The sequence below is a fragment of the Oryctolagus cuniculus genome, chromosome 7, assembly GCF_051225735.1.
Source record: "Oryctolagus cuniculus isolate XC-2025 breed Fujian yellow rabbit chromosome 7, ASM5122573v1, whole genome shotgun sequence".
NCBI lineage: Eukaryota > Metazoa > Chordata > Mammalia > Lagomorpha > Leporidae > Oryctolagus > Oryctolagus cuniculus.
This window is the reverse complement of record NC_142873.1, coordinates 39,844,528-39,967,920: the sequence shown is the minus strand read 5'-3', so window position 1 is coordinate 39,967,920 and position 123,393 is coordinate 39,844,528. Positions and strand designations below refer to the sequence as shown.

Genomic DNA, 123,393 nt, shown 5'->3' with positions numbered 1-123,393 from the left:
TCCACTCACAATATTTTGTCCACAGTTTCAGAGAGCTTGAAAACCTACTGAAACTTATCAAAGAACTCCTTAGGGATCTAAGCAAAATCAGCTTCAGAGTATTCCTAAAGGTTCATTAGGTGCTGATCAACACCAAGAAAATGAAATCACCTGTTAATGTACCTGGTCTTCCAAATGAAAGGAAAAGAAGAATTTAGGAGAAAGCACTGATTATGCCTAGGACCCTAGATTTCAATGGTCTGTTGGGAGGAGAAAAAAAATCAGAGATGACCAAAAATGTGCCTTAGGCATGCTTCTGTGATTAAAAAAAAATGACAAAAGTATAAGAAAGAAAATGAGAAGAATTGGAACTGAAGTAACTATGAGTAACTTATTCGCAAAATACAGGAAGGTGTGAAAACAGATGCCACTATGCCTGGGCTTTTGCAATACATCTTCTAGTTCTGTCACACAATGCAGATACATAGAAAAATACTTTTTTATTTATCTTATTTATTGATTTATTTAAAGGAACAGGTTTCATGTATTTCATACATGTAGTTTTAAGAACATAATGATGGGCCGGCGCCACGGCTCAATAGACTAATCCTCCGCCTTGCAGCGCCGGCACACCGGGTTCTTGTCCTGATCGGGGCGCCGGATTCATTCCCAGTTGCCCCTCTTCCAGGCCAGCTCTCTGCTGTGGCCCAGGAAGGCAGTGGAGGATGGCCCAAGTGCTTGGGCCCTGCACCCCATGGGAGACCAGGAGAAACACCTGGCTCCTGCCTTCGGATCAGCACGGTCCGCCGGCCACAGCGCGCCAGCCGTGGCGGCCATTGGAGGGTGAACCAACGGCAAAAGGAAGACCTTTTTCTCTGTCTCTCTCTCTCACTATCCACTCTGCCTGTCAAAAAAAAAAAAAAAAAAAAGAGAGAGAGAGAGAGAGAACATAATGATGCTTCCCACCCTCCATCCTTCACTCACACCTACCCCTACCCTCCCTTCTCTTTCCTTTCTTTCCTTTTAATTTTTGCAATGACGTACTTTCAGTTTACTTTATAATCACAAGCTTAATTATCCACTAAAAATATCAATACGAAGTTCTTTCTTAGCCATGGCATTGTTTGTTTACACAAATGCTGTTGACTTTTGTGTATTGATTTTATATCTCACAACTTCACCAAACTCTCTTCTGAGTTCCAGTATGAATAGGATCATATCATGCAAACGGGGATAATTTGACTTCCTCCTTTTCAATTTGTATGCCTTTCATTTCTTTTTCTTGCCTAATGGCCCTGGCTAAAACATCCAGGATTATATTGAATAGTAATGGTGACAGCGGGCATTCTTGTGTGATTTTGGATCTTAATGGAAATGCTTCCAGCTTTTCCCCATTCAGCATGATATTGACTATGGTTTGTCATATGTTGCTTTGATTATGTTGATGTGTGTTCTTTTTATATCCAAAAGTTTGAAGTTTTTATCATGAAAAGATGTTGTATTTTATCAAATGCTTTCTCTGCATCTATGAAGATATTGATTTTTTATTCTTTAACTTGTTGATGTGATGTATCTCATTTATTGATTTCCATGTATTGAATCATCCTTGCATCCCTGGAGTAAATCCCACTTTGTCCAGGTGGATGATCTTTTTGATATGTTTCTGGATTCAATTAGCTAGTATTTTTGAGGATTTTTACATCTATGTTTATCACGGATACTGATCTATAGTTGTCTTTCTTTGCTGCATCTTTTTCTGGTTTTGGAATTAAGGTGATGAGGGTCTCATAGAAGGAGTTTGTAAGGGTTCCCACCCTTTCAATTATTTTGAATAGTTTAAGAAGAATTGGGATTAATACTTCTTTAAAAATTTGGTAGAATTCAGCAGTGAATCCATTCAGTCCTAGGCTTTTCTTTCTTGGGAGGTTTTTTATTACTGATTCAATCTCAGTCTTGGTTATTGTTTTTTTTTTTTTTTTTTTTTGACAGGCAGAGTGGACAGTGAGAAAGAGAGACAGAGAGAAAGGTCTTCCTTTGCCATTGGTTCACCCCGCAGTGGCCACTCCGGCCGGCGCATCATGCTGATCAGAAGACAGGAGCCGGGTGTTTCCTCCTGGTCTCCCATGCAGGTACAGGACCCAAGAACTTGGGCCATCCTCCACTGCACTCCCAGGCCACAGCAGAGAGCTGGACTGGAAGAGGAGCAACCAGGACAGAATCTGGCACCCCAGCCAGGAATAGAACCCTGTGTGCTGGCGCCACAGGCGGAGGATTAGCCTATTGAGCCATGGTGCCGGCCTTGGTTATTGTTCTGGTTAGGATTTCTGTCCTCAAGTGTCATTTTTGATAAATTGTATATGTCCAGAAATCTATCCATTTCTTGTATATTTTCCAATTTGCTGGCATATAGCTGTTTATAGTAATTCCTAATGATTCTTTTAATTTATTTTGTGGCATACAGTGTAACATCTCCTTTCTCATCTCTGAATTTATTCATTTGGGTCTTCTGGTTTTGGTTAGTTGGGTCAATGTTTTATCAATTTTGGTTTTTTTTGTTTGTTTCAAAAAGATAGATCTACATTTAACTGATCTTTTGTATTTTTATTTCAATTTTGTTTACTTTCTCCAATTTTTATTATTTCTTTCCTCCTACTAATTTTGAATGTGGTTTCCTCTTGATTTCCTACATCCTTGATATGCATTTTTAGATCACTTATTTGGTGCTTTTCAAATTTCTTTATGCAGACAATAACAGCTTTAACTTTCCTCTTAATACTACTTTGGCTGTATCTTATAACTTTTGATATGTTGGGTTGTCATCTACTAGGAAGTTTTCTTGATTTTTCTTTTGTTTTCTTCTTTGACCACTGTTCATTCAGGAGTATGTTGTTCAGTCTCCATATGTCCATATATTTTCTAGAGTTTCTTATGTTACTAATATCTAGTTTCATTCCATTTTGTTCAAAAAAGATATGTGATACGATTTCACTTTTTTGAATTTGTTGAGAATTGTTTTATGGCCTAGCATATGGTCTATCCTAGAGAATGTTCCATGCACTCATGAAAAGAAAGTGCATCTACAGCTGTGGGATTAATTGTTCTGTAAATACCAATTAGGTTCATTTGGTCAAATATATAGGTTAACTTTGTTGTTTCATTTTTGTAAGATTCATTTATTTACTTGAAAGGCAGTATCACAGAGAAAGAGAGAGAGGAAAAAAGAGAGAGAGAGAGAGAGAGAGACCTTCTATCCACTGGTTCTCTTCCCAAATTACCACAATGGTCAGAACTGAGTCCATCCAAAGCCAGGAGCCAGGAGTTTCTTCCAGGTCTCCAACATGGGTGCAGGGGTCCAAGTACTTGGGCCATCCTCCACGGCTGTCCCAGCCAAGCTGAATAGGAAGTGGAACAGCCAAGATTCAAACGGGCCCTAGTATGGGATGTCCACATTGCTGGCCAAGGCTTTAGCCACTACACCACAACACTGGCCCAAATATTGTGGATTCTTTGTTGATGTTTCATCTAGTTGATCTTTCCATTGGTGAAAGTGGGGTATACCCCACTATTATTGTATTGGAGTATATGTCTTCCTTCAGATCCACTAACATTTGTTTTAAATAGCTAAATGCCCTAGTATTGGGTGCGTACACATTTTCAGTAATCACATCTTCCTGTTGAATTAATCCCTTAATCATTACAAATGATCTTCTTTGTTTCTTTTAACATTTTTTGTCTTAAAGCTTTTTTGTCTGATATTAGGGTGCCCACTTCTGCCCTTCTTTTATTTCAGTTCGCAAGGAATATCTTTTTCCATCCTTTCATTTTCAGTCTGTGTGTATTTTTGTTAGTGTGATGGGTTTCTTGTAGACAGCATATAGCTTTTTAATCCATTCAGATATTCTGTATCTTTTAATTGAAGAATTTAGGCCTTTTACATACAAGGTTACTACTGATACCTAATGATTTGGCTCTGCCATTTTTCTGTAGATATTCCTATGGTTTGCTTTGATCTCCTTTGTACTTTTAGTGGGAGGTTTTCTGTCTTTACATTCTTTCATGATGCTAATTATCTTTCTCTGCTTCTGGGTGTAGCACATCCTTAAAGTATCATTTGTAATACTGGCTTGCCTGGTGGTGTTGAATTTTTCAATTTTTATTTGCTTTGTAAAGTCTTTATTTGACCTTCATTGATAAATGAGAGCATTGCTGTGTATAGTATTATAGGTAGACAGTTTTTTCTCTTTTAGGACTTGGACTACACCTCTCCATTTTCTTGCATGCTGTACAGTTTCTGATGAGAAATCTACTGTCAACCTAATTAAAGCTTCTTTAAAGCTAATCTGATATTTCTTTCTTGCATATTTTAGGATCTTTTATTCATGTTGTCTTTTTAAAAGTTTGACTATAAATGTGTTGTGGTGAAGATATTTTCTGATCATGTCTATTGGGAGTTCTATGCACTTCATGTAATTGGATGTCCATATCTTTCTCCAAATTAGGGAAATTTTCTGCTATTATTTCACTGAACAAGTGTTCTAAGTAATTCTGCCTTCCCATATTTTCAGGAACTCCTAAGACATGTATATTTGTATATTTGCTGGTATCCCATAGATCTCAAATACTTTTCAGTTTTTCTAATTTTCTCTCTCTCCCTCTCTCTCTCTCTCTGGTCTGACTGAGACATTTCCAAAGATTTGTCTTCTAGCTTGGTTATTCTGTTTTTATGGCTCTATACCATATTTGTATTTAATATTTTGAATATTTGAATTCTTCAGTTTGAATTCTCTTTATTATCTCTACTCTTGGCAGAATTTCTTATCAATGTCATGTATAGATTTTTTTAACTCATGAGTTTTCTTCTCTGTGGTTTTTAGTAACCTTATGAACATTATTTTCTAATCCCTTTTCAGACATTTTGTCAGTATCCTTGTCGTCACAATCTAATACCTAAGTATTATACTCCTTTTGGAGCATAATATTGTCTTCCTTGTTCATGCTTCTTATATTTCTGTTTTTATTTTTTGCATCTGGGTAAACACTGGTTGATATCTCCACTGATAGCTCTGTTCTTTGATACATTGCTCTATGGCTTAGTGGACTGCCTGCTCCTTCAGGGGTGTGTGCTGGGTGGGGCCAGGAAGCTCCACACAGAGCTCAAGGGTGAGACAAGGGTCCAGAGTGACACCCAAGTTGAGTGTGGTTGATCTACTCTATAATCAGCAGAGGGAAGAGTGTGATCACACACTGGATGACATGCTCACAACCCCAGCCCCTCTCTTCCAAAGTGAGCAAACTACCAGGAGTGACCCCCCACCCACTCATGTGCAGGAACCACTTAAAGGATCTATGCACATAATAGTATGAGCATGGAGCCCTCCACAAAGACCCTCCCCAGCACTCATTTAGCTCCAAGATTCTGGCATTGGACCCAGTGATTGCCCAAAGATCCACCCACCCCTCACACCCTTCTCAGTTTCCTGGCTTATTGCACAGTCACAGGATTCCCACAGTTAGAAGGTGTAGAGAATACACTCCCTGCCCTACAAGCCTCTCTGTCAATGGAAAGTATTGCCCAGTTTCTGGAAGGCAACAACCTGCCCTACAGAGGTTGGTTGGGTGACGAGAGGGGAGCAACATGCCTTTCCTTCACGGAACTAAGTGGGTGCTGTACTCCCTCCCCTGACAATTCTCTAGGGCAGACCACAAGTCTGCGGAGATCACAGATTTCTCTCAGAAAATCCACTAGTAGTGCACAGGCCACAGCAGCTTTCACTGCCTTATGGAAGGAGGGCAGTTCCTCCATGCTAGTCACTGGGCACCTGGGTTTGGGGGAAAGGAGGCAATCGATGTGAATTCCATTTACAGGATTAGGTGGGCACCCTGCCCCAAACAGCTCTTCAGGTTAGACTCAAAGTCAGTGGGGTTCACATGGTTCTCCCTCAGACAAGATCACTAGTGGCACATAGGCTGCCTCAGATTCCTCTCACCTATGTCTGAGAAGATGGCACACCCACCAACAGCAGGAGTTGCTGGTGGCATCCTGCTAGCTGCTGTGTGATTGTACAGTCTTCTCTGCACCCCGGAGTATCTCTTCTTTCTATACACTTTCCACTGAAAATTTCGCTCCAACTATCTCCAGGGAACACAACTCCTCCTCTATTCTTCTGATATCTCTTCCTGTGGTCAAAATCAACTTGTCTTTTGCCTAATCAGCTGTCTTGGATCTCCCATAGAAAAATTCTTAAGTATACACATAACTATCTATCTAAAAAGTGTAAGATATGGGCAAAGATAAAATATGAGATCTCTTCAGAATAAAAATTCTAGGCAAAAATGATACATAACAATAAGCTATCATCTCCCTGCTCCACACAACTTACCACTCTAAAGAAGTCAAAAAGGACATTTGGGGATTTGATTAACCGAAAATTGTTGTTCACAATTAAAGAAGGGCAATAAGACTCACTTTACAAGAATTAGCCACAGCTACCCCTAAAATGTACCATGTAGCCACTAAAAATTCTCAAAAGAAGACAAATGTTTAAGAGAAGGACATCTAGATGAAGCCACCATTTTTTAGAGAAATCAGCCATCTGTTCTTTCTCTGCTCATTCTCTGGGCTTGCAACAAGAATGTGGTTTAAAAAGATATTTGTTTTCAGGCCGGTGCCGTGGCTCACTTGGCTAATCCTCCACCCGCGGTGCCGGCACCCTGAGTCCTAGTCCCGGTTGGGGTGCCGGGTACTATTCCCAGTTGCTCCTCTTCCAGTCCAGCTCTCTGATGTGGCCCAAGAGGGCAGTGGAGGATGGCCCAAGTGCTTGGGTCCCTGCACCCGCATGGGATACCGGGAGGAAGTACCCGGCTCCTGGCTTCGGATCAGTGCAGTGCCAGCCGTAGCAGCCATCAGGGGAGTGAACCTAAGGAAGGAAGACCTTTCTCTCTGTCTCTCTCTCACTGCCTATTATCTCTCTCTCTCTCTCTCTCTCTCTCTCTCTCTCACTGTCTAACTCTGCCTGGCAAAAAAAAAAAGATGTTTGTTTTCCCCTATGTAAGCAAAGAGTGCTCCACCTAAATGCACATCATTTCAGTGGCCTGAGAGGATAAATTCATGAAAAGAAGGGCCCTTCTTGCCCAAAACTATTTATTTTGCAATCAGAAAATAGTGATGAAGGGGAAAAAAAGCTATTTAAAATGTCTAGTAAGGTCAAATCACTGAAATCATGGAACTGGGGAGTCTCAGGTGGTCACTGGGTTTCTTCTTGCTGCCATCATCATCCATAGATTTACTCTACTCAAAGGCAAAAGTCAACCTCCAAATGGCCAGCACTGTTTTTAATTCTCAGGTGTAAGAATTAATCATTAAAGTGCTCCTGGAGTGCTGGCCTCCTCTACTGTAATGTATACTCTTGACAGAAATCCCAGCTTCTGCCTTCATTCTACAGCTTAAGTAGAAGAGTGGTCTAAGTGCTGAATCAATTTACAGCATAGCTTTCTTGTTCAGCCCACTTGTGAGATGTAAAATGTTTGTGAGCAAGAGAAACATTGCCCTGGACTGAAAGTCTCATGATGAAATGAGTCAATCTGTTAAGAAATTCGTCTGTACACAGTATCCTTGGCACCTGTGTACCTAAGACTGTAAACAATAGGGCCCAGCAGCAGAGTCATGATGGTGTAGATCTCTGGCACAAGGCTCATTTTCTATTAAATTCAATGTCTTGAATGTGATGTAAGCAGTAGAGGTACAGCCATACCAGGCAATGACCATGGTGAGGCGGGAAGCACAAGTGGGTAAAGTTCCCAGATGAGGCCACCCTAAGTATGGTGGAGGTGATAAGGATATTGATGTAGAAATATAAACCAAGCCCATGACAAAATGTGCTTCAAAAATTCATTTAAATGGAATTTTAAAATAAGTTTATTTTGGTGAGAAAAAATTGTGAAATACTGAAAGAAAAGTTTTGGTTTAGCACATCCCGTATCAGAGTGCATAGGTTTAAGACCCACCTCTGTTCCTGACTGCAGCTTCCTGATAAAGTGGATACTGGGTAGTAGTGATGGCATAAATAGTTGGGTCCTTGTCATCCATATGGAAGATCTGGATTAAGTTCCAGGTTTCCAACCAGGAGCTGTTATGAAGAGTGAATAAGCAGAGAGGTCTCTCTCTCTCTCTCTATCTCTATCTCTATCTCTCTTTCTCTCCCCTTAAATAAAAATTTCTAAAAATTCCATTAATACCTGTGAAATCACGGATATTTTACATGATATACGTCTTTCATAAACTTTTAAAAGTACCTGCATACATAGTATGATTTCATGGATAGTATTGTCAATGTAGAAGAGTTTTGTGGTAGGAAGGACATCACCGAAGTGGGTCACAGTGTCACAGAAGTGCCAATAAAATGCAAGTATCATCTGAACTATTACTGTAGTCAAGTCAATGTAAAAGGCACCATATGCCGACTGGGCCGGTTCCCTCCTATTCACAAAGACTGTGCCTTAGGAATCTCCAGACAACCAGATAGTAGTTTATGTAGCCAAAGTGACAAAGACAAAAAAGACTGAGGGTTTCTTAGCTATGTAATTAGTGGACACTATAAAATAATGACTAGTAATGCAGTCTCTGAACTAGCCCGCATGCTCAGGAAAGAAAACACATAGCCAGTGTGGGTGAGAGCTTCGATGATGGCATTCCTGGCTGATATTTAGATGACAACACTCACAGAAGCAGGAAACACCCAGCAAGGTGAATTATAACAATTTCTTTACTTTCTGTTTGTGTATTCTGAAATTTTTAAAATCTCAATTAGATGGGTCAGTATAGGATAATCCCTGTTTTGGCATGAACTTTAGGTCATGGGCAGAAATATGGCATTGGAAAAAAATGATGAGGAGTGTGAAGCAAGCCAGCTCTAACCTATCCTCTTCTAGCCACACACGTGATAAACCTGACCTCTTCTTCAGAACATGCATCCCATCAGTGTAGGCTGAGAAATATGCCCCTAAACGTAGGGAATGGAACTTTTCAATTATACTAAGGTACATTGTGTCTCTGTTAATTATTCTGAATTACACTGAGTCCCTGCCATTATATTTTTTTTCCATGATCATTTTCTCCATAGATGCAGTGTCATGAGGGAATTGGAGACACCATGGAGATGGCTGTGGCCAATTCATTTACCAATGAATGGTAAATTTTATTAATATTTATATTCAAAAAGTTGTATATAAATCCATCTCTGCAGCAAAAACTAAATTTTATAAAAACTATGACAATTTCTCAAATGATATGTGATAATGTATATATATAGCAAATAATAAAGGCTGAGAAATAAATACTGTAACATTCTAGAGCAGTTTAAGTTAAATTCAGAGTTTAAAAGTAACATTTTCAGTGAGGTGACATGGTCTAATTCAGCTCACTGAACTCAAAAGTAGAAGTAAACAAACTAAGCAAGAACTTTCTTTTACAAACAAATCCTGATATTAGTAGCAGAGAATTGACCTCTTAAGTGTCAACGAGACCTGGAAAGTAACAGGCCAAATCGCAAAGATGTCAGAAATGGAAAGGAGTCTGCCAGCAGCCTGGAGCCCAGTACTGAGAGTCTGAAAGGGCCGCTTAAAAAAAAGGTCAGTCACAGTGCCAGTTGTTGTCTTGGCCGTTCTGTGCCTCTGTACCAGGACAAAACAGACTGCATTACTTATAAAAGGCTCACCGTTCTGGAGGTTGGGAAGTCCAAGTTCAAGGGACCACATGTGGTTAGGGCCTTTTTGCTGTGTAATAACATTACACGGTGAAAAAGCACGTAAGACAGAACCAGAGGGTTCCATTTGCTTTCATAGCAAACCCCCTCTCATAGCAATGCCTTGAAAGCACTCATGACAGCAGAGTCCCTTTGAGCCAATACACTTAAAAGTCCCACCTCTCAATACTCTGGCACTGGGACATGTCCAAACCATAGCATCCCATCCCTGGCCCTCAGAATTTGTGTCCTCCTCATGTGCAAAATAAAAATCCATCGAGCTAGTCCCCCAAATCCTAACTCATCCCAGTATTTAGTCAAAAGTCCAGATTCTCATCTAAATGAGACATGAAAACTCAAGCACAACTCAAACTCCCCTCCATCTGTGAGCCTGTGAAACCAAAACAAGTTACACACTTCCTCTCTAATCATAAAATCTACCTTTGACTTATCTCATTTGTCTCTTCTCTCACCTTACTGTACATGGTCAGAAGTGCCTGTGCAATATCTCGAATGCTCTGTTGCTTAGGTATTTCTTCTGTCAGATATCCTAGTTCATTGCTCGTAAGCTCTCCCTTCTACAGTTCTCTAGGAGATGGGCATTATTTCACCAAGTTCTTTGCAACTCCATCACAAGGATGACATTTACGCTAGGTTCCAATACCCTGTTCCATAGTTGCATCTGAGACCTCACCCAGAATGGCCCGTACTGTCCATATTTCTAACAGTATCATAAACACAACCACTTAAGTAATCTCTAAGAAGTTTCAAACTTTCTCTACAGTTCTTTTCTTCCAAATCCTCATCAGACTTGCCCTTACTCCTCCATTCATAGAAATCTAGGCTTTTTCTACACTGCTTTTCCAAGTTGTTCCAACTCCTACCCATTATTATCCAGTTCCAGGGCTGCCTCTACATTTTCAGATTGCTGTAGCAACAGTCCCACTTCGCAGTACCAATTTTCTTAGTCCATTTGGTGCTACTATAAGAGCATACCGGAGATTTGGTAATTTACAAACAAGCAAGGTTTGTTTGATTGATTGTTCTGAAAGCTGGAAAGTTCCAGACTGAGTGGCCCCATCTGGTGAAGGCCTTCTTATTGTGTCATAAGTTGGTAGAAGGCACCACATGGCAAGAGGGCATGAGAGAGTGGGGGAGAGTGGGAACTTGCTTTTATAGCAAACCCGCTCTCATAATAATAATCTTAATTCGTTCGAGAGGGCAGAGTCCTCATGACCTAGTCACTCTCAAAGGTGTATCAATGGGACCTGGAAAGCTGTAGGGTAATTTGTGAAAATGCCAGAACTAAGAAGGGGAGATAGGGACTTCCAGCTACATGGAGCTTGGCATTTAGAACTTGAGTTACTTTGGTAGAAAGATCAGTCATTATCTCAGGTGGACACTGATTTCTCCCTATTGTTGGGTGGAGTGTTGTGAGGTGGGAAACAGAGGCACAATAGTCACTCTACGGGCTGGCACCGTGGCTCACTAGGCTAATTCTCTGCCTGTGCCACCAGTACACCGGATTCTAGTCCCAGTTGGGGCACCGGTTCTGTCCCGGTTGCTCCTCTTCCAGTCCAGCCCTCTGCTGTGACCCGGGAGTGCAGTGGAGGATGGCCCAAGTCCTTGGGCCCTGCACCCACATGGGAGCCCAGGAGGAAGCACCTGGCTACTGGCTTCGGATAGGCACAGTGCGCAGGCCGCAGCATGCCGGCAGGAGAGGCCACTGTGGGGGGTGAACCAACAGAAAAAGGAAGACCTTTCTCTCTGTCTCTCTCTCTCTCACTGTCCACTCTGCCTGTCAAAAAAAATAGTCACTCTACAGAGAAGAGATTTTTTATAATCTATGTGGGACATATACAATGGACACTGAATCTCCTAGGAGAATCCTCGTTCTTTCCTTTGTTCTTTGTCAGAGTTACTGAAATTAGGAAACAGACTTCCTCCTCTTTCTCCCTCCCATCATCCCCTGAAACTTGAATTCTGCCATGCTCACTTTACAAAAATTGCTCTTTCAAAGGTCACCAATGAAATTTTTTATTGCTAAATCCAGCATCCTTTCTTCTTAAATCTATCTGATGCACTTGATACCACTGGACACTGCTTCTTGGAAACATAAACTAACTTGGTTTCCATGACACCACACGCACTATCCTCCTATCTGCCAAACACGATTTTCTGTCTCCCCATCACCCTCCCAGTTCTTCTCTTGCCTCCAGTCTCATGAATGCAAATGTTCCCTTAAGTCCGTGCTTGGCTCCTGAGATTTTCTCTCTCTTCTCTTTTGTTCATATGTGATAATCCATTTGTGTTTCATCATCACTCATATGTTTATTTCTTTGAAGCCTAAATTTCAAATCCCAAGTGTCAGTCACATATTTCAAATTCTCCACTGGCCTTTTCTATGTGTAGGTCATCTCATCACTTCAAATTTAGCATTTTGGAAACCAAACTTCCACCTACCCTCTACCTCCTCCAAATTGACTTCCTTTCAGTTGTCCCATCTGCATTAGAAGCATCTTATTTTTCCAAATTCTAGGTGTTATGTTTTGAATGTGTCACTTGAATTTCATGTTTGGAAAATTAAACTTCCAAAGTCACATGTCAATGATGTTTAAGAAGTGGGATACTGGATAGTGACTGAATCACAAGGGCTCTGTTCATACGAATGGATTAACCCATTCACGGATTAATGTATTAATGATTTATTGAGAGAATGGCTATATTATAAAAGTGAGTTCTGGGAATAGGCATTTGGAGAGTTGGAATGTTAGTTGGATGCTCCTGACCCATATAAAAGTGTCTGGATTCAATTCCTTACTCCAGCTTCCCACCGGGAAGCAGTGGTGATGACTCAAGTAATTGGGTTCCTTCCTGGATTGAGTTTCTGATGCCTAGGTTCAGTCCTAGCCCTGGAAACTCCATTGCAAGCCTTGGGGGAATGAACAGGCAAATGGGAGTTTTGTCTATCTTTCTGTCCATCTCTATCTATCTATCATCTATCTATCTATCTATCTATCTATCTATCATCTATGCATCTATTGATGTATATCTATGGATATATCTATATATCTATTCCTACCTCCATCTGTCTCTCTTCCATTCAAACAAAAAATAGTGCACATCATGCTTTCTAAGAAAATAAATAAATAAAGCAAACTCTGTATGACTCTCTGGCTCTGTCTCACCACGTGATATCCCCTACCACGTTATGATGCAGCAAGAAGGTCCTCACCAGATATTGGAGCCAAACTCTTGGACTTCCCAACCTCCACAATTACGAGTTAAATGAAACTCTATTTTCCATAAACTACCTAGTTGGTTTTATTCAGTTATAGCAACAGAAATGGACTGAAATCAAGACTTTGGAGTGAAATCTGTGAAGAAGTGTTTGGGGGACAGTGTTTGGTCTAGCAGTTAAGCTGCCAGTTGGGACACCTGCATCTCACATTTGAGTGCCTGGGCTGGACACGTAGCTCCAGATATTGATTCTTGCTTTCAGCTAGTGCAGATACAGGCAGGCAACAGTGATGGTTCAAGTGATTGGGTTTCTTCCACCCACATAGGAAACCTGGCTTTGTCTCAGCCAAGCTCCAGTTGTGGCGAGCATTTGGGAAATGAATTGAAGCTGACTTGCATATGTTCATTGTCTCCTCTCTCTCCATCACTCGTGTCCCTCAAAAAATAAATAAATAAATAATTTTGAAAAAAATTGGTTTTATATTATTTTTTATTTTTAAAATTTCCATGTTTTCCCTTTTTTCCTTTACTATAAGATCTTCCCATCAGTATAAGATTTTGTAGATTTGATTTGACACAACTATGCCTCAGAGTAATTAATTATTCTTGATGTCTCCATTGCCTGTTTCCATCTAGATGATTTTAAATTTCCATACAGTTAATGGAACACAAAGCAAATAATTCTTTATTAACACAAAAATCAAGTGTAAACTCATATTCTACTTGATTTCTTTCTGTTTTTTAACCTTTCCTAATGGTTATTATGACTTCAGTTTTCCATAAACATACAAGGCTTAAGAAGGTATCTTTAAGATACTGTTTAATCCTTCAGGTAACATTTAGTTATAGCTCACATCCCTGCCTTTGTGCAACTAAGTCAAACCATGTTTCTAGCACTTCCTATGCCTTTGTCCCCTTCCTTTCCAAGGGGAAGCTTTACCGCACGCCAACTCATGTAACCAGGACAATGCTCCTTGAGGAACACGGGTGTCTGGTTTTTTGTAACATATTGTCATTTTTACTCAATAACCTCAGCCCTTCCAGAGTCACCCAGACAAGAACCACTACCTCTAACTTGAAACTCACTGGCAAGAAGGCACCCAGGACCCTCCGGCAGCAGCAGCAGCAGCAGCAGCAGGGATTGGTTTGCCTTGAAAGCTCCTCCCAGTTCTGAAGACTCAGCATTCATATTTCTACATCTGACCTCAAAATCATCCTTTCTTCAAGACAAATAATCTTCAATTTCTACTTTGATGAATACTGAAGCTGAAAATGTCCTCTTCTAAGGCCCAAGAAACATATTTCAGAGAAGGAAATTTTAAAGAATATGATCCTACATCTCCTCTCTTCTTCCCATTCCACTATGAATCCTACTTTCCAACCAAGTTTTATTTTTTACTTGTCGTAGCATAATAGTTTCATGCCTAATGTAATTTCTGGCCCTTTACTCACCCCTTTGCAGTATAAACCCCCTTACTTCCAATCTCTCCAGGCTCACTCATCCCTCAGACTAGCCCCATATACTCATCTCCCATTAATTAAAGCTCTTTTCTTTCTTTTATTTATTTTTTTATTTTTTTAATTTGACAGGCAGAGTTAGACAGTGAGAGAGACAGAGAGAAAGGTCTTCCTTCCGTTGGTTCACCCCCAAATGGCCGCTGCGGCCGGTGCTGCACTGATCCGAAGCCAGGAGCCAGGTGCTTCCTCCTTCTCTCCATGCAGGTGCAGGGCCCAAGCAGTTGGGTCATCCTCCACTACACTCCAGGGCCACAGCAGAGAGCTGGACTGGAAGAGAGGCAACAGGGACTGGAACCCAGCACCCATATGGGATGCTGGCACCACAGGCGGAGGATTAACCAAGTGAGCCACGGTGTCAGCCCCTGAAAGCTCTTTTAGACACTGATCATCAAATCATTTTGTTAACAGAATAATAATTTATTAATTTATGATGAAAACTAAGAGCAGCTGGTGAACTCTGTGTTCTCTGAATTTTATGCCACTCAGTAATTAGCATCCTGGGGATGAATTGCATATTCCCTAGGTTTTCAATCAAGGATATTCTTCCTAGGTCCTACTTACAGAACAACCTGCTTATATCACTCAATTTTACTTTATGTGCATTGCTACTAAAAGTTTTCATGTGAACAGTTCTCACCCTGTTTGGATCCTTTGATTCCACAAATATATATCAGATTCTTTTCATGTACAAGAAAAGTTAATAAACAAAATGGATGACGTAAATATGAGTAAGATCTAATACCCAGATTCAATCTAGAGGGGAAAGAGTTACACATTAAATTATGTTTAGTCTGAGAAAGCTCATAAAAACAGTAATAAAGGCCTTAAAATGCATAAAGTGCATAGAACATATACTTTCTCATTTTTTCCTCAAAAAAATCACTATTGGATGGATAGTTCTCTCTGTTTCACAGAAAAGTAAACTAATTTTCAGAGAACTTACTGATTTTCACAATAGTCAACCACTAGTAAATAACAGAAATGAAATTCTACTCCAAATTCTTTTTTTAAAACTTTTATTTAATAAATATAAATTTTGAAAGTACAACTTTTGGATTATAGCAGCTTTTTCCCTTATAACCTTCCTCGCACCTGCAACCATTGCATCTCCCACTCCCTCTCCCATCTTATTCTTCATCAAGATTCATTTTCAATTGCCTTTATATACAGAAGATCATTTTAGTATATACTAAGTAAAGATTTCAACAGTTTGCACCCACACAGAAACACAAAATGTAAAGTTCTGTTTGAGTACTAGTTATACCATTAATTCACATAGTAGAATACATTAAGGTCAGAGCTCCTACACGGGGAGTAAATGCACAGTGACTCCTATTGTTGATTTAACAAGTGACACTCTTGTTTATGGCATCAGTAATTACCCGAGGCTCTTGTCATGAGTTGCCAAGGCTATGGAATCCTTTTGAGTTTGCCAACTATGATCTTATTTAGACAAGGTCATAGTCAAAGTGGAAGTTCTCTCCTCCCTTCGGAGAAAGGTACCTCCTTCTTTGATGGCCCATTCTTTCTGCTGGGATCTCATTCACAGAGATCTTTCATTTAGGTTTTTTTTTTTTTTTTCCCACAGTGTCTTGGCTTTCCATGCCTGAAATACTTTCATGGGCTTTTTAGCCTTAAGGTCTTTTTAGCTTTAAGGACTGATTCTGAGGCCAGAGTGCTGTTTAGGACATCTGCCATTCTATTAGTCTGCTGTGTATCCCGCTTCCCATGTTGGATAGTTCTCTCCTTTTTAATTCTATCAGTTAGTATTAGCAGACACTAGTCTTGTTTGTGTGATCCCTTTGACTCTTAGACCTATCAGTATGATCAATTGTGAACTCAAACTGACCACTTGGACTAGTGAGATGGCATTGGTACATGCCATTTTGATGAGATTGAATTGGAAACCCCTGGCACGTTTCTAACTCTACCATTTGGGGCAAGTCCAATTGAGCATGTGCCAAACTGTAATCTCCTCCCTCTCTTATTCCCACTCTTGTATTTAATGGGGGTCACTTTTCAGTTAAATTTAAACACCTAAGAATAATTGTGTGTTAATTAAAGAGTTTAGCCAATAATATTAAGTAGAGCAAAAAAAATACTACAAGAGATAAAGTATTAAGTTGTTCCTCAACAGTCAGGAAAAAGGCTGATCAAGTCATTGCTTCTCATAATGTCCATTTCATTTCAACAGGTTTCCTTTTTTGTGCTCGGTTGGTTGTCACTGATCAGGGAGAATACACGATATTTGTTCCTTTGGGACTGGCTTATTTCACTCAGCATAATGTTTTCCAGATTCCTCCATTTTGTTGCAAATGGCCGGATTTCATTGTTTTTGACTGCTGTATAGTATTCTATAGAGTACATATCCCATAATTTCTTTATCCAGTCTACTGTTGATGGGCATTTGGGTTGGTTCCAGGTCTTGGCTATTGTGAATTGAGCTGCAAAAAAATTAAGGTGTAGACAGCTCTTTTATTTTCTAATTTAATTTCCTTTGGGTAAATTCCAAGGAGTGGGATGGCTAGGTTGTATGGTAATGTTATATTCAGGTTTCTGAGGCATCTTCAGACTGACTTCCATAGTGGCTTAACCAGTTTGCATTCCCACCAACAGTGGGTTAGTGTCCCTTTTTGCTCACATCCTCTCCAGCATCTGTTGTTGGTAGATTTCTGTGTATGAACCATTCTAACCAGGGTGAGGTGAAACCTCATTGTGGTTTTGATTTGCATTTCCCAGATTGCTAGTGATCCTGAACATTTTTTCATGTGTCTGTTGGCCATTTGGATTTCTTCTTGTGAAAAAGATCTATTGAGGTCCTTGGTCAACTCTTAAGTGGGTTGTATGTTTTGTTGTTGTGGAGTTTCTTAATCTCTTTGTAGATTCTGGTTATTAATCCTTTATCGGTTGCATAGTTTGCAAATATTTTTCCCATTCTGTTGGTTGACTCTTCACTTTCCTGATTTTTTCTTTTGCAATACAGAAATTTCTCAATTTGATGTAATTCCAATTAAACAAGTCACTTTATACTAATAACCAAAGAAATGTTTACCTACATGGAGAGTAAGTGCACAGTGACTCCCATTGTTGATTTAACAATTGACACTCTTATTTATGATGTAAGTAATCACCGGAGGCTCTTGTCATGACCTTCCAAGGCTGCGGAAGCTGCTTGAGTTCACAAACTCTGATCTTATTTAGACAAGGCCATAATCAAAGTGGAAGTTCTCTCCTCCCTTCAGAGAAAGATACCTCCTTCTTTGATGTCCTGTTCCTATATGAACCTCAAAACAGCTGAAAAATAATCTCTAGTTGAGATCTCAGGAGTGTTCATGAGACAGATTGCTTTCTGGATTAATTATGAAAAATGGGATTTTAAGAAACACAATGATAAGATATATTTAAGACAATAAATAGAAGTAACAAGAGAAGAAAGCCAGGAATGTATTAAGAACAACAATTTGCTATGTTTGACCGGATAACAGTATTTGGGTAAAAGTTCGTAACCACATTGGAGCAAAATTGAAAATACTATCATCTTCCAGGCTGGGGTATAATTAAGTCAGGTGTCAATAGGTTATAACTCAAACTCCAATGCTAACTCTTCCTGTGCAACAAGCCAAATAAAGTTTCACAACCTGGGACCCAGCTTAGAAAAACAAAAAAAGAACAGAGCATGGAAACTGCCCAGAGGTGAAGATTAGAAGCATAATTTGAACAATGGTAGGGAAAGTGAATTCTTGGTGGCAGTTATTATGAAATTGAAAAAACTCATCAGAAAGTCTAAGGTGAGCTGAAAGAAGAGAGAACAACAAAAGACTAGACAATTTGTTGAGAATGAAGATTTCATAGAATTTAAGGATCAGACAGCAGCAAAGTAATGTGGCCTGAAAGAGAATTTTCAATTTGATTTCTTAAAGACAGAGCAGGTTAGTGTGGCAGCTAATTAAATGTGAAAATTTAAGTAGTAGCAGAAAAAAAGGAGATGAAGTTTCTTGGAGTAACATGAGAGGCAGAACCACTGCATCCTCAGAATCTAACATAGAGCTAGGATTTAGTGAGAAAATGTGAGTGTAATATATGAGGTCATCACTAAAGATGGATTAGATATACCTTCAATAGCCAGGACTCAAAGAAAAGTAGAGCAAAACTGGGAAAGATGGGGGTATCTCTGCACATAGTTGGTAGGTCTCCAGAAAAACAAGTTATAATAAGAAATGGGGAAATCTAGGATAAGGAAGTACCATGACATAAAAAAGAAGAAAGAGGGGTAATTAGTAGTAGCAGAAAAATAGTAAGTTTGCAGGAGATAGTCTATACTCCAATTGCCTGATTCCCCATAACAATGCCATTACATACTACTCATTATTGAGTTCATCAAAGATGAGGGAATGTTTCAGGGTCTTCAGCAGAAAGCAGAAACCCAGACTGTCCTACAAACAGAAGACTACTTCACAGAACTATAAAAAGAAGAAAAGACCTTATTTCCACTACTGACATGGCTCGGGAACTCCTGGTAGAGCATACGGTCCTCAGACACAGAAGCCCCTGCGCAACAGAGGGAAACTCTCGTGTGGGACCAGCCCTTCAGCACCCCACAACCCTGCAACTCCACAACCACTCCCTTCTCAGCAATGAAATCTTGGTCATGGGTTGGAGCTCTGGCAGCCATTTGTGTCTAATAAATAACTCTGATTGATTTCCTAGCCTAGGGCTTCACCATTCTTTTCCCATGTGCCCCTCTGATTGCTGGCACCAGGAGAAAGTTCTGGAAAATCACTCACACGTCATTGGTGCTCTCCATACCCCATCATCATGGAATGTGTAAATAAACCCTGAACAGCCTGAGTTCTAAGACAGTGAAACTCTACATAACTAGAGAAGCTGGGTGGACATAGCTCCGTGCTGTCAGCTACCCTCATCCTGATCATCACTGCTGCTGCAACAGCCCAGGACAAGAACATGGACAAGCTGTTGCTTTGGGTGTTTCTCCTCACCAGCCTCACTGAAACCTTGGCTCAGACAGGTAGGGAGGTCAGGGGATGGTCAAGAAACATGAAATGAGAAAACAGGTTGACTCTGGGCTATTTTTCTGTGTTTATGGTGAAAGTCATTTTTCTTTCTTGATTCCACAGACCTCAGGGGGAAAGTCTTTGTGTTCCCTAGAGAATCTTCGACTAATCATGTGAATATCATCAAAGAGCTGGATAATCCCCTGCAGAGCTTCACCTTGTGTCTTCGAGCCTATAGTGACATTACCTGTGGCTACAGCCTCTTCTCCTGTAATGCTAAAAACAGGGAAAATGAGCTGCTCCTTTATAAAGGAAAACCTGGAGAGTACAGTCTGTATATTGGAAATAGCAAAGCTACATTCAAGGTTAATGAAGAGTTTCCAGCCCCAGTGCACATCTGTACCAGCTGGGAGTCTTCTTCAGGCATTGCTGAACTTTGGGTCAATGGGAAACCTTTGGTGAAAAAGGGTCTGAGGCAAGGTTACTCTGTTGATGCTCACCCCAAGATTGTCCTAGGGTAGGAGCAGGATTCCTATGGGGGTGGGTTTGATAAGAGCCAGTCCTTTGTGGGAGAGATTGGGGATGTGTACATGTGGGACTCTGTGCTATCTCCAGAAGACATCTTGTTAACATATCAGGGTTCTGCCTTCAATCCTAATGTCCTAGACTGGCAGGCCCTGAACTATGAAATGAAAGGATACGTCATTATCAAACCCCTGGTGTGGCTTTAAGTTCTTGAATTAACAAGAGCACTTGAAAATGACATGATTGACAGATTTGCTTAGAGCAACTGGATACCTGTACCACTCTCTTTGAATTTTTATCTACATGTCTGTCTAATAAAAACTATTATATTATGCCATCCACATTTGTTTAAAGTGTGTCATAGTTCCAAACATTTCTTTCTTATATCTAATATTTCATTATCCAGAGAAACCAGATTAAAAAGTATAGGGAGGGAAAGTTTAAGTAACTAGAACACTATCACAAAACCAAAGCACTCAATGAGGAGGGTGGCAGAAAAATCTCATCAGCTACTAAAAATCATTTTATTAACAACTCAAAATATGTGTCAAATTTCAATAGAAATCCTTCTATTTGTTTTTCCAGCTACAAATCAATCAAAAGGAAGTATGAGGTTGCTCCAGGGAGACAACCATAATGAGATAAGTAAGCAATAGTTAAAAACCTGACAGTGAGTAATCAGACAAGGGGGAAAATCCTACAAGAAGTCGTAATGAAAACTAAAAATGTGTAAGACTGGGATAATTTTGTGTGAAGACAAACATGCCTTTATATCTTCAAAATCCCAATTGTATTGTACAATATTTGGTTTTCATAATGCTGCCCTGATGTCATCAAGAAAATATACTCTGAATGTTACTCCCATGAATCCTCTTTCTAAAATCATTCCACAGAGAGTGACTCTCCCCTCCATACCTGGTCTGCTTACCTCTCTGTGTGCATTCCAGGTTCAACTCCAAGTGCAGCAAGTGACATCCTAATCATAATCCTTCAAAGTAACTGTCAGATGTTATTAGCAGTTATTTTCATGATTATGATAAGCACAGTGCCTGGCACATTTTCAATAGATATAAGCTGCCTTCCCAGAGAAGTAAGGATCCCAGACAGGGATTGGGCTAAGGGGGAAATCAAGGCATCTTTTTCCCAGAGATAACAGAACATGAAGCCAAGAGAAAACAGAAAGCAAACATCCATGAAAGCTTCAAGATGATAACCTAAGTGTTTACTTCAAACTCATGATGCCATTCACTCTGAATAGACACACAGTCACATAGGCATTCTCTCTGGAAGAAATTGTGGCAGTGTAGTGAGATCAGGACACAGAGGAAGAGATAGAACCTGGGGATATTTGCAGAGGTACTTAAGTGAACTACAGGGCTTTTATAAGAATATTTTCAATCTTATCTCTGGTAAGTTAGAAGCCATTGAGAACATTAAGTTGCTTAGACATTGATTTTAGCAAGGTAGAAAATTTTTTTTCAATTGCCATTCATGAATTAAACTTGCTTTATGCTTTATGCTTTCTTAAAATTAACCACCTTTCCATAAACTTGTACTCTGAAGACCTTCCTATTTTTTTAAAAGATTTATTTATTTGAAAGGCAGAGTTACAGAGAGGTAGAGGCAAAGGAAGAGAAAGAAAAGAGGTCTTCCATCTTCTGGTTCACTCCCCAGATGACCACAATAGCCGCAGCTGGGCCAATCTGAAGACAGGAGCCAGAAGCTTCTTCTGGGTCTTCCACACAGGTGCAGGGCCCCAAGCACTTCAGCCATCTTCTGCTGCTTTCCCAGGTCATAGCAGACAGCTGGATCGAAAGTAGAGCAGCCAAGATTCTAACTAGCACCCATATGGGATGCCAGCACTGCAGGCAGTGACTACCCGCTATGCCACAGCGCCAGCCCCTCCTGTTTTTTTCTAACAGGTGTTTTTACCAAGATCATGTGAACACATGGCAATAACATTGTATAAACATTCAATGGTAGACTGTTATAGTTTCACATTCTCCTCTGCCCAGGAATCTAAAACATTTTTCAAAAACTAAGCCAGTATAGTCTCTAGTAGTGTCATCCATTTGTTCAATTACTTATTGAACAACTATTCTGTGCCAGATTTTGAAAATATAACATGGAATGAACAATCATGCTAATAAGCCTTGTCATCTAAACATGGATTCCTCTTAATAATCAGTCTATGTTGTAATCCATTTCTCACATCTTTAAGCTTTCTTCTAAGTCCTCCATCCAACTTCATCTGCTTTAGATGTATCATTTGCTCTTTGTGATCATTCGCAACTTCTCTGTCTCCTAGGATTTGACATGTTCGTATCTAATTTCTTGTTCTTGGGAACATTCTGCCGCCTTGATATGCATGTTTCGGACAGAATTCAAAATAACTACACCTCAGTTCTTTCTTCTATGTGGTGCACACTTCATCCAAAAGAAATACTCATGCATCCTTTGATCCGTCACCCTTAGAGTCTAAGATGATCTTTATGCAGATAACATTGTATTGCTTCTACAGTACTGTAGTTTTCTCAGATCCTCTGAGTCTCCCATAAGGAGCATATTTCGAGTCTCCAATTGCTTCCAGCGAAGCCCTCTCACTAGAATTGAGATAAAGGAAGCAAGAAGACTTATAACCACGTTCTTAAGGTTCCAGAAACATGACCCGCTACTCTCTCCAAGCACCAACAGAAAAGAAACAGCTCTCTCAAAATTCTTTGGAGAAGTTTTTATTTTTTACCCTATCCTCACGTTCTTTCTACTCAGTACATCTTGTGCTGGTCAAAGGATAAAAGATTCACAGATCTGGTTCTTAATCATTTCCTTTCTAAATTTTTCATGCAAGTGGTTTTATGTATACCATTTCTATCTACTACAGATCCTATCAAGGGTTCATTCAAAACTGAAGAAAGAACATTTTCATTTTAACATCATTTAAAATAGAGATGAGATTTCTTACAACTTGCTTTGGGCATTTTTCTCAGGTACAGTGGTTGTCACAACAAAGAAAGCAGCAAAAGTCACAGAGGAAACTACTTGAGTGACTCAGAATCCTTATGAAAAATGGAATGAGTTGGAAGTCATGATAACCCAAGAAAATGATTAAGTAGTGATTCAATAATTGCCTTGATAATTGTCACCCTCCACAGACTCATCACTAAGGCTGGTAGAACAAGAAACACACAAAATATGCAATGCATATCACATGAAACATCTCCAATAAGAAAAGTAGTTTTCTAGTCTCTCTCGTACAAATAAGAATTCGATTCATATTGTTTAGTTACAGAAAAACAAGTGAGAGCTCTTAACCACATGGTTTCAGGACTGGTGTTACCAGAGAGATTCATAAAGGATTTTCCTGGATAAGAGGTCTTACAATTAATTCTCTGTGTGTTTTGTATGGGAAATTCTGTGGGGAGGTCTCAGGTGAAAGTAATGGTCTTTTTTAATTTGAGTTATGCCTTAGCTTAGGCTTAAGTTGGAGAGGGAATGAAAAAGATGTTTTGTCTTATCAGCATTCAAGAGAATCAATGTGTGGTTGCATTTAGAGAGCAAGATGGAAGCTTTTTAGACATTCATGGGAATAAGACCATTCAAAAAACAGAAGGAAAAGTGAAACAGGACTTAAGTCACCTTTAATCCTTACCTTGATGGTAATAAATAGCTGATTAACTTATAAAATGAACTCCATAATATTCCAAGATTTTCCTTTTCTTTTTTTTTTTTTTTTGTGATGACCATTCTTCATAAGATGAGTACAGGCACCACCACACAGTTTGAACACTTGTAGAGGCATATGCATCACATTACAGACAACCACAAGATGAAAAACAAAGCTAACCTAATGTTATTGGTATACTGCACCAAGGCCCACAGTCATACAGCTCTGTCTAGAGTGAGACCAAAGGCACAAAGGTACAAAGCACTGTACCCAGAGCCCTAGTGGCTGTAGCAGCCTCTTCATATATCCTCATGGGGTTCTTGTGAGGATTAGAAATGACCATATATTCAGCACATGTTGTGATACAGTATAAGTGCTCAGTAACTGTTAGCTCTGACAATAATGAGAATGAACATGAGAATAATTCTCTAAAACTGTAAAATCATCTACCTTAACTTCCTGATAGATTTCTATAAACAAAAAGAAATATTTATGCTCCAGTTTTAGTCCCACGCCCTCAAACCTAATTCTTAACTGGCCAAACCTATGCAAGTCCTCTGCTAATAGAAGAAATGAGACAAGTTCTTTCCAAATTGACAGAGGGGTACATCTGACTTACACTGGTGCATTTTTACTGATAAGAACTAACTAAAGACAAAATACTAACAGGGATTCTAGTGAACACACAAGGGTGCCATATCACATTCAAAATGGCTTCAACTACGTTGAGATATTTTTCCTTAGAAGAAAAGTAAGTACCAGGTCATGTGAGACAAAAGCTTGCCTATTATTCCTTACATGACCCATTTGTAATGAGAATCCTCGGCTCACTGCTGAATTTTGACTCTGTGCACAGGATACATAGTCTTTTGGCAAATCAGCCCAAGAGACAGGAGCTAGATAATAGTGTCTCTCTCACAGTTCCTTTCTAGATGGTGGTTCCTCCAAAGACAAAACCAATAGGGCCAGAGGGCTCAATGTGAATATGACCTTGTGCTGTACCCAGACTCTAGTGAATATAGTGACCTACTAATCCAATAAGACTGACCTAGAACGTAACACAAGAGCTTTGCAGGATACAATGATTCTATTATTTCTTGTAATAACAAATGGCAATCATTTCCCGGCATTGCCATGATCTTTTATAAATAAGTCACAATTTCCTGGTATATTCCAAAATCAGAAAAGATGGCAGTTTCATAAACTCAAGAAGGAAGGTGGATGCTGTTTGGATCCAAGAAGGCTTCTATCCTAAAGAAAAGTCATTATTCTCTTGTTTGTTTAAATCATTCATGTAATCATCAGTTTCTTTAAAAGTCAACTCCTCCATTCCTAGATCCTTACACCTGTTTTGTTTAAAGGGAGCAGATAGGGGAGTAGCAGGGAGGAGAAGGAAGGAGAGGGGAAGATGGGAGAAGAAGGGAGGGAAGGGAAGGGGAGGGAGGGAGGTCTGGTAAAAGGGGTTACTATTTTTTTTAACTGCACAATTCCTTTACACAGAATGTAACTATGGAATCTTAATTTTACTTCACATATTTTAAGTTCTTTAATTTGCAATAGCATAGATGGAACTGGAGTTCATTACGTTAAGTGAAATAAACCAAGCATACAAAGATAAGTATCACATGATCTCATTCATACGTGGAATCTAAAAAACAAGGTGATCTCTTAAAAGAAAAATACAATGGTAGGGGCCAGCACTGTGGTGTAGCCAGTAAAGCCGCCCCCTGCAAGTGCTGGCATCTCATATGGGCACCAGTTCGGGACCCGGCTGCTCCACTTCTGATCCAGCTCTCTGCTATGGCCCGGGAAAGCAGTAGAAAACGGCTCAAGTCCTTGGGCCCCTGCACCTACGTGGGAAGACCTGGAGGAAGCTCCTGGCTCCTGGCTTTGGATCGATGCAGCTCCAGACATTATGGCCAATTGGGGAATGAACCAGCAGATGGAAGACCTCTCTCTCTCTCTCTCTCCCTCTACCTCTCCTTCTCTCTGTGTGTAACTCTGACTTTCAAATAAATAATTAAGTCTTTTAAAAAAATACAATGGTGGTCGCTAGAGGCTGTGGAGGAAAAATGGGAGGGAGAGATGGAGAAAGTTTGATTGACAGCGAGGAGGTTATAGCTGGATTGGAGTAAGAAGTCCTAGGGTTCCATTGCACAGTAGGGTTACAATAGATAATGTAATCCATATTTCTCTATTTAAAAACTAGAATATAGGATTTGGGTGTTTTCTGTAAAATAAATGTTAAGCATTGAATAGATATATGCATTTACCCTAACAGGACATTACATGATGTATACATTTACTAAAGCATCAGACAGTACCCTATGAACATGTACAATTTTTATATGTCAGTTGTTTTTCCTAGAAGAAAAGTACAGATTCTATTTCTAGGTGCAAATGTTGCTCATAAAGATTGAAATATTTAGGGGTATCCATGGTTCCCGTAAATGGCATTTCCTCTTCACTCTCTAGTTGTCTTTCTCCCTCCACTTTTCTTTTTCCTCTGGTATGATTCTTAGCTTCAAGACTACAGGTTTGATGCATGAGCACATTTCTGTGTTCTTACTCTCCCATAGGTTTTATCCTTCTGGAATGTATAAATCATTTTTGAAAGCTCCTTTCTGCTCTATACTAAGCTTTCAAAATTATCCACCAGTGTGTTGCTTACACTGAAACACCTTAGGGTACAGCCACAGAGATGTCTGGTAGAAGGGCTGTTGCTACTGTGCTCAGCTGTACTCAGTTCTGGCTGGGCAGAGACTCAAAAAAGCAATGGGTAAGAAAGAAAGAGGTGACCATCTGGTGCTAAGCCAGTCCTTCAGTTTGTTAATAGATTCCTGGGGCCACTGTTGTAGAGCAGCAGGTTAAGCCACTGCTGCCACACTGATGACACTGGCATCTCTTATCAGAGTCCCAGCTGCTCACTTCTGCTCCAGCTCCCTGCTAAGGAACAAGGGAAAATAGTTGATGATGTGAGGCCTGCACTGTGGCACAGCAGGTTAGGCTGCCGCCTGCAGTACCGGCATCCCATATGGGTGCTGGTTCGAGTCCCGGCTGCTCCTCGTCCGATCCCTGTTATGGCCTGGGAATGCAGTGGAGGATGGCCCAAGTTCTAGGGCTCCTGCACCCACATGGGAGACCCAAAGGAGGCTCCTGGATCCTGGCTTTGAATCATTACAGCTCCTGCCATTGCGGTTAATTGAGGAGTGAACCAGCAGATGGAAGACCTCTCTCTCTCTCTCTCTCTCTCTCTCTCTGCCTCTCCTTCTTTCTGTGTGTAACTCTGACTTTCAAATAAATAAATATATCTTTAAAAGAAATAATTGATGATGGCCCAAGTGCTTAGGACCCTGCCACCCACATGGGAGACCCGTATGGAGTTCCTGGCTCCAGGCTTCAGCCTGGTCCAGCCCTGGCTGTTGTGGGAATTTAGGAAATAAACCAGAAGATGGAAGGTTGCTCACTTGCGGTCTCTCTCTCTCTCTTTCTCTCCCTCCCCACCCCTGTCATTCTGAGTTTCAAATAAATATCTTTTCTTTTTTTTTTTTTAATTTTTTGACAGGCAGAGTGGACAGTGAGAGAGAGAGACAGAGAGAAAGGTCTTCCTTTGCCGTTGGTTCACCCTCCAATGGCCGCCGCGGCCTGCGCGCTGCGGCCGGTGCACCGCGCTGATCTGACGGCAGGAGCCAGGTACTTATCCTGGTCTCCCATGGGGTGCAGGGCCCAAGCACTTGGGCCATCCTCCACTGCACTCCCTGGCCACAAAAGAGAGCTGGCCTGGAAGAGGGGCAACTGGGACAGAATCCGGCGCCCCGACCGGGACTAGAACCCAGTGTGCCGGCGCCGCAAGGCAGAGGATTAGCCTAGTGAGCTGCAGCGCCGGCCCTCAGATAAATATCTTTTCAAAAAATTTCTAAATGCTAACTGCTGAGAATTCACCCCATCCAGCCTCCACTGTTGGAACTGACCACTCATGCCACACACTTCTTTGGCACCAGGGTACCTTTTGTGGTATCTTTCCTACTGGTGTTCATTTCTACTCAACTCCCTCTGTGTTGGACCATAAGAAGAACAATGGGGACTAGCAACATGATTTACTCCTGTACCCCATACCTCCCCATCTCTTTCACTGGGACCTACCTCACTGCCAGGAAGTCACAGCCCTCATATTTGCCATCTAAGCCATAAATTTCTCCACAGTAACAATTTTAGTTAGTTTCTACACCTCAAAAGAGGCAGGTTTAAAAAGTAACCACAACCAAGTAACTGCCTTTAATCTACAAGGGAATCTAAAATATCTCCAGGTCTAACAAAACAGAGAAAAATGCTGGCCACAGGCTCTTTTGTTTATGTGTGTGTTTTGGCTAAAGAAGAGCGGTGGGTAGTAAAGTGCTAGTCCCCCTCCTGGTGGTACTTTATATTTCCTTCACACACTTCATAACCTTTCCTCTAAATAAATACTGAACAAATATTGATTTGAAGGGGGCTGTTCATATGTCTTGATTTAACTTTACTTCTTTCCTTCTTTGCATTTGTTTCCCAGGTTTTAAGAATATCTTGTCTTAAGATCCTTTCATCACCCATTCAATCAAAATCAAATATGTAGCATGGTCAATAAACTTACTTCTCCTTCTTTTTTTTTTCTTTATAAAACCTGGGCTATGCACCTGGCCCATCTCCATACTTTCTGTGCTGTCCATTATGATTGCTAGTACCTACATGTAGTTCTTTAGAGCATACGGTCTACTGGGTCACTAGCTCTCCTGTCTATACCTTTATAACTTGTTCAGAGAGAATAAATTCCCATGTATTTGAAACATGTTTACAACAAATCAGTGGCTGATTTGGAGTGAAAGCAGCACTTTTCAGTCACTAAGATAAAGATCCTAGGAATTGTTTCTTCATCTGCCTCAGTTCAGTTTTATATTTTCTTCCTCTTTGCTAATCCAACTATGTCTATGGTTTTCCTTGCCCCTTGACCATATTAGATCTCTCATCACCATGGGCTCATCATGAAGTGGAAATGTGCATTAGATCTGCTGATCTCCTCTGACATGTTCGAAAAATCTATCTCTATGTATTCCTTGTAAACAGGCTTTCCCAGCCACGCTCCTGAAACTGGCCAATGAGATAGCAGCATCCTCTTTCTTACTTGATCTAATACCTGTTCTCAGTTGTCATTCTCCTTGACTTCTCCAGTCTACTTATAAGCCATAATTTTATGCTCAAAATTAAAATGTTTTAGCATAAAAGCCGTAATCATCACTGTAAGCATGGCAGTGTAAAAGTCAGAGTTCCCTGTAATCTCACTCCCACCCCATTGTAACAGTGAATCCATCATAATTTCAGGTGCAAATTGTTTCAGACATTTTATCCCACATATAAAAACATCGATGAGTACACACACACACATAATATTAACCACATGGCAGAATATCATGGTATTGATGTTGTTATTTTTTCATGCAATCCACACATCTATAAGACAGTGTAATAGCACAGTCCAACAAAACTTTCACCCACCAAAAAAACTGTTTGCTGTCTCTGCTGTCAAGTATGCTTGCCACTTCTCACATGTAGCTTTTTAGCATATGCAATATGGCTAATGTGACTGGCACACTGAAATTGCTAATTTTTTTCAATTTGAGTTAAACATAGTTAAATTAGATAAAGTAGCCACAACTCTAGATCTAGCCATCCTTTCTGAAGAGCTGATCAGAGTTGCCCTGTCACTATCCTTAATCTTTGCCTGTCAGATTGTCATCAGGGATCTTTTCACGTAAATTACCCTTATTATAGATGAGATACTTATCTCTACTCAAAATGCTTGCTCTTTATTTTCCATGATGGTATATGTTCCAGAACACCCACAATGTTTCCTAAATTGTGTTTCCTCAATTCCTAGGAATCTAGTATGCTTTCCTAAATGTGCCAAAATCTTCAAACCTGCTGGTGTTATCTTGTTCAATAAGCAAAATGGTACAAATCACCATTTGATATATTGTGGCAGGCCTGATATTGTGGCGGAGAGGATACAGCTCCCACCTATGACGCCAGTATGGGTACTGGCCCAAGTCCTGGCTGCTCCACTTCCAATCCAGCTCCCTGCTAATGGTCTGGGAAAAACAGTAGAAGATGGCCCAAGTGCTTGGGCCTCTGCCACCCACATGGGAGACTCAGAAGAAGTTCCTGGTTCCTGGCTTTGGCCTAGCCCAGCCCCAGCTGTTGCAGCTATTTGGAAAGTAAACCAGCAAATGGAAGATCTCCTTGTCTCTCTGTAGCTCTGACTTTCAAATAAATAAACGGATCTTTAAAAAATAAATAAAATAAAATAAAAAGATACTCGGTGGCAATCTGAGTCTCTCCCCAAATTTTTAAGAAATGTTGTGTGTGTTTGCAAGGGAGCAGACAGGGCAGGAGAGGTCTATGCATTTCCTTTCCTGCTCACTTTGCATTTGACTCCATGCACATGGGGCTTTTCTTTGCACCTGGTCATTATCTACTTTCTTCTACTACCCAAATACCACTAACTCAAGAGTACCCATGTAGCAGCTTTAAATGAAAGTTTTAGGATCTTCAGGAAGGTTACATCATAAGCTGGTTTAGCAAACAGTTTTTCATCAAATACCATGCTTCTTTATTCATAAAAATACCCTCTGCCAAAAGAAATTGATTATTTATTTCACTTAAGGTCTAACCTTCCGTTGTGTTGCTGGTCCTCCTCTCAATTTGCCAATTCCCCCTTCTATCTGGAATTTATTTGCCCCTAAGCCCTCAAGTTCTAAAAAAATAAAAATAAAAAAAAAAAAACCCTGGCTGACACCATAGCTCATTTGGTTAATCCTCCGCCTGTGGCACCAGCATCCCATTTGGGCACAGGTTCTAGTCCTGGTTGCTCCTCTTCCACTCCAGCTCTCTGCTCTGGCCCAGGAGGGCAGTGAAGGATGGCCCAAGTACTTAGGCCCCTGCACCCTCGTGGGAGACCAGGAGGAAGCACCTGGCTCCTGGCTTCGGATCAGCACAGCACCGGCCGTAGCAGCCATTTGGGGAGTGAACCAATGAAAGGAAGGCCTTTCTCTCTGTCTCTCTCTCTCTTTCACTGTCTACAACTCTACTGTCAAATAAATTTTAAAAATATATAAATAAATTAAAAAATGTTTTAAAAAACTTTATAACAAAGCAATTTTACCATTAGTTTCTCCCCCAGACCATCCATTCTCAGCCCAGCACACGCCACCTCTACCCCTGTGGAAATGTTCCTGAAAGTCAAGTCTCACTAACATCAATGACATCAATTCTGCTCCTTCTGCACTGTGACCAGAGGTTTTTCTTCAGTAGAGCTATCCACCAATGATTCTCACTCAGAAAATCTAAGTTTCTCACCTTAGTAGCTTATTAACTGTCTCAGCATTCACACTTTCCCCAGAGGAAAAATGGGGCAAAGTTGGGATGTTGTGGGGCTGGGCTAGGCAAAAATTTTGTAGAACAAGACATCCTTCTCCCAGTCTCCTACACCATCATCACTCCTCTGCTAAACTCTGCTTCTTACAACCTAAGAAATAAGGAGGTCAGAGTTGCCCTACATGTAGCTGTGAGCAGAAACATTTCTTAATATATTGCTCCTTTATAAAAAGACATTTCTCCCTGAGCAATGTGTGTCCTTATTGCATTAAACAAACATACAACTGTGTCCTGTGCAATCTGTTCTGCAATGCGTTGTGCACATCGGATTTTAGCACCTTTATTGTAAAATTTTAGTTTTTGTTTACATATGCTGCATTCCAAAGTTTTGTGCTAGCATTTTCAAGTCGGTAGTGAGAACCTGGAGAGGATAGGCATGATTTTTTTAAAGATTTGCTTACTTATTTGAAAGGTAGAATTACAGAAGGGGAGAGACAGAGGCAGAGAGAGAGAAAGAGATCTATCTTCCATCCGCTGGTTCACTCCCCAAATGGCTGAAACGAAGCCAGGGGCCAGGAACTTCATCCTCATCTCCCACATGGGTTCAAAGGTCCAAGGACTTGGGCCATCTTCTGCTGCTTTACCAGGTGCATTAGCAGGGAGCTGGATCAGAAGTGAAGCAGCCAAGTCTCAAACCAGAGACCATATGGGATGCTGGAGCTAACGGCAGCAACTTAACCTGCTTTTGCCACAGTGCTGGCCCCAGTGGGCATGATTTTTAAGAAAGCATCTCCTAGTGTCTGGGATAGGGCAAAGAACTTCAGAGCATAATAAGGGGCCGGAGCTGTGGCATAGCAGGTAAAAGCCGCCATCTGCAGTGCCAGCATCCCATACGAGTGCCGGTTTGAGTCCTGGCTGCTTCACCTCAAAGCCAATTCTATGCTATAGCTTGAGAAAGCAGTAGAAGATGGCCTAAGCACTTGGGCCCCTGCACCCACATGGGAGACCCAGAAGAAGCTCCTGGCTCCTGGCTTCAGATTGCCACAGCTCTGGCCATTGTGGCCATTTGAGGAGTGAACCAGCAGGTGGAAAATCTCTTCCTCTGCCTCTGTCTCTCTGTAACTCTGCCTTTCAAATAAATATTTTTTAAAGTATATTAAATGTGATTATTTTACATTTGAAAAAAATAATCCTTGTTATTTACATAATACAATCTAAGAAAATAAAACTGGATAGGTGGCGCACTATGTTAATCCTCCACCTGTGGTGCCGGCATCCCATTTGGGCACCGATTCTAGTCCCAGTTGCTCCTCTTCCAGTCCAGCTCTCTGCTCTGGCCTGGGATAGCAGTGGAAGATGGCCCAAGTGCTTGGACCCCTGCACCCACATGGGAGACCAGGAGAAGCACCTGGTTCCTGGCTTCAGATAGGTGCAGCTCCAGCCGTTGCGGCCATTTGGAGAGTGAACCAACGGAAGGAAGACCTTTCTCTCTGTCTCTCTGTCTCTCTCTCTCACTGTCTGTAACTCTACCTGTCAAATAATTTTAAAAAAAAAGAAAAGAAAAGAAAAGAAAAGAAAAGAAAAGAAAAGAAAAGAAAAGTTGGACAAGATCTTCCCAGTGAGGTTAGAATGGTCAACACTCAGGAATTCCCTTGAAAGAAAATTATATCAAAATGTGTGGGAAAGATAAAATGTATGTATCAAAAAAGCAAAATAATAAAGTTGTGAAATGCTGGCTTAGTTCCTGAAAATTTAATTTATACTAAAGTCATTGCTTTCTGACACAGCCTACAGAGTGCTGGCCATAATCATAGATTGTGCATAGTTCTCATTTCTCTAATCTGAGTGTGCTAATCCAATCTCTATAGTGGCTAACTCTCTCCATGGAATCAATTTCTCTCTAATTACCATGGCAAAAAAAATGAGTTGGTCAAAAAGATTTATGCCCTGTGTGGAAGGAGAACCATAAAAGCATTTTTCAATTGTACACTCCATGGCACCTCCTGGATAATATTATATACAAAACAAAACAGAACAGTGCCACACTCACAAGTAATTCAGAGGTATAAGTGTTCAATTATTCAGCTCATAAAAAAAACTTTTCAAAAAATCTCTCAAAGGGTGAACCTTTAGCCTAGCAATTATAATACTTCCGTCTTACACCTGGGTTCAATTCACAACTAAAACTCCTGACTCAAGCTTTCTGGTAATGCAGACCCTGGGCAGCACTGATGGCTCAGATAATTGGGTTTCTGCCACTCACATGGGAGACTTGGATTTCATTCCTGACTTTAGCCCCCAGCCAAATCCCAGATTTTGTGATCCTTTGGAGTGTGAACCAATAGATAGGAATATCTCTCTCCCTCTCTTTCTCTCTCTCCCTCTCTCACTCGCTCGCTCTCTCTTTCTCTCTCTCTCTCTCACACACACACACACACATAAATAAATATTTTTAAAAGACCTCCCTTTCCCTACTAGATCTTCTTTGTGGAAACCATTTGTCTTACACCATTCTTCTTGCATTGCTTTAACAGAATATCACCAACTGAGTGATTTATAAAGAAAATAAATTTCTTTGGCTCATGGTTTGGAGGATGAGATGTTCAAGAGCATGGCACCAGCATCTAGTGGGGACCTTCATGCTATGTCATCCCATGGCAGAAAGCAGAAGAGCGAGAGAGGGTGGAAGCAAGAGAGCAAGAGGGGTCCCAACCAGCCCTTAACAAATCCACCCTCTTGATAACTACCCAATCTGGTAATAGTGACATTCATCCGTTCATAAGGGCAGACCTCTCATGACCTGAACATCTCCAGTTGGACCCCACCTCCCAACACTGGTGCATTGGGGATTAATTTTCTAACACAGGATTGTTAGGAGAAATGCTCAAACCATAGTACCACCCTTTCTCCCCAGAGGTCCCAGGGAGCTTTTCTGATTTCATACCCTAATATTCTTTTGATTTTGTTACATTAGGTGATGGGAGGGAGGCTTGAAGACTTTGTTGTATGACTCTTTCTACTAAAAAGTTTTAAATAATTATTTATTTATTTGCAAGGCAGAGAGACACAGAGATCTTCCACCTGCTGGTTCACTACCCAAATAGCTGCAATGGCCAGGCATGGGCCAGACTGAAACTAGGAGCCCGAAACTCCACCCATGTTTCCCTCATGGGTGGTGGATGCCCAAACACTTAGGCCATCCTCTGCTGTATTCCCAGGCACATTAACAGGAAGTTAGATCAGAAGTGGAGCACCAGGAACTGGAACCAATCCTCCAACATGAGATGCTGGCATAGACTGTGACTCAACCCATTGTGACTCAACACCAACCTTCTAAAATGTTTTTTATGACAAATGTTCCTCTGCTGTTTCCTTAGTTTGTCTTTTTATTTAAAGGAGTGATTTTTTTTCTCCTCCTCTGAAAAAGGATAATATTCCCAGTACTTTACCTAGAGTAAAGAATATCTTTACAGATTTCTGAGATGTTAGGATGGAAAGACAGGATTCTTTGAAGATCTGGCCATGTCATTCTAATTTTTTTCCTATGTATTTGCAACTTCTGCAACTTGGAAAAAACCCTTTCCTCCAAAACTTTTGAGAGGTCAAAAGCAGGACCCAAGAGGGGCCAGCATTGTGGGGCAGCAGGATAAGCTGCCACCACCTGAGACCTGGCCTTTCCTGTAAGAGCGCAGTGGTAGGTGGCCCAAATGTTTGGTGGGCCCCTGCTGCGGGAGACCTGAATGGAATTCCAAGCTCCTGGCTCCTGACTTCAGTCTGACTCAGCTGTAGCCATTTAGGGGAATGAACCAGAGGACAGAAGATTTCTGATTCTCTCTCTCTCTCTGTAACTTTGCCTTTCAGATAAATAAATCTTTAAATAGAAAAAGAAGCATCCAAGAATCCTGGACATTCTCGAGGTATTTCCTTACTGCACTATCAGGAGGATCAGGTCACTGCAGAGCCATAGTCCTTGACCTCATGTTGTCAGTTCCAGATATACAGGGGCATGCTGTCCCCAGGAATGAGGGTGTCTCTGCCAACAGCAGGACGAAAGAGCAACTGTCGTCAAAGCTAGCTATTCTGTTGATTCTGAATTATAACCCACCCTCCTCAATTCCTTTTGGACTAGTAACTTCTTACATGTCCTCAGCTCTGTTTCTGGTATGTGGAAGGGAGGCAGTGTGACAGAGAGAGCTGTTCTGAGCAGGAAAGAGAGGCAATGGTGAGAAGTGGGTGGTGACCCAAACTGTTCTAGCCTCTTCCAGCAGCACTGGCTATCCATACCACCCATTACTCCCTCTTCCACTTCTCCATGCAACCACTCTTTATCTAATCAGGAATCAAAGATAAAAGGGTTTTTCTTTAAGATTTATTTATTTGAAAGTCAGAGTAAAATAGAGAGAGGAGAGAGAGAGAGAGAGTCTTCCATCTGCTGGTTACTCCCCAATTGGCCACAACTGTGCTAATCCGAAGCCAGGAGCCGGGGGCTTCTTCCAGTTCTCCCATGTGGGTGCAGGGGTCCAAGGACTTGGGCCATCTTCTACTGCCTTCCCAGGCCACAGCAGATCTGGATCAGAAGTGGAGCAGCCCAGTCTGTAACCGGCACCCATATGGGATGCCAGCGCTCCAGGCCAGGGCCTTAACTCATTGTGCCACAGCGCCGGTCCCAAAAGGTTTCTTCACCGCACTTTCTCAGTACAAATGTCCATAACAGCAGCAGACACACCACAGGCCACTTGTGCAACCATTGTTAAATGTCAGAGCTGAACCCAGTAACAGCTGGCAAAACGGCATGGGGGGGGGGGGTCATCAACCTTGAAGGAGAAACATGTCTTTCTCAATTTCTGTTGCCTGTGTGGTGACTTCACTGTGTGTTAAAATCTTCTAAGATAAATATATGTGCTTTTAATTTTTTGAGTAATAAGGTGCTTTATTATATGATGAAAGGTAGAGTACATGACGTCAGAAGACCTAAGTTCAGATCTTCACTTCATACCAACCAGCACCTTATTCTGAATAAAATGCTTTTAATTCTGCCTCACTGGTGATCAAATATGCTTTCTAATCCCATACCCTATTTATTTTATGTAGGCTGTTATCTCATGATTAATGCCACCTTACATTGTTTCCAGCAGAGTCACTTAACCTTACTTCCACTCTTAAGTTCTTTGTGAGGAGTTCTATTAGTATAATGTTTTCTTCACTGTTAATGTCCCAAGAACTGGAACAGTGTGCTTGATAGGATGGGTGCTTAATAAATCCTCATTTAGTTGTGGAGTACCTACTGTGTACCCTGCATTATGCTAGATGTCCTTGCATGTTTTGATCAGCTAGACACATCTGTGGTTTTCATCTATCAGGACTGCTGTAACAAAATACTTGCATCTAAGTAATTTATAAACAACAGACATTTATTTCTCACAATTTTGGAGAATAGGAAGTCTATGCTCAAGGAACCAGAAAATTTGGTGTTTTTTGAGGGCCCAGTCTCCAATTCCAAGATAGTGCACTGTGCCACATCCTCCAGAGGGGACAACTGCTGTGTCTTCATGTGGCAGAAAAGACCAAAGGGTAACAGAGGCCTAGGTAGTTCCCTCCAGCATGGTTTAAATATTTACTTATTTATTTATTTATTTATTTATTTGAAAGGCAGAGCAACAGAAAGAATTGGAGAGCCAGGGAGAGGAGAAGGTTTTCTATCTGTTGGTTCACTCACTAAGTGGCTACAATAGCCAGGACTGGGCTAGGCCAAAACCTGGGAGCCAGGAACTTCATACAGGTCTCCCACATGGACAGCAGAGGGCCAAGCACTTGGGCCAACCTCCAATGCCTTTCTAGGCACACCAGCAGGAAGCTGAATGGGAAACAGAGCAGCCAGAACTTGAACCCACACTCTGATATGGGATGCTGGAGTCACAAGTGGCAGCTTCACCCACTGTGCCACAATACTGGTCCCTTCTAACCAATTTACAAGGTCACTAATCCCACTTATGAGGGCTATGTCCTAGCGATTTAATCACTCCCAAAGGCCTAATCTCTTATTATTATCAAATGGAGGCTTAAGTTCCAGCATGAACTGTGGAGAGGACACAAACTTCCAACCCACAGCACCTGCTGTGATTTTTCTCTCGCTTAGCAGCAATCATGAATCATAGGCAGATCCATAGTGATGGGATAGCTGGGGTCTATTTTCCTTCTTCCCAGGAATTACTGGAAGCCAACTTTTCAGTTATTTGAAGACCTTACCCAGCCCCGGTGTTAATTTAATCACTTGTAATGATTAATCCTTTAGCAACACAGAAACAGCAGCAAGCAATTTTTTCACAAAAGGGCATCAAGTTACCAAGAAAATCACTGTTACCCATGCTAAGATGTAGTCTTTGAAACTTATTTAAGGAGAAACAAGTTTTTAAAATAGACTGTGATGCATCTTATACAATTAAGAATCAGGACATCGCCTCATTATACTTTTGGAAAAATGACAAACAGATCTGATATGGAGCCAGAAAATCCTTCTACAATTTTAGATTTTAAATTGTGCTGTAGCAGAAGCTTACCCTCCTTTTCTGCTGGGGCCCAAATCCTCAAATCTCTCACCAACTAATTTCCAACCTCTATTTCTCCTGCACTGAAGACAATAACAGACGAGAAAACAGGCATTAAAATATAACCACCACTAATAAAAACCTTGGTTGAAGGAGCGCCTAGCTCTGGAAAATGAGAGAGGAGAGAAAGAAGCAGGAGATGATGCCACAGGATCCACAGAGGTGTAGACGGGAGATAGGTCTAGCTTTTTAGAAACTCGTCTTTGAGCGGAACAGGAATTGCTGAACATCAAAGTAGCGTGCTGTAAAAGAGAAGTCAATTATCATTTCTTGATGCAGACACAATGCTAAGTGGCAGCCATGTACATCATTCCACTTAATACTTCAATTTTCTAGTATATGGAACTTCACAGCAGTCTTCAAATACAATGTCCTATTTGATCCTTACAATAACTCTACGAAGGACAAGTGTGTTTGTACAAAAGTTAACCAATTTGCTTCAGGTTACATGATTGATAATTGGCATAACTAGGACTGATAGCAAGACCCACTACCTATCTTCAAACACTGTGTGCTTTTCACTGCATAACGTCATCACTTGTCTTTAATCTTCATGAAGACCTTAGATTCTCCCCAATTTGAGTCACTCTGGCCTCATTTTGAACACTACTTCCATCAAGAGTCCTCTTTAAATAACTTGTTGGGTGTTCCTCCCATGAACTCCCACACCATTCGAAGTGAGCCTCTGCCTTGGGAATGGATCTGAATTGCCCTTTTCCTAGCTCGCTTCCTTCACCACAGTAAGTCCCTTAGCAAAAGGACTGCTTCTGTGTCTCTAGTGAGTACAACAACTCTTGGTGTAGGATAAATCTCAGCAAGCCACACACTAAAACAGAGAATTACTTCAAAAATTTTGAAAGCCATGCACAGGTGTTTTTTTTTTTTTTTATAGTAAACATTCTTCAAGCCCATCCCCTCCATGCATGGATTCCAAATATTTTGCACTAAAACAAAACCACTGTTTAATTTCACTTTACACTAACATTTTAAAGTTCTTTTGTATTACTTAAATGCCTAAGGAGCAGATGTGTAACTGTTTTCTGCTAGCTCAATGGATGTCCTTTGCTCTCCTGTACTGTGACACACCACGAATCTCAGGATGGCAGATTCTTGCCTCAATTTTAAAGAGCTTACAGTCTTCTGCTTCTCATTCCTTTCCTGTTTTTGAGATATAAGCTGTTATATGGCTAAGCTGTCACCGTGCTGGACTATAGCAAGAATCCTATCTATATACTGTTTCCAAACTGTGGCAAAGTAGGCAAAGCAAGTGAATAATATATAGAATTACCTGGGTAGTAACACCCTTGAGAGATAACATGGCACAAAGGTGAAGAACAAAGATCTACAATCAGACTGTCTAGATTCTAATTTATCCTCTGACACTCAGTGTTCTAATCTCTCCATATCTATTTCCAGATTTGTAAAATGTGGTAGTGATAGTACCTAAGAAGGTAGTTATCATTATTCCCATCATCATAGCTGCAATTTAGCAAGGTTAAATAAACTGCCATGTAGCTAGTAACTAGTATAACTCTCTGCCTGAGTCGAATCATATTCCTTCTGCTCTTACTAAGTTGTAGGAAGGACAGCTAATAGATCTCTACATGAATGCAGATAAGTATCTACATAAATGTATACCACATATGTGGGTCTCTGTAAACACCAACATGGTATCATAAATTCATCTGTTGAAGGGGTATCACATGCAGACATTTTGCTAGACACTGGGTCTAGAGTAATGGTAAAGATATCACAGTCCATGACTTCATGGTGCTAACAGAGAAGTAGGGAAGTCTGAAAAATAATCAAGTAATTTCAATAAAGTGTGATAAATCTTACAATTGGAGAAATACAGGATACTACAATACTATGAGAACACATATTGGCAGGTTCTAGTCAAATAAAGGGGTTAGGGGAGAGTGCCTAGAAGTACAGTTTAAGATTAAGATATAAAGGCTCAGTAGGAGTTAGTTGGATGAAAGCTTGGCAGAAGGGTCTGGGAAACGAAGATCAAAAATATATTCTAGGCAAAGAATGCAGCAATGCAAAGGTATGTAAAAAATTTAATCAAAAAAAGTTTAACAGAACTGGAGTGTAAAATTCATGGCACAAAGAGAGAGCAAAGTACAGAGACTATGGTAATCCTGTAATTAAAGACTGTACAACACACCCTGAAGAGGGTGGATGCTAAAGACAATGAAGAGCATTTGTATGTCTTTAAGTAAAGCAATGGCAAGGTTTAACTTACAGTTCAGAAGTCTCACCTGCTAGCAAAGTGGGGAATGGAATATAATGGGGCAAGACTGGCAGGAAGATTGATTGGGAAGCTATTGTGGGACTACAAAAGATAGGTGATGGTGGACTGGGCTGGGCTGGGAGCTGTGTTTGAGGAGAGAAATTGACAGATTTGAGAAATTTATTGAAGGTAAGATTGACATTTCTTAGTAATGGATTAAATATGAGAGGTCATAGAGTCAAGATGATCCTGAGATTTCTGGCTTAAGCAGTTGGGTAAACAGTGCTCTTGATCAGGAATCCTGGAAGAGGAGCAGGTTAGGACGTGAAGGAGATAATAAGTTTGAGTCAGGGCTTGTAAGGTTAAAGTGCCCGTGAAGTATTCAAATGGAGCTATCCAGGAAGCAGCTAGATTCATGAATTTGGAATTCAATACAGTGGTTTGAGTTGTAGGGATCATAAATAATAAATGGCACTTTTTAAAGTGGGAATGAACTGCATTCCCCAGGAAGAACACATAGAAAGGCAGACACTCCCCTAGAGTGTAATGCTAAGGAGCTTCTGATGAGATAAGGCATGTGCAGGGGTATGAGGGTAGTACTGTTGGTAAAACAAGCTATCAGGACAGCAAGCATGCAAGGAGAGGAACTCTATGCACCAGGTTCCAAGGTCTTCAGTGACTGGTAAGTTATAATGTCCTTTGGTGAATGGGAGAGGGAGCAGAGGACAACTGAGACTCTTGGATTAAATTGATATTGGACCAGGGACCTTGCAGCTGTTGTGTACAAGGGCAAAACATCCCACTCATCCTTTGATTCTCTTTTTCCTCCTCTTTCATGCCATGGAGCTCTCCAGAAATCAGGTCAGGGTCCCCGGAGGTCTCTGCCCCTCAAACATGGCTGCTGTCCAAGTGCAGAAGTAGGAGTCCTCTTAGCCAGTCAGTCTCTTCTCCATTCTCAGTAACTACTCCCTCCAAAGTGGGGATGGAAACAAAGAGGGAGAACAGTGAATTTCCTAGGAAAGCTGTGGCCACGCAGGAAACCTTAGGGCCCCTGTGGCCTTCTCCTTTCCTGTGAACACATGCCTTTGGAGGTACCTTGGCAAGGAAGCCATACCTTCAAGAAACGTGCAAAAGAATAGTCAGCGTGATTGTTGTTAATACACACAAACTAAAGTTCTGTCTGAAAAGAAGACACTTTTTTTTTTTGACAGGCAGAGTGGACAGTGAGAGAGAGAGACAGAGAGAAAGGTCTTCCTTTTTGCCGTTGGTTCACCCTCCAATGGCCGCCGTGGAGCCAGGTGCTTATCCTGGTCTCCCATGGGGTGCAGGGCCCAAGCACTTGGGCCATCCTCCACTGCATTCCCTGGCCACAGCAGAGAGCTGGCCTGGAAGAGGGGCAACCGGGACAGAATCCGGCGCCCCGACCGGGAATAGAACCTGGTGTGCCGGCACCGCAAGGTGGAGGATTAGCCTAGTGAGCCGCGGCGCTGGCTAAGAAGACGCATTTTAAAGATGGTTACTAACATTTGGGGCTCAATGCCTCCACTCAGACATTGTTAAGGAACCCTAGAACAAGTCTTACTACCCCATCTGAGACAAATAAGGAGCCAAATCAGAGGCTGGTGGAAGCAGCCTTGGAGTACAATGTTGTGGGATAAAGATTTTCCTCCATCCCCATTCTCTCACTTTCTTGAAGCCAAAAATCACTCATAGAAATGGGGCAATGAGGGCCGGCACCGCGGCTCAATAGGCTAATCCTCCGCCTGCAGCGCCGGCACCCCGGGTTCTAGTCCCGGTTGGGGCGCCGGATTCTGTCCCAGTTGCTCCTCTTCCAGTCCAGCTCTCTGCTGTGGCCCGGGAGTGCAGTGGAGGATGGCCCAAGTGCTTGGGCCCTGCACCTGCATGGGAGACCAGGAGAAGCACCTGGCTCCTGCCTTCAGATCAGCGCGGTGCGCCTGCCGCAGCTGTCATTGGGGAGTGAACCAACAGAAAAGGAAGACCTTTCTCTCTGTCTCTCTCTCTCACTGTCCACTCTGCCTGTCAAAAATAAAAATAAAAAAGAAGAAGAAGAAAGAAATGGGGCAATGCTGTAAGGAGGGCTTACTGATGTCTAATTCCTCTATTGGATTTCTTCTTGAAAAAAAGCTCATTGACTCTGGACCTAGAAGGCACAGAGAAAGGGATTCAGTGGGAGATGACAGGGTGCATTATAAGGCCTGAAACTCCACGTGCTGCTTTGACATCCCTGAGATTCACAGGGTCCCAAATGCTCTGAGTTCCTTTGCCCTTGCCAGATATGTCCCCCATCCAAAAGGAAAGGGTCCCCATCTGACTAGTTCCCTGATTAGCAGGGCCAGCTGCATCCCATCCTGTGTTCTACCTAATGGAGCACATAAATAATTTCAGATCTATTTAAACAAGTCTTTCATGTCTTCCCATGGGAACCAAGGATTCCTTCAGTATCTTGTTGCTGCAAAGCTTGCTTCCCACAGTCCTTTCTAGTTCACTCTGTTCCCGAGTACAAACTCATGTGTCTCTACCTGGCATGTGCTGTCCTCCTGGAGGCTGTCACTATATGTGATAAACTACTACCAACCTCATCTGCCCAGGGTCAAGGATTCTATGGTGGCCATCTTGTGATAGTAAGTGTCGGGGATCTCTCCTTCTGAACAGGGTGGGCAGGTGGTCATCAGAACACAAGATAGTGTGACTATAACATAGGAGAGTTTTTTGAGATTAAATGGACTTTACTGTGTGTTCTGGCTTGAGATAACTTAGAGGTTCTCACTCACAAGCAGGCTACCAGGCAAGGGAGTCCAGTAGTGAGAGGTGGGGTCTGTGAAGGGTTGAACCCTGCATTTCCATGTCAGGTAACTACCTGGTAGGTTTTGTAGGGTCTTCAACAGAACCCATGTATGTACAGGCCTGTCATTTAAATGTCCGTCCCAGACAAAAATCTGCCAGTGAAAGCCAGAGAAGTTATGATAACCACTCCCAGGGAATTGCGGACAAGGTTGTCAATTGAATTAGCAGATGCTTTTCTCTGTCCCTCTCCTTGTACACATCAACATGCCAGGATCTGAGCTGCAAAGCAGTGGAGAAATTTCAGAGCCAGGCTAGCATTTACCCAAGTCACAATGCCCAAAGTTCTGAAGTAGGAGAGGAGGGTAATTAAATAGTAAACTCCATCTTTCTCATCCCCATCCCAATACAACTAGTGTAGGAGGAAAATCAAAAGAATATTGTTCCCACTGCTCCTTTGTCTTGCTAGCTGCAAGTCTATCCATTCAAAATGGTGATAAAGGGCCGGCGCCGTGGCTCACTAGGTTAATCCTCTGCCGTCAGCACTGGCATCCCATATGGGCATGGGGTTCTAGTCCCGGCTGCCCCTCTTCCAGTCAAGCTCTCTGTTGTGGCCCAAGAGGGCAGTGGAGGATAGCCCAAGTGCTTGGGCCCCTGCACCCGCATAGGAGACCAGGAAGAAGCACCTGGTTCCTGGCTTCAGATCGGCGCAGCGCGCTGACCTTGGCGGCCATTTGAGGAGTGAACCAACGGAAGGAAGACCTTTCTCTCTCTCTCTCTCTCTCTCTCTCTCATTGTCTATAACTCTGCCTGTCAAAAAAAAATGGTGGTGATAAAGAAAATCAGGAGAGGGGACTCGTGACTTTTAAAAACTGGAGGAAAGAGAGAAAGAAGGAAAGAAAGAAGGAAAGAGAGAAAGAGAAAGAAAAGGAGAAAGGGAGAAAGGGAGAAAGAGAGAAAGAGAGAAAGAGAGAAAGAGAGAAAGAGAGAAAGAAAGAAAGAAAGAAAAGAAAAGAAAAGAAAGAAAGAAAGAAAATGAAAGAAAGAAAAGAAGGAAAGAAATTAAGAAGCATTATGAAATCTGCCCAAAATAGCAGTAAGAGACAGGATACAAAAATTTCACAAATCCACATTGAAATCTGAGGTTGGATGGGACCAAAAAGTCAAACTGTTTATACCCACCCAACTGTGTTTTCAAAGATCACTAAATTGATGACACAGAATTATAGGATTTCATAAAATTGTGTAACTCAGCAGAGACCATCGAGTAATGTGTAAGGACTTTGTTCCATCTTCAAAAGTGAGAGGTTTATACACATTTTAAATTCTGTCTTGCATCTATGCAGGGGACTATACTTATTACTTTACAGAAGTTCAATAAACATTTGTTGAATAAGAACAACTGTGTGTGTGGATGGGGTTGCACTTTGGATGCAAAAAGCAGGAGCAAGCTACAGATGAGGCCTGGGTCTCAGCTGTCCTAAAGCAAAGTGTTGCTGATGTATGCATAAATCCTTTTTCTGTTATCTAGGCAAGTAAAGGTTTCCTCAACCAGATTTGCTGGGAAAAGGAAAACAATAAAGAAATATTAAAGTTGTCTGTTCCAGGATTGGGAACCTATTTTCTGCCAAGAGCCATTTGGATATTTTTAAATTCATTCATAGGCCATACAAAACTGTCAACTTAAAAATGATCATGCTATAGATATATTGAATTTCGAGTTTCATCTGTAGTTGTGTTGGTGGGCCAGACCAAATGATCTTACCGATCTTATACGGTCCACAGGCTAGACATTCCCCAGCCCTGGGAACCATTCCTCTCATGTACCTGTAAAATCAGGAGAACAATAAATAGTGACCTGGGGTCATGCCTGACACATCCTGTGCCTCTGCTACACCATCCTAAAATTATTCCCCATCCAAACACTGTGAAACACCTGGGGACAGTCTCCAACCCTCCTATCCCTAAGAAATCTTTGAGAATCCAATGCCAGAGCCAACAAGTAAAGAATGAAGCACCCACTGAGGCTCTCATCACATCAGGAACAACACATCTCCCCCCAGTACTTGCCTCGGACTCATGCTTCCTCCCTCCCCAGTTCAGAAGCTGCCGACAGAGGACTGTTTACAGACTTGGTGGGAGAGTAGTTTGAGAGCCTCCTACATGGCTTAATTAATACTTGCAGTTAGAAGCAAACTTGGACTTTTAAATTTAATATCAGCATCATAAGTCTGTCCTCACACAGCTGAAGAGTGAGATCTCAAGTGTAGGCTTCAGACCCAAGGAAGGCAGTGACCTCCAGTTCTCTTCAAATTACTACACAGAAAAAAAGAATTACTACATGACCGGTATTTATTTGGAAACCTGTGCTGTCTCCCATGATCCTCATGTGTAAATCATTCCTTCCTAAGCCTCCTTCCCCTAGAGGAAAAGAAAGAGTGTGGAGAAAAAGGAAAGTGCATAAACATGAAAAGGACAATACATAATACACAGCATCTATATTATATATAGCTACACAATATATAATATATAGAACACTTGTACATATGTTTAAGCTTTTTTTATTTTCTGTAATTGAAGGTTTGGCCTATAAGGAATGAAAACACTTATTGTTCTTCCTATTAATGACTTGGTCTCTGTTTTGGTAGGCAATTAGGGTTCTTCCCAATGGAATTTAAAAAAAAATAAGCTTGGAGTAGCACAGGCGGCAGAAAAGAAACTAGGAAATACGGAAGACGCCACATAGAGAAAAAGTGACCCAAAACAAGAACTAGCACCCAGAAGGTCCATAGAAGGATCATGGAAGGCAAGGGGGACACTTGAGCACCTCAGTGCACCCAGATGCCCTAGAAGTCAACCATCAGTTTATACAAGATTGAAAAATTCAAATGTCTCCCACAGAGGCTCAAGTCAAGTTAGCATGACATCTTCAGCTAGCGAGGAACTTCTTGTACCTGCTCTGCCCCCGCTGACCAGGAACAAGATCCAGATCATGTTTTTCAACTGTGACAGAGCATTCTACTATGTTTATTTAATCCATTGACGCTTCATAGATATTTATTTTGGCTTTAATTTTTTTTCTATTACTGACAGCGTTCTAATGAATGAACATCTGCATACGCTATCCCATACATGTGCAAGTATAAAACCACATAGTGAACCTTAAACATACAGTATTCACTGAAAATATAAATATAAAACATAAAATTTTATAAATCTAAAATGCATGCATATAAAAGCAAAATTTTAACAATGCATGCAAAGTAGATATATATTAAATAAAATTGATTGATTATGGGAAGTTGTAAAAAACTAAATCATCTGTATTATAACAGGAAGTTAATGCATTGCTTAAATTTGATAAATCAAGAAAAGTAACATAGAAATAGAGATGTAAATATCAGAAAGCAAAGCTAAATGAATTGCTTTGAGGTAGTAAAACTTAAGAATGAGGACAAATAAAGTAAGAAACTACTATTTTTCATTATAAGATTTTTAGTATTATTCGACTTTAAACAAGGTGCATGCATTACCTTAATAAGAATAAAATTTAGAAACAAAGGCAATAAAAGTCAAAACTAAATAAATAACCCTTAAGGGCAAAGATATGGAAAATAATGTATTAAGGCTTTAAATTTTTAATCCACAGAAACTTCCTAAGTGTGTGTGTGTGTGTGTGTGTGTGTCCATGAAATTAAATTTCCCTCTAGGAAAATTACATTACCAAAGTAATAAGTGAGACTGCTCTTTTCCTCATATCATCACTAACATTAGGAACTGACTTTAAAAATATCATCATAGGGGCCAGTGCTGTGGTGTAGCGAGTTAACACCCTGGCCTCAAGCACCAGCATCCCTTATGGGCACTGGTTCAAGGCCCAGCTGCTCTATTGCTGATCCAGCTCTCTGCTATGGCCTGGGAAAGCAGTAGAAGATGGCTCAAGTCCTTGGGTCCCTGCACCTGTGTAGGAGACCTGGAAGAAGCTCCTGGCTCCTGGCTTCAGATGGTGCAGCTCAGGCCATTGTGGCCAATTGGGGAGTGAACCAATGGATGGAAAACTCTCTCTCTCTCTCTCTCTCTCTTTCTTTCTCTCTCTCTCTTTGCTTCTCCTCTCTCTGTGTAACTCTTTCAAATAAATAAATAAATCTTTTAAAAAAAGTCATAATAGTAGGTTTTTTAAAGAAAAGTCAAGGAATGGATATTTCTTTAAAATGAATATTTATAGTGCTGCTCTCAAATACACACGCACACTTTGTGTACACACAGGACAGCTGCATAATTTTGAGGGTCCTGTGTAAAATGGTCCATTTTTTTTTTTGTTTTTGTTTTTTTTGTTTTTTTGACAGGCAGAGTGGACAATGAGAGAGAGAGACATTGGTTCACTCTCCAATGGCCGCCACAGCCTGCGCGCTGTGGCCAGCGCACTGTGCTGATCTGAAGCCAGGAGCCAGGTGCTTCTCCTGGTCTCCCATGCAGGTGCAGGGCCCAAGTGCTTGGGCCATCCTCCACTGCACTCCCGGGCCATAGCAGAGAGCTGGACAGGAAGAGGGGCAACCGGGACAGAATCCGGCGCCCCGACCGGGACTAGAACCTGGTGTGCAGGCACCGCAGGCAGAGGATTAGCCTATTGAGCCACGGCACCGGCCAAAATGATCCATTTTCAAAATGAGGAAAAGCTTCAAGGTAGCACTAGCAGTGCATGAAACCAAGCGTCCAGTCCTAGTAAGCACAGGGCCATGTGCACCTATGAACACACACAAGTATTCTGTTATTGAATTTCTGGGGGAAAGAACCTGGGCATTTTCACTTCTAAGAAGACCCTCAAGTGTCTTCAAGCAAGGTTCCTGGGAACTATACTCTGAGAAACACTGCTTTGGACACATTCATAAGATCCAGAGAAGCACCGAGGGACAGCTGTTAATAATAAAAACACAGTTTAGCTCACCATGAAAAAAACATAATCAATAGCAGAGCACTTTGTGGTCCTACTTGCCCAGTGGCATTGAATGAAGGAGTCAGATTATCTACCTAAAGATTAGAGCATGTGTGATTCTGCAGATAGGAGATCTTGGAACAAGATTTACTACATCCACTCTATCAAAGAGGAATACTGTCTGGCAAAGGCAGTATTACGCCTGGAATGGGACAAATCAGATGACTGGAAAACAAAGTAGGAACTCAGAAATGCATTAATTATTACATTCATTAATTCAATCGTAGTTTCATGAGGTTTTCCAGTACAGAAGCCTTATCCAAGGAGCTCAGAATCCAGTGAGTGATTTAAATAAATGAATGGACATGACGAAGTTTATAATACAGCCATGACTATGATACCATGGAAGTAGAGCAGAAGCCTAGAAAAAGGAAAACAGTGTGAGAAAAAAAAGAGAAGGAAGGGTACAGATCTCATACGGACAAAAACAGGCAAGATATCCTGCTTAGCTTTTTTCCCCAAGCCCAGATGGACTGGACAATTGATACTGGGGCCAAGACTGGAGGTAGGGAATCAAAGAACCCACCTTCAGGGAATCAAAGATTTCAACAGTGAAATGAATCTGAGCAAGGAGGGAAGGCTGACCAGCCTTTCCCTTATGACTTCCCTGACCCTAAGAATCTCATATATTAAAGTTCTTTAAAAACTGCTTTAAATGACAAATATTAGACAAAAGAAATGAAACAATATTCATCAAAGAGCAATTAATGAATTGAGCAGCTCTCAACACTGGAAGAAGGGCCGGCACCGCGGCTCACTTGGCTAATCCTCCAGCTGCGGTACCAGCACCCTGGGTTCTAGTCCCGGTTGAGGCGCCGGACTCTGTCCCAGTTGCTCCTCTTCCAGTCCAGCCCTCTGCTGTGGCCCGGGAGGGCAGTGGAGGATGGCCCAAGTGCTTGGGCCCTGCACCCGCATGGGAGACCAGGAGGAAGCACCTGGCTCCTGGCTTCAGATCCTTGCAGCGCACTGGCCGTAGTGGCCATTTGGGGAGTGAACCAACGGAAGGAAGACCTTTCTCTCTGTCTCTCTCTCACTGTCTAACTCTGCCTGTCAAAAAAAAAAAAAAAAAAACTGGAAGAAGTTCAGAGAGGTCCACTCCAGGAGTGTGAGCAGTGGGCTTTTATAAGCTGAACATGGAAGTAAAATAAAGAAATTTCTTGATTGGCTGCACCTAGGCATTTGCCTTATTTGTACATGATTCATCGGGAGGTCCATAGATATGTAACAAATCAGCTGGCTGGCTGGCTGTGATTGCCTAAAACTCAACTGAGAAGTAATCAGTTACTAGGAAGTCCTCTAAGTTTCAGCTTGTTTGTGTAAAGGTTCTGGGTACGGAAACAACCCCAGGTTAGTGCTTATTTTATGTTGACACATGGTTGAACTTTAGCCCATAGACTGATGTCCCTGTGAGCATGTCATCCAAGAAACCAACATGGGATGCATTTTTCAAACCAGACTGCATCAGAAGCTGGGGCTCTAGGGGCCGGCACTGTGGTGTAGTGGGTTAAGCCACCATCTGTAGGGCTGGCATTCGATATGGGCACCTGTTCAAGTCTCAGCTGCTCCACTTCCAATCCAGCTCCCTGCTAACATGCCTGGGAAAGCAGTAGAAGATGGCCCAGGTGCTTGGGTCCCTGCACCCATGTTGGAGACCTGGAAGAATCTCCTGGTTCCTAGCTTTGGCCTTGCCCAGCCCTGACCATTGCAGCCATTTGGGGAGTGAACTGGCAGATGGAAGATTCTCTTCCTCTCCCTCTCCCCCTCCTCTCCCTTTCCCTCTCCCCCTCCCTCCCCCTCCCCCTCCCCCTCTCCCTTCCTTTCCCCCTTCCTCTCCCTGTCTTTCCCTCTCTCCCCCATGTGATTCTGACTTTCAAATAAATAAATAAATCTTTAAATAAAAAAGAAGCTGGGACTCTAGAGTCTGACACAGCACAGGTATACCTTACTAGATAAAAACATAAAAACACAAACCTTCATATTCTTGCCATGTCAGTTCTGGCTGTTCTGTAGGCAAATAGATTTTAGAATAGGGGGTGAGGGGTGTTTTTCCAGTTGCATACTTTTTCACATCCGATTAGCATAAATTACTTAAGAGATTATTTAATCTATTATTTGCACCTAAGAACATTTGTTTTCAAAGACCTCCAGGAGAAGTGGCCACAAGTTATTTTACTGCAGTCATTTACACATAAATCATATTTACAGAATATTATCCTGTATCATCTATTTGAATTTGTTTCTAGACAAAACAAGATTCCCTCCAGGCCCAGAGCTTATGTTTAAATATCTTGTTTCTTTGCAGTCTCAGATTGTCAGTATCCCTTCTCCTTTAGATTCAGATTTTTTCCCTAAGTGCATTGCCTTCATGTACACATCATTTGCTGTCTTCATTCTTTGACAAATAGGAGTATTTCCATCATTTTTCACTCCTGTTGAGTTTTCTTCCCTGTGGTATTTTTAGTTTGGGCTATCATAGTGTTTTGCATACATTTTTGAGACTCTTTCTTAATATGACATTTGGAAAGTTCCCTAATGGCATCTTTTTGTACAGAACTATCTCTAGATATCAGGAAACAAGGCTCCAGTTTTTACAGTATGGATAGCTTCAGTGACTCAGCATTGAAAAAGTTATGTGACTGAGTTATAATAAACTTCAGAAGCATATACACACAGAAAAAGCTCCCAGCTCACCCCAACCCAAACAACATAGCTATCACTGAAGAAAAATGGTAAGAGTGGCTTTTTACTCTTCCACATACTACAGGCTTTGGTGCTATTTGCTATTTGGGGTGGGGAGGAGGGGAGGCCACAGGGGGAAGACTGGTTTTAGCATTGATGATGATATAAATGAATTTCAATAAAAATATGTGCACATAGTGCCCTGTCCTCTAAGATCAAAGAATACATGGAAGCTAGCTCAGTGTTAAATACTGAGAGCTGTGATTCTGAGTATTTAAAGAGAGGATTTGGTAATCTCACCTACTCCTTGCACCTGCGCTGTTACACAGAAACCCTCACAAAGACAGAGATAAGCAATGAGCTTTTAATGCTCATATACCTGGGTACAGACTTTGCCTAAGAGGAAAGAATGAACCAAGACAATGTGAAGCTGGTCTCAAAGGAAAGGCAAGGTAATGAGGGGTATTAAAATGAAGTGGAGGCCGGCGCCATGGCTCAATAGGCTAATCCTCCGCCTAGCGGCGCTGGTACACTGGGTTCTAGTCCCGGTAGGGGCGCTGGATTCTGTCCCGGTTGCCCCTCTTCCAGGCCAGCTCTCTGCTGTGGCCAGGGAGTGCAGTGGAGGATGGCCCAAGTGCTTGGGCCCTGCACCCCACGGGAGACCAGGATAAGCACCCGGCTCCTGCCTTTGGATCAGCATGGTGCACCGGCCGCGGCAGCCATTGGAGGGTGAACCAATGGCAAAAGGAAGACCTTTCTCTCTGTCTCTCTCTCTCACTGTCCACTCTGCCTGCCAAAAAATAAAAAAAAAAGATTTATAAAAAAAAATGAAGTGGAGGCAGGCGTTTAGCCTAGTGGTTAAGATGCCTGTGTCCCATATTGGAGTGCCTGGGTGTGATTCCTAGCTCTGGCTCCTAACTCAGCTTCTTGCTAATGCAGACCCTGAGAGGCAATGGTAATAGTTCAACTAATTGGGTCCTTGCCACCCATGTAGAGTTTCATGCCCTGGTTTCAAGTGCCAGCCTAGCCCTAGCTACTATGGCATGTGAGGAATGAATCAATGAATGGGAAATCTGTCTGTTCCTCTCAAATAAATGAATAATTTTTTGAGATATGGAATCAACCCAGATCCATCATCTGATGACTAGACAGAGAAAATGTGGTATATTTACACTATGGAATACTACTCATTCATAAAAAAAGAATGAAATCCTGTCTTTTGCACCAAACGATGCAACTGGAAGCCATTATGCTTAGTGAAATAATCACTCACAAAAAATATAAATTTGCTCTGAAATGTGGCAGTTAATATAGAATTACAGTAAATATATAGGTATGAAATGGATACCTTCTGATATGACTGTTGTTTTTAGCCCCTGTGGGACTAAAAAAACTTTGTGGGACTCTGGTCTTCCTACTTTTTACTTGTTGAATGTTGTGGTTAGCAGTTAATTAAGCCTGAGATTATAGAGTAGATTGAAATTATGTCTTTGCAAAAATTGAAGAAAAGAAAGGAAGGAAGGAGGAGGAATGAGGGAGGGAGAGGTGGAAAGAGGAAAGAAGGTTATCTTCTTAGAACTGTTCCTATGAAATACATGAAATCTGTTTTCTTTGTATTAATAAAAATTTTAAAACTGTAAAAAAATTATACATATGCATGATACAGTGACTGGCAGAGGGATATCATACAATTAGAATGTTTCCACTTCAAACCATCATGTAGCTCTCATAACTCTACATTCATTTATTTCCATATACAGGAAACAGACCAAGAGCAGTTAAGTGGCTTGGTTGGGGTCAGAAGATCACTATTAGCAGTAAGCTCCAGATAGGCATCCCAGCATTCTGACTACTGTCTACACCACACTATTCAAGTTGACCTTAGCCCCTGCAGCACAGAAATGAGAGTGTTAAAAACTTCAGCTAAGGAAGGGTGCAGGTGGGGCACCCAGAATGAGAGGGAGAACCTACAGTAAAAATGGTGTTCAGAATCCAGAGAAGAGACACAGTTCAAACAGTTCATAAGCGGGGATAATAGAGGACAGACATAAGTTAAAAGTTTAACTCCAAAGTAATGGAAGTCCTTTCTCAGCCATTTGAATATTGTATAAATATCTGGATCAAAACGTTAAACAGGGGATGGTCAACCTAACTTTTTGCAGCTCCTTTTCACATAGAAAATGCTTTTAATAAACTATTACAACTCAGTCAAACATAAAGCAACTCATTGAACAAACATTTCTTAATCATTTGCTAGAATGATTAAGTATATTAATTGCTGGAGATATGCAATAAAAACACTAATCCCACCCTCAAAAAGTTCATAGTTTAATATTTTATGTGTTAAAATGCTTTATAAAGAGTAAGCCACTGTACAAATTATTATAGTTATTATTATTGCAATTATTACTTGGAAAATAATAAAATAATTGACATTATCAAAAATGCTAATAAAATCTTATCTTGAAGGATAGAAAAATACTTGGAGAAAGAGTAGATGAAGATTTGGTTTCCAAAGTGTTGAGCTAGAAGTGGCAAAGAGACCTGCAACTGGAGATGCAGAATATAGTAAGACATTTAGCGAGTATATTTGAAGTCACTGGAGGGGAATAATTAATTTACCAAAGTGTCAAGGAAAATATTCATGATGAATCATAATGTGCAGAATTGCAGCTTAATGCTGAGAAAACAGAATTAGAAGTGTAGATTTTGGAGTCACAATCAAAGCTAACATTTATTACTATCTTTTATCTATCAAGATTTTTCTAAGTGATTGGCAGAAATAAACTTAAATGTTATCATAGCCATCATCTTGCAAGTGAGGAACTTGAAAGAGGAAGGGGATAGAAACTTGACATAGCCAAGACTTGTACATTGGAACTTGATTCCCACCGAGGATCTTTTAAGAAATACATAGAAGCCACTCAGATTTTTCCATCTAAGGACTGAGTGGGAGAAGTATTTATTCCTTGGCTTCCATCATTTGTGGAGGGTCAGCTTCAAGGGGCTGATGGCCTACATTTACTAGCAGTTCACAATTGCTTATCAAACATGTATTCAGAAAGTCCCAGGGTATAGTAGAAATCCTAGGAGCAAAAGTGAAAACTCTGCTAGTGCTTGAGATATGACACCTCTGCCACTCAGAGCTGTCCACTCAGACTGAGCTAAACCAGAGGTGAGGCTGGAAGGATGTGAGTTAAGGCACTACTGGAGTCAGGCACTGGAAGTGTTCTCAGGATCAAGGGACACCAGTAAAGGCTAGATTTAGAGTGGGAACCACAGAGGTCATGCAGGTACTGCTGGAGATCCCACCACAGCAGAATGAGAGAGAGATGAGCACCCTTATTTCTCCCTCTTTTCCAAAGCCACTCAGAAGCCAGTGGACACAAGCTGGCAAACCCCACCAGTAAGTATATTCTCCCACTCTGTGGCTTGCCTTTGTACTCTCCTACTGGTATCTTTTGATGAACATTCTTTATTTCAGTGTCATTGGATTCATCAGTACGTTCCTTCATGGTTAGTGACTTGGGTACACTGTTTAAGAAATCTTCCATAGGGCACAGTAGGTTAAGGTTCTGCCTGCAGTGCCAGCATCCTGTATGGATACCGGTTTGAGTGCCAGCTGTTCCACTTCTGATCTAGGTTCCTGCTGATGTCCTAGGAAAGCAGTGGAGGATGACCCAAGTGCTTGTTCCCCTGCACCCACACTCCTGGTTCCTGGTTTCAGATCAGCCTAGCTCCAGCCTTTGCAGTTGCTTGGGGAGTGAACCAGTGGATAGAAGACATCTCTCTCCCTCTCTGCTTCTCTCTTTCTATAACTCTGCCTCTCAAATAAATAAATAAACCTTATCTTCCCACAAGGTCATGAAGAAGTTCACCTGTGTGATTTTCTAGAAGTTTTATCATTTTGACTTAACTGTTTACATCCATTATCCACCTGCACTTTATCTTTAGGAATGACATGGAATCAGAATCTGATTTTTCTATTTTTTTTTTCCTTTGGAATGTTCAGTTTATTGAGGAGACTTTATTAGGGAAAAACTTTTCCCACTGTATTTTCGGTTTTTTTGTTTTTGTTTTTTTTTGTTTGTTTGTTTTTTGACAGGCAGACTGGACAGTGAGAGAGAGAGAGACAGAGAGAAAGGTCTTCCTTCACTGTTGGTTCACCCTCCAATGGCCGCTGCGGCCGGCGCGCTGTGGCCAGCACACCACACTGATCCGAAGCCAGGAGCCAGGTGCTTCCTCCTGGTCTCCTATGCGGCTGCAGGGCCCAAGCACTTGGGCCATCCTCCACTGCCCTCCCAGGCCACAGCAGAGAGCTGGACTGGAAGAAGGGCAACCAGGACAGAATCTAGCACCCCAACCGAGACTAGAACCCGGTGTGCCGACGCCACAGGTGGAGGATTAGCCTAATGAGCCATGGAGCCGGCCTCCCACTGTATTTTCAATGTCACATTATCATAAGCCAAGTTTCCATACCTTCTGGTTCTCTTTCTTTTCTCTTTTGTTTTTCATGGGTTTGCCTATCTATGGGTTAAGACTGTAATGTTTTAATTATTTTCAGTTTATAGTATGTCTTGAGATCCAATACAGTAAACTTTCAACTTTCTTCTTTAAAATATTCTTAGCTATTCTTGGTGCTTTTTTCATTCCCATGTCAATTTTAGAATTGATTTCCTAATTTCACCAAATAAACTATTGGAATTTTGATTGATATTCCAATGAACCACTTGTAAATCAATTTGGGAAAAAATGACAAAATCTCTGTATCCAGTATGTGTAAAGAACTAAAAATCCATAAAATTCAAATAGCTCTAACGAGAAATAAAAGACAAAGACTTGAATAGGCACTTCATAAAAGAGGATATTCAAACATATGAAACAGGAATATCAAATTTAAACTGATAATGAAAATCATCATACACTGACAGAGGAGTTAAAGTTATAAAAGATGACATCATAGGGCAGGCATTATGGTACAGCAAGTTAAGCTACCGCTTTCAATTCCCATATCCCACATCAGAGTGCTGGTTCAAGTGCTGGCTACTCTGCTTCCCATCCAGCTCATGCCAATGCACCGGGGAAGCAAGAGATATGGCACAAGTACTTGAGTTCCTACCACCCACATGGAGACTCACAAGGAATTTTTAGCTCTTGGTTCAGCCTGACTTACCCCAGGCTTGTCGCTCCCCCTCTTCGTGGAGGAACGACACAGGACCCTGCGCTGTTCTTTTGTCTGCTCGGCCCTTCCCGGGTTTGCTGCTGGTTCTTCTCGGGTTGGCTACTGTCCCTTCCACCTCCGTGGAAGGGCGGTTCCCCCTGCCACTTTCCCCACTTCCGCAGGGGAGCGGCACACCACCGGCCAGCTCTCTCGGGGGCTGCACAGGTGTTCCTCAGGTGTTCCTGGTGCATGTTGTCTCTCTCCTCCTTTATAGTCCTCTTCCACCAATCCCAACTCTGCTACCCACACTCCGAGTACGCTGCTCTCCTCCAATCAGGAGCAGGTCCTACAGTTTATTGGTTGAACTGGAGGCAGCTGTGTAGAAGCTGTTTCTCCCTTCTCAGCGCCATATTGTGGGAGAGCAGATGCATAGAATAAGTCTTAATTCCAGTAACTTAGTCTAGTCCGAGTTGCTCCCAGTTGCTCCCCACAAGGCTGTTAGAAGTATTTGGGCTTTCTCACTCTTGCTTGCTTCCTCCCTCTCTCTCTCTCTCTCTCTGTGTCTGTGTGTGTGTGTGTGTGTGTCACTATGTCTTTTCAAATAATTTTTCTTTAAAAAAAAAAGAGTTGAACAATGCCAAGTTTTGGAGAGGTAGAGCGCCAGGAACTCTCATCCTTTGCTAGTGCAAAGGTAAAATAGCATGTATCCACTTTAGAAAGCCATATGGTAGTGTCTACTAACCCTTACTATGCACACCTAATGGTTCAGCAATTTTATTTAACAGTATAACCCAAAATACCTATATATTTTCCCACAAAGATGTGCATAATAACATTGATAAAAACAACAATCAGGGCAGATGTTTGACTCTACAGCTTAAGTCACTGCTTGAGACACCCACATCCAATATCGGAGTGCCTGGTTTGAGCCCCAGTTACACTATTTCCCATCCAACTTCCTGCTAGTGTGCACCTTAGTAGGCAGAAGATAATGGCTTGAGTTCCTGCCACCCATGTGGGTGACCCAGAAGGGACTCTAGGCTCTTGGGTTCAGCCTAGCCCACAACTGATTGTTACAGAATTTGGGGACTGAACCAGCAGATGGAAATATGGGACTACATCTGTTTCTCTGCCTTTTAGCAAAAATAAAAATAAATTTAAATTTTTTAAAACAATAATCATAATAGCCAAATAGTGGTAAATTTCCATAGGTCCATTAGCAATACAATGGATAAATTGTGCTATATTCACACATCAGAATGTGAAAACAAGAATGAATAAATTATTGACAAGTGGAACAATATGGATGGATCTTACAAACAACATTGAGGAAAGGAAGTCAGACGCAAAATCACGAAATCTACTAAATTATTTTTATAAGAAGTTCAAAAACAAGCAAAACAGATCTATGAGGTTAGAATATAGGAAGTGGTAACTTTTAGAAACAAGAGGGTAATTGTTTGGCGCATGAAAGAATGCTTCTGGGGTCCTGAGAACGTCCTACCAAATTTCTTGATCTTTGGGTACACTACTGTATGTATCCAAAGGGACTTCAGAAAGTTCATGGAAAATAGAATTAAAAGATAACTTTATTTTGGTACAAAAGAAATTTGAAACCCACCTATAGCTTTTGCACATGTATTTCTGATGAACTTTTTAAAGACCCCTCTTAGGCATGGGTTTCAAAATTGTTTCACACTAAATAAATACGACATTTAAGTCCATCTTCCACCACCTTTTTGAAGTGCCTCATATACCACTGCCATTTAAACCTTTATTTTGAAAACTATAATGTTCTTAATGTACTAGAGATAGTCGTTGACACATTGGGACCTTAGTAAATATATGCTATGGACTATAAAGTGAAGAAATCTGGATAATAGGCATTTGTAATAGTGTAGATCTGTGATTCCCTGATCAAAACTGCAGCCAAGACTAAAGCTGAGTTAACGTGCAGTGGTAGAGGCCCAGGGGTAAGCAGTTACAGTCATTGTGTCAACTAGGATAGTGAGGATTTACCATTCTCAGTTTCTTTTCCTGAACCTGAATGGCTCTTCCTCAACTTCCACATTTTCTATAGAAAGGAATCCTACACCCTAGATAGTTCCTTAATTATTAGTCTTTGGGGACATACATATCTTTACAAAGAGACTCTTCCCTTTCCTCCAACTCATATCAATTAACATTTATCACCTGTTTATATTTAAGACCCATTTAATTATAAACGTTAAAGAAGTCTTGTTCCTATTCTATGTACAAAGAGGATTCCCAGACATTCCCTATCTCTGCCTCCCAACCTTGTTCTGAATTTAGTTTTGGCCCCCCTGATTTCAAAAATCTTAGATTGCAATTCTCACTTGCTTTCAGCTTTGGCGGTATCCGAAGTCATTCTGCAGAACTGTGGGAAAATGTCTTTCTGTTACAGAGCTCTTCCTTCTTAATGAGGGCTATACAAACTCATTTTCTTACAGCTTCTTTTTGGACAATGAGCACAGAAATGCCTCCCCAGTGACACCGTTTCCCTGCCTTATGTGGGAAGACTTTATGGTCCGCCCTGGCACACCTGCTTCACTTTACCAAATGCATCCCTTACTCGAGGGCACACTTAGCCACATTTCTAATTGGTCTGTCCCTTTCAGCCCTAAATGGAAGACTACTGTCAGGCAGCAGGCTCCATGCTCCCTGGGCAGCAGTTCCAGAGCTGAGTATCCACACTCCCTTCCATCAGAATAGAAAAATTCTGTCTTTTGTTAATTGCTGTATCTCTAGCTCTGTGCTTTAGTGGGCAATCAATTCATATTTGTTCCTGAATTAACACCCTGTGGTTGGGACAACAGATGTCCCACAGTGTCTTAGGCACAATGTCCTGCAGTTTCACTTGGCTGGAGACACAGCTGACAATAATCCCAGCTGTTTAATAACAGGACAAGAAGAAATGGAGTTCTTAATGCAGTACCCTGGGTCATAAGGCCAAAGTTAGAATAGCGAAATCAATACCAAAGAGTGCAAGAGCAAAGCATTGTGTCTACGATATGGGAGTCAAACTAGCTATGCCTGGAAGCAAGAACCAGACTACAGGTAAAGAGATCCTAAGACAGCACAAAGTAAATATTTGTCACATCAACTAATTAATTAATTAAAGAAATAGGACTTTCATGGAAACTAAAGAAATTAAAAAGCAAGGTACAAAGTATACTAGACAATTGTGGACCACTCTTCAATGATGTAAACTACTACACCCCACTGCACAGTATTGCCATTCCAGCACAACACAAGTGTAAAGGTAACATTACACTGTGAGACATGAGGCTATCTTCTTTATATCCTGAAATCTGGATTCCTCTCCAACCATTCTTCTGAAATTGCAGTCACAAAATCCTGCTAAACACAAACCCAGTGGCCATAGGCAGTATAACAATTCATTCTGCTGCAGAAATAAATGAGTGTCCCTTTCCCCACAGGCTTAACAACCCACTGGATTTTCAAACTTTTTGCTCTTTGCCAATCTGATTGATGAAATTTAGCATCACAGTGCAGTTTTAATTTACATTTTTCCAGTTATAAAGAGAATTGCAGATCTTTTCATGAGTGTTTGAGCTGCTTGTATGTCCTTTCCACTGAACTACTTAGGCGTTTTGCATGTGTTTCCCGTGAGCTATTCCCAATCTATAAAAGCCACTTGCACATTACAGAATTCAGTCCTTTGTAAAATGACTTGTAAATATTTTTCCTAGGTTCTTTGCATTTTGATTTTACTTTTGTCATAAAACATGTGTAATACAACAATAGTTAAAAAAGTTCATGGAAAGGGTAATGAAAATGTTTATTTTGGTGCAAAAATGTTTTGAAACTCATGTACAGATTCTTTGAGCATTTTTGAAGACCCCTTGTACTGCTGCATTTATGAATATTTTCATGACTGCTTTATTTTGTGGCCTGATGAGATGGGGGCTTCTTACCAGAACTTGTCTTAAAGACTCCTTTGACTTTTCTAATCATTTATTGCTTCCTTTTCTATTTAAATCTTTAATCCACTCTGAAATCATTAAGTAGGCATGGTGCAAGAATCTTTTCCAGATAGCTACCCAGACATTAAAAAATTATTAACAATAATTGTATGTATGTACGGGCTACAGCACCACATTCCAATACATGTATACAAAGTGTACTGATCAGATCCGGGTGACCAGTATTTCCCCTTCTTTAACACTATTGTATCAGTGGAGGCTTCGAGCTCTTTTTTTCTATTTGTTCATAAAATATATATTAGGTTATTGTGAACTGTGGTCACACCCTATGCGGTATAACACCAGGAATATATTCCTTTGACCTAACTCTGATTCAGTACCCATTACCAAAACCCCTTATATTTCCCCCTACTCCTCCCAACCTCTGGTAATCACCATTCTACATTCATATTGAGGTGTATTTTTTAGCTTCCATGTAAGAGGGAGAACATGCAGTATCTGTCTTTCTGTGTCTGGCTTATTTCACTTAACATGACATCCTCTAATTTGAACTTGCTTTGTTTTCACTGCTTTGAAATATTTTTGTTGGAGTCTAAATCGCCCTATGCATTGGATCTATATCTGGACTTCCTTTTCTGACACATTGGTCTTTCTATTCACGTTAGTATAACATTATTTTAATTTGTATAGCTTTATGTTTAATGTGTTTTATTTTCTGTGTGAGCTTTATAATCTATTTGGCTCACTGCCATAAAAAGCCATGCTGCTGATTTAATAAATAATTCATGGGGTGCATTGTGAGACAGCAGATTAAGCACCAGCCTGTGAACCCAGCATCCCGTATCAGAGCACCTGTTCCAATCCCAACTGTTCTGCTTTCAATACAGCTCCCTCGTAATACATCCTAAAGGCAGCAGAAGATGGCCCAAGTACTTGGACATCTGTCATCCATGTGGAGACCTGGATAAAACTCCAGATTCCTGGCTTTGGCCTGGCCCAGTTCTGATTGTTGCAAGCATTTGGGGAGTGAACCAGTGGATGGAAAATATATCTCTCTCTCTCTCTTCTCTCTCTAAAACTCTGCCTTTCAAACAAATATTTTAAAACAATAATAATAATTCACATAATCCTATCCAAGAAGTTGAAACCATTTTCTGTTTTTTAAGTTTTCTTTTATGTCCTTCAGGCAATAATAAAATTTTTTTCAATAAGACCTTGCACAATGCTTTAGATTGCTCTTAGAAATTTTAGTTGCAGTTGCTATAATTGGATTCTTCCCCTTCACGTCCTCTAGCTATATGTCCATATGAAGGCTATTACTTTTCCTCTTGTAAAATATTTATTTATTTATTTATTTATTTACTTGAAGGGCAGACTTGCAGAGAGAAAGACAGAGACAAAGACAGAAAGACAGACAGAGCAAGATCTTCCATCTGCTGGTTCACTTCCCAAATGGCCGCAATGACAAGAGCTGGGCCAGAAGGAAGCCAGGAACCGGTAGTTTCTTCCAGGTCTCCCACATGGGTCAGGGGCCCAAGTATTTGGCCCATCTTCTGCTGCTTTCCCAGGCACGTTAGTAAGGAGCTGGATCAGAACTGGATCAGCCAAGACTCGAACTAAGGTGGCAGCTTTACCCATTATGTGAAGGTGCTAGCCTCAAGGCTACTACTTTCCTTACATGAATTGTATATACAGTTGCCTTTCTAAACTATCTTACTATTTGAATTAATTTTCTGTTTATTCTTTGACTTTTCCAAAGAAACAATCCAAATTCTCTTCCTCCCCTTTTTTTCTCTCTTAATTACATCAGGTAGTATCTCCAGGGAACATTCAAAATGTTTTTTAAGATTTATTTACTTATTTGAAAGTCAGAGTTATACAGAGAGAGAGAGAGAGAGAGAGAGAGAGAGAGATGTCTTCCATCGGATGGTTCACTCCCCAGTTGGCCGCAACGGCCGGAGCTGTGCCAATCCGAAGCCAGGAGCCAGGAGCCTGAAGCTTCCTCTGGGTCTCCCACACGGGTGCAGAGACCCAAGCACTTGGGCCATCTTCCACTGCTTTCCCAGGCCATAGCAGGGAGCTGGATCAGAAGTGGAGCAGCCAGGACTCGAACCAGCACCCATATGGGATGCCGGTGCTTCAGGCCAGGGCGTTAATCCGCTGCACCACAGCACCAGCCCCCAAAATTTTTAATGATGATATAAATTCTCTGGATATGTTTCTGCTGCCAAACTCCATTTCAGATTGCATGTTTGTATCCCCTCAAAATTCATATGTTGAAACCCTAAACGCTAATAAGATGGTACTAGGAGATGGAGTCCTTGCGAGTTAAATAGATCTAATGGTGGGATTAGTGTCCTTATAAGAAGATGAAGACACCTAATCCTATCCGTGCTACCTAATGGTACAAATAGAAGACACTACCTATAAAGGGGGAAGAGGGCCTTTACCAGAACCCAGCCGCACTCAACATCCAGACCTTGAACTGCGAGAAATAAATACTTGCTTTATCAGCTACCCCATCTATTGTATACTGTAATGACAGCCCAAATCAATATAATCTCTTCATATGTAAATTATATCAAAAAATCTCTTCTTTTTGAACCATTTTAATGCCTAGAATAAATGCCACATGGTCTTTACACTTTCAAAGTGCTACTAGATTTTGTTTGCTAACTTTATTTAGGGTGTTAAGTTCCACCTCTTTTATACTTGCCTTAATTCATAAATGATTTAGAAGCTCTTATTTCTCATGCTTTAGAACTGCACTGTCCAATATAGTAGCCAACAGCAACAAGTGGTTATTTAAATTAATTAAAATTGAAAAATAATTAAAATTAAATAAAATTAAAATTTAATCCCTTGAATAATTGAACTAATCATATTCAGTGTTACATATCAGACTACCACACTAGTCAGCGCTGTTGTAATATTTCTATCATCACAGAAAATTCTAATTTTTAGCAATGCTATAGAAGAACTTAAAAGGAAATCAAATTACCTGTTCTTTAATAGGTTACTTTGAAGGGATAGCACCTTAAAAAAAGTTTTAATGTCTTTGATAAAATTGGTGTTCTGCCTTTCCAGAATCAATTTCGAAGCTTTATATATTTCTAGGAAACAATCCATTTCTTCAGTGCTTTCAAGTTTACTTGTATAGAGATGAAAATTAGTCTGTTGTGGTTCTTTTACTTTTCTTTTTAATCTGTAGTTATTTCCTCAATCATCTTTTATTATGTGAAGAATTTGTGCTGTCTTCCTGTTCTCTTGATTAGATTAGGTGATGGTCAACTACAGTCCCCTGTTATTCAGCCAACCACTCATCTAAGTGTTGCTGTGAAGATATCTTAAAGATGTGATTAAAGTCTATCATCAGTGTGCTTTAAAGGAAAATTTTCCTGGATAATATGAGTGGGTGTGATTCAATCAGTGGAAAGATATTAAGAGCAGAACACAGTTTCTCAGAAGAAGAAATTCTCTTGTAAATTATAGCTTTAGCTCAAGCTTGAGCCCCAGCCTACCCTTCCTGAAAACCTGCCCCATAGATTTTGGTCTTGCTTGTGCTGCTCCATAATCACATAAACCATTATGTTTCTCTAGTATAACAACAACTAGCATAGATATGTTATTAGTTTTTCTGTTTTATTAATTTTTCAAAGGGACGGTTTTTCAGTGATTATAATTTTCCTGTTTCCTAACTCATTAATTTTTTGCCTGTATCCTTCTTAATTGCTTCAATCGGCTCTATGTAGGATCATTATATTGTTTTTTAATAATTTCTGGAAATATATGATTAATACACTGTGTTCAATCTTTCTTACTTGTTAATATGTATTTTGAGATTATCAGTACTTTTCTGAGCACAACTTTAGAGGTATTTCACAAGATACAAGCTAGATAAAATATTTTTAATAAATAAAAGAAGGAAGGAGGAGGGAGGGAGAAGAATGAAGGAAGGAATAGATATATATGTATATGTGTATGTTTATATATATAAACATGTTTATATATATAAACCCTTGTTTATACACGTGTGTATATATATACATGTATGTATATATATATATATACACACACACACATAAACCCTTGAAGACAAACTGAAAGTATGCTGGAAATCTAAGGAAATAAGTGAGTATAGAAGTTATTTTGGCCCTAAGATAGTTGCCAAACCTAGCCAATTTGAATTTTTTCTTTACTGGTCAAAAAGAGCAAGAAAATCAAAATCAAAACCTGGTTCCTGCATAAGATGGTGGAGCTAATAAAAGCCTCTCTGCAATAAGCTGAGACCTTGATGTGTTGCATACTTAGGAAGTGGGTGAACCAGGAGTCAGTAAACACTCTCACAATCTTACTACTTGAGTTTGCATCACTACACAACTTGGGACTCTCCAGCCTTGATCTTGGACTATGATGATCATAGATCAGCAGTCTCCCCAGTCCCTCACCACTGCCCAGGCACCTGGCTAAAGCAAATGTAAATCCTCTCTGGAGGAAGGGATATCCATTTCATATATAAAATGATTCCTAAAAATATATTTCAGTTATAGCAAGAACACAGTGAAATGAGTCAAACACATGAGGAGACTCCAGCAAAACAATAAACAGCAGAACATTGCCTTGATTGCATCACACATTGACATCAGAAACATTATAAGAATTCCCATGCTTGGCCGGCGCCGCGGCTCACTAGGCTAATCCTCCGCCTAGCGGTGCCGGCACACGGGGTTCTAGTCCCGGTCGGGGCGCCGGATTCTGTCCCGGTTGCCCCTCTTCCAGGCCAGCCCTCTGCTGTGGCCAGGGAGTGCAGTGGAGGATGGCCCAGGTGCTTGGGCCCTGCACCCCATGGGAGACCAGGAAAAGCACCTGGCTCCTGGCTCCTGCCATCGGATCAGCGCGGTGCGCCTGCCGCAGCGCGCCGGCCGCGGCGGCCATTGGAGGGTGAACCAACGGCAAAGGAAGACCTTTCTCTCTGTCTCTCTGTCTCACTGTCCACTCTGCCTGTCAAAAAAATAATAAATAAATAAAAAAAAAAAAGAATTCCCATGCTTGTTATATTAGGAGAAATATGTTAAAACTTTAAAATATCTACAGGAAACAGGAAAAATTGACATTACATATTTGAAAGCAGCCAAATAGAAATTCTAGAACTGAAAAATTGTCTCATTGAAATTAGGAATGCAAATGACATGCTTAGAAACGAGGTAAATGTCCAAGATAAGTCATAAGAAGTGGCCAGAATTCAACATAGAGGTATGTAAAAGCTATAAAACATAATAGAAATGACAGGAGTCAGAAAATAAGAGTGTGACAGTGTAACCCACGTTTAATCAGATACCAAGAAAAAAAGAAAGGTAATAGAGCAAAAATAATATCTGAAAGAATGATGGCTGAGAATTTCTCAGAACCACAGAAAGACACCTATCAGGTATTGAAGAACACAAAATTGTCCAGTAGGACACTCACATCTAGGTATAATGTGTATAACTGTGGAAAACAATTGACAAAGACAAAAGCTTAAAAACAACCAAGTAACCTCCCATACACACATACAAAAGAAATACTTTGTAAATACTCTTTTAAAAGAGCAATGGAGGCCGGCGCCGTGGCTCAACATGCTTATCCTCCGCCTAGCAGCGCCGGCACACCAGGTTCTAGTCCCGGTCGGGGCACCGGATTCTGTCCCGGTTGCCCCTCTTCCAGGCCAGCTCTCTGCTGTGGCCAGGGAGTGCAGTGGAGGATGGCCCAAGTGCTTGGGCCCTGCACCCGCATGGGAGACCAGGAGAAACACCTGGCTCCTGGCTTCAGATCAGGGTGGTGCGCCTGCCACAGCGCGCCGGCCGCGGCGGCCATTGGAGGGTGAACCAACGGCAAAAGCAAAGGAAGACCTTTCTCTCTGTCTCTCTCTCTCTCACTGTCCACTCTGTCTGCAGAAAAAAAAAAAAGAGAGCAATGGAATTGAGAGGTGATTTCATAGCAGCAACAACGAAGCCAAAAGGCAATGAAATGATATTTCAACATAGTAGGGGGGAAAAGCAACTGCCACCTGAAAATTCTGTATCCAGTGGAAACTTTCAAGAAAGGAAAGAAATGTGAGATACCACTATGCACCCATCAACTTGACAAAAGCTAATAACTCTAATGGTGCCGAGTGTTGGCTGAAACATGGAATGATTTGAGCTCTTAAAAGCTTTTTACTATCAAGAGTATAAGTTGATATCACCATCTTGTAAAATAGTTTGGCATTTTCTGGCAAATTTGAAGGAACACATTTACTATAACCTAACAGTTCTATTCTTAGGTATATGCATTGAAAATGTACTTGCCCGTATAATAGAGAATATATTAAAGCAGACATTTGGTAAGTGGGTTAAGTCACTGCCTGGAATGTCCACGTTCCATATCAGAGAATCTAGGTTCAAGTCCCAGATCCACTTTTCATTCCAACTTGCTGCTAAAGTGCTCCACAGTAGACAACAGGTGATTTTCAAATGTCCCCATCATCCCTGTGGAAGACTCCAACTTAGTTCCCAGCTCCTGACTTCAGCTTGGCTTAGCCCTAGTGGCTACAGGCATTTGGGGAATGAACTAGTCGATGGAAAATCAATCTCTCTCTCTCTCTCTCTCTCTCTCTCTCTTCCTCTCTCCCTCCCTCCCTCCCTCCCTTTCAAATAATAAAAAGAAAAAAGTACAAGTAGCGATGAGAAAAGAAATCCATAAGCAAATTTATTCAACTGTTGAGAACATAGCATTGTACTGTATATTCACCCAGTTAAAAAAGGCAACAAAGATTCTGCTAAAATTGAAACAAATACAAATTTCAAATTTATGGTGAGGCTCAGGTGGAAGAATAGTAAATTCATTTATCTTTCATGAAATGTTCATGGGGACAATGCCTCAAAGACATCAACAGGTTACAAATATATAATTCATTTCAAGAAAGGATGAAATGATGTTGAAAATAAAGTTCATGGGCGGCGCCATGGCACAGTAGGTTAATCCTCCGCCTGCAGCACCGACATACCATATGGGCTCCGGTTCTAGTCCTGGCTGCCCCTCTTCCAATGCAGCTTTCTGCTATGGCCTGGGAAAGCAATAGAAGATGGCCCAAGTGCTTGGGCCCCTGCACCCGCGTGGAAGACCAGGAAAAGTCACCTGGCTCCTGGCTTCAGATCAGTGCAGCTCTGGCCATTGCAGCCCTTTGGGGAGTGGACCAACAGACAGAAGACCTTTCTCTCTGTCTTTTCCTCTCTCTATCTGTAACTCTACCTCTCAAATCAATAAATAAAATCTTTAAAAAAAAAAAAGAAAAGAAACTTCATATGACGACAATCCACATCAATTTGGGAGAAAACCTTTCCTCTTGTTCTTGCCCTAATTGAAAATGACTATAGGCCGGTGCCCCGGCTCACTAGGATAATCCTCCGCCTGCAGTGCCGGCACCTTGGGTTCTTGGAGCACCGGATTCTGTCCCGGTTGCCCCTCTTCCAGTCTAGCTCTCTGCTGCGGCCCGGGAGTGCAGTGGAGGATGGCTCAGGCCCGCATGGGAGACCAAGAGGAAGCACCTGGCTCCTGTCTTTGGATCAGAGCAGTATGCCGGCCGCAACGCGCCGGCCATAGTGGCCACTTGGGGGGTGAACCAACGGAAAAGGAAGACCTTTCTCTCTGTATCTCTCTCTCTCTCTCTCTCTCTCCCTCTCTCTCTCTCTCTGTCTAACTCTACCTGACAAAAAAAAAAAAAAGAAAAAGAAAATGACTACAAATTAACAAGCAGAAACAGTCAAGAGTGTAGATGTTGCAAACGGTCCAGCTTACACAATTCTTAATTTTTTCTATTTTTTTTAATTTTTTGAAAGTCAGAGAGAGAAAAAGAGAAAGGAAGGGTGAGAAGGAGGGAGGGAGTAGAGAGAGAGAGAGAGAGAGAGAGAGATTATCTTCCACCTCCCAGTTTACTTCCCAAAAGCTACAACAGCCAGAGTTGGGCGAAGCTGAAACCAAGAGCCTGGAACTCAATCTGGGTTTCCCACAGGAGTGGCAGGGACCCAAGTATAACATCATCACCTGCTACTTCCTAAAAGGTACATTAGCAGAAAGTTGGATCATAAGCAGAGGTACTGGGACTCGAACCAGGCACTCCATTCAATATAGGATGCTGGCATCCCAAGAGATATCATAACTGTTGTGCCGAATGTCTGCCCCATTCAGTTCTATGTGGCTAGCTAAATGGCTAGTATCATTGCTTACAAAATTGTCATGAATCTGATGGAGCTTATGTTGAGAAATAAAATTCATATTTTGTATTCTCATCTTTTAGTTTCATTTTACCATGAACTTCTTGAAATACTCTCACAAACCTGATGCTGTATTTTGACAATAGTTATAAGCCACCAAGGTTGAACAATTATGAACATTTTCACAACAAACAGCACAATTTTGAAATTGATTAACGATGTGAAGAGAAATTCTCAATCCCACAATAATAAGGAAGGCTGTGGCATTGCTTCTATGGAAACTTACAGATCAAATAAACAAAAGAGTAACAGAGGATTTGATAGCATGAGTAACCTTGAGTTATTCGGTTTATATTTCTTAACACAGACAAAAAAAGTACACATTTTTCTCAAGTATTACTGAAATATTTATAAAATTAACTTACTGGTTCCAATGAAACTCTCAATATTTTAAAGTAGTGCTACTCAAAGCATAGTCCTCAGCTCAATGTGTGTGTATAAACTCGCCATACCAAGAGGAGGAAGGGGCTTACACCAGAATGGAAACCAATTACATCATTCGGCACAGTGTAGTTCAGCTGACTTAACTTCCTTTCTTGTTTCTTTTTTCATCAAAGTATTCATTGGGAAGGAAGAGGAACATTGATTTCTGTCCTGTAGTAAGTGCTTTATCTCAGTACTGACAGTTAACAGTTCATTGCCCAGCTACTTAGAATAGTTTGTGATCAATCAAATTACCACAAAACTAGTATTTGATAATAAACTAAAAAGAAAGTTATCCACAGAGAAATTTTAAACAACTCGAGTTAAAAAATGAGAAATCTAAGTAAAATCACAGACTGTTCAAAAATTAATATGTGCAATAAGATCACCGTATTCCAAAAATCTACAAAATGTGTCAAAATGGTATCAGAAAACATTGTAAGCCTTAAAGGCATTCAATTATTATTGAATACAAATGAATTAAAAATTAAATTCAAAAGGTTTAGAATATTAATATCAAAGTAGCAGTAGAAAAATGCATAAAGATAAATGAAACTAATAAAAAAGAAAGGAAATGAGTAGATTTTGATCAATAAAACTTAATTTGCTCTCTGAAAATATCAACAAGATTAGCAAAGCTAAGGGAAAAATAGTAAAGGGAAATGCAAAAACACAAACCTTGCCAAAGCTGAAAAGGAGCTAGTGGCTAACCAAGACACCAGTGAGACCAGGCTGCTGGAGGCCTGAGCTATGGCTGTGATCTTGGAGTTTCACGAAGATGGAGAATTTCAGAACTGCAGGCTGAGATATTTGCTTCTGACGACTTTGGGTAGCGTGGAAAGGGAGCAAGACAAATGAGATACCGCAGGGTTTGGCTCAAATACAGTATGAAAGTAAAGGCTACTTTATGACTATAGTAAATGACTACTCCTGCCTGCATTCAGTAAGCAGAGACCAGTGAAAATCACTTTGAAAAATTCATTTTGAAAGCTGCCATATTAAAATATCTATTAAGTTCATAATGTTTCCATGTTTCTCATATGAAAATTATATCATTGATGAAAACTGAGTTAATGACCCAGAAAATATGGATAGTCTCAAACACTATGACTCTCCAAGACCCCATGAAACCAGTTCCATTCCACATGCCTTGCTACTTGCTATTGCATCTTTGAAATACTATAGCAATCTCTGCCATATCTTGACCTTAATTATTATTCTAGCAGTGTCTGGAATTAGTATTCAAGAAAGTAATATGCAGAATCAGACTCGAGAATAAAGAAGATTTGACTAGAAGGGATTGCAAACATGTGCTTATGTAATAGGTAAACTAATCAGAGATAATACTAGATTAATCAGGTATAGTTCTAAAAACCTATGAGGGAATTTCAGAAGTTTGTGAGAAAGCTGAATTTTAAAATGTTTATTTTGGTGCAAAAATATTTTTGAAATCTATGAATCAGTTTTTTAATGATACACATTTTTCCAATAACTTTTTGAAGTTCTGAATATGCTCTGGGTTGGTTAATGGAAATGTGGGCCCAAATTTGCCTAAGGAGCACTGGAATCCAAAAATCTTGGGTCAAAAATAGCAGAAGACATCCAAAGTCTGAAGAAAAGATGAATATTATATTATACCTATCATATGAGTCCAATTCATTTCACTGATCCTTTCAAAGTATGATGGGTCTGTGTGTGTGTGTGTGTGTGTGTGTATGAACAAACTTCTTTGATAACTTCAAGAAAATATTAGCAAGGAAAGAAATGAATACTGAAACAGAATTCTCCTCAATGATTTTATGATTTGCATATTTATGTATTTATTTATTTTTGCTCAGTATTCGAGAATTAGGGAGACAGCTGAAATCAAAATGGGAAGAGAAGAATCATGGACATATGTGGGCCCAGCCAACAGCACAGGACCACTTTAAGCAAAGTGGACATAGATCTATACAGCAATCAAGTCTCTGAAAGTTCTTGCACAGAGTTCTCTATGTTTCTCCATGACGTTCTCAGAAATAAATCAATTGACAAGAACTCAACTGATTTGTATAATCAAAAGAAAAACACAAAGAAAAACAAAAGGAATGTAGGAGAAGTGGAGAGAAAACCAGCTCTGTCCAGCACATGGAGAGTCAGTAGTTGCAGGGGGGCAGGGATCAAAAAGTTCATGGAACAACGGAAGTAACAGGTCACATGCATTTCTATGAAGCCTTTCAAGCCCCCTTGAGTAAGAGTCTCCCGCTCAGTTCTGAGGCCATATCACCTGAAGGCCTGGAATGAGGGGAAGTCTACGACCCAGGAAAGGAGTTCTGTGGCAGAAAGTGCCAAACAAAAGTCACTGACTCCTACTTTGCCTGCTGTAACACTCAGTTAAACACCAAATTCTATTCTGCATGCAAATGAAGATGTTAGCATCACCATCAAAGATGAAAGATACAAGTATGTTGATTCCAATCAATTTATCCAGTGTATTATTTTCAGTTTTAGTAAATAGAAAACTCAGAAGCAAAATGACACTCGCTCATGCCTGAGAGAGATGATTATTTTCATTTTTCTAATATCACTCGACACCATTTAATCTACAAGAGGTTTAACCATTTCATCATCACTTGGGACCTCACACTACATTGATAATGTCAGGCTGATAGATCCTTGCAGTAAGAAGCAACAAGTTCTTCCCATGTTTTAGTGAGGTCTACATGGTGACTTCCACAAAAATTCAGGAGGGATGGGCATTTGGCACAGTGGCGAAGATACCACTCAGGATGCCCACATCCCATGAGAGCACCTGGGTTCAATTCCAGCTTTGCTGCCAATTCCAGCTTCCTGCTATTGCACACCTTGACAGGCAGTGGTGATGGCTCAAGTACTTGGGTCGCTGCTACCCACATGGGAAATCCAGATTTAGTTTCAGGCTCCTGGCTTCAGCCTAGCAAAGCTCTGGGCCACTTTAAACAGAGTAAAACAGCAGATAGAAACTCTCTCTCCCTTTCAATAAATAAAATATACATAATTTAAGGATAAATAGGGACTGGCACGGTGGCATAATGGGCTAAGCCACTGTCTGTGGTGCCAGCATCCCATATGGGCACTGTTTCCTGTTCTAGCTGCCCCTTTTCTTATCCACCTCTCTGCTGATGGCCTTGGAAGGCAGTAGAAGATGGTTCAAGTTCTTGGGTCCCTGAACCCACAAAGAGACCCATAAGAAGCCTCCGGCTACTGATTTTGGATCAGCTCAGCCCCAGCTGTTGTGGCCACTTGGAGAGTGAACCAGCAGATGGAAGACCTCTCTCTGTGTCTTTCCCTTTCTCTGTCTGTAGCTCTACCTCTCAGATGAATAAATAAAATCTTTTTTAAAGAAGGTAAATAAATAATTTTTTAAGTTGAGAAGGACCTGGAGCCTGGAAATATCTGTGCCATCCATAAGTTCCCATGGAGATTCCTCACTTCAGACAGGATTCCCAACACTCAGGAGACCTGCTCTGTTGCCAATAACCCTCTTGCTCTGGCTAAATGAAGAAACACATTATAGAGCCATCATGACTAGAATAGAGGTCATCCGTGGACTCAACAGTGGCGACTTCCACTCACTGAGTCTAACGTAGTTGCTCCAGCTGAACTCAACTCTCAAGTGGAAAATGTGTTATTGTTTATTATGAATGAGGTAGCAATTTGTCCTCAAGAATAGACACATTAGGGATATAGATTTGTTGCCCTGCCCATCACATATCTGCCAGAATCGCCTTTGGTGGGTACACTAAATTTCTCATGCATCATTATGGCATCCTGCACAAGAATGCCTCTGGCAGAGGAGCACATTTCACAATGAAAGGGAGGCCATAATCGGACGCCTATGGGAGGTATAGGCCAAAAGGTGCTCTAATTATTTTTGACTTACAAAAAACTTTCATGAATAATGATTATTTCACAAAATTATTTTTAACTATTTTTCATTTTTATATAAAATAGGGTAAATGAATGATTATGTTAAATTTTTTAAATGCCATATTATTAAATATGACTTTTAGGTTCATATTTTGCTATCATTAGTGACCCACAACATAATGACATTTTACATTTAATAACTTTCATGTTGTTTAATTTGCCTTTAGATACATATGCATATTTAACTTATTATTAATAAATTTTAAAATTTGATATAATCTTGTCTGATTTGGAATCCAGTGTATCTCTGTAAATATCCCATTGTTGGGTATAATCATGATGAGTACTCTTTCTTAATACAGAGCATGCTTAACATAATAAGTAAGAGTTTTTATCAGCTGAATGCCACTTATAGATTTGCTAAGATCATCTTGAAATAAATTTGCTGAATTATTGTCACTAACTTACACTTCAACACCAAGCTTCATTATGTTTCTTGTATTTATCAACAATCTACTGAGTCTAAATTATATAACATGTAACTATGAATAAAACAAGTTGAAATTATAATGTTGGAAACCTTTAGTCAAGTTTCTGAGCACATTCATCCAATGCCATTAACCAAATACCTCAAGGTGCCAACATTGTCCCATTCCCAGAAAGAAATGAGAAAATGTTAAATAACTTATTAGCTATTTAACCAAATGCCATCACTATCTTCAACCACATAAACTTCTTCAAATACATCTATCAACCCTGGGACTTTGCAAATCCCTAGATGAGAGAGGCTGGTGCACTCTATCAGATGGTCATGGTGCCAGCTCTGAGATTCAGAGCTCTGACCAGTGACCTAGTGCATGCTGTCTCGCAGCTGATATACCTAGCAACTGAGGCCAAGGGGTGGGAGTGGCATTTCCACTTGTTTACACTTAACTTTGAAAAATTCTAAAAAGCATTTGAGACAGTTTGGAAAACAATTCAGAGAACAATGGTTCAAAAATAAGTAAGTAAGGCAACCAAGATAAAGGAAAAAGTAGGGTACATAATTATTATGGAAATTTTAATACATAAGGAAGGAGTACTGACACCAGAAAATACAGCAAAGACTTTCCTGACTTGTACAGAGGCAACACCAAGGCCACTTTGGAATCTTCACATCACTCAGGAAACACTTCATGGAAATCAAGAAAGGAAGCTACAGCATCCTGGCAGGTGATGAACTAATTCCCCATAGGCTACAGCACTGCTGCTCTGAAATGGGAACTACGACTTTACGGAAATTTAGAGATTGAAAAAGATGCTCTGACCATATTCCTCTCTCTTTTTCCAAACTCTCCTGTTGAAATTGATGAGCCAGACTGGGATATGTCAAACCCTCAATACAAAACATTATGAAAATCAAATCACCTTCACTAGGGCCTGCACTGTGGCGTAGCAGGTAAGGCTGCTGCCTACAGTGCCAGCATCCCATATGGGCCCGGTTCCAGTCCCGGCTGCTCCACTTCCAATCCAGCTCTCTGCTATGACTTGCGAAAGCAGTAGAAGATGGCCCAAGTTCTTGGGCTCCTGCACCTGCATGGGAGGCCTGGAGGAAGCTCCTGGCTCCCGGCTTCAGATCAGTGCAGCTCTGACCGTTGTGGCTATCTGGGGAGTGAACCACCAGATGAAAGACCTCTCTCTCTCTCTCTCTCTCTCTCTGCCTCTGCTTCTCTGTAACTCTGCCTTTCAAATAAATAAATAAATCTGCTTTAAAATCACATTCACCTTAAAATTGCCACAACACCAAACTGCCAGGAGAATTCCTTGTCTGCTCTGCCCAGTCTTAAATATCAAAACAGGATCATCCAAATCCTTAACAGTAATACCAGTTGCTTAGGCGCTGTAAGAATAGAGATCACTAAATTTAGGGAGAAAAATTACAAACAGGCGATGTGCTAAGACAAAAAGAATATGTAATTGCCAAATTCAGAAGAAATCTAAATCCAAGAAAGTCTTGTTACTAACAACATAGATGAAGATTATGACTTCTTATTTTTCCTTGCATTCTCTTCAGATATAATTCCACCATCTTCACTTTATTATTCTAAAAAGGGATTATACTTTTCCTCCTTTTTATCCCTGTATTCACTTACCATTGTATGTAACGTGTGGTTGGTTTGTGGTGTTTTCATTGTAATTTCATCTGGAGGCTGCAGAATTTTGAGAGATCACAACCAACCATATAATCAATAGGCATAACCCAAGCAGCCAATATTCCAGGAGACGGTAGCAGATGACAGTAATAGATATGACAGATAATTATCTATCATAAAACAATACACATATTCATATGAGAGGGCTTCAAACATTTCATGGAAAATGGAATTAAACTATAATGCAAATTACCCATAAGTTTCCTGAAGTCACCTCCTAAAACAACACAGTTGGCTTTCCATATCCACAAGTTCCACATCCTCAGATTCAACCAAATGCAGATGAAAAATATTCAAGAAAAAAATCTTTCACTTGTATTTAACACTTTTATCTTATCATTACAGTAAAACATCTATTTGCATATATTGTACTAGATACCATAAGTAATATAGAGATGACTTAAAGAACACAGAAGGATATGCATAGTTCATATACAAATATTACTCTCCCTTATAGGAGGGACTGCAGCATCTGCAGGTTTTGTTATCCACATGGATCCTGAAGCAAATGCCTCACAGGCACCAAGGAACAAATGTATGTTCTGTATTATAAGTAAGAGCAAAAACATGGGAGACATCAGACGTTTGCTGGATAAAATCAAAGACACCTTAAACACCAAGGGTGTCAAACGGGTAGTACTGGATTGCAACATGAGGGTTATAAAGAGCTGCTCATAATCCTGTGCTGTCCATTCCAGCTAACAAAACCTGCAAGGTCTCCGCTGATAGCAAAAGCAGACCTGGGAGAGAAACTGGTGGGAGAAATACATACGAAGATGGCACCAGAAGAGCTCTTGTGACCGTGAGTTGCTGGTACCTAGGAGCACAATGTTGACGATAGGAGCAGTCACTGTAGCACGATAGAGCTTGTAGCAGAAAACAAACCTGAAAATGGAAATAAATAACCTTCAGGTTCAGGTGGAAGATCCATTAGCCAGCAAAATTGCTGTGACCATGTAACCAGAATTACTCTAGAATAGAGAGGAGAAAATTGAGCTGCTGAGAAGCCATTAGAATGCTGAAAAGGGCCGGCGCTGCGGCTCACTAGGCTAATCCTCCGCCTTGCGGCACCGGCACACCGGGTTCTAGTCCCGGTCGGGGCTCCGGATTCTGTCCCAGTTGCCCCTCTTCCAGGCCAGCTCTCTGCTGTGGCCAGGGAGTGCAGTGGAGGATGGCCCAAGTGCTTGGGCCCTGCACCCCATGGGAGACCAGGATAAGCACCTGGCTCCTGCCATCGGATCAGCACGGTGCACCGGCCACAGCGCACTGGCGGCGGCAGCCATTGGAGGGTGAACCAACAGCAAAGGAAGACCTTTCTCTCTCTCTCTCTCTCACTGTCCACTCTGTCAAAAAAAAAAAAAAAAAAAAGAATGCTGAAAAGGAAGCTAGATATTGAATTTGACCTCTGCATTGGTGTGCTCAGGCTGCCAGAACAAAGTACAAAGTAACAAAGTATCTTCTCTTGCTCAAGCAACAGAAATGCATTTCCTTCCAGTTCTAGAGGCTGGAATCAGAGATGGAGGTGTTGGTGAGGTTTCCCTCCAAGGCCTCTCTCCCTGACTTGCCGATGGCTATCTTCTGCATGTATTTTCGTGCGCCCTTCCCTCTGTGTGCGTCTGTGTCACAATCTCCTCTTCTTCTGAGGACATGAGTTGTATGCATTAGTCGTATGATTTCATGTTGTCTGCATTTCTTCTTTAAGGGGCCTATCTTTCTGAGGTATTGATGGTTATGGCTACAACATACACATCTTGGGGAGTAGGGATGCAATTCACTGTGGAACAACCTCCTTAGGATTCCAGATCTTTTGCCTGGAATGCATCCCTTGTCCCCTTCCCAATACACTTTTTCTTGACCATTCATAATAATCCAACAGGGCTCAGTTTAGATGTAATTTCCTTAGGACTATCTTTCCCAAATCACATAACTCCAAAAAAAATTCTGATCTGTTGTTTTACTTCCTTTTATCACTGATAGTTTATAAAAATTGGTTATTTTTGTACTTTTCTCTGAAAGGAGAACTTCTACTTTGCTATGGCCCTATCTAAATACTGATGGATTTCGTGGTCACAAAAGGCTTCCATAGTCTTGGCAGCTCATGACAAGAGCCTCAGGTGATCACTGGCATCATAAATAAGAGTGTCAATTGTTAAATCAACAACAGGAGTCACTGTGCACTTACTCCCCACGTAGGACCTCTATCCTTAATGAGTTACACTATGAAAATTAACTGTAAAACTTGTTCTCAAACAGTACTTTATACTTCATGTGTGTATGGGTACAAATTGTTGAAATCTTCTCTTAGTATAGAGTTGGTCTTCTGTACATAAAGTTAATGAAAAATGAAATTTGCCGGCGCCGTGGCTCAATAGGCTAATCCTCCACCTTGCGGCGCCGGCACACCGGGTTCTAGTCCCGGTCGGGGCGCCGGATTCTGTCCCGGTTGCCCCTCTTCCAGGCCAGCTCTCTGCTGTGGCCAGGGAGTGCAGTGGAGGATGGCCCAAGTGCTTGGGCCCTGCACCCCATGGGAGACCAGGAAAAGCACCTGGATCCTGGCTCCTGCCATCGGATCAGTGTGGTGCGCCGGCTGCAGCGGCGGCCATTGGAGGGTGAACCAACGGCAAAGGAAGACCTTTCTCTCTCTGTCTCTCTCTCTCACTGTCCACTCTGCCTCTAAAAAAAAAAAAAAGAAAGAAATTTAATGAAGAATGCAATGGGAGAGGGAGTAGGAGGTGGGATGGGAGTAGGAGTGGGAGGGCGGGTATGGGGGGAAGAACCACTATATTTCTAAAGCTGTACCTATGAAATTTGTATTCATTAAATAAAATCTTTCTGCAAAAAAATTGGTTATTTTTCATATAAGTTATCACAGTTAATAATATCACCATATGACTGGTGTGTTATTTTTTTCTTGCTGTTCAGTCACTCTCACCATCCCACTAGACTGTGGCTTTATGGATTTTTACTTCATTACCACCAAGTAACACAGTCCCTGATGGATACAAATAATAATAATAACTAGCATCTATTGAGAGTTTACTATGTGTCACTTCACTAAGCATTTTGTATATATTAGTCTTTTATTGCTCCAAACATCACTCATATAAATATTAATCTCCTTATCTTATAAATGGAAAAAATAGACATTAATAAATGTTCTCAAAATTACACAAGAAGTGAGTAAGCATTTTGGATGCCCAATAGATATTTGTTGAACTGTTAACAAGTGCATAAATAAATTTAATCTCCCATAAACACAAGGGGAAAATTATAGTTTACTAATATTGTGGAATACTAGAAAGTCTTTGACAAGGATAAGGAAATTTTATGCAGCACCATGAGAAGAAATCATATATTATTTTTTGTTTATTTTATTTTCATCTACTTGAAAAGTAAAATGACAAAAAGAGATATCTTCTATGCCCTGGTTACTCCCCATATGCCTGCAAGACCCAGAGTTGGGCCAGGTTGAAGACAGGAGTCTTGAATTCCATTCAGGTCTCTCACATTGTGGCAGGGGACCAAGCACTTGAACCATCATCTGCTGCCTCCCAGGAAGTTAGATCAGAAAGAGAGTAGCAGGAACTCCAATCAGAACTCCCATAGGGTTGCAAGCATCCCAAGCGATGGCTTAGCTGCTTCACAACGCCTGTCCTGTGAAGTGATATATAATTAATTGAAAGAAGCAAGTCACAGAACAATTACATCTTCCCATTTGTATAAGTGTGCATATATTAATGGATGTTGAAAGTCTGAACAGATGCAGCCCCAAGTTATTTTGGAGACTGATAAAATAAATTTAGAGGAAAGTATTTTTTCAATATCTGTATTTGATTTATTTGAAAGACAGAGTTACAGAGAGAGAAAGGGAGAGATAGAAAGAGAGAGAGAGACAGAGAGAGAGAGAGAGGAATCGTCCATTTGCTGGTTCATTCCCCAAACGGCCACAATGGCCAGAGCTGGGCCAGGCTGAAGCCAAGAGCCCAGGTGCAGGGGACCAAGCACTTGGGCCATCTGCCGCTGCTTTCCCAGGCACATTAGCAGGGAGCTGGATCAGTGGTGGAGCAGCCAGGACTTGAACCAGTGCCCATGTTGGATGCTAGCATTGCAGGTGGCAGTTTAATGCATCACACAATACCACAACACTGGCTCTCAGGGAAAGCAAATTTTAAAACTGATTTTTTGGTTTTTGCTGTAAATACTTATATATTTTTAAATGTTTTATTAAAAATTTCCATTACACTTAAATGTTAACAACTATAGTAGTAAAAAGTACTTACATTATCACACTATTTTTATTGAGTTTAATTTGTTTAGACGTAGTCTCAGAACAGTTCAAGATGGTAGACTTTATTATACCTTCCTCACCTGTCTTGCCACTTTTCAGTAACACAGAAGGGTGGGATCACTCAGATGTGCCAGAATTTTTTTAACCTCTAATTTTTAAAAAAATAGTTAAAGGGAGCCAGTGTTATGAGCAGGTTAAGCCATCACTTGCAGCATCCCACATGGGTGTTTTTCAAGACTCAGCTGCTCTACTTCTGATTCAGCTCTCTGCTGCTGGGCCTGGGAAAGCAGTAGAAGATGGCCCAAGTGCTTGAGACTCTGCAAACAATGTGGGAAACCTGGATGGAGTTCCAGGCTCCTGGCCTCAGCCTGGTCCAGGCTGGGCTGTTGGGACCATTTGGGGAGTGAACTAGCAAATGGAAGATCTCTCTCTCTCTCTCTCTCTCTCCCCCCATCTCCCACTCCTTCCTTCCCCCACTCTGTCTCTCCCTAACTCTTGTCTTTCAAATAACTAAAGAAATATTTTAAAAATAGTTAAAAGCTGTCAAAATTGGCTACAAAAAGCAAACAAAAATATACACAAAATATACTGTTCTACAAAACAGGAGAGCATAAAAATGAGCCATGATTGAAGTGAGCAGGAGGGTGTTTGTCAAGCACAGCTCAGGGATCTTTCAGAAAGGTGGACTCCTCCACTCTTGCAACAATAGCAGGAATCAGCAGGCTATGAGAACTCGGAGCAGCGAGACAGGACAAGCATCCCGGATGTGTCTGACCACACTCGGACAGACGGTGAGTCTTCACTCCTGCATTACTCAGTGAGGTATGAGCACTTGTGTGCTTATATTTCCCCTCACCCGCTTTCTTTTTATTATTATTTTTTTAACAGGCAGAGTGGACAGTGAGAGAGAGAGACAGACAGAGAGAAAGGTCTTCCTTTGCCATTGGTTCACCCCATAATGGCCGCCGCCGCCGGCGCACTGCGGCCGGCGCACCGTGCTGATCCAAAGCCAGGAGCCAGGTGCTTCTCCTGGTCTCCCATGCAGGTGCAGGGCCCAAGCACTTGGGCCATCCTCCACTGCACTCCCTGGCCACAGCAGAGAGCTGGACAGGAAGAGGGCCAACCGGGACAGAATCCGGCGCCCCGACCAGGACTAGAACCCGGTGTGCCAGCGCTGCAGGCGGAGGATTAGCCGATTGAGCCGCGGTGCTGGCCCCCTCACCCACTTTCACAGAAAAGCATAGATTTCCTCTGCCCATAAGAATATAGCAAAATAAATATAGCAGATAAATTAACAGAGTACCACAATTGCAAAGATGATCAAACAACCAATAATCTGTAAATATTTGAAAAAGCCAGAACACAGAAGACAAACACCAAACGCAATACACAATAGCACATATACCCAAGGAAACAGAGCTAATGGTTTGAATAGCAGGGATTTAACAAAAGGCTATGATATCCTCTAGTGGTACAACAGTATGTTTCACCCACATTAAAAAAAATCAAGCAAGATAATGAAAGTTTAAGTCTTAATGGTTGATATATAATACCCCAAAATTGTATAGGCTAAATAAGAAACTGAACATCACCACTAAATCAAATCACTGTTTGAGGTGTAACCCTTATCATTTACACAGAAAAAAAGGAGAATGAGGTAACAGCATCAGGTAAGGGTACGAGACACAGTGCAGAAGTTCAACATCCATTCATAAGGCCCACAACAAATAAGAGAAATAATAGCATCACCCAAAGAGCCTTGTGTTACTCCCCCTCTTCGCAGAGGAACGACACTAGACCCCGCGCTGTTCTTTTGTCTGCTCAGCCCTTCCCCAGTTTGCTGCTGGTCCTTCCGGGTTGGCTGCCGACCCTCCTACCTTCGTGGTAGGGCGGTGCCCCCTGCCACTTTCCCCGCTTCCACGGAGGAGCGGCACACCGCCGGCCGGCTCTCTCGGGGGCTGCTCAGGTGTTCCTTCAGATAGATGTTCCTGGTGCATGGTGTCTCTCTCCTCCTTTATAGTCCTCTTCCACCAATCCCAACTCTGCTACCCACACGCCGAGTACGCTGCTCTCCTCCAATCAAGGGCAGGATCAGCTCCTGCAGGTCATCACTCAAGTTGGCGAGAGGCAGCTGCGTAGAAGTTGTTTACTCCCTTCTCAGCGCCATATTGTGGGAGAGCAAGTGCATAGAATAAGCCTTAATTCCAGTAACTTAGTCTAGTCCGAGTTGCTCCCCACACCTTGAATCAGTAAATAGTGACAGATGACACTACCTTGAGATGCAGTGAAAGAGTAAGACATTGCTTCTCCCCAACAAGTGGTCCCGGCAGCCATATGCCTACTATTAAACTCCACCCGGTCACAGCTAACAATATAGGGGCAGACACAGAATGCTGGCTGACATAAACATTATCTTTCCCAGGAGTCTGGGATTTTAAATGGAAACAGAGACTGAGATTTCTGAATCACAGTAGTGGTAAAGACCTAATGAGCAGATGCACATACTCAGCTGTGCTGGAATACAAGAACTAGAAGTGATCTCATCATGCTTCTGCCCATTAATCCCCAAAAGCTCAATTGTCAGAGTTACTTCAGTATCCTTTCACTTAATTCCTTTGTTGTTAATGTCATTTCTGTTTCATGCACGGATTTTGTTTACTATAAATATGATGGTACTTCAAAAACTTCATGGAAAATTGAATTAAAAGATGAGTTTATTTTGGTGCAAAATTCCATGGAGAGTTTTTTTCATAATATTCACTTTCCAGAAAGTTTTTGAAGATCTCTCCTATAATAACTAATACAAATACAATAAAATTCCAATAAAATTTTCAACAGTATTACTGAAGGAATGTTACAAGTTCATTCTTAAATTCACCTGGAAAACTAAATACACAAGAACAACCAATAAAATATGAGAAAGAGAAAATAATGAATGGAGAACTGAATTGTCAAATAAATTATGAAGGTACAGCATATGAATATGTGTTAGATAATACACAAAAAATGAAAAAGATGATCCAGAAGCAAATGTGCTTAGAAATTCTTTAGTGCACATTTATTTAGGAATGTCTTTCATTCACCTTCAAATTTGAAGGATAGTTTTACTGTATATAAAATTTGGGGTTGGGGCCAGCACTGTGGCTCACTAGGCTAATCCTCTGCCTGCGGTGCTGGCACCCAGGGTTCTAGTCCCGGTCAGGGTGCCGGATTCTGTCCCAGTTGCTCCTCTTCCAGTCCAGCTCTCTGCTGTGGCCCAGGAGCGCAGTGGAGGATGGCCCAAGTGCTTGGGCCCTGCACCTGCATGGGAGACCAGGAGAAGCACCTGGCTCCTGACTTCAGATCAGCAGTGGCCATTGGGGGGGTGAACCAACGGAAAAGAAAATCTCTCACTGTCCACTCTGCCTGTCAAAAAAAAAAAAAATTGGGGGTTGACAAAGTTTTCTTTTTTTTTTCTTTCAGCACTGATTCTACCAATTGTTGACTATATTGTTGTTTTCCTGTTTATGGTAATCATTATTTACTTATTTCAAGATTTTCTTTTTACCTTTAGATTTTAAGAATTTAACTGTAGTGTGTGTGTGTGTGCGTATGCAGGTATTCTGTATTTATCCTACTTGAAGCTTGTTGGGATTCTTGAATCTGTAAAATAGCATTTTTATTACTATTTTTGATGGACATAATTTCTATTTCTTCAAAATATTTTTCTATTCCTTTCTAACTTCTTGTGAGACTCCCATCAAAAGTGATGCTAGTATGCTTGAAGTTGTCTCACAGGTTTTTGATAATTTGTTCATTTTTTCCATTGTTTTTTCTGTTTTTCAGATTAGATAATGTTTATTTACCTACCTTGGAGCTCATTGATTCTTTTCCTGCTATCATAAATTGCTTTAGAGATCCCTGTAGTGAATCTCCCCTTTTGATTATCATAATTGAAACTCCAGAATATAAGCTTAGTTATTTTTAAATAAATCCTATCTCTTTGAGAGTCTCTACCCAGAGTTATTAAATATGCCTTTCCCTGGTTCTGTGATCATATTTATAACAGCCGCTTTGACATGTTTGTCTGCTAAATCCAGCTTGTAGAGGCGCTCAGAGATGTTTACTGACTACGTTTCTTTCCTAAAAGAGACATATTTTTGTGGGTTTTTTCCATGTTTCATGAAGTTTTTATTGAGTGCATAAAGTTTTAAGTAACATTAAACAACACTGGATTCTGACTTCTTCCCTAGGGGTGCTATCTTTTTTTGTGTTTTTTGTGTGTTTAGTAACTTGTTTGGTTTTTTGTTTACATGTAAATCTGTGAAGTTGTCGACACATCAATTCTTTTATATTTGTTAGTATATACTTTTTTACACTTATATTTTTCTTATTTTGATTTTTAAACCTAGATTCTTTAACCCTGTGTCTGAGCAACCTACTACTAGAACCCATGAGGCCACTGAGGCCTTACACCCTTAAGCCAGATGACACTAGACACAGAAAGATCATCTGAAGCATAGTAGAATATTTACTGCTCAGGAAAGCACCTCGCCCGGGACATTCCAAACTGCTAAGACAATACACTTTAAAGTTTACCAAAGAGTCGTTTTGCACCCACCTCATCAGGCTCCACATGGCTATCTGCACTTCCCCCAACAAGCTTAAGGAAGGACTCTGGGGGCCACCATTGTGACACAGCAGATGCCAGCAATCCCTTATGGGCACTGGTTCTGAGTCCCAGTCGCCCCACTTCCAATCCTGTTCACTGCTAATGCACCTGGGAAAACAGAGGAAGATGGCCCAAGTGTTTGGGTCCCCACACACAAGTAGGAGACCTTAATGAAGTTTCTGGCTCCTGCCTTCAACCTGGCCCAGCTCTGGCCCAGCTCTGGCCATTGCAGCCATTTGGGGAGTGAACCAGGGGATGGAAAATATCTCTCTCTCTCTTTCTCTCCCTCTCTCTCTCCCTCTCTCTCTCAATCTGTCTTTCAAATTAATAAATAAATCTTAAAAAAAAAAAGAAAAACAAAAAGAAGACGGAAGAGAAGGAGGAAGAGGAGAAGGGATTCTGTCTGCTGCCCAGATGGAATGAAGCCTGGCTTCAAATCCCTTGCCCTCTGTCCAGACAGGCTGAACCCCCACTATCCTTACCCCTGTTCTAACCCTCCTAAAATAAAGTCTTTTCTAGTTTAACTGGTTGCCTCCACCCCTTCTTGGGACTCTAAAAATCCCAAAACCTAACACTTATCATGTAGACGAATACAAGAAACTTGAAAAAGTTTGCAGAAAAATAGATATTGAAAGTCAAAGATCTAAAATATAAACTCAGGACTGGCACTGTGGCATACCAGGTAGAGCCAACACCTGCAGTGCCAGCAACCTATAAGGTGCCAGTTTGAGTCCTGGTTGCTCTACTTCCAATCCAGTTCTCTACTATAGCCTGGGAAAGCAGCAAAAGATGTCCCAAGTCCTTGGGCCCCTGCACCCATGTGGGAGACCTGGAAGAAGCTCTGGACTCCTAGCTGCAGATCTGCACAGCTCCAGCCGTTGCAGACATTTGGGGAGTGAACCAGCCGATAGAAGGCTTCTCTCTCCCTCTCTCTTCCTCTGCCTCTCTGTAACTCTGCCTTTCAAATAAATAAATAAATCTTAACCCCTCCCCAAAAAAAACGAAATTGAAGCAATATTTTAAAAATATGTATATAAATGCCACAAACTCCATCAAGTTCAAAATACTTTGGTAAGCAACAATACCAACCACTCAGTCCATCCAGAGAGAACTGAGGGGCCTAGTAGTTTAACCCAGTCAACATAGTCTTTTTTATACAGGTAACTGAAGAAAAATGGGTTCCCTTTAAAAACTTTTGAAGATTGAGAAACACAATGAACTCAGAAGTCAGAAGCAACAAAATCAAATCTGTAAGGTGGATGCCTAATGATTTGCTACCAAAACTTGCACAACTGTCCATGTTTAATAAGAGGAATGAGCAGGAGCATTGCCACGGCGGAGAAGGACTCTCTGAGCAAGCTTTCCAGGGTGGTTTTCTGCTAAAGCTTTGGTTAAATTTCCCGAATTGCTCTCGTAATAAGCATATGTTATCATCCTTGGCACTCCTGAAAGGCAACAAGGAAAATGCCTGGCGCATTACAAAAAGTTGATGCCATGACCTTTGCTATTAACTGGTCAGCTTTTGCTCCGACTGGACAAGTTGATAGCCATTATTTTGTGCTTTGCCTTCAGGATTGTCCTAGCAAAGACATGATTCAACTCCTTTTATAATTCTGTGAAGAAATGCTCTAAGATCTTGATCCCACTTGTTAAAAACAAATTCCACTGAATGCTGGGTTCTTGTCTTCAGCTCATCTGGATGCAACAGCTCTGACATGCATCAGGCAGAAAGTTGGCTGCACTTTAATTATTCGTCAGGATTGTATAAACTGAACCAGTTGAGATGTCTATTATGTTGGCTATTGTGTCCCCTGTTAATATAACTGCTTTTCAAAGGAATGAACAAGAATAGTTTTTTTCTCACAAATGGATACAGATGGTCTGCTGTTGGGGGCTTCATCTGCTATGTTATCTCTTTCCTTCTTAAAACAAGTTACCTGATTTCTTTGGGAAATTGTCCTCATAAACTTACCATATAGCATTAGTGATGTCACTATTTTCTCCCCTAAAACTTGCTGATTTATTCATGGGCTGGGGAGTACTTCAAATATCAGGATGTCTTCAAGTTTCACTGGCTTTTAATTTTCACCAGCTTCTCTCACGTATCCTAGAAAAAAGCTATCAAAATACCTTAGAAAAACTGTGCCGAATAGATTCACAAATAGACCTTAGTTAATTTTAAGTACTATTTTCTAATTAGCAATAGATAAGAACTTCTTCATCTGAGAAGCATATCTAACAGTGAGCTTGTAAACATCATACTCAGTGCTAAAATATTTTAAGCATTAAAGTCAGGAATAAAATATATGCCTTCTTTGACACCCGCTATTCAAGACCTCCAAGACTAGAGGTCTTAGCAATAGGGAATAATAAAACTTTTACAAAGAATAAATGTTGGGAAGAAAGACAAGAAACTAAATTTATTTTCAAACAATAGAATTACTTATCTAGAAAATCTAAAACAATCAATTGCCAATTAGAATTCATAAGAGAACAATCAAGCCTGTGATCAGTAATTCCTGCACCTAAAAACACCAAAATAGTATAGCAAATAATAACATCAAAATAAATTTGATTAAAGTGTAGGAACTCATTCTACCAAGAATCAACACATACTGTCCAGCATTTCATATTACTAGGGTTACAATAGACAAATAAAGTAATGGAACAAATAAAGATGCAAGATCTCCTCAATTTAAGTTAATGCATGGTAAATGTGGCATTCAAGTTTGTAGGGGAAAAAGCACTGTTCAATAAAAAAATGATATTCAGTGTTAGCAGAATCAACTATCAATTTAGCTACAAAATAATCTCCAAATTCATAACATTCCCAAAAATAAATAATAAATAAATTAGTCATATAAACATGAGAACAGAAGTTTTAAATTATAAGAAATACATGAGTGTATTTTATGACTTGGGCCTTAATTTTTTTAAAAAAGCAAGCATAATAAAATGGAGAAAATCTTTACATATATGTGCAAAGCCATGTACATTGACAGCAGAATTGTGAAAAATTAGAATCAACAAAATATGTTATAGGGGACTGGGATAATTTTTTAATATTTATTTATTTGCAAGTCAGAGTTACACAGAGAGAGGCGAAGCAGAGAGAGAGAGAGAGAGGGAAAGATCTTCCATCCAATGGTTCACTCCCAAATTGGCCACAACAGCCAGAGCTAAGCCTATCCAAAGCCTGGAGCCAGGAGCTTCCTCCTGGTCTCCCACACGGGTGCAGGGGCTCAAGCACTTGGGCCATCCTCCACTGCAGGGATAATCTCTAAATAAACTATCATTTATGTTACAGAATATTTGTACTAAAAGACAATTTGTTTCAGTGAGGCAGCCTCATTTACATTCACAGGGAAGAGCTCCAAGATAGATTGTTGGGTTTTTTTAAGTTGGTGAAAAATACCTATACTCTTATATGTGTTTGTCAAGGAGTGCAGAAGGAGAGATTCTGAAAGGATATATGGAAAACTAATAAGATAATATGTCTCCTGAGTAAACATAGTACTGGGGGTAATGAAGGATGTTTGTTCTCACTTAATTTTAGCTTCATCTATAAATTATAAATTGTTTGCAATGAGAACGTATCACTTTGTGTAACCTTATTAATTGTTTTAAAAGCCTCACATTCTCGCTTGGCAGACTCTCAAAACAAGTAAGCAACAGAGCTACGAGACAGCAAAAGTGCCTCAGTAGAGGCCGGCATTGTGATGCAGTGGATTAAAGCCCTGGCCTGCAGCGCTGGCATCCCATTATGGGTGCTGGTTCCAGTCCAGGCTGCTCCACTTCCAATCCAGCTCCCAGCTAATGTGCCAAGTAAAGCACCAGAGAATGGCCTAGGTGCTTGGGCTTCTGCACCCATGTGGGAGACCTGGAGGAGGCTCCTGGCTCCTGGCTTTAGGCTGGCCCAGCCCCAGTCATTGCAGCCATTTGGGGAGTGAACCAGTGGATGGAAGACCTCTTTCTCTGTCTCTGCCTCTCTCTGTGACTGTACATTTCAAATAAATAAAATAAATCTTTTAAAAAATAAAAGTGCCTCAGTGGTTCTTGCTCTTGACCTTGTACTTGAATTCTTATAGGAACCTGCACTTACAGGATTAAGCCTGCAGTAATGCTGTGGACAAACTTCTTGTTTTCTCTCAGGTAAATTGGAAAGTGAAGAAAGTAGAAACATCCAGAATTTTAAAGGCTGTTAAATGAGATAAGCCTTCAGTACTTTACAGTGTAGTCCTTACAACAAGTTTCAAGGAGCAAATAGCCACTGTGGCACAAGTGGGTTAACGCCCTGACCTGAAGCACCAGCATCTCATGTGGGCACCAGTTCGAGACTCAGCTGTTCCACTTCCAATCTGGGAAACCAGTAGAAGATGGCTTAAGTTCTTGGGTGCCTGCACCAGCGTGGGAGACTCGGAAGAAGCTTCTGGCTTCAGATCAGCGCAGCTCCGGCCATTGAGGCCACCTGGGGAGTGAACCAGCGGGTGGAAGACCTCTCTCTCTCTCTCTCTCTCTCTCTCTTTCTCTCTGCCTCTCCTCTCTCTGTGTAACTCTGACTTTCAAATAAATAAATAAATCTTTTAAAAAAAAGAAGAAGAAGAAGAAGCAACTAGCTCTTGGGAAAGGCCACTATTTTTTCTGAGCAAAAGTCATTCTAAAGTTCTTTTCATGTTCTGGTGTACATATATTAAGTTCCCATTGAACCTGAAAAAGATATAGAAATAATCACATATAAAATGTTTCAGCTAAGCTAGTTTTGTTCTGTAGGTGATATAAATTGCACGTGCCATTTAACATATCTTTATCCCTGCAGATTGTATGCTAATAGGTAAGTTTATCTTCCCTGTAGGACAGTTCCTTGCTCATTCTTGAAAGACCTGTGTGATCATTCATGTTCTTACTCACCAAAAGAGGAGATTGAGAAGACGGCTAGAAAAGATGTTCAGATTTAACATTTTGCCGGGGGAGAAGAAAGTGTGAAAAAGACTTGGCCCAGCTGGGCTGTCACTCCTTCAGCTAGGAGGTTAAGACAAAGTAAGTCAGGTGGGGTCAAAGGTACTGAACTCTAGCCACTGTGCTCTACTGCCTTTGGGAAGTCGAAGGTTAAGACTCCATCTTCCTGAACAGGAGTGGAATTCCGCTTCCCTGAGGAAATGCAGGGTCACACTCATCCAGGTAAAATGGCAAGCTGTCAATAACAGCAGAACGGGGGCTTCACCAGAGAGTAACTACAGGGAAAAGAGTGCGTATTGGTGCCTCCTCACACGGGGCACCAAGCATAAGGGAAAGGGGCACAGAACAGAGGAGACAGACACGAACTCCCAGCCAGACCGAATTCATTCGGAGGAAATAAACTCGCAGAGGTCGACCAGCTGCCATCTTGCTCACAGACCGACACAGGGCAGGCAGGCTGGGCCCTTTTGTTTCTTAGGTGGGCTGGGGTCTGGGTGGAGGGCAGTAGGCAGAGATGAGCTTCTCCATACTGGTTCTACTGGCTTCCAACCTGGGGAAGAATGCTGGGGTGGGGTGGGGAACGATACAGGGTGTGAGACTGAACTGATCTCTTGAAAGAAAGCAGGCGTAACAAGAACCTGAAAGGGCTGAGGCTTATGTCCTTGTTCCATCAGTAACTATCCCATATCTCCATGTTTCTAGCTAGGATCCTAGATTTAAAGTAAAAGTTAAATATAAGGGACCCCCAGTGAGGCAGAAAGGGAGAGAGGATCTCACTTTAATGTGAGCCCAGGAGCCTCTACCTAGTAAAATAACTCAGATCCAACCTTAGACCAATCCGACAGTGAGCCCATATCCAATAGTCTGTGCCCGTGACCTCTACAACCAGATTTATCTGCATCTGTTTACCTTCCCTGAACATTCATTAATTAATTTTCTTATTCTCAAAATCTGAGAGGTTTAGGGCCAGCGTTGTGGCACAACAGGTTAAGCTGCTACCTATGATGCCAGCATCCCATCTCAGAGCACTAGTTCACGTCCCAAGTACTCTTCCCATCCAGCTCCCTGCTAATGCACCTGGGCCCACAGCAGAAGATGGCCCAAGGACATGGGCCCCTGCCACCCATGTAGGAGACCTGGACGAAGTTCCTGGCTCCTAGCTGAGACAATAGTGGCCATTTGGGGAGTGAACCAAAGCATAGAAGACCTCTGTTTCTCTCTCTGTGTGTTCCTCTGCCTTTCAAGTAAATAAATAAACAAACAAACCTTTTTTTTCAATCTGACAGGTTAAAATGGAGCATTTACTTGCAAGTAAAATTTAGGGCAATGGTCACAAGTTTATCTTCTTACTTTTTGGGTTTGAGAGGATTTAGTTGTGTTTTACCTTTTATTTTGTTTTGATGCTTGAAAATCACCTGGAAGAAATTTTTTTAAAAATCTATATATTGTCTCATACATTTTTAATTTGACAATTAACATTTTCACCACAATCTTAAATAGTTACAAAGAACACACTGTGTAGTATGTAATAAATATTAACATTTTAAGATTAAATGTGATATAATTTGTTAAATATATCCAATGGAATATTGAGATTTCATTTCTCTAAAAATATATAATTTATAACTCAAAATTTTATATCATTGCTTTTTCTAGATAAAATTCTCCCTAGAATTTTATAATAATATAAATTTTATGCTTGATACATTTTATTATTGATCACCCTATTATAATTCTCTGCAACAAAAAATAAATAAGTAAATTAAAAGCCATTTTTATTTAATTCCTAGTAGCCATAAAGATCTAAATGCTAAAGAGAATCTTCTAGATTAAGTTATCTTTCTAACTTTTGTCTCTGAGATTTTGATAAGTAACTTTTAACATAAAAGTATGTTTTCTGAGTAAATGCATTTCTTAGTGTGATAGATGGGGCTTATTTTTTAAAGGATTTATTTATTAATTTAAAAAGCAGAGAGAGAGAGAGCTTCCATCCACTGGTTCACTACCCAAATGGCTACAACAGCCTGGGCTAGACCAGGCCGAAGCCAGTAGCCTGGAGCTTCATCTGGGTCTCCCACAGGGTAGCAGGGGCTCAACCACTTGGATCACTTTTTCTGCTTTCCCAGATGCATTAGCAGTGAGCTGAATTGGAAGTGGAGCAGCCAGGAATGGAACTGGCACCTATAAGGCGGCTGCTTAACCCAATACAATGCCAGCCACACTGATTCACTTTCTGAACACCAGCACCCGTACTTTGAATTATTCCCTTGGTTGGCTACTAGGTGCTTTTCCATTACTCTATGGAATGCCCTCATGACTGCTCAGGGAAGTGTGCACCCAGTTTAGGAACAGGTGGGACAAGTGAAAGTTATAACAGCCTGTGGGAGGCTGGTCTTGAGAGAGATAAATGAAGAACTGCTGAAGGTACCTGCAAGACAGATGATTAGCTGAGATGCCAGTGACATTCAGACAGCATTTGTGAAAGTATTTATTATTCCACCGAGATTCCCAGGAATTTTGGATAAGAATTATGTCTTGCAGTCTGTGTGACGGCATCTTAGAGTGCCGAGCATGAAAATAATCCAGTATCTGCTTTTTATTTCCCCTTATTATCTTTGAATTCCCCAAAAACAACAAAAGGAAGGGGAAAAGGGCATGTTTCAACTCCAGTAAAACCATGAGATACCTGAAGCTCTGAAAAACTAATAAAATTGGGATATCACATGCACTGAAGATAAAAAATAAAATAAAATGAGGTTTTGGGAAAACACCAAGTCAAGATATATGTGGTTGTAAATGGCAGGGAAAAGGTGAGTAAGCACCTGGTAATAAACTCACTAAGAAACAAGCAAAAAGGGGCAAGCATTTGGCACAGGGAATAGGATGCTGCTTGGGATACCACATCCCATATCACAGTGCATGAGTTCAAGTCCTGACTCCACTTCCCATTCTAGCTTCATACTAATGCACACCCATATCAAGTGACTGAATCCTTGCCACCCATGTGGGCGACACAGATTGAGTTCTGGGCTCCTGGCTTTGATCTGGCCAGGTCCTGGCTGTTGTAGGCATTTGAGGAGTAAGCCAGCAGATGGAAGATTCCCTCTCTCTCTTTCTTCCCCTCTCTCCCCCTCTCTCTCTCCATGTCTATCTGCCTTTCAAATAAATTTTAAGAAAGGAAATATGAGAGGGCATTTGGCACAGTAGTTAGGTTGCTACTCGGGAAATCTGCTTTGCATATCAGAGTGTCTGCTTTGAATCCCAGCTACTGGACTTCCAACCCAGCACCCTGCTAATGTGCACCCTCCCCAGGAGGCAGCAGGTACCTAAGTCCCTGCTACCCATGCGGGAGAACTTGACTGAGTTCTAGGCTTCTAGCTTCCATCCAGGCATTTGTGAGTAAACCAGGAGATGGAACACATCTCTCTCTCTCTTCTCTTCTTTCTCTCTCTCTCTTTCCCTTCCTCCCTCCCTCTTCCTCCCTCTCTCTCTTTTCATGTCTCTTTTCCTTTAATATAAATAATTGTGTAAGTTTTTAAAAAATAAACATACGAAAGGAGAAAAGCATTTTAAAATATATATCATGTTCTTGAATGCAAAAACTCATTACAATAGCCATATCAGCACTTCCTTAGTTGATTTATATTTTTATGTAATTCCCAAAAAGCCACCAACAGAATGTAAAATGAAACAAGCTGATGATAACATTCCTATGGGGAAAAGACAAATAAAGGACAACCATAAGTTTCTAGAATGTGATATTTAAGCATATTCTAAAGCTAGAGTAAATAAAATAGTGTGTTCCCAGTATGTAAATAGATATAACAATGAAACAGATTAGAAAATTCCAGAACAAACAAAAGGATTCCATACAGGAACTACAATAAAAGTGAATTTTCAAATTAGTGTAGAAAATGTGGGTTGTGCAATAAATGATGTTGATTCATCTGGATAGTAAATCAAGAAAAATGAAATGCATATGGGTTAATATCTCACGCTATATATCAGAAAAATTCAAAGTCAATAAAATATCTAAATCTTAGGAGCAAAATCATAATGCCACTAAGAAAAAAATGGAGGAAATTTTTATAATCTCAAAGTTGGAAAGATCTTTCCACATGTGAAGAAAAATCCTGAAGTCACAAATATAGATAAAGAGATAGATAAATGTAACCCTGTAAAAACGAAAACACGTACATGCAAAGACCACCATAAATCAGAAGATAAATGATAAACTGGAAAAAAATATTTGTAACTCGTATTGTATTTGAAGCCTTTATTTCTTTAATGGATAAGAAACAAAATCAGTGACCCAGAGAAAAATCAGCATGAACATAGGATAGCAAAAGATGATTCATAGAAAGGAAATTCAAACAATGCTAAAAATTAAGAAGTATTCAATATCAGAGCAATGAAACAAAAAATAATGTCAATCAAAACTATAGTAAGCTATGGGTTTTGCCCTTTCACATTAGTAAAGAACACAGAGTTTGGGAACTCGCACAGTTGCTCTGCCAGCTCTTGGGTTATAGTCCCTGGATTCAAACTCCACCCTTCTAAGCCCTGCAGTGCAGAGCTAGGGCTCTACACACCCTGTTCTGCTTTGCTATCTTGCTCCCTGTTGGACCCTGCAGACAGGAGCCCTAGAGGGAGAATGGAAGGCCAACAGAGGAAGAAGGGACCTGCTCCTCCCTGTCTGCTTCCTAATTCTGTCAGCGTCACCCCAGCAAATTTTTCCACCTGCAGCCTCAGTTCTTAGCAACCATAGTCACTGAATGTTTTCAGGTGTTTTGTTTTGTTTTGTTTTGTGTTTTTTTTTCTGTTTTTTTGTTTGTTTGTTTTGTTTTTTCAGTTTTTCCGACACTTGAAGGTTCAGGCTGATCATGGTTCCCTCAGAGAACAGCACTCCCTGCTGAAAGTCAGGTCATAACCCCACAGATCTCTCTTCCAGCTCACAGCAGCACCAGCTGAGCCACTCCCCTCCTTGGAGGTCTGAGTTCAAGACTGTGAGGCCCTTCCTCTAAGCCTCTAGATTTTAATTATTTCAGCCTCTTCATTGGCTCCCCTTACACTACAGGTGATGGCTGCTTTCTGTAACTGTTACCTTAGTATTTTCCTCTTGCCTTAATTCTCTTCTTAGCAAGTATGCATACACCTATTTAACAACTCCTTATAGGAAACGTTCTGCTGAGACAGCTGATACGGCTTCTGATGGGATCTTGACAGTACAGTGGCCAAAGGTGCAGGGACACAGGCAGTCTCATACATCACTGGAAGAGTGTTAATTGACAGGCTCCCCAGTCCCACTATCCGAGAAAGCTGGCATTAGCCAAAAAGTCAATTCTAGGAATTTATCTGACAGATACACTCATAAGTGTGTGAAACACTGAGTATAAAGGGAAATTCACTGTAGCTTTTTTTATGATAGCAAATGATTGGAAAGGAAATTGAAAGCTTGCCAATAAGGGAATGCAAATAAATTACCATGTATTCAGTAGCAAACCACTATGCAAAAAATTTAAAAATAATAGTTGACACACTATACTGCACTAATATGGGACAATCTCCAAGAAATCGGTGAGCACCAAGTGAAATGTGTGAAATGTATTTGTATGCTTCTCCTTGCATTTTTTAAAGAATTAAAAGTATATATGCTTGCATTGAATATTTCTGGAAGGATACACAAGTAACTAGGTGTCTAGGGAACAAGGATGAGAGAGACTTAAATTTTGCTATATATTCTTTGGGATTTCTTGAATTTTGTAGTATGTACATGTATTACCTATACAAAAAATGTAAAAATACTTAGTGGGCAGAAAAAAAGAAATACAGAGTATTTTCCAGCTCAGAATTGCAAACCGTGCAAAAATGTTTATCTGCCCTCTCTAAGGCCACATTAAAAAAGATGTTAAAATAATAAAAATGATGTAAACCCACAACAATGGAGAGAACAGGAGGGCTGCTATTAGCAAGTGAAATATTTTTAAAAATTTCTGAAAGAAGAAAAAGTGGATGGAAGCTGAGTAAAGGAAATTGCAGCTTAGAACATATGAGAAGGAAGCAGTTGCAGCCAAGGAGGGAGAAAATCTACCCAGGAAAACCCAGAAAGACCCGAGCCTGCCTCCAAGAGAGCAGGAAGTAGACCCTGAACATCGCTAGCAGCGGTCCAGCAATCCCTCCCCTCTACCTGCAACCCTTTGACAGAGTGATTGACAGATCAGCGTCTTGCATGCAAGCCAGAAATAATTACATAAACAAAGAGCACGTTTCTACATAAATTTACCAAAGTAGAGAGGAAAAAATGGAGCTAATGATGGTGTTAGGGTTCCAAAGGTCCAGGGACCCCTCTAAGTCCCCTGCATAAACGCAGTTTCCCCACACACTCAACCAGTATTCCATCAGTGGACACCACAGCCTCTAGCTCTGCTTTTAACCATGAGACACAGCCAAAGATCATTCTGTACTTGAGGAAAGAACACAGCATGGAAGTAAAAGAAGAGAAATGGGAGGAGAAAAGGAACTCTGGAGGCATTACAGATTATTCAGGAAACAGAAGAGAACGTAGAAACAAAATTCTAATATTCTGAAACATTATAATCATGGGGAGCATTATAAAAGAGGAGCGATCAGAGACCAAAATAAAGAGCACTTAGAAATAAAAATATGTAATTGCCAAATTTAAAAGTATTAATAAGGAAATATACACAAAAGGAAATCTCTCTGCAAATATAACCTAACAAAAAAGAGAAAATAAAGCCACAAGAAGATCAATCCAGAGTTTAACAGCTAATCAATATGAATTCTAGAAAGAGAAGACAGAGATTAAGTAATTATAAAAAAAAATAATGGGCCAGCGCTGTGGCATAGTGGGTAAAGCTGCCACCTCCAGTGCCGGCATCCCATATTGGCGCCGGTTTGAGTCCCAGCTGCTCCACTTCTGATCCAGCTCTCTGCTGTGGCCTGGGAAAGCAGTAGAAGATGACCCAAGTCCTTGGGCCCCTGAACCTATGTTGGAGACACGGAGAAGGATCCTGGCTCCTGGCTTCGGTTTGGCACAGCTCCAGCCACTGTGGCCAATTGGGGAGTGAACCAGCAGAAGGAAGCTCTCTCTCTCTCTCTCTCTTTCTCCCCCTTTCTCCCTCTCTCCCTCTCGCCCTCTATCTGTATAACTCTGACCTCAAATAAATAAATAAATCTTTAAAAAAAAAAGAGTCATAAAAGAGAGACTCAAAATGACATCTTTATAGTCAACCTAAATAATAATCAGCCTGGATTTTAAAGACAGGATGGTCGTCTCCATAAAAAAAAGAAGCAGCAAAAGGTTGGAGTGGGGTAGAAGAAAACAAAGGGGACCTTTAGTCTGACAGTAGCTTTAGTGCTGCTGAGACAAACAACACATGAATTAAGGTCATTTGAAACCCCAAGGGACAAAAAAAGGCAGAGATGAAGTGAGAGGGGAATGCAGAGGGACAAGAAAGAAAATTGAATCATGCCATATCGTGTATTTCCCACAAAATCATAGCCATGTAAACACTCCTGAATCACTGTAGATATGGCTCATCATTTTTTACTATGCTAATAATAAATTGTAAACACTATTAACTCTGATGTTCTAAAAATGTATAACATGGGGAAGTAAATGGGGAGGGGAAAAGTAAAATGACGTGTAGGGATATTCATATGTTTATCCTGTAGAAGAGGAAGTGAGCAGGGAGCTACTGGCCACTAGATTTCTGCTGTCTAGAATTACGATAAGTGTACAAAGTAACCAGTAGACCCAAGGAAGGGTGATAGACCTTCATCTGGGGAAGTGCAGATGAGTTCACTCCTTTCTGTCACAAGAAGTCTATAATTCCTAATATTGATAGAATAAAAAAAAAGCAATACAAGGCACTTTTAAAGAAGTGGAAATTACCTGCATAAAAGCATAATAATTTTTAAAGTTCAAAGTAATTGCCCCCGTAGAGTAAGACAGAGGTTTGGATGGTGACACAGAGACTGTTGACTTTCCTTAAACACTGCTGCTTGATTGCTTTGTTTTTTTTTTTTTTTAAGGTTTTATTTAATTTATTTGAAAGGCGGAGTCACAGAAAGGGAGAGACACAGATCGGGGAGGGGAGAGAGAGAGAGAGATGGAAGGGGAGAGAGAGATCTTTCATCTGCTGGTTCACTCCCCAGATTTCTTCAGTGGTCAGGGCTGGGTCAGACCAATGCCAGGAGCCAGCAGCTTCTTCCAAGTGTCCCTCATAGTTGCCAAGGCCCAAGCACTTGGGTGTCCTCTGTTGCTTTCCCTGGCTGAATTGGAAGCCAAGCTGCCAAGACTTGAACTGGCACCCACGTGGGATGCTGGTGCTGCAGACAGCTGCTTAACCCACTATGCTACAACACCAGCCCCTGCTCTATTTCATCTTTCCAGCTTTTTTTACTGCTTTAAATTTTTTATTTTATTGGTTAATAACAGATTCAATGTGGTTGTAGATGGAATTCTAAGAACATAATGATATTTCCTTCCTCTTCCCTCCACTGTCCCCCATCTCTCCTCCCACCCTTCTTCCATATCCCTTTCTTTCTTTTTTCAGTTTTGAGATAATATACTTTAAATTTGCATTATAGTAAAAAGGCTTAATACTTCACTGAATAAAAAGTTTAACGTGTAAAAAGCAAAAAGACCCTAGTTTAGTGGGAATATAGACAATGGCTATACACAATAAATGAACGAAAAATGACCATTTCACCCCCATACAGTAAGGTTTAAGGTATTTGCAGATCATTGAACCTATAGTAATATAACATTCTTAACCACTGGTTTCACAAAGATATAAAACAAAATTTTACAAAACTATAATTATAGCAATACCAACACACACAGATATTTCTTTCTTTTTGTTTGTTTTCTAAATTTTAGTTCCCATATATAAAGGAGAACATACAGTATTTGTCTTTCAAGGTCTGGCTTATTGCTTTTCTTTTTTTAAATTTTATTTAAGTTATACATGTTTCATGGATTTCGTATTTACAGGTTTAGGAGCATAGTGATACTTCCCACCCCACTCTCCCTCCCCCCATGCTCCAACCCTTCTTCCTCCTCCCTCTCCCATCCCCATTCTTAATTTTTACAAAGATCTACTTTCACTTTACTTAATGATCATAAAGTTAGCCCTACACTAAATAAAAGAGTTCAACAAATAGTCTGAAGAGAAAAGAAACTTCCTAAACAAAAGAGACAAGGGCTATAAACAGTCATCAGATCTCATCTTTCCATTAAAAGCCTGTATTAGAGATACCTCAGAAACCTGAATACAGACCTACCATATCATCCAGCCATCCCACTCCCGGGAATCTACCCAAACCAAAAGAGATCAGTAAATGAAAGAGATATCTGTACTCCTATGTTCATTGCAGCACAATTCACAAAAGCTAAGATATGGAATCAATGCAGATGTCCATCAGCTGTTGACTGGATAAAGAAATTATGATATATATACACTATGGAGCACTACTTAACTGTTAAAAAACAATGAAATCCTGTCCTTTGCAACAAGATGGTCACAACTGGAAACCATTATACTTACTGAAGTAAGCCAGTCCCAAAAAGACAAATATCATGTTTTCCCTGATCTGATGCAACTAACAGAATACCTAAAATGAAATGCATTTGAGATGGCGGAATAGTGAGGGCGCGCACCAATAGTCCGGGAAAATTTAGTTTAATAAAAGGGGAGTTACGGTAGCCGCAGAAAAAAAGAACCAGGAAAAAATTGCACGGGAATCGTGAATCAGAGGACCTACTGGGAGAACAAGGTCGCCCACCACGCGGAAGCCAAGTCGCGGGACTGAGCCGCAGAAGCCCCAGGGTCGGCACGCCAGTGCTCCAAGGGGAGTGCACGCCACACAGACAACAGCGGGGAGACTTGGGACGCTCAGGGCTCCGAGTCCACACATCGGCGCTGGAAGGGGAGGTGAGCTCAATAACCCGAGACATTGGTGGGGAAACGGGGGTCAGAATCTAGAGGGGGGCCGGAAAGTGCAGCAAACTCACTACCGGAAAGAAGGAAAAAAAAAGCTTCGGGGTTTCTCTTCCCCCTAACCTTGCAAAGGTTACAAGGCTGCAAGGCTTGAAGAGACAAAGAGCAGGCCTCCTCTCTGGATTTACATATCAATGGGGGAGAGCTAAGGAACTGAGTCACTACAATTCAGTAGCCTAGGCAACCCAGTGGGAGTCCAGAGGAGCCAAAGACTGGAAGCTAAATACCATCAATTCTGCACAGCCATGCCCTGCGGTGTTACTTACCCCCTGAATAAATAAAATAAATAAATAAATAAATAAAAAGAGAGAGATTTACCACGCATAACCTGAGGGTGTCACCTTTGCACACCCTTAACCAGGAAGAACCAGGCAGAGCTCTCAGGCCACACCCATCTCAAGCCTCCAAGGCTCCTCCAACAGCAGGCAGTCCACTTAACACAGACACAGTATAAAAAAAAAAAAAAAAACGCACAGTGACGCAAGAAGAATTAACTATGCCGAGTAACAAACACAGAAATAGAGGGAGCAAGATCAACGATGACACTATGATGCCTCCAAATAAGCAAAACACCCCAAGCCAAGAGTATGAAGATGATGAGATAGAAGAAATGCAAGATACGGATTTCAAAAAATTTATGATAAGAACATTTAGAAGTTTTCAAAAGCAAATCCTTGAACTACAGAAATCCTTAATGGACAAGATTGAAAATCTCTCTCGTGAAAACGAAATTTTAAGGAAGAGTCAAAATGAAACTCAGAAACTAGTAGAACAGGAAAGTGTTATAGTGAAGAGAAATCAAAATGAAATGAAGAGCTCAATAGATCAAATGACAAACACATTAGAAAGCCTTAAAAACAGAATGGGTGAAGCAGAAGAGAGAATATCAGACTTAGAAGACAGAGAACAGGAAAACATACAGTCAAACCAAAGAAAAGAAGAGGAAATTAGAAACCTAAAAAATATTGTTGGGAATCTACAGGATACTATTAAAAAAACCAACATTCGAGTTCTAGGAGTTCCTGAAGGCATGGAGAGAGAGAAAGGATTGGAAGGCCTTTTTAGTGAGATACTAGCAGAGAACTTTCCAGGTTTGGAGAAGGACAGAGATATCCTAGTACAGGAAGCTCATAGAACCCCCAATAAACATGACCAAAAGAGATCCTCACCACGACACGTGGTAATTAAACTTACCACAGTGAAACATAAAGAAAAGATCCTAAAATGTGCAAGAGAGAAACGTCAGATTACTCTCAGAGGATCTCCAATCAGACTCACAGCTGACTTCTCATCAGAAACCCTACAAGCTAGGAGGGAATGGCGAGACATAGCACAGGTGCTAAGAGAGAAAAATTGCCAGCCCAGAATATTATATCCTGCCAAGCTCTCATTTGTGAATGAAGGTGAAATAAAGACCTTTCATAGCAAACAGAAATTGAAAGACTTTGTGGCCACTCGTCCGGCCCTGCAAAAGATACTTAAAGATGTGCTACACTCAGAAACACAGAAACACGGTCATCAATATGAAAGAAGGGAAAGGAAGAACACCTACCAGTAAAAGAGCATGGGAAGCTCAAAGCATATACTAGAAAATATTTCCGGGAAAATGGCAGGGCAAAGTCACTACGTGTCAATAGTCACATTGAACATTAATGGTCTGAATTCTTCAGTTAAAAGACACCGTTTGGCTAACTGGCTCACAGAACACAACCCAACTATTTGTTGCCTACAAGAAACACATCTCTCCAACAAAGAGGCATGCAGACTGAAAGTGAAAGGTTGGAAAAAGATATTCCATGCCAACAGAAACCAAAAAAAAGCAGATGTAGCCATATTAATATCAGACAAAATAAACTTTAATACAAAAACTGTTAAGAGAGACAAAGAGGGACACTATATAATGATTAAGGGTTCAATTCAACAGGAAGATGTAACTATTATAAATGTATATGCACCTAATTACAGGGCACCGGTCTATTTAAAAGATATGCTAAGGGACTTAAAAGGAGATTTAGATTCCAATACAATAGTACTGGGGGACTTCAATACTCCACTCTCAGAAATAGACAGATCATCCGGACAGAAGATCAACAAGGAAACAGCAGATTTAATTGACACTATTGCCCAAATGGATCTAACAGATATCTACAGAACTTTCAACCCTACATCTACAGACTTCACATTCTTCTCAGCAGCGCATGGAACCTTCTCTAGGATTGATCACATACTAGGCCATAAAGCAAGTCTCAGCAAATTTAAAAGAATTAGAATCATACCATGCAGCTTCTCAGACCACAGCGGGATGAAGCTGGAAATTAGCAACTCAGGAAACCCCAGAAAGTATGCAAACACATGGAGACTGAACAACATGCTCCTGAATGAACACTGGGTCATTGAAGAAATCAAGAGAGAAATCAAAAACTTTCTGGAAGTAAATGAAGACAACAACACAACATATCAAAACTTATGGGATACAGCAAAAGCAGTATTGAGAGGCAAATTTATAGCAATAGGTGCCTATACCAAGAAATTGGAAAGGTACCAAATAAATGAGCTTTCAGCGCACCTCAAGGACCTAGAAAAACTGCAGCAAACCAAACCCAAATCTAGTAGGAGAAGAGAAATAATTAAAACCAGAGAAGAAATTAACAGGATTGAATCCAAAAAAACATTACAAAAAATCAGCCAAGCGAGAAGCTGGTTTTTTGAAAAAATAAACAAAATTGACACCCCATTGGCCCAACTAACTAAAAAAAGAAGAGAAAAGACCCAAATCAATAAAATCAGAGATGAAAAAGGAAACGTAACAACAGACACCACAGAAATAAAAAGAATCATCAGAAATTACTACAAGGACCTGTATGCCAGCAAACAGGAAAACCTATCAGAAATGGATAGATTCCTGGACACATGCAATCTACCAAAATTGAACCATGAAGACATCGAAAACCTAAATAGACCCATAACTGAAACAGAAATTGAAACAGTAATAAAGGCCCTCCCAACAAAGAAAAGCCCAGGACCAGATGGATTCACTGCTGAATTCTACCAGACATTTAAAGAAGAACTAATCCCATTTCTTCTCAAACTATTCAGAACAATCGAAAAAGAGGGAATCCTCCCAAATTCTTTCTATGAAGCCAGCATCACCTTAATCCCTAAGCCAGAGAAAGATGCAGCACTGAAAGAAAATTACAGACCAATATCCCTGATGAACATAGACGCAAAAATCCTCAATAAAATTCTGGCCAATAGAATACAACACATCAGGAAAATCATCCACCCAGACCAAGTGGGATTCATCCCTGGTATGCAGGGATGGTTCAACATTCGCAAATCAATCAATGTGATTCACCACATTAACAGACTGCAGAAGAAAAACCATATGATTATCTCAATTGATGCAGAGAAAGCATTTGATAAAATTCAACACCCTTTCATGATGAAAACTCTAAGCAAATTGGGTATAGAAGGAACATTCCTCAATATAATCAAAGCAATTTATAAAAAACCCACAGCCAGCATCCTATTGAATGGGGAAAAGTTGGAAGCATTTCCACTGAAATCTGGCACCAGGCAGGGATGCCCACTCTCACCACTGCTATTTAACATAGTTCTGGAAGTTTTAGCCAGAGCCATCAGACAAGAAAAAGAAATCAAAGGAATACAAATCAAGAAGGAAGAAGTCAAACTATCCCTCTTTGCAGACGATATGATTCTGTACTTAGAGGATCCAAAGAACTCTACTAAGAGACTATTGGAACTCATAGAGGAGTTTGGCAAAGTGGCAGGATATAAAATCAATGCACAAAAATCAACAGCCTTTGTATACACAAGCAATGCCATGACTGAGAAAGAACTGCTAAGATCAATCCCATTCACAATAGCTACAAAAACAATCAAATACCTTGGAATAAACTTAACCAAGGACGTTAAAGATCTCTACGATGAAAATTACAAAACCTTAAAGAAAGAAATAGAAGAGGATACCAAAAAATGGAAAAATCTTCCATGCTCATGGATTGGAAGAATCAACATCATCAAAATGTCCATTCTCCCAAAAGCAATTTATAGATTCAATGCAATCCCAATCAAGATACCAAAGACATTCTTCGCAGATCTAGAAAAAATGATGCTGAAATTCATATGGAGGCACAAGAGACCTCGAATAGCTAACGCAATCTTGTACAACAAAAACAAAGCTGGAGGCATCACAATACCAGACTTCAGGACATACTACAGGGCAGTTGTAATCAAAACAGCATGGTACTGGTACAGAAACAGATGGATAGACCAATGGAACAGAATTGAAACACCAGAAATCAATCCAAACATCTACAGCCAACTTATATTTGATCAAGGATCTAAAACTAATTCCTGGAGCAAGGACAGTCTATTCAATAAATGGTGCTGGGAAAACTGGATTTCCACGTGCAGAAGCATGAAGCAAGACCCCTACCTTACACCTTACACAAAAATCCACTCAATGTGGATTAAAGACCTAAATCTACGTCCTGACACCATGAAGTTATTAGAGAACATTGGAGAAACCCTTCAAGATATTGGCACAGGCAAAGAATTTCTGGAAAAGACCCGGGAGGCACAGACAGTCAAAGCCAAAATCAACTATTGGGATTGCATCAAATTGAGAAGTTTCTGTACTGCAAAAGAAACAGTCAGGAGAGTGAAGAGACAACCGACAGAATGGGAAAAAATATTTGCAAACTATGCAACAGATAAAGGGTTAATAACCAGAATCTACAAAGAGATCAAGAAATTCCACAAAAACAAAACCAACAACCCACTTAGGAGATGGGCCAAGGACCTCAATAGACATTTTTCAAAAGAGGAAATCCAAATGGCCAACAGGCACATGAAAAAATGTTCAAGGTCACTAGCAATCAGGGAAATGCAAATCAAAAGCACAATGAGGTTTCACCTCACCCCGGTTAGAATGGCTCACATACAGAAATCTACCAACAACAGATGCTGGCGAGGATGTGGGGAAAAAGGGACACTAACCCACTGTTGGTGGGAATGCAAACTGGTCAAGCCACTATGGAAATCAGTCTGGAGATTCCTCAGAAACCTGAATATAACCCTACCATTCGACCCAGCCATCCCACTCCTTGGAATTTACCCAAAGGAGTTTAAATTGATAAACAAAAAAGCGGTCTGCACCCTAATGTTTATTGCAGCACAATTCACAATAGCCAAGACCTGGAACCAACCTAAATGCCCATCAACGGTAGACTGGATAAAGAAATTATGGGATATGTATTCTTTAGAGTACTATACCGCAGTAAGAAACAACGAAATCCAGTCATTTGCAACAAAATGGAGGAATCTGGAACACATCATGCTGAGTGAAGTAAGCCAGTCCCAAAGGGACAAATACCATATGTTCTCCCTGATCGGTGACAACTGACTCAACACCAAAAATGAAACCTGTTGAAGTGAAATGGACACTATGAGAAATGGTGACTTGATCAGCATAGCCCTGACTGCTGATGGACAACTTAATACATTATCCCTCATAGTATTTTTTTTTGTCTGTTCTACTTGATATGACTGGTTTAATTCTGTAATTATCACACAGTTATTCTTGAGTGTTGAAAATTAACTGAAATGTGATCCCTGTTGAACGTAAGAGTGGGAATAAGAGAGGGAAGAGATGTGTAATTTGGGGCATGCTCGGGCTGACTTGCCCCAATTGGTAGAGTTGGAAACATACCAGGGGATTCCAATTCAATCCCATCAAGGTGGCATGTGCCAATGCCATCTCTCTATTCCAGGTGATCAATTTCAGTTCACAATTGATCATAATGAAAGGACTGAGAGTCAAGGGGAGCACATGGGCAAGTCTAGTATCTACTGACACCAACCGATAGAATGGATAAAGGGGAGAGTGGTCCAGCATGGGAAGTGAGATGCTCAGCAGACTCATAGAATGGCGGATGTCCTAAATAGCACTCTGGCCTCAGAATCAGCCCTAAAGGCACTCGGATCTGGCTGAAAAGCCCATGAGAGTATTTCAGGCATGGAAAGCCAAGACACTCTGGCAAAAAGATCTCTGTGAGTGAGATCCCAGTGGAAAGAACAGGTCTTCAAAGAGGGAGGTGCCTTTCTCTGAAGGGAGGAGAGAACCTCCACTTTGACTATGACCGTGTCTAAACAAGATAAGAGTCGGAGAACTCAGGGGGCTTCCATAGCCTTGGAAACTCATAACTGGTGCATAGGGAGATTACTGATGCCATAAACAGGAGTGTCAATTTGTGAAGTCAACGGCAGGAGTCACTGTGCACTTACGCCTCATGTAGGATCTCTGTCCTTAACGTGCTGTACACTGAGGCTTAATGCTATAACGAGTACTCAAACAGTATATTTCACTTTGTGTTTCTATGGGGGTGCAAACGATTGAAATCTTTACTTAATGTACACTAAACTGATCTTCTGTAAAAAAAAAAAAAAATCAATTCCCAACTTGACTCTCACTGGGATTAAACATGACAATAGGTCTGCTCTGATTTCATCATCATTTAAAAAAAATCATCTATTATTTTTCACTTTATGTTTCTGTGTGGGAGCAAACTGTTGAAATACTTACTTAAGGTATGCTAGGCTGATCTTCTGTATATTAAGATAATCGAAAATGAATCTTGACGTGAATGGAGGGGGAGAGGGAGTGGGAAGGGGGGGGTTGTGGGTGGGAGGGACGGTATGGGGGGGGAAGCCATTGTAACACATGAGTCGTACTTTGGAAATTTATATTCATTAAATAAAAGATAAAAAAAAATTAAAAAAAAAAAAAGAAATGCATTTGAGCAAAATAGTCATTTGAAGAATGGAGGATTGTTTATAGCCCTTATCTCTTCCATTGAGAAACAATCTTTTGTTTTTAGTTTGATTTTATTTTGTTTTGTTTTCTTTCTCCTCATACTATTTGCTGAACTCCTCTACATAGAATAGGGCCAACTATAAGATCACCAAGTACACTGATAATAGATCATTGAAAAAATTAAGAATGGGAATCTAGGGTGGAAGAGAGGGGAAGATTAGGAAAGTGGGTAGAACGGAAGGGAATCAACACTTTGTTCCTAAATCTGTACATACGAAATATATGAAACTTGTATAACTTAAATTTTAAAAAGTATCTATTAAAAAGCCTATAGTAGGGGCCGGCACTGTGGAGTAGCAGGTAAAGCAGTGCCAGCATCCCATATGGTGCCGGGTTCGAGACCTGGCTGCTCCACTTCCAATCCAGCTCTCTGCTGTGGCCTGGGAAAACAGAACAAGATGGTCCAAGTCCATGGGCCCCTGCACCCACACAGGAGACCCAGAAAAAACTCCTGGCTCCTAGCTTGGGCACAGCTCTGCCCGTTGCGGCCATCTGGGGAGTGATCCAGCGGATGGAAGACCTCTCTCTCTCTGCCTCTCCTTCTATCTGTGTAGCTCTGACTTTCAAATAAATAAATAAATGTTTTTTAAGGAAAAAGCCTATAGTAGTTGGATAAGACATAATTATATTTTATAAAATTTTAAAGGAGATTTTACTTCCCACATTTTGGAAGTCTGAAACATTAGGATGTCAAGTAGATGTGGAAAATATGAACAGGATTGATAAATACCTTTTTGTTTTAAAGATTTTATTTATTTTTTGAGAGATAAAATTAGTTACACACAGAACAGAGAGGCAGAGAGAAAGGTCTTCCATCCACTGGTTCACTCCCCAAATGGACACAACAGCTGGAGTTTGCCGATCCAAAGCCAGGAACCTAGAGCTTCTTCCAGGTCTTCCATGAGGGGTGCAAGGGCCAAAGCACTTGGGTTATCTTACACTGTTTTTCCAGGCCATAGCAGAGAGTTAGATCAGAAGTGGAGCAACCAGGACATGAACACGCACCCATAGGAAGCTTAGCCCACTAGCCACAACACTGGCCCCTTGGTAAATATATTATGAAATGATTCAAATTGAACTAGTAATCTTCCAATAACCATTTTCTTTGAGATTCTCATAAGAAGAATAGACAATTTGAAAACCATATGAAATTTCCTAGCAACTCAAAAATAAAGCTGTTTCTTTCAAGTCTCAAAATATTAGAGGTTTAATATTGAAAACACATAGAAACACAACACACAAAGACACAAACACACACTGAGTAGGATCTGAGACCTAGATTTAAGTCCCATATCCGAACCACTTAAGCCCACCAGGACATTTGGAAAATCAGTCCTCCTGCCTGAACCTTGGGAAAAACTTTGTTAAAGTGAAAGGGTCCCTCTAGACCAGTGTATCTCAAAGAAGGTAATACTATGACCCGAAGTACACTGTAAATATTCATGAACAAACTTTTTAATTATCATGAAGATTAGGCCTGTTGTCCTCAGAGGGCAGGACTCAGAAGTCTCTAAGTCCATCATTCCTTTGGCTAGCCCTGCACAACTCAATTGTCCCTCAGGATTTTCAAATGTCCTCCCAGACTTGCACGTAGCCTTAAAGCATAATATATTTGTAATTCCCTAATTCTAGTACTTCCTTCAACTTGTTTTGCACGTAAACATCAAATATATTACCCGAGCTGAGTGTCCAGGAATGCAGCTACCAAATAAATCAAGAGAAGATTTTATTTTGTTTGCTTCCAAATATTACCAAGAATTGTTCACCAGTTCAGAAAAATTGTACGATTAAAAGCAAGGTTGTTGTGATCTCTGAGTTAACAAATCTCCCCATATATTTATCAGGTCACATTGGTGGCTATTGCACTCACAGTGACTCTAATAGACACAAACATCCTATTTTATGATATTCTCTTTTAAGTCATGCTGTAACATTTCAATAATAAAATATGTAATATTTATCACAAATTAATTTACTTTATTTTTATATTATATTATAAGCAGTCTATCAATAAATTCAACTTACGGGATTGTATGTTATGTTACATATGGGTTTTGTTTCAAGAGGGATGTTGCAATTATTATATAAAAATAATTTATGTAATAATTAGATCTGATAGGATTGAGAACTATTAGTTAGCCAGTTTTTTTTTTTTTAAGATTTACTTTCATCAATTTGAAAGGCAGAGTTACATAGAGAGAGGGAGAAGCAAAGAGAGAGAGATTTTCCATCTGCTGGGTCACTCCCCAAATGACCACCATGAACAGGGCTGTGCCAGGCCAAAGCTAAGAGCCCGCAGCTTCATCAGGGTCTCTCAAGTGGGTGCAAGAGCCCAAGTATTTGGACCATCTTCTACCACTTCCCCAGGCACAGTCAGGGAGCGGGATTGGAAGTGGAGTAGCCAAATCTTGAACCAGTGCCTATATGGGATGCCTGCTATGCCACACCACCGGTCTCCAGTTAGCCAGTTTCTTGAACTCCTTCCAAGAATACATCTGTCATCCTTTAGTAGCACCCTCTTTGAAATAAGTCTCTCATATTCATATGGAATATGGTGCACTCCCTAGATTGGTATTTGATGATGAAGAAAGATCAGTGGTAGACTATACTCATATTTATGCCCGACATTCTCTTATAGCCCCTAAACATATAGCAAGTATCGCAGAGACCAGAATATTAGTCACTTTCTCTCTCCTATCCCTCCTTGTGTAGAAGTCAGATGCCGTGGGTGTAGATGTCCTGGGCACCCAGTGCACCCCCTTCAGCATCAGTTGTACCACATGGAATAGACACCCTACCACCTCCCTGTGGCCATTGCAGACTTGTCACTGAATGTCTGATATTACACAGCCTACTTGTAGTTTATTAACCTCAATGCCTCCTACCTAGAATTTTCTTCTCAAAATTCTGCATCAGGCAAAATTCTGTATGCCTTTCAAACATTATCAAAATTTCACCACTCCTGTGAAGACGTCCTTGGTTGCTCTTCTCTTGCTATCCCTATTTTCTAGGAAGAATAACTGGCTCCCACCATTCTTCATTCACACATATTGAACACCACACATATATTACAGAAGCAGAATTGCATGTTTATATAGTCGTTCCTCTTCTGTTAGACTGTTACTTGGGCAAGGGACTTTAATCACAGGGCTCAACCTCATAGGAGATTCTCCATAACTATAGGTTAGATCAGCGGGTGAGTAGATGAGAATGAAGGAGTCCATGAAAAATTCACAAAAGTATTCCAGGTTTTGGTGCTCTCATTCTTAATATTTCCTGCTAAACATATATATTCTTCTACTTATCTATAACTTACAAAGTCTTTTATGTTGGGTTTGCAAATGCATCTCAGGACACATTGACAATAGGATTTCCCACCACAATAATCTCTTGTAGGCAGCTGCTTATCTCCTCTGTATTACAAATGTCAGAGAAAGGCTCCCATTGTCAGCAGCCCCTCATGCCTTGTACTGATATCTCTAGGACCGCTTCCTTTCTTTGCCCTCTTTTGAGTGCTCTGCAGCCTTTCATGCTGGATGGAGCTGAAAGGACACCCAGCATCTGCTGCATTAATATTCAGTCCCCAACACTTGTCTTTCATTACTTAATTGTCCCTCTCTGTTCCTTCTCTAACATCTCTGTTGCTCCCTGCAACTTGGCCGACCGACTGGGTGCTCCTGGCTCCAGGCCACCCTGCCCTGCCGATACTCTGTGTGTGTGTGTGTGATTCTGTGCTCACTCTCTACCCCAAAAGCTCAGGCAGAGGGCTGCTCCCAACCATTTCCCATCTCTGAGACTCCTTCTCTCTTCTAGGTCATGGGAGCCTTTTCTTGATTCCAGGAACTCCTCGGTAGCTCAAGGTTCCTCGTCCTCTCAGCACAGCTGTCTCACCTGGGCCACAGCAAACTTCTTACCTGACAGTGAAAGCCATACTTAACTTTCTGACTGAGAAACCACATGCTTCTTATTGATAAACACCTTAAACCTACATCCTAATACATTCTCCCGATGTTATGTTTTCTCTTTCATTCAGAACATTAAAACAAGAGCCATCCTGGGCACAATTTGGAACTAGTAACACAAAATGCCACAATAAGCCTAGTGCTCCCAAAGTGTCCTTAGTGCACGGGGCCTCATGGTGCAAAGGGAAGGACTTCCCTGTGGACTTGGAGCTTACACACAAGTTCAGGATCAACAGCTATTATAGGCATGCTTTTTTTTTTTTAACTAAGTAGCAAACATGAATAAATTCACTTCTGAGAGAGAAGAAGAGGGGGAGAAAAAATGAGTCTTAAGAAAAATACTACACATAAGAAGGAACAATTTCTAAAAATTTCACTTGTCAGGGCCGGTACTGTGGCTCAGTGAGTTAAAGCTCTGGCCTGAAGCACCAGCATCCCATATGGGTGCCGGTTCTAGTCCCGGCTGCTCCTCTTCCCATCCAGCTCTCTGCTACGACCTGGCATAGCAGTACAAGATGGCCCAAGACCTTGGGCCCCTGCACCCACGTGGGAGACCTGGAAGAAGCTTCTGGCTCCTGGCTTCAGATTGGCGCAGCTCTGGCCACTGCAGTCATCTGGGGAGTGAACCAGCAGATGGAAGACCTCTCTCTCTGTCTCTACCTCTCTCTGCAACTCTGTCTTTCAAATAAATAAAATAAATCTTTAAAAAAAGATTTCTCTTACAATATTTTAAACAATTTATTAACAACTTATTTGCTGTCTGGTGGAAACAAGAGACAGTTAGGCTCCCAGTTTGCTGAAAGGCAACTTTCAAGCTTGCCCGGGTTTTGTTCTCCTTTTACTGCAGTGAGTATCTCTACTTCTTTGTCCACATAATTATAAGATTTAGGGATTGAAAATACCCTCTCTTACCTTCTCTACTTCTTTTCCTTTTTCTCAGGAAAAGGGCCTAGGTCTGTGCAATTCAACCCAGTAGCTGCAGGCCATATGTGGATTCTTCAGTTTTAATTAAACGAAAATAAAATGTAAATGGAATTCCTCAGTGGCAGTAGCCACATTTTAAGTGGCCAGCGTCTACAGCTGACCAGTGGCTACCACAGAGGACAGGCCTGATAGGGACAACTTTCCTCATCACAGCAGATTCCTCTGCACAGAGGCAATGTGGGGAATTTCCACTTGAGTCAGGGATGATTAAAGTCACTTTGTAATCACCGTATGGAAAGGTAATGTTGCCACAGAGGATTTATAAAACGCAGCCAAATACCTTGCCCTTTAAAATGTGGCTAAAACTCTTAGCACTGCAGAGCAAAGGGCAAACATTTCAAATATAAAAGATAGGAACCTGATGGAGCTGTAGATGTGTATAGACACTGGTGAGCTGGACCAGGAAGGGGATTATTGAAATATCACTGGAAAAAGAAAAAGGGAAAGTCTGCCACACATGAGCTGAATGGGAAGCACTCAGAGGCAAGGCTGAAAGGCAGCATGGCCGGATCGCCCTTTAGGAGTGTGGTCAGTACCTGTTCTAAATTCCCTGAGTCAGCTTTGCAAAGATGATTCCTGGAGTCAGCTACGAAAGAGAGCAGCGGTGAGGCCGGAGTAATGGAGTAGGACACCAGCTGAGGGAGCACATGGGGCTACTGTGTCCTCCAGGCCCCCTGGGACACAGTGAATCCATCCATTCAAGTAAAAGCTACATATGGGCTAGCTGCAAGCAAAAGTCCATGAGCTTCTCAAAACTATTCTTATTTAGAGTCTCAGTTATATCGTCCATAAAATAAATGCAGTAGGCTAAGTGGTGCAAATGACCCCTTATCTGGCAAAAAGGCACATGTAATTAGGACCTCAAGATGGAGAGGGTATCCTATATCATACAGATGGGTTCTATAGGACGACCAGGGAGGCCAGAGAGAGGAGAAAATGTCATGCTGTTGGCTCTGAACGTGAAAGAAAGGGTCATGCCTCGAGGAATGTAAGCAGTTTCCAGCTGTTAGAACAGGCAGAGAAAGGGATTCTCTCCTAGAGTTTGCAGAAGGAATGCATCCCATCCAGGTTAGACCCTGGCCTTCAGAACAAAACAACAGAATCATGTTGGTACTGTTTTGTGTCACTGACTTGGTGCTAAATTTGTTACAGCATAAACAGAAAACTAACACAGTGGTATGTTAGATTATGTCTAAAATCCTTTTCAACTTAAAATGTAAATCCCATGGTTTTGAGTCCTTGCAGGAAAACAGCATATGGCTTAGTTTACACTTAAGAAGAAACATGATTCCTCGGTGTTGATGAAGACAGAGCAAGGAAGGAAGTCCAGTGTCTACATTTCAGGGCTCCAGTGTGAAAAGCAAAAACTGGCATCCACGCCTGAGCTGTGGAACTGGCAAGGAGTCACCTGCAGGGGCTGTGCCCCTCTCATGCTGGCATCATCCAGTCCAGGACAGCAGGACTGAAGATCTCATCATGATGTGCTTCTCATTTCTGGTGTCAACACAAAGTCCTACGTGCTCACATCTCCGCTTTCTCCCACCAAAACTGGCTCTCATCATCCCCTGGAAGTGAACCCTCTCCTGCCCAAGCATGCTGTGTGCTTCTGTCCCTGTGCAGTGTCCCTTCTCCAGACTCCTCCTCCTCACCATGGGCTTCCTTGTCCATCCGGAGCTCTGCAGTTCCAGAAAAGCATCCCAGCTTGTAGAGGTACAAGAAAGCAAAAATGGCCCAATGACCTTGAAAAGGGGTGTCACTTCATCTGATGAGTGCTATATGATATAAATCAAGGATGGATTTTCCTTGTGAGAGCATCTCTTAGCTGGATCCAGGCATCACAGAGAGGCTGCAGCCATCTGAAATAGTGCAAGAAATTGGATTCTAGGCAGCGGTGGTAGCAAAGCGGGTAGAGCCGCTCCTGAGACAACAGCATTCCATTTGTGAACTAGTTCAGTCCTCGCTGCTTCACTTCCAATCCAGCTCCCTGCCAATGGCTTGGGAAAAGCAGCAGAAGATGGTCCAAGAGCTTGGACTCCTGCACCCACGTGGGAGACCTAGAAGCAGCTCCTAGATCCTCGCTGGTTGTTGAGGTCTTTTAGGGAATGAACCAGCAGATGGACTCTCTCTCTCTCTCTCTCTCTCTCTCTCTCTCTCTCTCTGTGTGTGTGTAACTCTTTCAAATAAATAAAAAAAATTTTTAAAAAAGAAATAAATTGGACTCTATTACATTTTAAAGGACAATATTAGAAACTAGGAAACTAGGTATTCACTCCTCCTCTTAACCAAGTGTTCTCAGCTCCATTCACCCTCAATCTTCAAAGTGTCAGGAATCAGCTTTCCTTCATAACTTAGGGTGGCAAACTGACCGCTAGGTCCAGGCCCAGGTGGGGCAGTGAGGACCAGGAAACTGCAGGAGCTTTGCCAAGTTCACCCTTCCCTCTGCTATTCTCCAGAGGTGGGTGTTAGTGGCCAAGTTCTCCAGAGCTGGACGTTGTAGACATCCTTGACTCCAGATCCTAACTAATTCATGAATCATTTTCCAAAATTGCCTTTGCAGGCTTTCTTTTGGGAACAAAGGGGGCAGGATCATTCCCAAGTTGGGAAATTGATGAGTTATTTATTAGATATTTAAGGTGTTCCAAGCTCCAACAGTCATGATTGAAAACCTAAGAAAAGTTCATTTCTTCTACTATTTTAAGAAAATTACTCAAAATATGAGAAAGCTTTTTTTAACTCTAGCAATTGTTTAGAAGAGTAAGCAGAAATAGACCAAATACTCATTCTACCCACTGATTCAAGCCAGAAACTTCTCATCCACTTTTTCTTAACTTCTAATTAACTCTCCCCCTGGAAGCACTTCTCAGATCTGTCCATGACCCTCCAACACTGCTGCCTGAGACCGGCTCTCATCTCCCATGTAGGTTTTTAGCAACCCCCTGACTGGAATCTTCAGTGACCTTTGTCTTCTTCCATACCAGTTTTCACAAAGCAACTAATCGTTCTAAAATAAAAATACCAACTCTCACACTGGAGGTATTTCAGGGGATTCCCAGGTCAGGGCTGACACTCATCTGCACAAAACCCAGTCAAGATGGCTTAACCAAATGCCTGCTTATTTCCTCCACTCCATAAGCAGTCTGATGGGCAGGAGTAAGGCACAGGCACAGAGACTCCAGAATGCCAGCTGGGAGGCAGGCATGCTTCTCCTCTACTACCCCCGTCCTCGCTGCCTTCAGGTAGAAGAGTAAGCGGAAAACACTGCAGACTTCTACTCACTATCAGTTGACCAAGGCTGGACCACATGGCCCCAGCGAACTCCAAGGAAGGCTAGGAAGTTGAGCATTTTAACTTTCCAGTCACCACAGAAAAGTAACAAGGAAAAATAAGATTGGAATTGAATTTAAATGAGTCACTCCCTTAACCCCTTAACTCCTTAGGATGTATTACAAGCTAATTGAAAATGCAGGCCATGTTTAATGTTCTAACTTCATTTCTCTCCACACCCCACCTTAAACCTCAAGGTTTAAGAGGCAGACGCAAAAGGGGAACTCAAAGACAATTGTAAAAATGGAGGAGGAACTGCAGGCTCTACAGTCCCAGCTGTGTGCAGAGCAGGCCCAGCAGCAGGCAAGAATGGAAGAACTAGAGAAGACATTCCAAGAAGAGGAACAGCATCTCCAGGATTTGGAGAAAGAGCAAGGAGAAGAGGACCTGAAGCAACAGCTGGTCCAGGCTCTGCAGGAGCATCGGGCCCTGATGGAGGAGCTAAACCGCAGCAAGAAGGACTTCGAAGCAATCATTCAAGCTAAGAACAGAGAGCTGGAGCAGACCAAGGAAGAGAAGGAGAAGGTACAAGCACAGAAGGAGGAAGTTCTTAGTCAGATGAATGACGTGCTAGAAAATGAACTCCAATGTATTATTTGCTCAGAATACTTCATTGAGGCTGTCACCTTGAACTGTGCCCATAGTTTCTGCTCCTACTGTATCAAAGAATGGATGAAGAGGAAGATAGAATGCCCCATTTGTCGCAAGGACATTGAGTCCAAAACCTACTCCCTGGTCCTGGACAACTGCATTAATAAGATGGTAGATAATCTGAGCTCAGAAGTGAAAGAGCGACGAATTGCCCTCATCAGGGAACGGAAAGCAAAGAGGCTCTCCTGAAGACTGCCCTAAGGGTGTTCGAAAGACTGCCAGGCAGTGGGAGCTTGGCCTGGGCTGGAGGCTTTTCTCTGGACATGATGCAGGCTGCACCAGGGATCATCCAAGAGGCCACCTGGGACAGACTGAGATGGAAGCCCTCGGTCACTCACCTTCCATGCTGGCCAGCCCTGCTGCCATCATGGTCTGCAGTCCCAGTGGGCCTTGGCACCGGCTGCTTCAGGGTACTTAATAGACTTGGCTTCGTTACGTGTTGAATGGATTACTGGAGTTCTGCTTTGTTTTTTGAAATTTGTTGTTATTGTTACTGTTTTGATACCCTAGAAGCACCTCTGTTGACATTTGTTTTGGACAAGTTGGGTGCATTCATGGCCACCCCGAAGGTAACCTCTGTTTTGAAAGGATATCTTAACTCTTCTTTGTAAAAACAAGATGTCATTTCCTGGAAATAAAGTGTAAAACCTAAAAAAAAAAAAAAAAAAACTCCCAATGAGTTTTTTTTTTTTTAATAGAGAGTTTGAATGTTTTTTTTTTTTTTTTTTTTTTTTTGACAGGCAGAGTGGACAGTGAGAGAGAGAAACAGAGAGAAAGGTCTTCCTTTGCCGTTGGTTCACCCTCCAATGGCCGCCACTGCTGGCGCACTGTGGCCGGTGCACTGCGCTGATCCGATGGCAGGAGCCAGGTACTTATCCTGGTCTCCCATGGGGTGCAGGGCCCAAGCACTTGGGCCATCCTCCACTGCACTCCCAGGCCATAGCAGAGAGCTGGACAGGAAGAGGGGCAACCAGGACAGAATCTGAAGCCCCGATCAGGACTAGAACCCCATGTGCCAGCGCCACAAGGCGGAGGATTAGCCTATTGAGCCACGGCGCCGGCCCCAATGAGTTTTTAATTCCTATCCTACTTATATCTCTCTTATGACAAAGGTCTGCAGGTATTGTTCATTGTGATACACAGTCTCATTTGAACTAGGCATTCTGTTCCATTCTCATCTTACATGAAACATCCTCTAGGAATGATTGCTATATTCCCCAAACCAAGATTAGATGGTTTCTCAAGTATCTTGTCATTGGCTGTTGACTTGTGCATATTATCCATATGACAAAGTCCTTGAAAGTCATAACCAGGCCCAGTCATGTCCACTGTTACATTCTCAGTGCCTGCTCCAGAATCTGTTACATGGTTAGGGGTAATCACTGTTTGTTGAGTAACTGAGGCAGAGATACTCAGTGAGGTAGTAATGCGTAGTAGTTTCTATTCCTGAATATATCCTATCCAAAGCCAGTAACATTGACCTTGTCTCAGGGGAAGTCTGCAACAGCAAGGAACCAGAACTATTGGAGATAATCCCAGACTGAACATTTGTTCTCCAAACCTCTGAGCTCTTGTAGAGATTATGTTGAGAGCTGAGGGAGGCAGACATATGGATGAATATAACAAGAGGGAAGAGAATCCCCCAGGATGGGAGAGGATCAGAAACTGCCTGGTCTGATGGTATCAAGGACCTGGCCCATTCTCTGCCAGCCCTCTGAGGTGGAAAGAGAGCCCCTGAGCGGACGGCTGCAGTGTGTACCTCGAGACCCTTAGGATTCTGAACCTGCAGCCTGTTGGGCAGAATCAACAGAGTTGACCTCAAGGGTCCACATGGATTTGGATATTGACCAGAACCACCCAGGGGCCTCCTTGACATTTGAGTGTTAATGTAAGACTCCTGGAACCTTTACATGACCTTTGGGGCAATGGATAGGAAACCCAAATGATGACTAAGTTAGAATTTTTCAGCAACTCTATGGGGAAGAATCTCAGAGACGTATTTAATTTGATTTAAAGCAAATAGAGATGTGACATTTCTTACTCACCTGAGTTTATTGAATAAGATTTATATTCACCACCTAAATGGATGGCTTAGTGATTTATGCTACAGCCATGTGATGGATGAAATAATAAGCAGTCACTCAAACTAACAGTGGCATATCCAGAGAGAAATAAGCCTCACAATTGCAAATTTCCATAAATGGTGCTTATTAACTGATTTTCTCCTCTCTGAACACCCTGGTTTTAACCTGAAAACCCAGATCCGTATAGTCAAGGTCTCACAATACAAGAACACCTGCAATATATTGATAAAAAAACTTTATAAAAATAGTAAATAGATCCATTAAGTGTGGCTATACTCATATTCTATAATGAGAACAATATAGTTATTGTAGCTATGTAGTTCTAATTACTTGGTCTTTCAAGTTAGACCATGTGTAATGATTTGTGCCTTCTGTTTAAGCTTCCTAAAGAAGGAAAAGGGCTTAATCCCTGTAAGATAAATGAATTAGTGTCTATCTGGTCATATCTACATGACCTTCTTGACTCTCCTGATATTTCAAAAAGCTCATACAACTTGATCCACTTTGCTCTGATGACTTGATTATTCAGCCTCAGTATCCTCAGGATGGGCTTGTGCATCTTTTCAAAATAAGGCTTTGTGTTTCTCATGCTCTGTATCAGTCCATTTTGTGCTCCTATAACAGGATACCACAGAGTGGGTAACATTTATTACAGTTCTAAAGGCCATGAAATCCAAGGAAGTCCACATGTGGTAATACCTTCTTGCTTTGACACCCCATGACAGAAGGCAGGCAGAGAGCATCCACACACACACACACACACGCACACACCCCTTGGTGGTGGGGGAAGAACTCATCCTTTTATCAGGAATTCATTCTCATGATAACAGCATTAGCCCTGGTAACCTAATCATCTCTTCAACATCCCACCTCTCAGCAGTGTTGCACTGAGGATTAAGTTTGCAACTTTGGTTGCCAAGTCCAAACCATAATAGTCTCTACTCATTCTTCTGCAGCATCTGACTTGTCTCAGGCATCACCAATCTAGTAGAGATAATGAAAACACATTGACTGAAATCCTTCATTATCCCGCCCCAATCCCAGAGTCATGTGCAGTTATTTCTAGGTCCCTAGACATGCTTCTATTAGTTCTGTCCCCTCATGAGTTTTTTCAATTGTTGTCCACTTCTCTGGAGTTCACAAAACCTCTGACACTACTGCCTCCTGTTTGAAGCCTGGAGTTTACTCCAGGGATGCTTTCTCCAGGACTTCCAAAGCCACCATCAGCAGTTGCCAACATGGATGGTTCTGCCTTCAGCGAGACATTGCTGTCTTTGTCCCACAAAGCTGGAGAATCTGTTTTCACCCTCAATCAGCGGAACTCCAAATTTGTACTGCTTATCCTCTCTATACAGCTGAGTTCCTGAAAAACACAGCTCATTGGCTTCTCAGCAGCCTCATCTTTCCAATTGTTCAAGGGCCCATGTGGGAAAGGAAAAAATTGCAGATAGATATTAAGCTATACCATCTCTAGTTTTTCTCCAATTGTCGCAAACAAATCCTACCTCTTCCTTTAGGACAAAAAGTCTGTGGGCAAATTAATTTCTCCAGATTCAGCTCCTATTTTTCCAGACATGATCTAATTCTGTTTTGTGGTCTCTGCTATGTACAGAAGGTTATCACTTGCTTCAATGTTGTACTAGTATTTATTTCCCTAGCCTCAACCAACTATCCCTATGTCTAAACTGCAGATACAGACACAAGATGTTTTCTCGTATGATCAGAGTGCCCTGACATTTACTTAAAGTTTTAGGTACATCTGCAGAGTATGTGGCGTTCTATCCTCTGCCCATGTTATAGAAAACTCTGAAGCTGTACATGAGAGTACTTCAAAATATTTGTGGAAATGTACATTATCTTCCAATTCCATTTTTCTGTGAGCTTTTTGAAGTATCCTTGTGGGTGATTACAGAATTCTTTTCCTCATATTATTCTCCATGTACAATGCAACAAAGTAGAATGTTCTAAATAAGTCTCAGAGGACAGCATCTTTCTTCATAAATTAATCACAAAGTATTTACTCATTTACTTTAAGAAGCTATTTCCTGGGGCTGGCGCAAAGCCTCCGACACGAATGGATGCCAGTTCAAGTACCAACTTCACTTCTTTTCCAGCTCCCTGCGAATGGGCCTGGGAAATCAGTGGAGGATGGTCCAAGTGCTTGGGTCCCTGCACCCATGTGGGAGACCTGAAAGAAGCTCCTTGCTCCTGGCTTCGGACCAGTGCAGCTCTGAGCATCGTGGCCATTTGGGAAGTGAACCAGCATTTGGAAGATCTCTCTCTCTCCCTCCCTCCCTCTCTTTCTCTTTAACTCTGCCTTTCAAATAAATACATTTTTTTAAAAGAAGAGGCCATTCTCTATTCATTGAAATTTTTTCTCAAATATTCCTCACCAAGAGAAAACACGAGTCTTCCCTTTCATTCAAAGTCTCACCATCTCTGAATACTTCCTTGACCTCTATTCCATGCACAATTTTCCCCTCCCTCATTTCAAAGGTGAAAGAATTAACTCTGTCCACTTTCACTCCTGCAATTTAGTTCATTGCTTATTAATCTGTTACAACATATATCTCATTGAAATATAATTGTCTGTATTTCTTCCCTGCCTGTGAGACGTAAGCACTAAGGCTGCTCATCTTCAGTGACTTATTAATTCAATTCCTCAATAAATATCCAGTTCCACTATGTGCCAGGCACTATCCTAGGTCCTGTTTATCTCAACAGACACTAAATGACTAGTTTTGCCTGAGAAATAGGTAGAAAAAACATTAATTAAGAAATAAATAATTGCCAGATCCCCCACAAACAGAAACTTCCATTCTTTAGTGGCTCCTGTCTGGTATTTCTTCCATGGCACACCCAGTGGTTCTGCCAGCCCATAATTCTTCTCTTCTTTCCTAATCCCTTAAAGTGAAGGACTACCCCAAAAAAAGCCACATATGAAAGAAGAACTGTACACAATGTCTCTAGTGCTGGACCCCTGGAATTCATTCTCAGGACACTGCCCAGTGGTCCCAGAGATTCCTGCCTTTCCCTTTTAATTAAACCCCCAAAATGGATATAAACATTCTCTCAGTTTTCCATCACATAACTAAGCCCATAGTGTTACATTTACTAAGACATTACTAAATTCTCAAAAATAAGGAAAAACTAACCCAACAAGAAAGTTAGCCCTGGTTCTTGGACATGCGCATTCATGGAGCCTACAGGTTCTGGTTTATTTATGAAGAAGACTGCAGCCTCCTTCTCTCCAATTCAAGGACTTCCCTGAGGCAAGAGCCAAGGAATACCTTGAAACATTTCTTTCCTCCTCTCCCAAGTCTTCACCCAAGTGAGCAAGGACTGAAGACAGAAATGATTTCCCTCTCCTTTCCACTAAACTCCTCCTTCTAAGTCCATCTCCCTGTGAGTTAAGCTTAGCTGGGAAAACCTAGACCCTTTGTGGGAAAATCAAGGTCCTGCCTTCGTATGCAGCCTCACCTGTGAGTATGATAGCCCCACCTCAACATAAAGGAAACATGCCAGCAGGGGCAAAGGGGCAGGTGGGGAGGATATTTGCCTAAAAGCATAAACCCCTGTGCCCTGCTTCTCCATTGCAGCTTCTCCTGTTATCCACTTCCCTTCTTTTGGTCATAAACCTCAGCTCCCATCGGATACTTTGCCCTCCTGCTCTCCATACACCGCAGACTTGTTTTCTTAGCTTTGAGTTCAGAGCACCCAACCCAGTGCACCGTGTTTGTGCACACATATGAGCATGCATACACACACATAAACACACATGAAAATATGTGAGATTGGACACTATATCCCTCATGTGGCCATGGATTACATCATGAAGCAAACTTGCCACAAATTTGAAATACCTTCCTCATGCTGTGTTGACCTTGTTTACATTCAATTTAGGTTTAAGATTACTCAGAATTGCAATAAATAGTCCAACCATGTCCCACCTGTCTTATACCCTGCAGGTAAGAAGCGGAGGCTGATGTACAAAGCATGTCACTTTCAAGACTGGACTGAAGTGAACTGAACTGACACTTGATAAATCAGATTCTGCAACAGGCAATTGCTCTTGTCTGTCTTGGGATCATAATATTTCAAGTCTAGGCTCATGCATGTAGGTACAAATAGAATCAACCCTGGATGGTAGCTTTGTGTTTTGCAGGGAGGTTTCTTGCTTGCTTATTGTGTGTTTGCTTTTATTTTCTTGTCAGAGCAATCACCTGGATAAGAAGCCAGAACACTGCCATTGAGTGCAACATCTCCAGCCTCATCAGCATATTTTCTTACTGAGGAATCAAGTATCTCCTGCCATTTGTTAAGCTAAAATATTTCTCGTCCACTGGTCAGTTTATTTCACTCTTTTTGGAAAATACTTGCTGAAACAGAATTTATTTTCAGCGAAGAGTGACGGCAATGATGTTGTTCTTTACCAAGAAAGTTATAATTTTCATCACATCCATATGAATAAAGAATTTCAAATGACTCAGTCTCCACAATCAACTTTCTTCAATCAATCCTGAAATATCATCTTCATTTCTGTATGTTTGTTAAATGCCATGAAAGCTTTAATAGCTTTGCTTTACAGTCATTTATTGAGAGTACTCAGGTTCTCCGCAGATAATTAAGTCAAATTTGTGGCCCTTTTCTCAATTATTAAGGTAAGAATTTAATCAATTCACCCTATTTAGATGCTTGCCCTTTGTGAAAACACAATTTTTACAATTAAATGATGAACCAATCTTTAATTTGTAAACTCTTACCAATACCTCCAACTAATTCAGAATGAATATACATGACTGGTAGGAAATGAAATAACAATTTTCAAAATAACCTTGCTATTCATAAAAAATTTCTCTTAGAAGATAACTTTTATAAAAACAATGAAATTTTTATTTAATTTCATTATTAGAAAAAAAATTTTTTCTTTCAAAATTTCCCAAGTATAAAGAAAAAAGATAGTTTAAAAAAATTTAGGCCAGTCTTAACTAGTTACTCTTAGGTAGAAAGATGGGTACATGCAAATATGCTTCCTAGTATTTAGAATGGAGCCTCCGAAAGTAAGAGCGCAGCTAAGTGTGGTGAATTTTTCACGTCAGAAAAAGACGTTTTACACCCTTTCCATTTAAACATGAAGAAACTATATCTGGAAATCCTTCTAAAAATAACCTAAAGCTTGCATTCAAACGCTGCTATGACAGTTGGCAATGACAAGAGATAGGTTTTTCTTTTCTATTTGGTTCATGAGGTGTCTCAACTGCCGCACTCTCCATTGACAACTGCTTTTCCAAATTTCCCTGATGATCCTACTTGTTTTCACTGATTTCAAGCTAAAACTGCAAACTGCTTCTATTAAACAGACTCACATTCTCACAAAAAAATACAGTTTTTCAATGTTCATAAGCTTAAAAGGGAAGTGAATAATGGCAGTAAAATAGCAAAATGCAGAAATGTGGTTTTATGGTATTGAAACTACACAAAGTAAACATAGCTGTAGATAAATATTTGATTGGAGGCAATTGTGGCAGGAATTTGAGGTAAATTGTGTGACAGAGAAAAATATAGGGAATAAAAAGTAAGAACTACCCAGGAATCTAGGCCAGCACTGCGGCTCACTAGGCTAATTCTCCGCCTGAGGCACCAGCACCCTGGGTTCTAGTCCCGGTTGGGGCGCCAGTTCTGTCCCGGTTGCTCCTCTTCCAGTCCAGCTCTCTGCTGTGGCCCAGGAAGGCAGTGGAGGATGGCCTAAGAGCTTGGGCCCTGCACCCCATGGGAGACCAGGAGGAAGCACCTGGCTCCTGGCTTCAGATCCTCGCAGCTCACTGGCCATAGTGACCATTTGGGGAGTGAACCAATGAAAGGAAGACCTTTCTCTCTGGCTCTTTCTCTGTCTAACTCTGCCTGTCAAAAAACATAAATAAATAAATAAAAATAAACAAACAAAAAAGAGTAAGAACTACCCAGGAATCTAACTACATTCGCCACCCTCTGTGAAATTCCATCTCCCTCCTCATGCTTCACACCCCCACCCATACACACCTACACAACCCAGGAAGGTAGGGAACCCCCAGTTCAAATGTTGCCCCAGTGATGGGCACCTCATCCAACATTAACTAGACTAGATCACTTGAACTTTTTAGAGCAAGGATGTGAAGAAGCTGCTAGTGAACACTTTCCAGCCATGTAGAACTGGAGATCAAGAGGATGAAGAGAGAGAAGCAAAGGTGAGAGTGCCCTGCCAACATCCTAGCCAGGGGCTAGACATCCTGGAGGCCCAACCACACCTCCTTCCTCTTAGCAATACAGTTCTATGAACCAGAAGAGTCTCTGTCTCACAACAAGTGCCAGGCTCCTGCCTAACAACGCAAGCAAATCTAACATTGTAAAAGTGCTCTGCCTAATTAACTTAATTAACATCTACTTAATTCTGCAAATACTTAATGAACTTATCTTCTTTTTTATTTTATTAATTTTATTTAAGATATACAAATTTCATGCATTTCTTAAATACAAATTTAGGGACATAGTGATTCTTCCCACCCTACCCTCCCTGCCACCTGCACTATCACCTTTCTTCCTCTTCCCATTCTTATTTCTTACTAAGATCTATTTCTAATTAGCTTTATACACATAAGATTAGCCCTACACAAAGAGTAATGAACACATATTCTACACAGGATACTAGTTCTTGTATTTTTGAAAGAAGTAATCTTGTTTACAGATTAATCTAATTAAATCCAGAGCTCTTTGCTCTCAAAGCACCTAGAATCTAGCAAATAATCCTGCAGCAGTGACATTTGAGCTGGCCTTCAAGATAAATAACTTTCCAGTTGTGTAAGGTATGGAACATTTCATGCATTAGCAGAGTTGTGAGGCTGCATGACAAGTTTGGGAAAAGCAAGTAGTTCTGAATTTCTGGGGCTTAAAGTATAAAGAAGAAATGGGAAGCATAGAGAAACAGATAGGCACAAACTCATAAAACACTCTGAAGAAAATGATAAGGGACTTGGACTGATTGATTATCCAGGCCAGGAATCTCTAAAGAGGAGTGAGCACAACCCAAGAAGAGCAAGGTGATGCATTCAGGCAAGACCAGCAACATAATTTGTAGGGTCCAGTGCACAACGAAAATCCAAGGCCACTTGTTTCAAATATTTAAGAATTTCATATTGCAGCAGCAGAGAATTAAACCAAGCATGATGCCCTTCAGTGCACAACACCACAGGTCGCACACTCATAAAATCAGCCCT

The 123,393-nt window shown here is 41.0% G+C and overlaps 2 protein-coding genes and 1 long non-coding RNA gene across 4 annotated transcripts; 2 read left to right on the top strand and 1 right to left on the bottom strand.

Moving 5' to 3' along the window:
• Positions 1-19,330: 19,330 nt before the first annotated feature.
• On the top strand, positions 19,331-20,354 carry APCS (amyloid P component, serum). Its single transcript, XM_002715288.6, has 2 exons — positions 19,331-19,503; positions 19,613-20,354. The coding sequence occupies exons 1-2, from the start codon at positions 19,440-19,442 to the stop codon at positions 20,008-20,010; spliced, it is 462 nt and encodes a 153-aa protein (XP_002715334.4). The 5' UTR covers positions 19,331-19,439; the 3' UTR covers positions 20,011-20,354.
• Positions 20,355-21,618: 1,264 nt separating this feature from the next.
• On the bottom strand, positions 21,619-80,647 carry LOC138850520 (uncharacterized). Of its 2 annotated transcripts, none has more exons than XR_016210519.1 (3): positions 80,486-80,647; positions 75,093-75,205; positions 21,619-22,617 (listed from the first exon to the last, which is right to left on the bottom strand). It is a non-coding gene; the product is annotated as an uncharacterized LOC138850520 (long non-coding RNA). The 2 variants fall into 2 exon arrangements; XR_011390348.2 differs by lacking the exon at positions 21,619-22,617 and adding an exon at positions 74,261-74,430.
• A 32,963-nt stretch (positions 80,648-113,610) lies between these two features.
• On the top strand, positions 113,611-114,728 carry LOC149125475 (E3 ubiquitin-protein ligase RNF8-like). Its single transcript, XM_089299750.1, has one exon. The coding sequence runs from the start codon at positions 113,652-113,654 to the stop codon at positions 114,246-114,248; it is 597 nt and encodes a 198-aa protein (XP_089155876.1). The 5' UTR covers positions 113,611-113,651; the 3' UTR covers positions 114,249-114,728.
• The last annotated feature ends 8,665 nt before the right edge of the window (positions 114,729-123,393 follow it).

Coding starts and splice junctions, on each gene's coding strand:
- APCS (XM_002715288.6), top strand. CDS start 19,440: ATGGACAAGCTGTTGCTTTGGGTGTTTCTCCTCACCAGCCTCACTGAA. Junction 19,504..19,612: donor TGAAACCTTGGCTCAGACAG/GTAGGGAGGTCA, acceptor TTGATTCCACAG/ACCTCAGGGGGAAAGTCTTT.
- LOC149125475 (XM_089299750.1), top strand. CDS start 113,652: ATGGAGGAGGAACTGCAGGCTCTACAGTCCCAGCTGTGTGCAGAGCAG.